The 144,179-nt window shown below is 40.1% G+C and overlaps 1 protein-coding gene, 1 long non-coding RNA gene and 1 pseudogene across 2 annotated transcripts; 1 reads left to right on the top strand and 2 right to left on the bottom strand.

Moving 5' to 3' along the window:
• Positions 1-4,153: 4,153 nt before the first annotated feature.
• LOC103123427 (small ubiquitin-related modifier 2-like) lies at positions 4,154-4,516 on the bottom strand (annotated as a pseudogene).
• A 59,156-nt stretch (positions 4,517-63,672) lies between these two features.
• On the top strand, positions 63,673-126,741 carry SAMSN1 (SAM domain, SH3 domain and nuclear localization signals 1). The gene is made up of 8 exons (XM_060172145.1): positions 63,673-63,813; positions 86,690-86,761; positions 91,896-92,042; positions 95,771-95,900; positions 99,213-99,364; positions 103,433-103,639; positions 106,706-106,856; positions 125,962-126,741. The coding sequence occupies exons 1-8, from the start codon at positions 63,757-63,759 to the stop codon at positions 126,162-126,164; spliced, it is 1,119 nt and encodes a 372-aa protein (XP_060028128.1). The 5' UTR covers positions 63,673-63,756; the 3' UTR covers positions 126,165-126,741.
• LOC132532685 (uncharacterized) lies at positions 121,944-124,698 on the bottom strand. The gene is made up of 3 exons (XR_009544591.1): positions 124,332-124,698; positions 122,590-122,849; positions 121,944-122,490 (listed from the first exon to the last, which is right to left on the bottom strand). It is a non-coding gene; the product is annotated as an uncharacterized LOC132532685 (long non-coding RNA).
• Positions 126,742-144,179: the final 17,438 nt, after the last annotated feature.

Here is a 144,179-nt window from a genome sequence, read left to right as displayed (position 1 = left end):
CACTGTTTTTCTTTGCACATGGAGGGTAGCCCCTGACTGGCGTCTTTCCCTACGGAATGTGAGGACAGGAAGCATAGAAAGTGTGAGCAGTGATCACAAGTACAAACTGGTGAAGAGCGAAGGAGAAGTCACTGGCATGTCAGTCAGGTGACTTCTGTGCATCTCAGTATCTCAGAGTCAACTCAGGGCCTTGAATGAAGTGGTGCATCGAAATCCTGCCTTGTTTCCGCACATCCTGCACTTTAAATTCAAAGCAATGGAACTCCTTTACTGGACCTGGAAGGGAAGTGCTGCTACCTTTTGAAAAGGTTTCATTTAGCTGCAAGCACATGGATGCCACGTTCCAAAGCTTTGACTAAAGCAATTTCAACATAAATAATTCATGGTGGAAAAAGACATAAACTAATGAAGCTCCAAATGCCAGGGGTGAAAACTTGAGTTTAGCAGAAACCAGGAAGGTGATACCTTTATCAAACCATAGCACTCTGGAGCTGGAATTGGCTTTAGTCATTACTGAGGGAAACTGAGTCTCAAGGAGATACCATATCTTACATAGTTGATCAGTGGCATGCTTTGTCTTTATTTTGTGAAATCTATTTTGTTTGGCTCTGTTTTTGAAATAATAGTATATAGTCAAGAAAATGTATAGGATCCATTAATGCCTGAATAAGCTAAAGAAAAGGTATAATGAAAAATCAAATCATGAAAGCGCCTAAAAAGTTCCGTAAGATAACATCTATCTTCTTTTGCAGACCTAAGTGAAGGTGGTTTTCTTTCGAGTAATTTCCATCAAAGAAGAAAACTACAAGACACTTCCTATCAGGTAATCTGGACAATCAGTGTTTAGAAGGTGTGTTGGGAAGCTCTTCTTGTCATTGTTACTGAGCTCTGTCATATCCAGAGGTAGAGCACAGCACTTAGCCTAGCTGTTTCGTATTTAATTTTTTTGTGCGTTGTATTGCAGTGGGTGTGCTCATGTCCTCACAATTCAGAAAATGAAGCCATCTGTGTGCCTTTGGACAATTTATTGACTCTCTTAGACTTAGTTTTATCATCTACCAAATGGGTCTGTAGACAGCCTACAAACCTCATGACCATCATCTAGTTTGAGAGGTTTCATTAGACCACTAAGAAGCACGCTGGTACCGAGGAGATGCTTTAAGATAATTCATTGTGCTTCCCCACCGTGGCTTAGCTGGTTAAAGCACCTGTCTGCTGAAATGTTTCAATGCTTTTGTTAATGGCACTCTTCTATTTCCCACCCCTTTTGTCCTCCTGGTGCTTTTTCAAGGCTTAATGATAATTTCAAGTAGCAAAGCTGTCAGATCATCTCTTAAATATGCATTCATTCTCCTAAATTTAGATGAGACCTCAGATATGTTTTCTACGTGAAACATTAATAGCAAGGAAAAAGTAGCAGTTGGTTACAGTAAGAGTTCCCAAGACATGTGTTGTGTCAAAAGGAGTTATTATTATTATTATTATTTGTTGTTGTTGTTATTACTGTTTGTTTTTTAAGGTTTTTAGTAGAAAAAAATAGAACTATTTCTAAGAAAGAATAAAATGATGTAAAAAGTTCTTAGAACACCAGTCTTTCTGGGTGCTCTAGTTGACAGGAACAGAAAAGCCCTGTTTTAGAATAGTAACTTTGCCTGCGTTATATAGTTAATCATGAAAGATCCATAGAAGAGATACATGCATAGCAACAGAGAAGCAGCTGTCTCCCCTGGAAATTTTCCTCATGAGTAGGGTGTCCTCTTATCTTTAACACTGCCGTTCTTTTTCATGTTGACATTCAGTGAAACTTAATGAAGTAAGACACATTTTTTTACTTCAGTATGACCAACTGGTTTAAGAAGTCTTAGTAAATATGAGAAGTGTCATGGAAATCAACAATTTATTAACTCATGGTGCTTGAGATTACTCTTTGAATGAAAAATGGGAAGCATTCTGGAATTGAGAAAAAAATTCTGGTGTAAAAGAAAGATTTTCAGGGGGCCAGGTGGTGGTACACCTGGTTGAGCGCACATATTACAGTGTACAAGGACCCAGGTTTGAGCCCCCAGTCCCCACCTGCAAGGAGGAAAGCTTCACGAGTGGTGAAGCAGGGCTGCAGGTGTCTATCTCTCTCCCTCTCTATCTCCCCTTTCCTCTCGATTTCTGGCTGTCTCTATCCAATAAAAAAAAAAAAAGATAATAAAAAATTTTTAAAAATAAGAAAGAAAGATTGTCGGTGGGCCTAAAACCACTCCTTGGGACAGACAGTGGCTTTTTCTGAGGTGAAGAAATCATTCATCAGAAAAGGGCCTCTCTATGTGTGGCCTGGGGCCCACTTATAACAGAATCACTTGGAGTTCAGGTTAAAAATATAGGCTTTAGAACTCTACCTCTGTCCAAGGCCCAGAAGTCAGTTGCTGTGAGTGTCTGCAGAGGAGTTTCGGCAAGTGAACCCTAAGATGCTCTGAGATTCGGTTAGTTGATGAGCACTTCTTTGCAGAAATTATGTCTTATGCATTTTTACTTTATAGGTTCAAACTTAGGCCAGATATCAGGTCTAATTTGGGAAAACATCTGTCTGTCTTCTAGAAAAGTTATGTATATATATTTTAAAGACTTATATTAAAGTTAAAAGGATTAAAATAAAGAATGATGTTTCAATATGGCTTGCAGGCTGTCACTCTGGGTTCCCTCCACCTCCTCAGCCTTTGGGCGACGGAGGTTAGAGCAACCCCTGGGAGTCCTGGTGTACCTCCACGTGCTAAGGGCAAAGTGCTCAGAGACACAGTCAGCTCTAGGAAAGCCTCAGTGGGGCAACTCATTTATTGAAAGAGAAAGCAAGTACATATAAGGAGGTATTACCCAGGGAGAAGGTCGAGGTCATCATTAACCCAAACACAGAGCAACACAACGCATAGTCACATTTTAAACTGTAAACTATTTGATCACAAGTGGAAAGTTACCATACAAGGTTTGATCATGAGCTTCACAATGCATATTTCCCCAGGGGTAAATTACAGGCATCTCAGGGCGAGGGGAGGAGGAGGGGGAGTTGAGTAACAGGAGTTTGCGGTGGTTTTTCAAGTTTGGCCAATTCAATGTACAGTGATTCATGGCCTTTATTTTAAGGGGAGAGATGGGGCATGTGCAGGAAGGTAAGCCCCCATTTTGAAGAAGCCATCCATCATTGGTTCAGGAGGTCAGGGGAACCTGTCCTTGTCTCAACCCAAAGGGAGAACTGGGGATTAACTGGTTCGGACCTCATAGAAACAGTGGCCTGGACTTTCCAGGATAGTGGGCCTATCCTCCAATGGTTGTCTTTTTTTTTTTTTCATTTTAAACAAGAAGTTTATTTAAACAACAATACATTTGACTTGAAGGGAAAACTATGTAGGATTCATTTCTTTTAGAGTCATTTATCCCTGCTTAAAGACAGATTGCCCTACATGTAACAGCTATATACAAAATAGTTAGGAAATTGTCCTTGGTTTTACAATGATAAATGAAAAACATTAAGATTCTCCAATCAAACAAGGTATGCAAGAATTTTTATATTGTTCTTTTTGTTAAACATTGAGAGCAAAATAACTTACTGGAATATAAAGATAAGAGCGGAATGAGCATGTCACTAATGGAGAAAGGGGGTATTTTCACAGAGCCAATAATTTTCCCCATCCCATCGCCATTTGATGCCAATCAAAACATGCTATTGGCCATTTAGTTAAAAAAAATGCAATATGGGAGTCGGGCGGTAGGTTAAGCGCACATGGCACAAAGCGCAAGGACTGGCGGAAGGATCTTGGTTCGAGCCCCTGGCTCCCCACCTGCAGGGGAGTCGCTTCACAGGCGGTGAAGCAGGTCTGCAGGTGTCTGTCTTTCTCTCCCCCTCTCTCTCCCCTGTCTTTCTCTTCCCCTCCTCTCTCCATTTCTCTCTGTCCTATCTAACAATGGCATCAATAACAACAACCATAACTACTACAACAACTAAAAACTAGGGCAACAAAAGGGAAAATAAATATAAAATTTTTTTTAAAAAAAAGCAATATGCTTGTGCACATACACCAGTTACTTTATGTACAATAAAGGAATGGGGGATGGGGGAATTAAAGGATAGAGAAAAACTAGACTGTAGTGGTCAGGATGTGGTGGAACCCAATTACGGTTTTCTAATTGAAAATGTCTTCTTGGTCTGGAGGAACAGAGTTCTGGAGTAAAGTAGCAGGTCCCCTTTGTAGTAGACTCCTCCTGTCTGGGGCTGGAACACATCAATTGTACCTTCATCCTACATTTCCAACTGTGCCAGTGTCCTTGTTTCATTGATTGGCTGCCCGTCAAATTGGAATCTGATCTGCCTCATTGACAACCCCTGTCATTCACAGTAGGCTCTCGTTAGTTTACTAAATGGTGTCTGCCTCTTAATCTTAAACCACATCACTGAACCACCCTGACCCACCACCTTCAGATTAATATGGTCCTTGTTCTCAGTCTTGACTTCTTCCTTGGGCTTTTCATAGGCCATGGTGACCACTGGAGTATCTTCCCCTGCAGCTTCACAAAAGAGATACCAGGTCTGCACCAAACCAGCCGGTTGTCATTTTTATATAACTATTTACTACATATAATGAACACGGGATAAGACTCACAGGATGTGAGATATATTTGTAGTTGTAATTATCATATAACCATGGCTACAAGTTGCAACTTGGATAACAAAATGATTCAGAAGCAAACATTGAAGCAGGAACTGGATTTTCAATCAGAAATATATGACCAGACGTGTTTCCTTCATGTTCTCAAAATGAGAGGAAAGATATCAAGCAAAGGAGGTGCAAGGGTCAAGTGGCAGAGTCAGAAGATGCTTATGGAATGCACGTTGCAATGCATACCTACTTCATGAATACTTTTGCTTGTTTGGCCTGGAATCAAGCTGCTCATGAACCCAGATTTGTAGGGGAGGCACTGAAGGGGAGTTTGAAGTGAAGCAGACTGCCTGGTACTGTGGTCATTATATCAACCAAAAAAAGAATATCTTGGGGTAACTTAACTCCAGTGTTTATTTTTGCATCTGTTGTTTGTTCTTTTCTGGCAGTGTTCAGCTGATGGCCTAAAACTTTCGTAGCCTATTGAGAAGGGCCTAAAATATGCAGTCATACAGATTCTGGGCTAATACATTTTCAACAATGTTTCATGCCTCATTTGTCACGTAAATTCTTAGGCTGCATTCAGCCTTCAGAGTGTCATTCATATTCACGATAGACAAGAAGGATAAAATTTATTACTTTCAGTGCTGGTGATATTAAACACTGTCAAGCATTCCTCACCCAAGACTGCAGGGAAGCATTTTCCCTGAATTCCTTAAGTGCAAATAGTATTTTTCTGATTTCATTACTTTTTAAAATTATTATTTTTTATTTAAAAAATTCATTTGGGCCAACGAAACAGCTCACTTTGATAATGTATTGCTCTGCCGTGTATGTGACTCGGTTTGAACCCCACCTAGGTGAGAGTCTATCCCTCTCAATATTACAGGATATTGTGGTACTATGATTTCTTTGCTCTTCATCTGCTTATTTCTCTGTCTTTCTCTCTTCCTTTCTATCTCCTCCACCCCTCTCAACTTGTCTCTGTCCTATAGAATAAAATGGAAAGCAAAAACAAAAACAAACTAACAAACAAATGGAAAAATGGACTCCAGAAGTTGTGGTCTCCTAGTGTTGGCACCAAGCCCCCAATGATAAATCTGGAGGCAAAAAATTTAAAAAAGTAAAATTAAAAATTAAATAAATAATTAACAAAATGTCCTTTAGAACCTTAGATTCCCTTCTGTGGCAAATCATAAAATATTAAGAGATAGAATCATTTCACACCCATTTTATTCAAATTCGTATCTGATGGTCCTTTTTTTAAAAAAAAAAAATTATTTACTAATTTACTTGATAGAGACAGAAAGAAATTGAGAGGGAAGAGGAAGATAGAGAGACGGAGAGATACCTTAATCACTTGTGAAGCTTTTCCTCCTGTCTGCCTTCCTTCCTTCCTTCTCTCCTTCCTCCCTCCCTCCTTCCCTTCCTTTCTTCCATCCATCCATCCATCCATCCATCCATCCATCCTTCCTTCCTTCCTTCCTTCCTTCCTTCCTTCCTTCCTTCCTTCCTTCCTCCCTCCCTCCCTCCTTCCCTTCCTTTCTTCCATCCATCCATCCTTCCTTCCTTCCTTCCTTCCTTCCTTCCTTCCTTCCTTCCTTCTTTCCTTCCCTCGCTCCTTCTTTCCTTCCTTTCTCTCTCTCTCATTCTATCTCTCTTTTTCTTCCTCCTTTCATTCCTCCCTCCCTCCCTCTTTCTTCCGTTCCTTCTTTCCTTCCTCTCTCCCTTCTCTCTCTTTATTTCTTCCTTCCTTTCTCTCTCTCCCCTCTCTCTCTCTCCCTTTCTCTCTCTCTCCCCCTCTCCTTTCTCTCTTTCTCTTTCTTTCTTCCTTCCTTTCTCTCTCTCTCTCCCTTTCTCTCTCTCTCTCTCTCTTTCTTTCTCCCTCCCCCCCCTTTCTATCTCTCTCTCTCTTTCTGGAGCTTGAACCTGGGTCCTTGCGCACTGTAAGGTATGCACTTAACCAGATAAGCCTTAGCCTGGTTCCCTGATGGTTCTTTTTAATGAAGACTATTAGTTAAGTATTTGAATTTTCAGTTTGGAGTGAGGTGTTATCAAGGGATTAAATTCTGGTCAATGAGATGCAGGTAGAAATGTCTATGGGGAGCTTGCATTTCTTTAACATCCTCTTAAGACTCATGAGGAGAAGCCTTTGCTTTTCACCTTTCTTTCAAATTGAAGCAGAGACGTGTAATCATTTGGGGGGTGGTATTTGTCTTGTTTGTACTGTCTAGCCCTCTGTACATTCTTTATTTTATTTTCATTTTTGGATAGAGAGGATGAAATACAGAAAGAGGTGTGAGTGAAACAAACCCCAAACAAGCAAGCAGACACTGAGTACCCTAATTAAGCTTATGTCATGTGGGGGCTGGGATCCCAATGGGGTTATGCATGTGCCATCCTGAGCAATTCAGCCTCACACCTCTGGGCATTATTAAATCAGGGTTGTTTGTTGTTGAGTTTCATGAGTTCTTTATGTATGTGGATATGAATCTCTTGTGTTGCATGTGATTTGCAAATACCTTCTCCCACTCAGTTGGAAGCCTTCTCATGTAGAGGATAGTTTCTTTCACTATGCAAGTTTTTTTTTGTTTTAACGTGGTCTCTTTTTAATATAAAGGTATCTCTAATACCAATTACAAGGCACATATCACTTGTGTTTTCTTTTATGAATTTTATGATCACAGGACATACATTCAAGACTAATCAATTTTGAATCAGTTTTGTGTATGGTATTAGTCAGTTGTTAGTTCCTTTCTTTTACACGAGGCTGCCCAGTTTTGCTAACACTGCTGAAATGTCTCCCCTGAGGGGCCAGGTAAAGGTGTACCTGGCTAAGCATTCACATTACAGTGTACAAGGATCCAGGTTCAAGCCTCCAATCCCCACCTGAAGGGGGAGGGAAAACTTCACAAGTGTTGGAGCAGGGCTGCAGATGTCTCTCTCTTTATGCCTCTCCGTCTCTCCCTCTCCCTCTCTATTTCTCTCTGTCTTTATCCAATAGTAAATAAATAATTTTAATATTTTATATTGAAATTATTATAAAACTAATTATAATTAGTTATAGTAATAATATATAAATAGAATTATATAAATTATAATATAGAAATATAATTATAATATTTAAACAATTATATAAATTATATAATTATAACATATAAATAATTATATAAATTATATAATATAGATATAATTATAGTATAAAATAACTATATAATTATTTATATTGAAATTAGTATTTAAAATATTAATAATATTTTTTAAAGTCTCCCTTGCTCCATTTTATGCTTTCTTTTTTTTTTTAATTTAAGAAAGGAGACATTAACAAAACCGTAGGATAGGAGGGGTACAACTCCACACAGTTCCCACCACCTGATCTCCATATCCCATCCCCTCCCCTGATAGCTTTCCCATTCTCTATCCCTCTGGGAGCATGGACCCAGGGTCATTGTGGGATGCAGAAGGTGGAAGGTCTGGCTTCTGTAATTGCTTCCCCGCTGAACATGGGTGTTGACTGGTCGGTCCATACTCCCAGCCTGTCTCTCTCTTTCCCTAGTGGGGTGGGGCTCTGGGGAAGCGGAGCTCCAGGACACATTGTTGGGGTCGTCTGTCCAGGGAAGTGTGGTCAGCATTATGCTGGCAACTGGAACCTGGTGGCTGAAAAGAGAGTTGACATACAAAGCCAAACAAATTGTTGAAAAATCATGGACCTAAAGGCTGGAATAGTGCAGATGAAGTGTTGGGAGGTACTCTCTGCAGTTTGTTCGAATTCCTAATTTAGTTTCTCAATCCTAAATTAGTTTTCCAAAATGTGTAAGTATATATCTAGGGTTTCAGTTTTATACCACTGATCTATGTCTGTTTCTTTCTTTCTCTCTCTGTCTCTCTCTCTCTGTCTCTCTCTCTTTCTTTCTTACTTTTTTCCCCCTGCCATCAGGATTATCACTGGAGCTTGATACATGCACTATAAATCCACAGCTCCCAGTGGTCATTTTTTTTCCTTTTTTCTATTTTTATTTGATTGGACAGATAGAAATTGAGAAGGGGGGAGATAGAAAGGAATCTGTTTCACTGCTCATGAAGCACCCCCCCCCAAATGGGTAGGGAGCAGGGGCTTTTGGTCCTTGGACTGGGTTCTATGTATACTTAACCAGTGGACACTGCCCCACAGCCCCCCAACTCCCACTGTAGGCCACACCCACCTCCCCTTTCCTTTTTTAAATCTGTATTTGATAAGACAGAAATGGATCTACTTTACCACTTGTGAAATGTCCCCCCGTCAGGTGGGGAGAGAGCAGGCAGGAGCTTGAACTCTAGCCCTTGCCCGTGGTAACGTGTGCGGTGAACTGGGTACACCACGGCCTAGGTCCTCTGTCTGTTTCTATCCCGGTGTTATGTATCATTGTTTTCCATCTATCTACTTGTATTATCGGTTTAACTTGGGAGCAATGATATCTACATTTTTCCCCCTCAGTATAGTTTTACCATTCAAAGTCTTTTGTAATTCCAAATAATTTTTTTCTAGAGGAGTACAGTTTTCTAAATCTTTTTATTAGTGATTTAATATTGATTTACAAAATTTTGAGACAACAGGAGTATAATTCACACCATTACCACCACCAGAGTTGTGTGTCTCCATTCCCTCCACTGGAAACTTCAGTAGTTCTCCCAAGGTCATTGATATAGGGCTGACTATTATTTCTCTAATTTACCATCTCTGTATATATTTGCCCATTTTTTCCTATGGTCCTACCCTTTCCTCCTTTCTAAGCCAGACCTCTACCTATTACCACTTTTAAATGTCCTTCCTTTTTTTTCTCTTCTTTCTCTGGCTCCTGATGGAATTGGAGTTCAGCGCCCTCTGGTCATCTTCCCCTAGCACTTCTCCTCCTAGCAGTATTGACCAAAATTCCTTTGATGAGTGTTCTGGCATCTCTAATTGCTTCTCCTCTGGACATGGATGTCAGCAGGTGGATCCATACTCCCAGCCTGTTTCTATCTTTCCCTAGTGGGGTAGAGCTCTGGATAGGTGAGGGTCCAGGACACATGGGTACGGTCACCTGCCGAGGGAAGTCAGGATGGCGTCATGGTGGCATCTCAACTTGGTGGCTGAAAGATGGTAAGATAAAAAGCAGGACAAAGGGAGTTGGGTGGTAGCGCAGCGGGTTAAGTGCACGTGGCACAAAGTGCAAGGACCCACTTAAGCTCCTGGTCCCAGCTCCTGGCATTTGGAGCTTCGTTAGTTTATATCTTTTTCCGCCATGAATTATTTATATTGAAATTGCTTTAGTCAAAGCTTTGGAACGTGGCATCCATGTGCTTGCAGCTAAATGAAACCTTTTCAAAAGGTAGCAGCACTTCCCTTCCAGGTCCAGTAAAGGAGTTCCATTGCTTTGAATTTAAAGTGCAGGATGTGCGGAAACAAGGCAGGATTTCGATGCACCACTTCATTCAAGGCCCTGAGTTGACTCTGAGATACTGAGATGCACAGAAGTCACCTGACTGACATGCCAGTGACTTCTCCTTCGCTCTTCACCAGTTTGTACTTGTGATCACTGCTCACACTTTCTATGCTTCCTGTCCTCACATTCCGTAGGGAAAGACGCCAGTCAGGGGCTACCCTCCATGTGCAAAGAAAAACAGTGTAAGCTTTTCTTCAGATCCTCTCAGAATCACTCTGTTTAAAAGACATGTGAACATTGCAGCTCAGTTTCAGAGTAAATTTACCAAATAACTGAATATTTAGAATCAGAATAACCTTACAGCAAACCATTAAGATAATTACTAAATGAGGAGTTGGGCGGCAGTGCAGTGGTTAAGCCCAGGTGGTGCAAAGTGCAAGGACCGGTGTAAGGATCCTGGTTTGAGCCCCCAGCTCTTCACCTGCAGGGGAGTCGCTTCACAAGCCATGAGGCAGGTCTGCGAGTGTCTTATCTTTCTCTCCGCCTCTCTCCATTTCTCTCTGTCCTATCCAACAATGACGACATCAATATCAACAACAATAATAACTACAACAATAAAAAAACAAGGGCAACAGAAGGGAATAAATAAATAAACTAAAAAAAGAAATAAACAGGACAAAATCTTTAATAATCAGGAACCAAAAACTAGGAATAAAACAGTCGAGAATAGGGACCTTGGGAGTGAAAAGAAGCTGGGAACTCTATTTTTGGTATGTTCCAAGGAGCCCATGGTTTTAGTAATCTTTGTCTGAGCTTGATAGCTAACCTGCAGGTGGACTAAAATTATTGTCTGGAAAGATGGTGTCAGAGCTGAGAATAGGACTAGAAAGCTGGAGTCAGGGATAGAATGAGAGAGGAGACACCACAGCTCTGCCCCACGGCCTGCCTGTGAATCTTCCCTCCTTGCAGGTGCTTCTGTTGGTGGCTGGGAGACTGAGGAGACTGAGTCCAGTTCCTCTGGTCCCTCATGTGCTCTTCCAGCTGCCCTGCCTCTCCCAAACAGGTAAATCTGTTGTAATTAAATAAAGAGTCCTATGACTTAGAAGCTCAGAGAAAACTATCAATGCCAAACACGTGAAACTACCTGAAATTACCCTTCATGATGTTTACTATGCTATCCCCTTAGTTTATTGTCAGTACCAGGTGGCAAGTAATTATACTTCTTCCTAAATATCTTGTAAGAAAGAATATCGATTAAAAGTCAGATTATTTGCTTCTCACCCTAGCTCTGTTATTAATGAATTATCTTCCCTTGGATAAGCCACTTAGCTTCTCTGAGTTTTCTCATTTTTTATATAGGCTATAAGACTAGATGTCCAATGAGTTCCATCCCAGCTCATAAAATATGACCGTAGGACTAATTCAGTTCAATAATTCATTAGTTCTATTTTCTGAAAAATATTCTATCATCATGATAAGTCAAACAAAGTGTCAGAAAATGAGGTACAGCTAATCCAGCTTGTCTGACAAAATCTCGACATTACTTATTTATTGAAATAGCATAAACAGAGGAGCAAGTGGTGGCAGGCACATTACTGTGGGTAACAAGCTGGGTTTAAACCACTGGAGATGACGTGCAGGGGAAAGCTTCATGATTTAGCCAGAGACCTCGGAGCTTCAAACATGAAAGTCTTACATAGCCACTGTGCTTGCTCCAAGCTTGAAATATTTACTATAATTAGATGATGACTAAAGTATTGTCCAAATATAACTAGTTTACTTCTCATTTTTTCATTTGCTAATCCCATTTTTATATTGTTCCATTTCAAAACAATGATCAGATTTTACCAAATTAAGTCATTATACATTTATTCATAAAACTTCTTTATAATTTCCTTCTTTCCAATTCTAATATCACTTTATTGAGGAAACACTGATTTTAGGACTTTCGCTAGCACGTTATGATTGGGCCCTCCTCAATCGCTATCGAACAGGCCATGGCCGGTGTGCCGCTATGTTCCATCGCTGGGGAGCCAGAGACGACCCGAACTGCCCCTGCGGCTCCAGACAGACTATGACCCACATAGTCAACGACTGCCACCTCTCCAGATTCAAAGGAGATCTCGAAACTACATCAGGCTCAACCTGACGCTGTTGACTGGCTATGGAAGAAGGGCAAACGCTAGAAGAAGAAGAAGTTGTCACAAGGGTATATTTCCACAATTCCTCCAAGATACACATTAGTACATTTCACCCTCACCCAAACCATCATCTTGTCCGGGATAGGGACTTAGGTCCCTAATCTCTTAGTGACACTTCCTCCTCTCTTCTGAGTCCCTGAATCTGCTGTTCTCCTGTTGTAACACAGTTCACTGCACATTCATCCTGCATGTCCTTGGCGTTGACTCTTAGAGCTCATGTAGTAGTTGTTCTTTTTCTAGCCTACTTCTGGCAACCTGACTTCCTCCAGACCTTTGCTTTCTGCAGCCTAGGAGAATGCACTGTCGTTCCTTATATCTGTGTAGTATAGTGCTTATGCCTGCCACAACATCGTTAACCATTCATCAGTTGCTGGATACTTGGGTTATTTCCAAGTGTTACCTATTATAGCTATCTCTGCCTTGAATGTAAATGGTTCAAGATAGGTGTTTTCAGATACGTGTTTTTGTGTTCTCTGGGTATCTTATCATAATTTCAACTAGCTCACAAGAGTACCAGCTGTCAATGATGTTAGAGATTCTAAGGACAATGGGTGGCATGTACGTGGAAGAGTATGATCAAGTGGTTTTTTTTTTTTTTTTTCAGCTCAGAGTCTACTGGGGGAGCAAGACATTTTACCAGTGATGATGCAAAACTACAAATCTGAAATTACAGCAAAAGATGAAAGTCTAGAGAAGTGGTGACTGAGTCTGAACTTAAGAATCAACTAGGGAGTCGGGCGGTAGCGCAGCGGGTTAAGCGCATGTGGTGCCAAGCACAAGGACCGGCATAAGCATTCCGGTTCGAGTCCCCGGCTCCCCACCTGCACTGGAGTCGCTTCACAGGCGGTGAAGCAGGTCTGCAGGTGTCTGTCTTTCTCTCTCCCTCTGTCTTCCCCTCTTCTCTCCATTTCTCTTTGTCCTATCCAACAATGACGACATCAATAACAACAGTAATAATAACTACAACAAAACAAGGGCAACAAAAGGGAAAATAAATAAATATTAAAAAAAGAATCAACTATGTGAAAAAAATTATATTTAGCCTGAATCCCCAGGGGTTGGTAGAATTAACTTTGCTAGAAGAATGAAATTAAGCATTCCTGGAAGACAGAGTAGTATACACAAAAACACAGAGAAAGGAAAGCACTCTAATGATTGAGAAATACAGGGGTAGCCTGAGACAGAATTTATAGACCTTGTTAAATTTTTTATATTTTACTTATAGAACATCAAAGAACTTCACAGTAATTTAAGCAAGGTACAAAAAACATTAGGTTAACATCCTTCAAAGAAAATCTATCAATCAATTGAAGAAGGCAAGTAAAAAAAAATAGAGAGACTTAGCAACAGCTTCAAGAAGAAAATAAAATAAACTGGGATTCTAACAATGGGAAAAAATAAACAATTCAAACTTTGTTTTTTTAATTTATTTTTTATTTTATTATTTTTTTAAGAAAGGATTAATTAACAAAACCATAGGGTAGGAGGGGTACAACTCCACACAATTCCCACCACCCAATCTCCATATCCAACCCCCTCCCCAGTAGCTTTCCCATTCTCTAGCCCTCTGGGAGCATGGACCCAGGGTCATTGTGGGTTGCAGAAGGTAGAAGGTCTGGCTTCTGTAATCGCTTCCCCGCTGAACATGGGCGTTGACTGGTCGATCCATACTCCCAGTCTGCCTCTCTCTTTCCCTAGTAGGGTGGGTCTCTGGGGAAGCTGAGCTCCAGGACATATTGGTGGGGTCTTTAATCCAGGGAAGTCTGGCCGGCATCCTGATGACACCTGGAACCTGGTAACTGAAAAGAGAGTTAACATACAAAGCCAAACAAATTGTTAAGCAATCATGGACCCAAAGCTTGCAAAAGTGGAGAGGAAGTGTTAGGGAGGTACTCACTGCAAACTCTAGTGTACTTCTGCTTTCTTACTTTGGTGCCATACTCCAAACTCAGTCAATTTCTGCTTTGCGTTTCTACTTCTTTTTTTTTTTTTTTTACATGCCTAACATTCCCCAGATTCCCATTTAACAATACAACCCCCACTATTTCATTCATTCATTATTTTTCATGGACCTGTATTCTCACCCACCCACCCACCCCCGAGTCTTTTACTTTGGTGTAATACTCCATTTCCATTTCAGGTTCGACTTGTGTTTTCTTTTCTAATCTTGTTTTTCAACTTCGGCCTGAGAGTGAGATCATCCCATATTCCTCCTTCTGTTTCTGACTTATTTCACTCAACATGATTTTTTCAAGGTCCATCCAAGATCGGCTGAAAATGGTGAAGTATTTTTTAATGGATAATTAAGTATAAAAAGAGAGAAAAGTAGCCAAGATGATAATCAAATTAATACAGTTGATATGTTGGTCAATCAGCTGAAGAGCTGACGAGAATCAAATAGGAGGGAAAGGCCTAGAGGACAGTCTTAGTTCTGTTTATAAATTATTTTAAACAGACAATTGTATGTACAAGTCTGTAATTCTGAAGGAAACCTTATAGAAATAAGTTGTGAATTATTATCATGTAAGTGGTAGTAAAAAAAAAAAAGTGTTTCCAGGGGTATGATGTACATAAAAAGAAAATGACAGTGACAGTAAATGGGAGCCCAGAGCTAGTCCTAAGGAACATCAGTATTTATAACAGAGAACAACATAGAAGAACTAGAAAAAGAATAGTCAAGACAGATGAAAGGAAAATCAGGTAACATGCTCAAGTGTTTCCTGAAAGTTATCATGGTCAACATTACTGAATATCAAGTAGTAATGGAGTTTGACAATGGTTCATTGGACCAAAAAAAAAAAAAATTGAATGCAACAGTAAAAACAAAAGCTGATTGATGAATAAGTGAAGTGAGGTTGAGATGATGAGAAATTAAATGAACAAAATTAGAAGTAGCACATACTATTGATTTTTTATTTTTAGGTATGTATAGGAAAGTAGAGTCTATGGCCATACCCCACCACCACCCCACCCCACCCCTGAGCAGGCCTGGTTCCATCTGATCCTGGCAGATGAGCACAATCAGGCCTGGTTATTACTTGGATGAGAGAAAGAAAATAGAAAGGGTGTCAAACGAGATTGTGGATTAAAGATCGATGATATCAGAGCAAGCCTGAATGTTATTGAGAAAAGTCCTATAAAAATGAAGATGATCAAAATTCAAGACAGGAATGGTGACTAATAATGTAAAACAAATTGTGTCACTGCCTTGAGTAGAATCACACACACACACACACACAGACACACACACACACACAGACATACAGACACACACACACACAGACACACAGACGCACACACAGACACACACACAGGCACACACACACACACAGACATACAGACACACACACACACAGACACACAGACACACACACAGACACATACAGACACACACACACACACAGACATGCAACATATAGATATAAACTTGTAATATTGAGAAAGCTCTCCACGGGTACTTTGCTGCTAGGACCCAGTCACTCTGATGCTAAAACTTAGATAAGGGACTGGAAAAGTCACTTGCTTGGTTAATGCCCTTGCTTTGTCATGCATGTGACCGAGAAGCCCCACCCTCCCCATATCAGAGGAAGCTTTTACATTGTGGTCTCTTTGCCTCTCTTTGTATCTATCTCTTTTTTTTCCTATTTATTTCTTTTCCCTTTTGTTGCCCTTGTTGTTTAACATTGTTGTGGTTATTGATGTTGTTGCTGTTGGATAGGACAGAGAGAAATGGAGAGAGGAGAGGAGGACAGAGAGAGGGAGAGAAAGACAGACGCCTGCAGACCTGCTTCACCACTTCTGAAGTGACTCTCCTTGCAAGCAGGGAGCCGGAGGCTCGAACCAGGAACCTTACACTGGTCCTTGCACTTTGCACCACATGTGCTTAAACTGCTGTGCCACCGCCCAACTCCCATATCTGTCTCTTCCTATATGAAAAATTCAGTCAAAGGATGTGAAGCTCCAGCATTGACAACAGCAAAAAACCAAAAGCTAGGTTCGAGACCCTGGCCACTACGAGGGAGGGAGTACATGAAAAGGAGACACTTTACCAGCAGTGGAGCAGTACTGTGGTGCTTCTCTTTCAGTCTCCTCCCTCCTCTCTACTCTTGTGGAAGAAAGGAAAAAAAAAAAAAAAAGCAGTCTAGCTGGAGTGATGGAGTCTAGCAGGAGTGAAATCCCAGGGGGAAATGAGGAGAAAATAAAAAAAGAAAAGGAACTAAGAGGAAAGAAATATTAAGACTACAAGCAATTTAGGGCCTGAAAGCTATCTCATATGCTTTGCCATGCATGTGACATGGAACCAGTCATGAGAGGTACCACGGTGGTACTGGGTCAAGTTCTAGGACTGTGGTATCTCTTCTTCTCTTTCTGTCTCTTTACCTAAATGAAAATATATGTCTTGGAGTGTTGAAACTGTGCATGTGTGAGGCCTGAGTTCTGCAAATGAAAGAGAGAGAGAGAGAGAGAGAGAGAGAGAGAGAGAGAGAGAGTATTTAAGGAAGAATTTATTAAGCTTCTGCTCTTCTAGGCCTATGGGATTAGGAAGGATTTTTTTCCCCTGAATTTTAAGGGGTATGAAAAACTGAGTAACTCCAAACACACTGGAGAAGCATGTTGAAGAAAATAATAGGAAGAAGTCAAAGAGAATCAGAGAATTGAAAAGGTGTGAGAGAGGGAGCCTCCAGGGCTTAAGAAGCATATTCAGAGATTTCTGTAGGCATGGCTATGGAGTAGGAGCCATTTTAGATCACACTCCTGAAGAAGGGAGAGAGACAGAGACAGACAGAGACAGAGAGAGAATACTGAAAAAAAATCCCCTGAAAACTCAACAAAATACAGCCAGGTTCCCAGAATCTCTCCAGGAACTCAGTAAGCCACAGCCACCAAGTTTCAGATCCTATTCCTATTCCATCCTGACTTTCCTGGGCAGATGAGCTCACCAGAACCTCCCCTCTCTAGAGCCCTACACCACTAGGGAAAGATTGAAACAGGCTGGAGGTATGGATCCACCTACCAATGCCCTGCCAATGTTCGTGTCTAGCAGAGAAGCAATTACAGAAGCCAGACCTTCCACCTTGTGCACGCCACAAAGAAATGAGGTCCACATCTCCAGAGGGGTACACATCAGAAGATGATTAGAGGGTTCTGAACTCTAATTCCATCAAGACCTGGAAAGAGAAGAGAGAAAAAGAAAAAGAAAGAAAGAAAGAACATTCAGAAGTAGTAAGTGTGACTTAGAAAGGAAGAGAAGGCAGAACTGTAGAAAACAATGGGAAATATATATATATATAAATATAGATATAGAGTCATAGAAATAATAGTCAACCCATATCTGTGATCTTGGGAGAGTCACTGCAGTTTTCAGTGGAGAGACTGGAGACGCAGAGCTCTGGGTGGGAAAGGTATGGGATTATACCCCTGTCATCTCAGACTTTTGTAAATTAATATTAAATCACTAATAAAAATTAAAAAGAAAATAATATGAAGATAACAGCAACATGTTGGTATGCATGAGACCCCTTCTGTTTCATTTGGTTTAAATCCCCCCTGCTTAACACTATTCTATTTACATAACCACTTCATTCTATTTACATAATCGCTGTTAACAAGTTCCACCCTCCCTCCAGGGCATTGGTGGTTCAGTGATAGGATTCTCGCCTAATCTGCCCCCTCCTTGTCACACTCTGATTTTCACCAGTTCACTTTTCTCTCCACCCTCTCTATGTCACATCCTGTTTCCACCCTACTTGGGAAGTATATATAAAGATAGCATTGTGAGTTTTACAGTACTGTACTTTGAGTTTAACTTAGCTTGTCTTAGATTGTGCTGCATCCTGCATGAATAAAGAGATACTGCCTACAGCTCAACCATGAATCCCTGGTCGTCTGTTACGTGCCCATGAAGCCAGCCCGGCGAAAACAACCTAACCCATCGAAAACAACAGCAACAGAAACTGTTGAACTGAGCATGACCTTTGGAATATAAGGGGAAAATCTGACATATTTAATAGTGTCTAATCATATTTTTCTCTGAAAGAATAAAAGGATTTTGGTAGTTTTCCATTTATGTAATTGAAACAGGTATGGACAACTGTGACAAAACATGCAGAGACAGAACATGAAACTTAAGAGTGGTTGCTCACTTGCATATCAAATGTCAGGCTCAGAAAAGAAAAAAAAAAACTAGTATAGTCATGGGCCCTTTGGAATATAACTAAAATATGCCTACTAACTATCTACAAAACGGAGCCCCCCCCCCAACTCGGTATCTGAACTATTCCAGCCTTTAGGTTCATGATTAGTCAACAATTGTTGTTTTTGCCTTAAATATTACATCTTTCTTCAGCCACCAGGTTCTGGATGCTAGCATGATGTCAGCTGGACTTCTCTGAGCAAATGATGCCACCAATGTGTCATCTGCTAGATGACATCATCCTGGAGCCCCGCTTCCCCGGAGCCCTTCCCCACTAGGGAAAGAGAGAGACAGGCTGGGAGTGTGGATCCACCTGACAACGCCCATGTTCAGCGGGGAAGCAATGACAGAAGCCAGACCTTCCGCCTTCTGCATCCCACAATGATGCTGGGTCCATACTCCCAGAGGAATAGAGAATAGGAAAGCTATCAGGGGAGGGGATGGGATATGGAGTTCTGGTGGTGGGAACTGTGTGGAGTTGTACCCCTCTTATCCTATGGTTTTTGTCAGTGTTTCTGTCTTATAAATAAATTATAATTTTATACTTTTATAAATTTTATAAATAAATTATAATTTTATAAAAAAATTTAAAAAACAAGAATAAGAGCTGAATACAAAGATAGAGAATATTTACATGGCAGAGACTCTTCTCTGGGGCTACAGATTCTTCAGAGGAATAGAAAGCACTATTATAAAAATAAATTTCAATCAAACACTAGTGAGGAAGCAAATTATTTGCCTTTTGAAGATTGCATTTTTTTTTTTCAATTTAGATGCTACTTATCAACTGTTCAGAAAAACGAATGAGAAAGAAGTAAGGAAGCAGGATAAAAATATTTCAGAGTTGGGGACTGAGTGGTGGCGTATCTGGTTGAATGCACACATTACAGTATGCAAGGACCCAGGTCCAGTCTCCCAGCCCCACCTGCAAGGGGTGAGCCTCATGAGCTGTGAAGCAGTGCTGCATGTCTCTCTCTCTCTCTTTCTCTCTCTCTTCTACTCTACTTCCCCCTTTTACAATTTATCTCTGTCTCTATCCAAAATAAATAAATACAAATGTCTGGAACAAGTTTTTTCATTTTTTTAAAGAAGTATTTCAAAGTTCACTATCCTGGATGAAAAAGAAATAGTACTCTGCTACTTGACATCTAGTGAATTCAAGAGAGTTATGACTATGTCATCAGTCAGCAGGAAATTTAACACAGAGTGATAATTCTCAATATGATTTTATATCATTGAATAAGATATCGTAAACATAATCAATAAAACAGGATTAATGAACATTTTCCAGAATTAAACCAGTTGGAAATATTTCTGAATCTTCCAAGAAAACTCTCATAGTCACTAATGATTAAAATGATGGTAATACTTTTATCCATAATGAGTTAGTGATGTTCATATATACACAACTTAATGGGGTTTGCAGTGCTATGTTTTGTTTTTTGCTCAGCAAAAACATGTGTTCTCTAGAAACCAGATACCACTTAAAGAAATGTAGAAGGCTAATGAAATAGCTCACTTGGCTAGCATACTGCTTTGCCATGCGTGTAACCAAAGTCTGGAAGGAAGCTGCTGTACTCTTTCACTCTCTCACTCACCGGCTCCCTACCCCTATATAAAAATATCTACACTATTTTAAATAGTTTAATGAATGCAGCGCCAGGCTCTTTTGTGTACATGATGTCACTGCTCCTAGACCAATATTTTTAGTCATTTATTTTAGAGTGAGGTGAGAAGAGAGAGGGAAAGAGGAGAGGTCGGTCGGGCAAGGAGCTTCCTTGGTGATGTTGATAGTCCTAGGTGATATTCCCACGTGGTGCTGGGAGTCAAACCCAGGACATGGTGCTTGGTAAGCACACCATCTATGGGATGAACTGTCTTCCTGCCCTTGGATGCATTGTATACATACAGTGCTTTGGGGGCATGGCAACAGTTAACCTGGTAGCACTCACAGGTCTCGAGAACACCAATCCCTGTCTCCACCTGCAGCAGGAAGCGTTAAGAATAATGGAACAATGCTGCAGGTATCCCGATTTCTTTCAGTCTCTATCAAAAACGAAAAAATCAAAACAAAATGTGAACTTGGGAACAGTACAGTTGTTTTGCTGATACCATACCCCAGTGGTAACCCTGATGAGAAAAAAATACTAAGGGGCCAGGTGGTGGCGCACCCGATTGAGAGCACATATTATAGTGCACGAGGACCCAGGTTCGAACCCCCAGCCCTCACTTGCAGGGAGAAAGCTTTGTGAGTGGTGAAGCAGTGCTGTGGTGTCTCTCTGTTTCTCTCCTTGTGTATCTCCCCTCCTTCTCTCAATTTCTGGCTGTCTCTATCCAATAAATAAATAAAGATAATAAAAAAGAAAGATAATAAAGTAAAATGCTATTTAACTAGAATTACCCCAAAATGAAAGAAATTTTGAATTATGTTCTGCTCTCAGCAAATTTCTTTTTTTTAAATATTTATTTATTTACTTATTCCTTTTTTTGTTGCCCTTGCTGTTTTATTGTTGTAGTTATTACTGTTGTCTGTCTTCCTTGTTGGATAGGACAGAGAGAAATGGAGAGAGGAGGGGAAGACAGAGAGGGGGAGAGAAAGACAGACACCTGCAGACCTGCTTCACCGCTTGTAAAGCAACTCCCCTGCAGGTGGGGAGCCGGGGGTTCAAACCGGGATCCTTACACCGGTCCTTGTACTATGCACCACATGGCTTAACCCGCTGTGCTACCGCCCGACTCCCTATTAGTAGATTTCTACATAGCACTGGTCTATTCAACACTTGCCAGCAGTAACTTCCATCCCTTGCTCTGTCCTTTATGCTGTGAAAATCTTGTTTCTTTCTGTGATTTCGTGTTGAGCAGGTGTGAGTCCTTTAGATAGCTCTGGAACTAACCATTCTCTTGCATTTTGAAGTCTAGAACTATTGAGGAAATTCTCCTGCTTTCGTATAAGTGGCCAGTTGTAAATAGAGTTTACAGGTTGATAAAAATGCAATGTGCTTTGAAGTTATTGCTGAAATTAGATTTGAATTTATTATTTCCCACAGTTCGATCATTCAGTCTATGCTTATTTTGTGAAGAATACTTTGTTTTTTTTACTTTGAACTGTGTGCTAGGACATAAAGTCAGAGGGCGACCCAGTAGAATCGATGAGAACATTAAAGCGTCTGCAGAAACTTGTTTGGACCAAGAAAGCCAGGGAACCAAATCTAAAGATCAAACCTGCGGCACTAAACCTCAGTAAGTGAGAAATTCCTCCTCAGAGGGACCTGGGGAGGCAGCAAATATTCATGAAGCCCATTTTGTTAGAAGCGGAAGATAATCCTCAAATGTTGAAGTGGGTTTTTTGTTTGTTTGTTTGTTTTCTTGGTCAAATTATTTGTGAGATAAGTATTTTCACACTGTTCTAAATATCACCTTGTACCTATGCCTCACACCATTTCTTCATTTCTTCTTCCCTTCATGGACCCTGTTAGAGAAATCTAAGAGACTTAGCGAGAGAATAAGGGTCAGCAGTTTCCTATTCAGGGGCTGGGCGATGGTACACCTGGTTGAGCGCACATATTACAGTGCACAAGGACCAGGGTTCGAGCCCCCAGTCCCCAACTACAGGGCGGAAAGCTTCACAAATGGTAAAGCAGTGCTACAGATCTCTCTCTCTCTCTCTCTCTCTCTCTCTCTCTCTTTCTCTCTACCTTCCCACTCTCCTCTTGATTTCTCTTTGTCTCTACCCAAATAAATAAATAAGTAAAGTAGTTTATAAAAAGAAAGGAGTATTCAAAAAAACAAAACAGGTTGTACGTATCTCTGTATATGTGAGCTGTGAAGACAGATAGTGGAGGAGAGAGAACCAGAGTATAGCTCTGGTGTACGTGAGGCCAGGGATCGAGTTCAGGACTTCATACTCCCAAGTGCAACGTTTAATCCCTGCGCTACCTCCTACACCACAGAGAACGTGTCTCTCCCGTGGTTGTGGGTGTAGCCTGTTGCCAAGATCTTATGAAATATATATATTTTTTTCCTCCAGGGTTATTGCTGGGCTAGGTGCCTGCACCATGAATCCACCGCTCCTGGAGGCCATTTTTTCCCCCTTTTGTTGCCCTTGTTGCTGTAGCCTCGTTGTGGTTATTATTATTGCCATTGTTGATGTTGTTCGAAAGGACAGAGAGAAATGGAGAGAGGAGGGGAAGACAGAGAGGGGGAGAGAAAGACAGACACCTGCAGACCTGCTTCACCACCTGTGAAGCGACTCCCCTGCAGGTGGGGAGCCTGGAGCTGGAACTGGGATCCTTATGCCGGTCCTTGCGCTTTACGCCACGTGCACTTAACCCACTGCACCACCGCCCGACCCCTGAAATATACATTTTTTGTGCATGTCACTGAAACACTTGACTTTAAAGACACTCAGTGATAGAGTGCGGTTTGCTATCAGTGATACATGCCCACTTTCTGTCACTTCCGAGCACCACTATCAAGTCCTTCAGAAGTGTCACCACCTCATCACGTGAATATAGGCCTCACTTAGCTTCTTTGTTCTTATGGATAGACTTTCCTTTTTTTTTTTCAGTCTTCTTTTTTTTTTTTCAGAAGTTTCTCTTTGAGACTTACCAGCCCAATGAGACTAGAAATTCCCTTGCAGATTAATATTAAAATAGAAAACTTTAGAATACAATAGGATTTCAGCCCATAGTCTCTGATATTTAATACTTTTAAATTAGACAATTGTTCTATCTGCTTCTTTTTTTTTCTAAATTTCTTTATTGGGGAATTGATGTTTTATGTTCAACAGTAAATACAATAGTTTGTACATGCATAACACTTCCCAGTTTTCCACATAACAATACAAGCCCTACTAGGTCCTCTGTCATCCTGTTTGGACCTGTATTCTCCCCCTAACCCACCCCAGAGTCTTTTACTTTGGTGCAATACACCAACTCCAGTTCAGGTTCTACTTGTGTTTTCTCTTCTGATCTTGTTTTTCAACTTCTGCCTGATACTGAAATCATCCCATATTCATCCTTCTGTTTCTGACTTATTTCACGTAACATGAATTTTTCAAGGTCCATCCAAGATTGGCTGAAAATGGTGAAATAGCCATTTTTTACAGCTGAGTAGTATTCCATTGTGTATATAGACCACAACTTGTTCAGCCACTCATCTGTTGTTGGACACCTGGATTGCTTCCAGTTTTTGGCTATTACAAATTGTACTGCCCAGAACATATGTGTACACAGATCTTTTTGGATGGGTTGTTTTATCTGCTTCTTAATGGTGCTGTAATATATAAACATTCTTAAATGCATTTTAATAGAAACGCCACCATGTCATGCTTATCATATGTAACATACATGGGGGCTTTTTAAACCTTTTTTTTTTTACTTAAATGTGACTGCATGATGACATACGAGGTTTGGGTGTGCATTGTGAAGATAAGCATGTATGTCCGTCCCTTTTGTCTTGAGCTATAATCCTACCCCCAGCTCTCCTGCCTTCTTCATTCCCGTAGCCACTAAATCATTATGATTCAAAAGTGTCCCATTGTTTTGTTTACTACATCTTTTTGCTTTTCTTTATGTACTACATGTGAGTAAGATCTGTTTGTCTTTTTCCTCTTATCGTCCCTTAGCATAGAATCTGTATTTTAAAACAGTTTTTTTTTAATTTAAGATAGGATTAATTAACAAAACCATAGGGTAGGAGGGGTACAACTCCACACAATTCCCACCACCCAATATCCATATATCCCACCCCCTCCCCTAATAGCTTTCCCATTCTCCATCCCTCTGGGAGCTTGGACCCAGGGTCATTGAGGGTTGCAGAAGGTAGAAGGTCTGGCTTCTGTAATTGCTTCCCCACTGAACATGGGCGTTGACTGGTTGGTCCATACTCCCAGTCTGCCTCTCTCTTTCCCTAGTAGGGTGGGTCTCTGGAGAAGCTGAGCTCCAGGACAAATTGGTGGGGTCTTCAATCCAGGGAAACCTGGCCTGCATCCTGATGGCATCTGGAACCTGGTGACTGAAAAGAGAGTTAACATAGGAAGCCAAACAAATTGTTGAGCAATCATGGACCCAAAGCTTGGAATAGTGGAGAGGAAGTGTTAGGGAGGTACTCACTGCAAACTCTAGTGTACTTCTGCTTTCAGGTATCTATTTTGCAGTAGTTTACAGATACGTGTGAAGATACGCTCTCTCTCACAGAAACTGGTCAAATACTTAGAGAAAAACATTGGTAAAACAGTTTCCCACCTATACCTCAAGGACATCTTTGATGAATCAAACCCAATTGCAAGGAAGACTAAAGCAGAAACAAACCAATGGGACTGCATCATATTAAAACAGTTTTAAGGGGGCTGGGCTGTGAAGCACTTGGTATAAAGCACACACTTGACCATGGGTAAGAGCGAGGTTCTAGGTGTGGGAAGCTTCCCCAGCTCCACTGCATATCTCTTCTGCCTCTCCCTAGTCCCCTCTATTTTTTCTTTACTTCTATCAAAAAAAGGGGGGTGGGGTGGAGAGAAGGAAAGTGGCTGCCAGGAGCAGCAGATTTGGCATTCAGGCACAAATCCCCAGTGATGACTCTGGTGGCAAAAAAATAAATAAATGAATAAAGTTAGTAAGTTATTTCCATGTTTCTTCTAGTCACTTCAGTCAAATTGAGCTTAAGTATTAAATAACATTTCAAGAAATTTCGTGTACACCTGAATTTTATATAACCAATGATTTAACATACAAAAAGATTTTACTTTGGGGGCCAGACGGTGCTGCACCTGTTTGAGCACACATGTGACAGTGCACAAGGACCCGGGTTCAAGCCTCCAATTCTCACCTGCAGGGGGAAAGTTTCACAAGTGGTAAAGCAGGCCTGGAGGTGTCTCTCTTCCTCTCTCCCTCTCTATCACCCCTTCCTTTTCCATTTCTGGCTGTCTCTATCCAATAACTAAATAAAGATAATTTTAAAAAGAGTTTACTTTCATAAAGCAGTGCTATTACGTTATTTTGTGAACTCATTCCACAAGAGAATTTCTACTTGTCTTTTGCTGTTCTTTTATTAGTATTAATGAACTAAAAGGAAAAAACCAAATGGTTAGATAGACTTATTTAACATGTTTCCCATTATCCTTCAGAAAATGAAGATGAAAAATTGATTTCCTGCTTGAAACTAGTCAGATCCCGAGACCAGAAAGTTAGCAATGTTGATACAAGGATGAAGGAAGAAATAAAGGACAGAATTTCTCTTCCTGCACCACTGGTTAGATCCAGCACTTCAGATGGTTGCAGCTTGGCAGACATGCTGCCCCGCCAGGAAGGTGAATTTCAGATACGATGCAGCTGGAAACATTTTCCAGAAAACCCACTGTGGACACGTGTTGATTTCCAACCTGCCCGCGTTGAGCCCTGGGACAATTCTTTCTACTGCACTCACCACCCACATCTCACGTCTTCTTCTGCAGATACAGATCTCCCACATCCCTGGGTGAGTTTGTAAGCTACGGAAATGTATCATCTTATCTAAATGTTTGTCCTCACAGGAAAGCAGCAGCTAGCACAAATGCTAATCAGCCAGATTTATCAGTGTCAAGAAAGTTCCTGATGCTAGAGTGGTCTTTTCTAGAAGCTATACAAGTTTCTTTCCTTGCTTTTGTATGATGCTAAGCTCCATATGTTCCTTTGCGTTCACATAAGCGATTGCATGATATTTTCTAGGAATTTCTTTATAATTGAGAGAAGGTCCTGGATTTTATTTCAGGTCAAGAAAATGTGTACTGAAGTGTCTAAATTATTTCTGTTAGTATGAAGTTTCACTGACAAATAGCATCTGATTTGAGTGAGCATTTTTATCTTGACCTGCCATTCTCTTTGGCACTTGACATGTATTAACTTACTTGTGTTCATTTATTTAAATCTCACAGCTACTCTTGAAGGTAGGTACTGTTACTTCCTATCAATCTCTTCTTATTTCAGTTGAGAATAGTAAGTACAGAAACATAACAATTGTTTGGTTCCATAGCTAACAAGTAGTGAAATCAAGTTTTAGAACCTAGGTAGTCTTATAGTAGAAATCTCGTTTTGCTAATATTTCATAGTAGATATCACATTCCCACACTTTTAGACACAAACTATACATGTAAGACAAAGTTTGAATTTGAATATTACTTGAAGGCTACTATAGTTAGACGTGTTTGAATTTGAATCCAAACTCTGCTGTTTGTTCAACTTGGGAAACCTCCTTAACCCATTTAATTTCATCAACTGGAAAATGGAAATAGGAATATTAAAGTCAGGCGGTACTGAGACACAAAAATGAAGCAGTACGTATCCTTAATGCTTTTCAACTTCACTGTAAATTTCATAAGGTATTTACTGTAGCTGTATTTCTCTAGAGTTTGTATCTACTGTGGGTGAATTGAACAACTTTGTGCATCTGGAAACCCTACCCTCTGAGTTAGTCTTTTCCTGAGATTTAGGTCACAAGCACTCAAGATCTCTGACGAGGCTTAAAGGAGACCCTGCCACCTTTTAAGATGTGTATGTTAAGATATTCAAAAGTTAGAGCTAAAATCTGTGTTCATATTAAGTTGTCTAGAGGCAGGATTGAAACTGATAAAACTGTTCAACATGAGCTATTTCAGGCCTGTTTCACCTACTCCTCAGACTTCCTCTTGTCTGACATCCTTTTTCCTGTGGCAGTTGCTAAGCAGAGCTTGGCTATGTAATCAGACGGTACTTCTGAAAGGTTCTCCCTGACAGCTGTACATTCAGGAGCAGGTATGATTACTTGGCAAGTGACAACGCTGGTGCACTAGAGTCTAAACGACAAGGTCCTCGGTTTGATCTCCAGTATAACAAATGCCAAAGTTATACACCAATTCACTTTCTCCTTTTTCATTAAGCAAATATGTGACTAAACCTTTTACAAAATAAAAACTAAAAACATATAACTATTCAGAACTTCTATTAAAATCAGACACTTTAACTTGGCATCTCTAAACTTCATATTGGCCTTAGTCTAACTTTTCAGTTTTGTATGCTACTTTTCCTTATACAATAGATTATCTATGGTGGCCTGACAAACTGAATGATTTGATATATCACAAATATATATATATATATATATATATATATATATATATAGAGAGAGAGAGAGAGAGAGAGAGAGAGGGGGCAGACTAATGCTTTTTTAAATTTATTTTATTTATTTATTCCCTTTTGTTGCCCTTGTTGTTTTATTGTTGTAGTTATTATTGTTGTTGTCGTTGTTGGATAGGACAGAGAGAAATGGAGAGAGGAGGGGAATACAGAGAGGAGGAGAGAAAGACAGACACCTGCAGACCTGCTTCACCACCTGTGAAGCGACTCCCCTGCAGGTGGGGAGCCGGGGTTTGAACCGGGATCCTTATGCCGGTCCTTGTGCTTTGCGCCACCTGCGCTTAACCTGCTGCGCTACGGCCCGACTCCCAGATTAATGCTTTACAGTACAATTATTTACATATGCATAAAATTTCATTATGCAATAACCCCCCAAAGTTTTCTTCCTATCCTTCCTCACCCTCCCTCCCAGAGTCCTTTGCTGTGGTGCAGTGCTCCATGTCCATCCATGTGTCACTCTGTGCTCTCCTCCCTCCCAGAGTCCTTTGCTGTGGTGCAGTGCCCCATGTCCATCCATGTCTCACCCTGTGCTCTCCTCCCTCCCAGAGTCCTTTGCTGTGGTGCAGTGCCCCATGTCCATCCGTGTCTCACTCTGTGCTCTCCCTCCCTCCCAGAGTCCTTTGCTGTGGTGCAGTACTCCATGTCCATCCATGTGTCACCCTGTGCTCTCCTCCCTCCCAGAGTCCTTTGCTGTGGTGCAGTGCCCCATGTCCATCCATGTCTCACTCTGTGCTCTCCTCCCTCCCAGAGTCCTTTGCTGTGGTGCAGTGCCCCATGTCCATCCATGTGTCACCCTGTGCTCTCCTCCCTCCCAGAGTCCTTTGCTGTGGTGCAGTGCCCCATGTCCATCCATGTCTCACCCTGTGCTCTCCTCCCTCCCAGAGGCCTTTGCTGTGGTGCAGTGCCCCATGTCCATCCATGTCTCACTCTGTGCTCTTCATTTTCTTTCCTTAAAGATTGTCTTGCACTTACCTGCCTCTTTACCTTTGTGTTTATGTATTGGCTCCTGCTGGCTATGTTGTCCTCTCCTATAAAAACCATTTTCCTTGGGGTTGGGTTGTGGCACACCAGGATAAATGCACATAATATTAACTACCCACTCAAGGATCTCAGTTCAAGTCCCAGGCTCCCCACCTGCAGGGGGATGTTTTACCAGAAGTGAAGCAGGTCTACAGGTGTTTGTCTGTCTGTATATCTAGCTATCTTTCCATACCCTCTCAATTTCTCTCTGTCATGCCCAATAAAATGGAAAAGAAAATGGCCTCCAGGAGCAGTGGATTCCTAGTGCAGGCATCCAGCCCCAGTAATAACTGTGGAGGCAAAAAAAAAAAAAGAAAGAAAGAAAGAAAGAAAGAAAGAAAGAAAGAAAGAAGGAAAGAGAGAAGGAAAGAGAGAAGGAAAGAAAATACTGAAACAAATTTTAAAAAGTCTTTTCCTTATGTCTTGAGGCTCAGATCAAAGGCAAGTAGAGCCTAGGAAGCCCTGGGTTTGGTAGCTGGCACTACATATTTCAGAGCAAAGTGGTGTTGTGGTCTCTCTTTCTCTCTCTCTCTCGAAAAATAAATAAATCTTTAAAAAAATAAAGGCCTCCTATCAAATATTGTGCTCACTAGAAAGTCTCCTTGGGGCATAGCAGATATTGGGTTGTTGGAAAAATCATGACGTATGTTTTTATTGACATCTAATATATGCCAGTTATGCCGGGGTTATAGATTTAAGCAACATATACGCTGCTACTATCTTCCTACAGCTACGGAGAAATTGATTGGGCCTTTGCTATTTGCCCAAAGTGGTCTATCTTTGAAGTCTAGAGACAACCTAGAATGTTACAGTTGCTCATCAGATATTTTGATGATACTTATTGATTAAATAAATGGAGCTTGAGGGTCAGGTGACAGCATACCTGGCTAAGTGCAAGGACCCGCACAAGGATCCTGATTCCAGCCTCTGACTCCCCACCTGCAGTGGGGCCGCTTCACAAGCGGTGAAGCAGGTTTGCAGGTGTCTGTCTTTCTTTTGTTCGCCCTGTCTCCCCTCCTCTCAGTTTCTTTCTGTCCTATCCAATAAAATGGACAAAATAGTCACTCCGAGCAGTGCGTTCTTAGTTCTGGCACTGAGCCCTCAACAATAACCCTTGAGACAAATAAATAAATGAAGTTTAGAAATCAATATTTTTTGTTTACATAGACTTCAATAAAACAATTTTTTCACATTATTCTCATTTTTCTTCCTTTAATCCAGTTCTACATACACTCTATTTCTGTCAACATGCGTTTACGTATATCTGTAGATTTAGGGGATATGTATTGTGAATGTTTTTCTTTTTCATTTAGGGAGTTTTGCTAATTTCAGTAGATAACAAATTGATTAAGTCAGTCTTATCTGCAGAAGGTCAGGTGTATCTGCAGAACACTCGGCATTTCACGTGATAATGTTAACATTGTAGCAGAGAATCCTCAGTAGATGGGAGAGAGGGTTCAAGAACATGCCAGCGTTAAATTGGTTTGATAACATTAATGAGACCATCTCTCCCCCGGGATTTGAGACACTAGAGTGAAAAAAAACCCTGTATGAATTCAAATCATTATTTTTGCATTCTACACATGTGTTCTGTATTAATAACAAGCAGCAACATCCAGTTTAATTCATAACTAATACCTTTCAGTAGTCACAGCAGTATTATTATTTGAACTATACTTCTCTTTAACTCTATGAAAGGCAGACATTTATGGAAAATATAGGCTTCTGAATTGAGTGTCACTTACTGTTAATGATGGCTAGTCAGAGGTGGCACTTTTGCAGTTTACAGGGTAAAAGTCGAACCACATTTTTGGAAAGTACAAAATCGATTTTAATGTATTTTCATGTTTATTCAAATATAATGGAACTGGCCTAAAACCCACATTTCAGGGAATAGGAACCCATCTACATAGACAATACTAGCTTTTCATTGACTTTAGACATTCCAGAAATATTATATTCCAGTGTCTTTGAACCCATAACCATAACAGAGTTTTGAGGTGATATGAAACGTACTTAATTCTAGAAAGACTTTTTTTTTTTAACTGAGGTACAATTCTCTGATAAGCTTGGAGGCAAGTTGTGGCTCACCTCATTATGTGCACATACTGAAGTTCTCTGAGAAGCCTACTGTAGATATTTGAAACCTTAAGATTGCTTTTTATAGAGCTGGGTTTAACACAAGTGTTAACATCACTCTAACCAATATAATAAGCCTGAGGCAACTTGTTATCATCTTTTACCCAGGACAGCCTTTGTAAATTGATTCAGGTCCTACTCCCTCCTTTTCCTCTCAGTTATATTTTGTATTGGAAAGCACTTATTTGTAAAATAAGGTTATGCACAGCTACCGTGAAAGACTGTTGAAAAGGTGAAAATGAAATGGTGTGGGGACATAGTCTATAGTAGGTGATTTTGATACTGAAATCAGTAAATTCAAAGGCTTGTGTTAGTACTCAGGGAAAAATAAGGAAGAAAGGGGAAAAAAAAAAAAAAGAAGAGCGTTTTTGTGGTTTTTAGAAACAAAGTGAATCCACACAAGAAGATATATTGTTTGTGAAGAACTTCACAAAGAGAACTGAGGCCACACGTGTGTTTAACATGCAGTCGACTTATCTGTAAGGTCTGTAGGGCGTGTGTACTAGAGGAAGATGTGTGATTATGAAATGAAAAGGCTAAAGGTCAGACTTGTGAAAATGTACACTTTACAAGAGCAGTGTGAAGGGAGAAGACACTTAAGGACTTGAGTGAGTGAGTGAGTGAGTGCTTTCGGATATCTGAGATGAGAGGTGCTGAAAGGAATTTCAGGGACATCTCAAGAAAAGCCATGGTCATGGCAACCGAAAATAATATTTAAGGTGAAGCATTTAGGATCAATTTACAAAGAGATTGGAGGATGCTTGTGAAGCTTTGTATTCTGAGAATCTGAAACATCTTCACAAAAAGAGACATCATCTTGGTCAGGACTAAGTGTAAGAACAAAAAAAGAGATGAGAACGTTCCTTAATCTAATGTTATAGTTGCTAATATTTTGCAAAATTTATGAAAAAGTTTCAGATTAATAATCACGATAAACACTGGGAATAGAAGGACAGTTCCTCAGCATAATAAAAACCATTTATGGGAGTTGGGCTGTAGCACATCGAGTTAAGCGCAGGTGGCGCAAAGCAGAAGGACTGGAGTAAGGATCCTAGTTCAAGCCCCCGGCTCCCCACCTGCAGGGGAGTCCCTTCACAGGTGGTGAAACAGGTCTGCAGGTGTCTATCTTTCTCTCCCCCTCTCTGTCTTCCCCTTCTTTCTCCATTTTTCTCTCTGTCCTATCCAACAAAGATGACAACAATAATAATAACTACAACAATAAAACAACAAGGGCAATAAAAGGGAATAAATAAATAAATATAAAATAAAATAAATTAATAAAAATCATTTATGATAAACTCGCAGCTAACATCAGACTCGGTGAGGAAAAGCTGCAAGTTTCTCTCTAAAATTGGGATCAGACAAGGATGTCCACTACCTCCACTACTATTCAACCTATAGTCCTTGGAGGTCTTTGCTGCTGCATTCAGACAAGATAAGAGATAACAAGGTTCCTAGTGGTGGTGCACCTGGTCAAGTGAAGTTCATATACAGAATATTCATATACATATACATATTCAGTGAAGTTCATATACAGAATTTCAAGGATAAAAAACAAGTAAAGTTCTACTTAAAACACCTTAGAGTGCATAGGAGAAAAAGGCATGTACAGGTGAAGGGTTTTTTTTTTCCCTTTTTTTTTTTGCCTCCAGAGTTACTGCTGAGGCTTGGTGCCTGCATGAATCCACTGCTCCTGGATGCCATTTTTTCCTTTTTGTCGCCCTTGTGGTTTATCGTTGTTGTTGTTATTGCTATAGTTGCTGTTGGGCAGGGCAGAGAGAAATGGAGAGAGGAGGGGAAGACAGAGAGGGGGAGAGAAAGGCAGACACCTGCAGACCTGATTCACCGCCTGTAGGTGGGGAGCCAGGAGCTCAAACCGGGATCCTTACGCTGGTCCTTGCTTCGTGCCATGTGCGCTTAACCCGCTGTGCTACCTCCCGACTTCCCCAGATGAAGGTCTTATCGCACGACAGGCTAAAACCTTCAGAAATGAAGCAGAAGAGTCCATGTGGCCCATGGACTGTGGACTGTCTCCGTGAGAGGAACAGAATGAATGCTAATGTGTAACACCTAGTACCATCCTGGAAATAAAGGAACAAAACATTTTACAGTGAATCTTTCATTTCAGATGGATACAGTGCATGTTTAAATTTTCAACTTGGGAAAATTGCTCTTGGGACAAATTGTTCCATTGCCAAGTGGTATCTGTTTTCTAGTATGCCCCCCCCACACACACTAATCGATGAGAGAGAAGTCACAAAAGAAGAAGCAATCAGTGCCTGCCTTCTGCTTGGCCTCTCTCCGTGTAGGTAACTTGTATCTCTCGCTAAAGTCTGGCTCCTGTAATCAACATGTCCTGTCGTTATTAGACTATTCTAATTGATTAGTATATATGACTAATGACTGTGACTCAAGTTAGGTCTAATAATAACTTTTCATTTTCTCCCCAAACTTACAGAATCAAAGAGAAATTCATCCATCCTGTCCGCCTTTTGCCACCCCCAAGGCTCTCTTTAATAGACAATCTTTTGCAGGCAAATCCACATTACACTTTAAGTAGACACAAAGTCTTTTTTTCCCTCTACCATCTTCTAGTCTTTGCTAATACTGTTCCCTCATCTGACCCTTTTTTTTTTTACCTTTCCTATCTACTTCATCATTATTGTGGGTGTTCAGAAGGTGGTGGGGGGGTGGATAAGAACCACCCAAATGTATATTTTGAAGGGAAAAAAAAAGGACATGAAAAAGAATGAGAGAGAAAAAAAAGGATATGAAAAAAGAATGAGAAATGAGAGGACACAATTAAGGAGGCACATTGTTTAGGAAGAGGGCAAATTTAACTTTGTAGATGCTCTAATTCTTTTCTTTTAAAGCTGTGACAGAGACCTTGCTGAGCTAGGCTGACTCCTTCAGGTATCGAGAGAAACAGAGAGAGATAGAGCAGCTGGGCAGCACCAAAGCATGTCCCTGTGCCATGGGGGGGCAGAGACTCAGACCTGGGCCACAGGCATGGCAAAGCAGGCACCCTCCCAGGTGAATCATCATACCAGTTCTTTCATGTTCTTTACATGTCAGTGATGTAAGACTCCTGCCAAAAAAACCTCCGTGGCTCCCCACCTGCAGTGGAGACGCTTCATGAACGGTGAAGCAGGTCTACAGGTGTCTCCCTTTCTCTTTCCTTCTCCATCTCCCTCTCCCCTCTCAATTTCTCTCTCTGTCCATGTCCAGTGGAGAAGCAATTACAGAAGCCAGACCTTCTATTGACTGCATCCCGGAGGGTTAAAGAATAAGAAAGCTTTCAAGGGAGGGGATGGGATATGGAACTCTGGTGGTGGGAATTGTATGAAATTGTACCCCCCTTATCCTCTGGTCTTGTCAATATTTTTTATAAGTAAATTAAATTAATAAAAATGAATAAATAATAAATAGTTTATAAAAGGAAAAAGTGGCCTCCAGGAGCAGTGGATTTTTCCCTCCCCCTCTCAGTCTTCCCCTCCTCTTTCCATTTCTCTCTGTCCTATCCAACAATGACAACATCAACAACAACAGTAATAATAACCACAACAACAAGAAAACAGCAAAGGCGGGAGTCAGCTCTGGCGGTAGCACAGCTTGTTAAGCGCACATAGCACAAAGGGCAAGGACCCGCGTGAGGATCCCGGTTTGAGCTCCCAGCTCCCCACCTGCAGGGGGGTCGCTTCACCAGCGGTGAAGCATGTCTGCAGGTGTCTATCTTTCTCTCCCCCTCACTGTCTTCCCCTCCTCTCTCCATTTCTCTCTGTCCTATCCAATATTGATGACATCAACAATTATTACTACAACAATAAAAACAACAAGGGCAACAAAAAGGAAATAAATAAGTAAATATTAAAAAAATAGCAAGGGCAACAAAAGGGAAAATAAATAATAAAAATAATAATAAAAAAAAGAAATTGAGAGCAGAAGGGGAGATAGAGAGACAGGTACATACCTGCAGCCCTGCTTCACCACTTGCAAAGCTTTCCCCTGCAGCTGGGAACTGGGGGCCTGAACCTGGGTCCTTGCTCCTTGTAACATGTGTGCTCAACCAGGTGTGCCACCGCCTGGCCCCATTCTTTCTCCTTCTCTATCTTGCTCTCAATTTCTCTCTGCTCTATCCAGTAAAATCGGGGGGGGGATATCAACCAGGAACAGTGACCCTTAGTGCTGGCACTGAGCCCTTGAGATAAACCTGGAGACAGAGAGAGAAGGAGAGAGAACAGCAGCAGAGAGAGCTTCACACTCCAAGCGACCACTGAGATCCTGCCCATGCCACACCTGGGCTCAGATCTGGTCTGCGTATGTGGCAAGAGAGACGACCCACCTGGTGAGTGAGTTTTTCAACCCATTGTACATTTTTAGAAGAAACTCTTTTCTCTTTCTGCAGACGGTCACTGGTGACCTTCCTTCTATCATCTTGTCTCTCTGCTCTGTATAACTGACTTTCCCTTTCAGTTTTGATTTGTTTCCTCTCACAGATTGTGCTTCCTCTGTCCTGGTTGGTTGCCTCCTCTCTCCATCATGTGCGGGACTAGGAATGGCCTATGAATATGCGCTCCTAGCCTGCCGCTCCTGCCCGTGGAACTTCTTCACGAACCAAACTGTTTGTATTTCCATTCTCGGGAGAATTCAGAGATGGCTTCTGCTGCGTTAGTCTTTAAACATATTCTGAACAAATATCATTCCAGAAGATTAAACTCGGCATTGCCAAAAAAAAAAAAAAAAGTGTGTGGAGTTTAAGAGAGCAAACAGTATAAAGGGTGTTGTTGGGATAAGGTGTCTTCCTCTGCCACCACAACCAAGCAGGCACAGCCACAAGGTACGACTTTTATTTTTCTAACCAGTGGTTGTTGGGATGGTAGAGCTAGCTGTTTATGCTCTGATTTTCAGAGGTCTTCTTTCTCTCTCTCTCTCATTTCTTTACTGGGGGATTAATGGTTACAGTTAACAGGAAGATACAGTAGCTGGTACATGTGTAACATTTCCCAGTTTTCCCCACTAGGCCTTCCTCTGCCATCATGTTCCAGGACCGGAGCCCTCTTCCCCACTCCAGTGTCCTTTACTTTGGTGCGATACACCAACTCCAGTCCAAGTTCTGCTTGTTATGACTGTGTTGCTAGTAATATATTGCTGTAGCTCTTCCAGTAGTTGGTTGATATAATTAGGTGGCTTCTCATTGGGTACATAGATGTTAATAATTGTTAAGTCATCTTGATTGACTGATCCTCTGAGCACTAAGTAGTGTCCATCCCTATCTTTTTTCATTTTTTTTTATTTTAGAGTCTTTCATGTCAGATATGAGAATAGCTGTTCCTGCCCTTTTTTGTGGGCCATTGGCTTGTAGGATAGTTTTCCATCCTTTCACTTTGAGTCTGTGTTTGTCTTGTTGAGTTAGGTGGGTTTCCTGTAGACAGCGTATTGTTGAGTTGTGTTTTCTGATCCATCTCCCTATTCTGTGCCTTCTAAAAGGTGAATTTAAGCCATTGACATTTATTAATATCAAAGATTGGAGATATTTTAACACCATTCTTGTAGAGTTTTAGAGTATTCTGATAGATGGCCTATTTATGGTGGTCTGACTGTTTATAGGAGACCTTTCAGAACTTCTTTCAGGGCAGGCTTGGTGATAGTTGATTCTTTCAACTGTTGCTTGTCTGAGAAGGTTTTGATGCCTCCATCTAGTCTGAATGACAGTCTAGCAGGATACAGTAGTCTTGGTTGAAAGCCTTTCTCATTGAGTACTCAATAGATATCTTGCCATTCTCTTCTGGCCTGTAGTGTTTGTGTGGAGAAGTCTGCTGCTAATCTTATGGGTTTTCCTCTGTAGGTGACTCTTTTTTTTTTCTCTTGCAGCCTTCAGGATCCTTTCTTTATCCTTATTCCTTTCCATTCTAAATATGATGTGTCTTTGTGTCTTTAAATTCTGTTTGGGACCCTCTGGGCTTCTTGAACCTTTATGTCTTTGATATTTTCTAGACTAGAGAAGTTTTCAGCTATTATGTCCTGAGGAATACTTTCTTCCCTTCCCTCTCTTTCTTCCTCTGGTAAGCTAATAATGCATATATTATTTCTTTTGACGTCATCCCATAGGTCTCTGTTGTTGTTTTCAGTATCTCTTAATCTCTTTTTAAGATCTCTTACTTCTTTTTTAGTTGACTCTAATTCTTCCTCAATCTTGCTAATTCTGTCTTCAGCCTCATTGATTCTATTCTCTCTCCCCTCCACTGTTTTCTGGAGTTCATCTATTTTGATACCCTGTTCTGATACTGTTTTAGCTTGTTTAGCTAGTTGTGTTCTTAGCTCAGCTATTTCAGCTTTCAACTCTCTAATTATCTTGAGGTAACTAGTGTTTTCTTCCAGGGTCTCATTTGTTGTTTCTGCATTTCTGATGACAATTCTTTCAAACTCTTTACTCAGTCCTGTGATTATTTCCTTATCTAGTATTTGGATGTTGACCTCATTGTTTTGTGCTTCAACCTTTGGGGGACTTTTAGCTGGACTCTTGTCCTGGTTCATTTCTCCCACATTTCTTCTTGTGGGTTTAACCATTCTATATAATATGTTATGAGGTCCCTCTCTCAGTACTTTTCAAATTACTGATCACTCTTGCCTGGATTGACTTGTGTCTAAGTAAGGTGCTTAACGGGTTCACAGTTGTGGAAATTGACTGTTCTTTCAATAGAATTTTAATTCCTGAGTTGGTGCACAGTGGTTTCAAAAGCCTCTCTTGTTCTTTTTCTGCCCTGTAGGCTATGGGAGCCTGAGGCCTTTTAAACCATAAGTAGGCTCCTTAGATTAATCCCTCAGTCCTCACCAAGAGAAAAGCAGAATTGGAGAGAGGTAATCCAGTGGTTATGCAAAGAGACTCTCACAGCCCACTGCTAGGCCACCGAAGTTTAGATCTTCTCCTGAGTTTCGTGGTTCATTCTCTGTGCCCTGGTGTCAGCAAAAAGCCTCCTCGCCACTGCTTCAGATTCTGAGGGCAATAGCAATGGAGACTCAGAGTTGCATTTGGTGGGTCTTAGGGGAGTCCTCTCCTTGCTTCAGCCGTCTTTTTGTTGGTGAAACAGACTCGAGGTGGTGTCTGAACTGGTAAACTGCCGAACTGTTACCAGCCACTTAATCTCTTCCTAAGCTCCTCTCTGTCCATAAGCCACATGTGTTTGCACTCAGCGGTGATTTGGTGGGTTCCTGAAGTTGTTTTAGTCCTGCCTTGTTGCAGTCCCAGATGGTCTCCTTTGGTATTACTAGTTGACCCGGGAGAAGAGAGGAGAGGAAAGGAGAGGAGAGGGCAGGGGAGGGGAGGGGAGGGGAGGAGAGGAGAGGAGAGGAGGGAAACATAGCTGCTGCTGTTGCTCTGTAGACCCACCTCCAGAAATCCCAACACATACATTTTGTATTACACTCTATAGCCAAAACATAACTCTTGGACATAAGCCATTCCTTTTAGAAGAGAATTAAAAATGAAGGAAGGAAATTCATGTTCCCTACTCCTTCCTAAAAAGTTGTAAAACAGCTAGTTGAAGTCACTCTAAAGACCCTTATGAATATTCAGTGTAAGATCTTTATTCATCTCGTGGTTCCCAGCTATTAAAGACAACTAGGCTGGTGAATAATTGGATTAGAAATATCGCCTTACTACAGCTCACCCTAAGCCTATCGCAAATTAAACCCCACAGATCATCTAGAGAGAGGAATTCCTAGCCAGGACATAAAATGGGTTAAATTCAAGAATACATCCATTCATTAATTTATATTACTGGTTTTGGAGTATTTGCAGTTTTCCAGGTAATAAAAGTAAATGGGCAAAAGAGAAAAAGGGAAAATAATTACATCATGAAACATACAAAAATTTGAATGATCACACTAGTAAACATGAAATGGAAATTTTTATGAAAACTGTTAGGCCTCCATGAAACTATGAAGGCCTCTAATAAGCAGATTTGATTTAGTTAAGAAGTTAGAAAACAGTTTAAAGGCTAATAGTGATTGAGTTCATAGTTGATATAACAGCAGAAGTCAACTATTCAAACACAGGAAGAATGAGAGAACTGTTAAAATGAATCAGAGAGAAAGGAGACACAGTGCGAACTAAGTGTGAGGAAGATTTCAAACACATATGGCCTCATAAGAGACTTGATGTTCTAAAACAACGGGAAACTATATGAAGTGTTTTAATCAAAGGGTATTTTTTATTAGCTATTTGTTGAGGGTATGAGGTACATATTTAAGTTATGCTTTGAAAATATTGATTTTTATTTGGTGAGGAGAAGAGGTTAAAGAGAAAAAAGAGAGATGTAAGGTGATGATAACTTCAGCTATGGTGGTAGAGAAAAGATGAGGTCAGTGAAAAGCTCTCAAGTCCAGAGACTTGTGTCCCCTCTCTCCGTATTTCTCTAAAATGAAGAAATGTTAATTTCAGATGTCATCTTTGGTGGTGCAAACCAAAAAGTCCCATTCACTTTAGGGTGTGTGACCACTGATTATAGCACATAAGTAGAGTGCACATTAAAAAAAAAATTCTTTCATTATCTTTACTTATTTATTAATTGAGTGGAGACAGCCAGAAATTGAGAGGGGTGGAGAAGACAGAAAGGGTGAGAGGCACAGAGACACCCACAGCCCTGCTTCACCACTCGTGAAGCTTTGCCCCTGCAGATGGGGACCAGGGGCTTGAACCTGGGTCTTTGTACACTGCAATGTTTGTGCTTAACCAGGTGCTCCACTGCCTAGCCCCTACGAGGCACATTTCATGAGCACACATTTCAAAAATTATCTTTGAATCTTTCAAACGTAAAGTTCCTAGACACCACAGTGACTTAATGGAATCATTATCTATGGGGAAGGAAATGCCACCCATTTGTCTCCTGATTCCACTTGCACATAGGCCATTGTGTGTATAGAGTGACTTGAAGTCACGCAAGGTTTCAGGGGAATTTGACCTTTCAGAAGAGCACGACGTGAGCAGAACGTGCATATCGCCACTGTGAAATCGCTAATGAATACTAAGGCTTTCAGTTGTGGTGAGTGAGATGAGCTCATAAATTCTCTCTCTAGGATGCGGGATTTTGTCCCCTTCCCTGTGGAGAGATTTAATGGATTTGTGGCATTCTGAATGATTTGGCTCAAGATCAGGGATACCTGTGCAGTCACCCACAAAGGGCACTTCAGTTTCCTGCCTGTGATAGTCACCACCACAAACCATTTTCTGTAAGAACCCAGGATGATGGATGCAACCCACTGTAAGACATGACAAAATGCCAAATGGAAAACTGGAAAAAGAAGTGGTGAAAGACTCCACAGTTTCAGAAACAAATTTGACTTTTGGTGAAGGGCGGTTTCCTTTTTTAACAAAGAAACAATAGCTAGACTTGCCACCTGCAAGACAGTTACATCAGTTGCTTGTGGCAACGGCCGTCATATTTTGAGGATACTGAACGCCCCCACTGCTCTCGCTACGGAGTAGATGAAGCTGTTCCCACACGGTGATAAATATATTACAAAGAGCCCTAACAGGAATACAGTAAGTTGTAGCAGTTAATGACACAACTTCCAGTTAGAACAATATTCTTGGGGTTTCTTTGGCCAGTTCTCATTTTATGCTATTTTCTGATAAGTTAATTTTTCACATTTATACAATCAATAGCTTTCAAAGCTTTACAGAATTAAAGAGAGTAAGAGGCAAGAGTCCCAGGCAACGTTGCTAGCTGTGGGGGCCTTCATAAACAGAGCGCATTCTGCAAAATGCAAAAATAATCCATGAAAACAGCCGGTGATGATCAAGGGAAAATGTATCAGTTCTGGGGGCTGGGCAGAGGTGTGCCTGGTTGAGTGCATGGATCACCGTGTACTAGCACCCTTGTTGGAGCTCTGCCACCCCACCCTTGGGGGAGGGAAGCTTCACAACCAGTGAAGCAAGTACTCCAGGTGTCTCTCTACCTCTCTATCTCCTCGTCATCTCTCAGCTGATCTCTGCCCTATTAAGTAAAGAAAAAAAATATAGGTTGCCAGAAGTGGTGAAATCCTTGTGCAGGCACTGAGCCTCAGTGCTAACTCTGGTGACTAACTAACTAAATAAATACGTCAGTTTTCAGTTTTCTGTACAAGTGGAAGGAAACTGGTGTGAGAGCCCAAAGCTGCAGTTAACTAAAAGGCATTCAGATTTCACTATGGAAAGTGGCGGAAGCTCTCTTTATAGAGAAAGTAGTTTGAATGCATTTTAATATAGGCTTTCATGGGGCCAAGTGGTTCTGTACCTGATAAAGCACATAGTACAGGGCACGAGGACCCAGGTTCAAGCCCCTGGTCCCCACCTGCAGGGTAAGTTTCACAAGTGGTCAGGTGTCTCTCTGTCTCTTTTTCTCTTTATCTTCCCCTCCCCTCTTAGTTTCTCTCTGTCTTGATCCAATAATAAACAAAAAATAAAATAAATATTTTTTAAAATAGTTAAAAATTATAAAAACATTTAAAAACACTTTCACTACTTGAAGTCAAAGAGTCTGGATCATTTTGTTCAGTTGGAGACATGTGTTCAGTTTTAGAAAGAATCTGTCACCCTGCTTTTTCTTTTTTAATCTATGAACTACTTGATTAAAAAAAAGTTAAAATCCGATTGTCCTGTATCCTACGTATGTGACACAATTATTACAATGCCGTAAGATACTGGATATTTTTTTACCCTGGGTAGTAAAATGTGGTTCAACAAGGAAGTCATTCTAAGCATAATACGGACTCTCAGTTGACTTCCCTTCAGAGTGAAGCTTCTTCATTTACAAAGATTCTGGGTTGGAGTATAATCTCTTTAGTGTTAGTTATAATTTCCTTTTACAATTAGATGATCACACAACAAAGAATCTTCCATCCAGAGATAATGATGAACCAAATTTGTTAAAGGAATGAATAGTGGGTGTAGATACAATAAGAAATTACTTATTACTGGGCGGGGGGGTAGGACCTGATTCTCAATAAAAGCAGCCGCAAGTTCAAAGTCATACATTTTGAGGGGTAAAATAGTGGATACTTTTCTTTATCTGATTTTAAAAAATGAAACAAAAGGCAATGTGCCACATTCTAATTTGGCTTCTTTCCCATTGCAAACTTACTGTGCTGTGAAAAGCCAATATGTTCAGTTTACAAGAGAAATGTAGACTTACGAATGAGAATCAGAAGTCTTTGGAAGCTGGGCATTGTGAGGGAAAGAAATGACACTGGAAGGAAAAACCATTACAGCCTCTGTTTCATAATTTTAGTGTAAAATGTTCTTAAACTGCAGTTCTCAGCTGCATCAGAATACTCTAAGACATTTGTTCCTAGTACCTAACTCTCCTCCAGACTTATTGGATCAAAACTTCTAGGATGGATGTTCTTCACGAGCTTTTTGGATGATTACGTTTACATGCACTGAAGTCTGAGAGTCACCTCTGAATAGAAGAAAATAGCTCACTTCTTCCCCCGTCACTTTTCAGTTTCATTTTCAACTGTCAGGGAAGTCTTTTAGAGAACATCTGTGAATATCACCTTTTTACTAGTCCCTACATCTCACAGGCACAGCAATCCTATGAAGCAGATAATCCAATTTTCTATGAAGGGGCTGGGGCTGTATGGATTTAGGAAGGAGCCAAGCCCTGTTTCAGGAATGAGCTGGGATTTCAGCAAAAGTCTTCTGAAGTTCATTTGAAGAAGATAGTCACATCAAAAGGAAGGACACTTGGAAACAATAGGCGTGACTTAGGAAGAGAAAGTAAGGCCATAAAAAAAGAGCAAATCTATATAAATAATATAAATATAGACAAATAGTTACAGAGATAATAGCTAACCCATCTCTATGGCCTTGAGAGTTTCCAATGGAAAGAATGGGGAAACTGAACTCTGGTGGTGGGAAAAATGTGGGATTATACCCCTGTTATAATTTTGTAGATCAATATTAAGTCACTAATAAAAATACTTTAATAATAAGATAGTCACATCCTCTTAGTGATATCATGCCACCATGACATGAAGTGCCACCCAGCCAAGTGACACACAGGGCAGTGCCTGCTCTTCTGGGCAGCCTACCTGGGACTGTACAGAGCCACTCATGTGTACAACTGATGCATCCTCACAGATACTTTTGTGCTTTCCAAGTTGACTTGGTGAAAACTACCCTTGGAGAGTTTCGGGGCTTTTGTTCAATTAAGGAATAGAGAAATCCCCAAGCAAAGGGCATAACAAAAGAAGGAACCACTTAGCATTTATCATCCAGATTTTCCAAAAAATTTTTTTTTGACTATACATTGCTGTTGTGGTTCTAGCAAGATCACTGTTTCCTTTAGTGACTCTTTAAATGGACTGTGTTTCTGTTAAGTGGGTCAGGGCTGTGTTCATTCAGCTCAATATGCAGCTGGAATTGAAGCCCATTTGCCTGACCCATCTGTGCAACTCCCTTCAATTTACCGGTATCTGTTTTTTTTTTTTTTTTTTTTTTTTCTGTTTCACCGCTTGTGAAGCGACACCCCTGCAGGTGGGGAGCCAGGGCTTGAACCAGGATCCTTATGCGGGTCCTTGTGCTTAGCGCCACCTGCGCTTAACCCGGTGTCTGTTTTCTATGATCCCTTATTTGTGCCCTTTCTTCTGTCAGCTCCTCCTTTGTTTTTTGCCTCCAGGGTTATTGCCGGGGCTCAGTGCCTGCACCATGAATCCTGCACCATGAATCCTCCTGGAGGCCATTTTTTTTCCTTTTTTTTTTTTTTTTTTTTTGTTGTTGCTTTGGTCGCTTTACCATAGTTCTGGTTATTATTATCATTGTTATTGATATCATTGTTGTTGGATAGGACAGAGAGAAATGGAGAGAGGAGGGGAAGACAGAGAGGGGGAAAGAAAGATAGACACCTGCACATCTGCTTCACTGCCTTGAAGCCACTCCCCTGCAGGTGGGGAGCCGGGTGCTCGAACCAGGATCCTTCTGCTTGTCCTTGTGCTTTGCGAAATGTGCACTTAACCCACTGCGCTACCACCCGACCCCCTCAGCTCCTCATTTTTTGTGAATATGTTAGCAAACTGTCTTTCTGCAGTGCTGATAACCACGGAGCTGTTACCACTTCTGTGTGACTTAGAGTCCTTAACACAGCACACAGTACTCGAACCACAGGGGAGCAAACTATAGGTTGTCGACAAAGTCATGAAGTATTTCTGTACAGGAAAATGCATCAGGACTTTCCCAACAACTCATTACATCCTCTCTATCAGAAGGCTCAAGGAAATGAACAGTTCTGCTCATTGTGCGATCCAATTACATGTGTGTGTTGAGGGGAGAGGGAGGTTTGCAGGGTCTTGTGTATTTGCACATCCACAATTTCCTCTTCCAGGTAACTTTCTTCATTGTATTGCGCATTGTGGGTGGGGAGGGGGCGGAGGAGGAGAAAAATTCCACAGCACTGGAACTTCCTTCAGTGTCCTGATACTTGTGTGCAGTTGTAGGGCTTGAACCTTTGCTGAGAGCAAGGTGGACTGTGCAGCCTGCTGGGCGAGCTATTGTTGGTCCTCAAAGTATGCAGCCCTAGATGAATGACTGACCCTCATCTCTAAAGACGTTTGAACCAAGATAATAAGTTTAAAGTGTGTGTGTGTGTGTGTGTATCTGAATTTCTTAGCATCAGCTAACCCTAACATAACTCAAAATAAAAATGTGACGCAGATTTCATTTGATTCAATTTTTCCAGTCTTTTTGCTCTATAGTGACCAGTATTTATTGTTATTATTATTACTACTACTATTATTATTATTTTGCTTCCAGGGTTACTGCTGGGGCCCAGTGCAGATACTATAAATTCACTGCTCCTGGAGGCCATTTTTTTCCCCATTTTTATTGGCTAGAACAGAAAGAATTTGAGAGAGAAGGGGAGATAGAGAGGGACGGGGAAGATAAACACCTGCAGGCCTGCTTCACTGCTCATGAAGTGTTCCCCCTCCAAGTGGGTCTGGGGGCTCAAACCTGGGTCCTGTGCATTTTTTTAAAAAAAAAATTATTGGGGGAATTGATGTTTTACAGTTGGCAGTAAAGACAGTAGTTTGTACATGTATAACATCTCCCAGTTTACCACTTAACCAGGTCCTGTGCCCTTAGCCAGGTGTGTCACGCCTGACCCCTGCATTTTTAAATCAGTATCAGAACTCAGACCTTAGGTCTCACACATGGGCATCACAGCTGAGCCAACGTAATTCAGTGAGCCAAGCTTTTCTGCTTTTAGAATGATAGACAGTGAGAGACAAAAGGGAAGCAGAGCACACATGCAAAGTATCACTCAGCAATTTCTGGAATTCTCCCTTGCACTTCTGTGTAATAGTTCCAGCTACACACATCATCTTCTGCATGTGAGGTGGGTGTCTCACTACTGGACCACCTCACTGGCCCTAAGCCATTGTGAGGTGACACTGTAAGGAAGTAGTCCTATGTGACGTGAGTGGCTTGGTTATTACTAAACGCTCCTTGAAATGTCAGAATAGGTTTTGGGAGATGAAAATCCTCGGTGTTTAATGTTAACAAAACTGATGGTTTTGAAATGTTTATGTAAAAAGGTTTTTGGGATAGAGTATTTAGCCTCAATAAGTGTTTTTTTCCCAGATTGTCTATAGTCTCTGAATATCCTTATTCCCTACGATTCGTCAAGTTGATTGCTGGATCTAATGGACATTAATTTAGTTCAGATGAAAATGGAGACGTCTCCCTTGCCTGAAAATGCTGCCTATGAGTTCAGTTATAGGAACCACGGTTCACATTTAGTTAGTACTAGTGAGTACTAGTCAACCAAGGCAACAGTTTGACCTTCACGTCCGAGAACATTGTTAGAAAGCTAAGCTGTGTCTCTCCCAGTAATGCAGTCAGAACTAATTAGAAAGTCAGTCAGCAACATGGACTTGAAAGTGAATTGACTAGGAGATGTTCTTGTTCTTTCTGTTGTCAAGACCTTGGCCCACTGCCCAACTCACCATCAAAAAAACAATAGATTGACTTGACTTTTGTAGTTAAATATTATCAATCAATACTTAAAAACCCCTAGTACCTGCAGAACATTTAAAAAATATTAGTGATTTAACATTGATTTACAAAATTATAAGATAACAGGGGTACAAATTCCACACCATTCCCACCACCAGAGTTCTGTGTCCCCATTCCCTCCACTGGAAACTGTAGTTCTCACAAGGCCACAGATATGGGTTGACTATTATTTCTATAACTATCTCTATATTTATTTTCCCATTTTTTTCTATGGCCTTGCTTTCTCTTCCTTTCACAGCCACACCTACTACTTCTGAAAATCAGATGTTAAAAATGAGACATTTTAGAGATAGAGATATTGTCCTATGCTAAACACATAGTAGTGTCTAAATTCTTTTTTTCTCTTAATTGGAGAGATTAATGGTTTACACTCAAAAGTGAAATATTGTAGTTTGTCCGTGTGTAACATTTCTCATCTTTCCACATAACACTCTAACCCCCACCTAGGTCCTCCTCTGCCATCATGTTTCAGGACATGAACACTCCCACCACCTGAGTCCTTTACTTTGGTGCAATACACCAAAAAAAAAATTTTTTTTTTGGAGGGAGAAGCAATAGTAAAAAATTAAATAGTATTTATGGGTAGTATTATTAACTTAGTCACTGTCTATAGAAATGAGTTATTTTGAATTTTTTGTTAACATTTTTGGATGTATCTTGCTAAATCACTTGTTTCCAAGTTATCACTTGTTCAGTCTTCTATGTAAGTAGATTCTATAGTCAAATTTAGATAAATTAGGTAGAGTCTTGTTGTAAACTAGGTAAATTCTTTAGGGACTGATACAAACATCAAGTCTAGAAAGACAACATACCCCTCTATCAATAGCTATGTCCACAATCCCTGGTAAATAATTTATACCTGTTATTTGCTTAGAGAAAATGCTTTTTTGTGGGGAAAGAAACTACAGCACAATATGCTGGTAATCATGTGGAGTGGCTCCAATGGGGGGGGTAAGCCTCCAATCCTCCCTCACCAGCTCTAGTGGCTGTGTGAATTAGAAAGAAACATCAGGAGATATTCTGGAACAAACATCTGTTTATTTGGAGATGGGTACAGGTTTTATACTGAGTTAAACAAAGAACAATTTTCACATATGTCAGAAATTACAGGTTTCTTAAAGGTCAGCTTGCCCCCATGGTAGGGGCTGGTATGACAAGAATTGATGAGATACATAAAGGTCAAGACAATTAGTCTCCATGATGCAGGCGAGTTAATTATCCAAAGGTATTTGAGAGAAGCATAGGGGTTAAACGAGTAAGGTGAGGTAGAGAAGAAGAAGAACAAAACTTGATGTAAATCACAGGTATCAAAGAGCACAAGGAAATAAAATATGGGGTCTCACTGCCAGGTACTGGCAGGGGTGTATGATAGACTGTGATCATAAGATGAAGTTATGGTGAATGTGTGAACTTTGAGTGAACCCTCAAGCAGGCAGCCATTTGGCCTGCTAGCAGGGGGAAACTAAGTGTTAGAGGCTTGTAGGCTTTCTGTGAGCTTGAGAGACGAACAAGGAGAAACTGAGTCTGGGAGACTTTTCCCTCGTGGCTCATTTCTACAAGGAGAGAGGCTAACAAGTGGGGTGTCTTTCCAGACCTCCATCCAAGGATGGGAGAGCTCCCCTAAGCTCTACCAAGCTGTCACATAGTCCCACAACAATACTGAGTCAGTAAGACCTCCAGCTGCTCTAACAGGTAACTTTGAAGGAATGATCAAGTACAGAAACCCTTACTGTGTGTACACACATGGTATCATCACTGCAGAAGAAGCATTGTGCAAAGAATGTAGCTCTTCACTTTCACCAAAAATGAAGAGAGACTCGGGCTCTAGATCTAGTGCTCCCTGAAACTTTATCTCTTTCCATTCATCAAGCCCTTCTTTTTAAAATGCTTATGGAGTATTTTATTTATTTATATATTTTGACTCCAGGGTTATGGCTGGGACTTGGTGCTGGAACTCGAAACCCACTGCTCCTGGAGGCCTTTTTTTTTTTTTTTTTTTTTTTTGGATAGGGCAGAGAGAAATTGAGAGAGGAGGGGAATATAGGAAGAGAGAGAGAGAGGGAAAAAAAACACCTGCAGGCCTGCTTTACTGATTGTGAAACGATCCCTTGCTGGTAGAGAGCTGGGAGCATGAACCAGGATCCTTGTGCCAATCCTTGATCTTTGTAGTATGTGCACTTATCCTCCTTAGCCACCTCCTGGTGCCCTGTTATGGAATAATTTATACACATTAATTAATCTCTTTATTTTTATTTATTTATTTATTTGATTTTTTATTTATCAAAAGGAAACATTGGAAAAACCATAGGAGAAGAGGGGTACAACTCCACACAATTCCCACCACCAGACCTCCGTATCCCATCCCCTCCCCTGATAGCTTTCTCATTCTCTATCCCTCTGGGAGTATGGACCCAAGGTCATTGGGGGATGCAGAAGGTGGAAGGTCTGGTTTCTGTCATTGCTTCCCCACAGAATAAGGGAACAAATAAATAAATAAACATTAAAAGAAGGAGAAGGAGAAGAAGAAGAAGAAAGAGAGAGACAGAGAGAGAGAGAGAAGGAGAAAGGGAAATGGCACCAACATCCAACATTTCTCCGAGTGTGGAGAGGAGGCTTGGGCTCCATCCCAGGTCACACATCCTTCAAGGCAGGCCTCCTTGCAGTTGAGCTCTTATACACACAGCGGGTACTTCCCATCTTCAAAATAAAGTTTCTTTTCTCTTTTAAAGGAGAAATGTTAGTTTTCTTTCTTTTTCTTTTTTGCCTCCAGGATTATCACTGGGGCTCGGTGCCTGCACTATGAATCCTCTGTGTCTGTGGCAATTTTTTAACTTTTTTTTTTTTGGAGAAGATAGAAATTGAGTGGGGAGGGGGAACAGAGAGAGGGAGAAAGACACCTGCAGACCTGCTTCACCCTTGTGTAGTGACCTCCCAAGAAGGTGGGGAGCCGGGGGCTCGAACCGGGATCCTTGTGCTTCATACTATGTCTGCTTAACCCGGTGTGCTACTGCCCAGCCCTCAGAAATGTAGTTTTCTTCTTCTTTTTTTAAAAATATTTATTTATTCACTTTTGTTGCCCTTGTTGTTTTATTGCTGTAGTTATTGATGTCGTCATTGTTAGGACAGAGAGAAATGGAGAGAGGAGGGGAAGACAGAGAGGGGGAGAGAAAGACAGACACCTGCAGACCTGCTTCACCACCTGGGAAGCGACTCCCCTGCAGGTGGGGAGCCGGGGGGCTCGAACCAGGATCCTTACGCTGGTCCTTTCGCATTGCAACACCTGTGCTTAACCCGCTGTGCTACCGCCCAACTCCCCAGAACTGTAGTTTTCTGACATTATATCCACAAAGGTAGAGCTGATAAATCCAAATCAAGCTCTTATATTCAGAGAATCATAGGGCCAGAATTCCAGTGGAGATGGGACCAGTATGTCAACAATTTGTTTCAATAATAAGGAAATACTTCGTTTTAATGAATGCTTTTCAGGAGAGTTTATAGAGTCAGAATTAGAAATCTTGGAATCAAAAACTGAGCTGGCAGAAGAGTAAATTTAAATCATCAATTTCCTCTATCCATAAAACCAGATAAGTACTTCAGAGCAAAGCTGTTAGAATAAAATAGTAAGTGGTACAATGTATTAAAGCCTTGGAAAAGAAAGTTATATGAGTCAATACTACATCATTATCCTTAGAAAGACATCTTGAAATATTCCAGATTTCTCCATAAAGAAAAAAGGATTTTTTTTACATGTTTTATGGTCTGTGTCTCATATTTTTTTCAAGACTTTTTTCTAGCAATGTCTAATTACAAATGTATTCTGACTTTACAGTCTCTTTTGGTCTTTTGGTGTTGAGGGGCAAGAATTCTGGTATTTTTATCCTGAATCTTGTTAACCTCAGGATATGGTCTAGAACTTCTTAAACCTACAAGGTAAGTCCCCCACCCCACCATGATTATTGCTGAGGCTTGGTCCCTGCACCATGAATCTACTGCTCCTGGTGGGCTTTTCCCCCCTCTTTATTCAATAAGACAGAGACAGTTTGAGAGGAGAGGGGCAGATAGAGAGGGAGAGAGACAGGGTAGTATCTGAAATACTTGTTTTACCACTTGGAAAGCATCCCCTCTCCCCACCCCTGCCCTGCAGTTGGGGAGTGAGGGCTCAAACCCATGTCCTTGTGTGTCTCAAACCTGTGGGCTTAAGTTTATCCATTTACGAACACTTCCTGAGTGTGTCGTCTTGCCAGGTTCTATGCTGGTTCAACGAGTAGGTCTGGCTTCTGATTTCCAGATACTTAAAATAAGCAAATAACAGGTGGTGCAAAGCACAAGGACCGGCATAAAGATCCCGGTTTGAGCCCCTGGCTCCCCACCTGCAGGGGAGTCGCTTCACAGGCGGTGAAGCAGGTCTGCAGGTGTCTCTCTTTCTCTCCCCCTCTCTGTCTTCCCCTCTTCTCTCCATTTCTCTCTGTCCTATCCAACAATGATGACATCAATAACAACAACAATAACTGCAACAACAATGAAAACAACCAAGGCAACAAAAGGGAAAATAAATACTAAAAAAAATAAGCAAATAAAAGAAAATAGTTTAAAAAGAACTGTCCGCCGTCAGTATACATTCATTTAGAGAAGGTTGCTGGGCAGTATCCCATGTAGTCTCAGGCTGTGAGGAGCTTTCATTGTGAACATTGAGGAAAGAAAGCAATTTGAAGATGGAGGCAGATAGCATCATGGTGATGCAAAGAGACTGCCGTGCCTGAAGCTCCAAAGACCCAGGTTCAGTCTCCCACACCACCATAAACCAGAGCTGAGCAGTGTTCCAGTAGGAAAAAAAAAAATTGAAGAAAATAAAAGAGAGCAGTTTGGTAGAAGACAGATCTTTAACAAAAGCCCAATACTAAAAATAACTTAAGAGTGTCCAATCAGAGAAGATGTACTTGACCAGACTGAGATAGTAAGCAAAGTGACATAGACAGACAAAGGTCAGAGAATTTGCATTCTTGTTCTTGGGAAGGGGTGTGGAATTTAAGTAGAATTGCAAATCTATAGTGAAATACCTATCACTAAGTGAAAGCAGAACTTAAGTCCCCTGTAGAAATTTCCCCTAAGCAGTGGCTGAGGATCAAGAGTGAATTCAAATAAGACAGTTTGTGACAATGAGGGAAGGTCACGTCCAGCTACAACTGTATATATGAACTTGGGGAATCAGAAGTGGGACACAGTATCGGGAACATGGGTCAAAGACTGAATGTGGGGTCCTAATCTCCAGTTTTCTCAGCTGTTTTTTAAAATTTATTTTTTATTTAAGAAAGGATAAATTAACAAATCCACAGGGTAGGAGGGGTACAACTCCACACAATTCCCACCACCCAATCTCGATATGCCATCACACCCCCTCCCCTGATAGCTTTCCCATTCTCTATCCCTCTGGGAGCATGGACCCAGGGTCTTTGTGGGTTGCAGAGGGTGGAAGGTCTGGCTTCTGTAATTGCTTCCCCGCTGAACATGGGCATTGACTGGTCGGTCCATACTCCCAGTCTGCCTCTCTCTTTCCCTAGTAGGGTGGGTCTCTGGGGAAGCGGAGCTCCAGGACACATTGGTGGGGTCTTCAATCCAGGGAAGCCTGGCCAGCATCCTGGTGGCATCTAGAACCTGGTGATTGAAAAGAGAGTTAACATACGAGGCCAAACAAATTGTTGAGCAATCATGGACACAAATGTTGGAACAGTGGAGAGGAAGTGTTGGGGGTACTCACTGCAAACTCTAGTGTACTTCTGCTTTCATGTATATATTTTGCCCTAGTTTATGGATACGTGTGAACATATGCTCTCTCTCACAGAAACTGGTGTATATCTAGGTTTTGAGACTTTGTTAGAAAGTGAACCACCTGGCATGGAATTAGAGAATATTATGAAAGGAAAGGTCTCACCTGAGTAATGAAGCTGAAGGGTTGTCATTCCACTCCTGGAGTCTCTGGACACAGTCTGAGCTGAAGCATGCTGGGGTGGCAATCGCTGCGTTGATTAGGTTGTGATCGGCTGATGCAATATTATTTGCTATGAATTGGGAGACGCATACAGGAAAGTGGGCCCTATCCAATGGTTCCAGGACTGGGGGAAGTAGGGGCTCTATAGTGGAGATGTGAGGTTCCTGCTGTCTTAGGGTTCAAAAAGACAATGGATAGTTATTGTTATCATCACATTATTTGGTAATTGGGTTAACTTTGAAAAGTCCCTTTTGTTAGGGTTTGCTGTATAGTACCCAGTATCTTGTATGCAGCTGTGCCAATGGTTGCTTCTGATCTGCTTGATCTAGGCTTTTGAGAGAGTCTGGTTATCAAATACACAGCCAATATATTAAAAAGACTCTGTATTTTAAAAACTTCAAGACATACAAGTAATTTTCCCCTTCTCATATTAATTAACTAGTGATTTATATGACTACACTTTACTAGGAGTGTACATAAACACCATTCCCACCACCAAAAGCCTCAGCTTCCTTCGTTTGTATCTGAACATGGGTTAAGCTCAAATTTGCCAATACTTCTTTTTCTGGCGTGCATTGAACCTAGGTTGCTCACGTGGCAAAGTCACACACTATTCAAGTACGTGGATATATCTACATGATATTCTAAAATTTGCTTTTTACTTTTCAAATATCTTACATAAAAATATCCATCACAACTATATCCCATTCTCTCATAATTGATGCAATGAAACTATTTAATCGTGATTATATTGTACTTAGAACTGAGATGTTAATCACATAGAAGCTTTTGCTTGTTTAAATATTTACATATGTACAGTAATGATCTACTATAACTTTATAACTTTAATGTGCTTTCAAACAGTAAGGTCTGAAAAATAATCATCTGGTCATTTGAATGTACTATAAGTGTTTCTGATTAGTAGCGGTAGAAAGAAAATAGAAATGATTTTGCTCTTCCTGTTTAAAAATAGTTGTTCTGAGGAACGGAAGTCATATGTGTGTGTGTGTATATAAATGGATGTATATATATATATATATATATATATATATATATATATATATGTCTTCAGTGAAATATTACTAAGTACATTTTTCTTCAGAAGGTAAAGACAGGAAATCATGGTCTATTGATCAGTATAGTCTAGCTGCCTCCTGCTTCTGAGAGAAAAGTATGAATTAATTAGCGGCTCATGATACCACATGAAGCATCTGTGTTCTGATAAGTTAATAAAAACAATTCTGTAAAAACGTAGTTCAGTTCAATCAGTATTGTACTGTGGATGGAATTTTCATTTTAATGAAAAGTTCAATTGGCACTGGGATAGACTCTTTGTTTTAAAATTACTTTGGTAATTTTTATACAATCCTAGGTTTTCATTGCTTTATTCTACCCCTAAAGCTGTTAAAAGCAAACTTCTCACGGGGTATTCTACTTCTGTTCTTGTGAGGAGAATTTAAAAAAAATGTTTCAAGAAAGCACAATTATTTCAGTGCAAGAATAAGCTTCCATGGGAACTTCATGTCTGTATTCTGTCTTCTCTTTACGCTGTTATACCAGTTGCCACATACTGTGTCAGTCGTGAAATTTGTAAGTTAGAGATGGTGTTTCAGTGCTATGTAATTAGCTACATTTTCTCATGCCATTTTAGACTTAGTAAGTAAGACAGGTTCAAAAATGTAGTTGACAAACTAGATTCTGCTTAAATCTAATTTACTGTCCAAATATGTTTACCAAGAAACTCAAATCCACAGACCTGATGAAGTCTGGAGAAAAGGTAGGAAGCACTCAAAGTCCCAAGCTCAGTCCTCAGTACTACCATAAGTGAAAGGACAGGAAAGAAAATTCTAAAACTGCTAATTGACTTTAAAAAGATAAAGACATTTCCTATGTATTTGCTTAGTTCCTAGTGTCTGGTATATATACCGGTTAGTTTTCTACTAACTTTATAGTAGTATCTTATTTACTCCTTCCAATTTATATAAAAATAAAGTAATTCACCAAGGGGAGTGACTGGTGGTTAGGATTTAAACCCAGGAATTCTGCTTAAAGTACATGCAATACATTTTACTGCCTTTCTAAGAATTAAGAACAAAATGTTCTTCATGGTTCATTTTTCTCTATTTCTAATAAGATATTATCCTAATAATAGTATTTTAATATCATTACAAAGGATGGTATTAAATAACCAGTTCCTCAGAAGTGAACAGTAACTGTGTCAAACATCTTATCATATACCCAATTCCAGTCACCTAAGTAAAGTCCTATGCTAAGTATTGTTGTTTCTATTTCTATTTTATTTTGCGAATCATATATGCATTAAAAAGAGCAGGATAATACATGTGATCTTTTGGAAATTGTTTCTATCATGATGACAGCCTGACTTCCCTGGGCAAATGACCCCACCAATGTGTCCTGCTGTCCCACTTTCCCAGAGCCCTGCCCCACTAGGGAAAGAGAGGGGCAGGCTGGGAGTGTGGCAGATCCACCTGCCACTGCCCATTTCTAATGGAGAAGCAACTACAGAAGCCAGACCTTCCACCTTCTGAACCCCATAATGATGCTGGGTCCATGATCCCAGAGGGATAAAGAATAGGAAAGCTATCAGGGGAGGGGATGAGATACAGAGTTCTGGTGGTGGGAATTGTGTGGAGTTGTACTCTGTTTATCTGATGGTGTTGTCAATGTTTCCAGTTTATAAATAAAAATTAAAAGAAATATAAGATTAAAAATGTTACTAGTGATTTAATAATGATTAGCAAAATTGTAAGATAAGAGGAGTACAATTCTGCATAGTTCCCACCACCAAAATTCGGTGTCCCATTATCCATCCCTTCCAATGGAAGCTTCCCTCCTGTTCTTTACCCCTCTTTGGAAGTATGGATCAAAATTCTTTATGGGGTGTAGAAAGTGGGGAGGTCTGGCTTCTGTAATTGCTTCTCTGTTGGACATGGACATTGGCAGGTGTATCCATACCTTCAGACTGTTTCTGTCTTTCCCTAGTGGGGTAGAGCTCAGGCTAATTTAGGCTTGAAATCCATTTCAAGTCAAAATAGAAATCAAATGTAAAGGGCCTACAAGGACTTTCAGAGAATGCTGAGGATGGGTAGACAGCATAATGGTTAGACAAAGAGACTTTCATAGCTAAAGCCCAAAAGTCCCAGGTTCAATCCCTAGCACCACCATAAAACAGAGCTAATCATTGCTCTGGCAAAAATAAATAAATAAATATAAAAACGCAAGAAAGAATATCCAAATCACATGTTAACAGTGAAATACATCTGAAAATGTTTGGCATTTAAGTTAGAAGCAGACTACTTGACCTTAAATACTCAAAACAAATGAGCTGACAAGTTTTCTCAGGGCATTCCTTTGGGATACAGTAACAATAATAAATTTAGAACCAGTCATAATAAAAGGTAGAGCATAACAACATAAAAGACTGCAAACAATTTGTCTTGGTCATGAACAATATTACAAAATTCACTAATGACTTAAGTAACTACTATTTAGGATTTTGAAGAGTGACAAATATAAAATTTCTCAAGCAGGAAGATAGGGTTTAATAAATAATATCAATACAAAAAGAAAGAAAATGAATATAGCCAATGAGAAAATATTATTAACAATAGTGGACTGTCCAAAAAAAAAAATGGGCATTTCCAGAGAGCTTCTTTAAAAAAATTCCTTGAGGGAGTCAGGCGGTGGCACAGCAGGTTAAGCACACATGGCGCAAAGCACAAAGACCAGCGTAAGGATCCCGGTTGGAGCCCCTGGCTCCCCACCTGCAGGGGAGTCGCTTCACAGGCGGTGAAGCAGGTCTGCAGGTGTCTGTCATTCTCTCCCCCTCTCTTTCTTCCCCTCCTCTCTCCATTTCTCTCTGTCCTATCCAACAACGACGACATCAGTAACAACAATAATAACTACAATAAAACAAAGGGCAACAAAAGGGAATAGTATTTTTTTTAAAGTTTAAAGAAATTCCTTGAGCACACACATTTTAAATTGTACATAACTTAAAATGATTTTTTGAAGTGTAGAAACGAACCGCAACTTTGATGAGACATTGAAACAAGAGCAAAAACATGAAATTTTGAGAGTCCAAGTTTCAGAGTAGAATAAACACCCTGAAGAAGCAAACTGGAGCGGTGTATTTCCAGATCCTGCCAGAAGTAGAATATGCTGTGGGTGCTTCTTGGTTATAACAATTTCTAGATGGTTATTTTGTATGAAGTCATCCTCATGAAACGTGAGTCTCTAGAGAAGATTTCAGGAAGTCTGGATATATCAAATGCGTGCTCTTAATCTGATGTCTTGTTAAGTATGGAATTAGAGAAATGGATATTAAAGATATTACCAAGGAGTTTGTCACAATTTTAAGGAATGACAAGACTCTCTATTTCTCCACCTTCTCAATCTCTCTATCCTATCAAAATTAATTAATTAAATTTTAAAGATCATAGGAGCTAGGCAATGGCTCCCCTAGTTGAGAGTTCACATCCTAATTAGCAATGTTCCAGGATCAACCTCCCCCAAACCCTCCACTTGCATTGGGGAAGCTTCATAAGCAATGAGACACTACAGCAAGTGTCTCTTTTTCTCTCTATTTCTCCCTACCCATTCTCTCAATCTAATTAATTAATTAAAAGAGCGACAAGGGCTGCAAAAATAGCTCATTTAGGTAGTATACTTGCTTTGTCATGGGAATGATCCACGTTCAAGACCAGCCACCATGCCCCAGTGCTGTGGTGTCTGTCTCTCTGTCTCTGTCATACGGTCTAGAAAAATCATCCTGGAAGGTGGCATGCCCTAATGATGAAAAAATACAGGAGAACAAGTTATCTTGATTAGAGAAGGGAAATAAGGTAGCGGTAGTGGTTCCCCGCTAAGTAAACTACTTAGTGGTGGTGCTGAGTCTTAATAAAAGAGGATTCTAGATTTTTCACTGGAAACTGGGTTCAAGTTTATTTTATTTTATTTTTATTTATAAAAAGGAAACACTGGCAAAAATGATAGGATAAGAGAGGTACAACTCCACACAGTTCCCACCACCAGAACTCCGTATTGCATCCCCTCCCCTGATAGCTTTCCTATTCTCTATCCCTCTGGGAGCATGGACCCAGGGTCATTGTGGGATGCAGAAGGTGGAAGGTCTGGCTTCTGTCATTGCTTCCCCACTGAACATGGGCGTTGACAGGTGGATCCATACTCCCAGCCTGCCTCTCTCTTTCCCTAGTGGGGCAGGGCTCTGGGGAAGCAGGGCTCCAGGACACATTGGTGGAAGGTTCGTCTGCCCAGGGAAGTCTGGTTGGCATCATGTTAGCATCTGGAAACTGGTGGCTGAAAAAATGAGTTAACATATAAAGTCAAACAAATTGTTGACTAGTCATGAACCTAAAGGCTGGAATAGTGCAGATGAAGAGTTTTTTTTTTTTTTTTTTGAGGGGTCTCTGTTTTGTTGATAGTTAGTAGTCCTATTTTAGTTATATTCCAAAGAGTCCATGACCATACTAGTTTTAAGGGAAACTCAAAGCAGGATTCAACTGAATTTGAAGTAGTGCACCAAAGTAAAAATCTCTGAGTTGAAGGCGAGGGTGGGTGTTGGGTTTAATTTTTTATACATACATAGCGAATGAAACATTTGTTCCAATCTGCAATTTAACGTTATTCTTTACCTAGTCATTACTGTTTTTTTTAAATTTTTTTTTATTTATTTAAGAAAGGAGACATTAACAAAATCATAGGATGGGGGGGTACAACTCCACACAATTCCCGCCACCCAATCTCCATATCCCATCCCCTCCCCAATAGCCTTTTTAAATTTTTTTTAAAATTATCTTTATTTAGTTATTGGGTAGAGACAGACAGAAGTCGACAAGAATGTAGAGATGGGGATCAATACAGAGAGACACCCGCAGCCCTGCTGACTTCACCGCTTGTGAAGATATCTTTCTGCAGGTGGGGACTAGGGACTTGAACCCGCGTCCTTGAACATTGTAACATGTGCATTCAATGAGCCACCTCCCGGCTCCTGTCCTTACTGTACTTGATGTTAACTTCCAAAGAAACCACTCCCCCCTAAAGCTGTCTATGGTAAAAATGATGGTTATGAGCTGGGGCTTGTATTCAATCTTGCTATCACTACTTCCTGATTGAGCAAATTATACATATTTACCTGATCTTTTCTGAAAATTGAAGATGCTAATCTTTATCATCCCGTGGAATATTTGGAAAAATATATATAATACAGTATAATACTGAGCATAGCAATCACTCAAAAATCAGAGTAGTTATTATTATTAATTTTGAGATAAAATTCCTTCTCCAGTATTGTAACTGAACCACAAACAGAAGAAATTCTGCTTTAATATTACTTATTGAGTATTTAATTATTTGAGTAATTATTTAATATTACTTATTACTTATAATTTGCCAAAATAATCTGAATGATTTCCACTTATTTTGAAAATAACTAGCTCCCTTATTTATTTGAGTCAATTTAAATTGGTACTGTTTATTTTCCACAAGACTAAACCTCCCTGTATTCTCAAACATCCTGCCATGCATAGACAAGTTCTAAGACACCCTTTATTTTCAAGACCATCTTTCCCTGTAGGATCATATTTAAGTTCACCATTCTTCTGAGGTCACTGGTCTTTATCCATACCTCCCTTGTCTATTGCAACTGTAACTAAGATCAGTAACATAATACACTGCATTAGCTCTAGCAGTTTAATAGAATGACATGCAATTTAGAAACTTAAAATGGAAGTGGAGAGAATCATGGAGAGCAAAAACATGAGGAAGGATGAATACCAGATGATCTTACTCACAGTTGAACTCTTAGGAAACAAAAAATGAGGGACAACACGAGGTGGACATCGGCGGCCTGTAGTTGATCTGGGAATCGAAGGAAGAGCATCTGGGAGATGGGGGGCTTGAAGGCCTGATGTTGACACAGGATGACAGCTTGGCGGAGGGTAAGATGTACCAACCAGAAGCAAGCAAACTGTTTTTAAGACTTATGAGCCCTATGGTGGTTTATTTTTGGGAGGTAGAAGGGTGGAGACACAGAATTTGGGTGGTGGCTGTAGTGTAGAACTATTCACTGTGATCTTATGATCTTGTGGCTTACTATGAATCAAAAATTTAAAAATAATACAAAAATCAATATTGTAGGTTCAGGATCTCTCATGGGAGGCTTTCCAACTTCTCAGGTCTGCGTATTTCACGTGTAATGGCTCTCCTCACTCAAAACATAATTTGTTGAGCACAGTAATAGTAGTTCTCTGTTTTATTAGTGATATTGAAAAGGGTACACATACTGTAATGAAATACCCTGACAAGTTCTTACTATGTGGTAAAAAAAAAAACAATGGCAGAACATCAGACACTTGATATCCATATGGGCAATACCTTCTCCTCTTTTTTTTTCTTTCTTCTTTTTCTTTTGCCTCCAGGGTTATCCCTGGGACTTGGTACCTGCACCATGAACCTACTGTTCCTGGAGACTATTTTATTTTATTTATTTATATTTATTTTTCCCTTTTTGTTGCCCTTGTTGTTTTCTATTGTTGTTGTAGTTATTATTGTTGTTGGACAGGACAGAGAGAAATGGAAAGAGGAGGAGAAGACAGAGGGGGAGAGAAAGACACCTATAGACCTGCTTCACTGCTTGTGAAGTGACTCCCCTGCAGGTGGGGAACCGGGGGCTCCAACAGGGATCCTTATGCGGGTCCTGGTCCTCGGCTTTGCCCGACATACGCTTAACCCACTGTGCTACCACCTACTCCTCCTGGAGGCTTTTTCCCCCCTTTCATTGCCCTTGTTGTTTATTGTTGTTGTTGGATATGACAGAGAGAAATCGAGAGAGGAGGGGAGACAGAGGGCGAGAGAAAGATAGATACTTACAGACCTGCTTTACCACCCTACACTATGAATCCATTACTTCTAGAGGCCAGTTTTTCCATTATTTTTTATTGGATAGGACCAGAGAAATTGAGAGAGGAGAGAAAGACAGACACCTGCAAACCTGCTTCACTGCTTGTGAAGTGACTCCCCTGCAGGTGGGGAGCGGGGAGCTCAGAATGGGATCCTTGTGCTGGTCCTTGCGCTTTGCGCTATGTGAGCTTAACCCAGTGAGCTTCGGTGCCAGCCCATCAAAGTGTTTTTTTCTTATTTTTTATATTTATTTATTTATTATTTATTTTCCCTTTTGTTGCCCTTTTTTTTTCACTGTTGTAGTTATTATTGCTGTTGTTGTTGTCATCGTTGTTGGATAGGACAGACAGAAATGGAGAGAGGAGGGGAAGGCAGAGAGGGGGAGAGAAAGATTGCTTGTAAAGCGACTCCCCTGCAGGTGGGGAGCCGGGGGCTCGAACCCAGATACTTACGCTGGTCCTTGCGCTTCGCGCCATGTGCGCTTAACCCACTGTGCTACTGCCCGACTCCCTTTTTTTCTTATTTTTAATAAGTTTATTTTTGTAAATTTTAATGTATTATTATTAGATAAACACAGAGAGAAATTGAGAAGGGAGGGCAAGATACGGAAAGAGACACCTACAGCCCTGCTTCACCATTTGCAAAGTTTTCACCCCTGCAGGTGGGGACTGGGGGTTTGAACCTGGGTCCTTGCACACTGTAATACATGTGATTAACCAGGTGCACTACTACCTGGCCCCCCAAAGCTGTTTTTATAGTTGACACCTTCTCTTTATCACGGATGACTTGATTCTGTGTTAACTGGATGGAATACAACCCATCCTCCAATAAGCTACTATTCGTTTTAAAATCTAATTGCCGAATTGTATTCCATGTGGCCCTTAGTTTAAAAGTTTTTGTAAAGTTGTCAGTCCTTGTCTCTCTATAGTCTTCCCCAATCATGCATTTGAGGTGTAGTCAGAAGTCCTTAGGGCTGTTATTAACAGAATAGCTTTTGATAATTTGTCCCAGCAAAATAGAGGCATCTATTGACTAAGTTCTAGCTCATAGATTACAGGTATCAGTATTAAGGCCATGTGGGCGATCCTAGTCCCATTATAAAATCTTTGGTTTAAATACCCTCCACTGAACAAACATCTGATATTAATTCAAACACTAAGATACAGTTTCATTCCTCAACTTGATGACGGGAAGCAAATGGACAAAGACAGTGATAAGCAGGTTATCAAGATACCAGAGTCAACATACAAAGCCAAACAAATTGTTGAACAATCATGGACCTAAAAGGCTGGGAGTGTGGATCCACCTGTCAGTGCCCATGTTCAGTGGGGAAGCAATTACAGAAGCCAGACCTTCCACCTTCTGCAGACCTTCCACAATGACCCTGGGTCCATACTCCCAGAGGGATAAAGAATAGGTAAGCCATCAGGGGAGGGGATGGGATACAGAGTTCTGGTGGTGGGAACTGTGTGGAGTTGTATCCCTCTTATCCAAATGGACTTGTCAATCATAATAAATAATAATAATAATAAAAGTGTTCAGGGAAAAAGAAAGATACCAGAGTTAAAGATGCCTACCCAAAACATGTTCTCCTACCCAGACTGGTCAGACACCTTTGCTCTGAATTTAATAGCATGTGTTTCAGCATCCCACTGATAAATATGCGATCGTTCACAGAAATAATTCTTACAATTCATTTTTTGTTCTAATAAAACATACTCTGATAGTTGTGCTTCAGTTGTGATTACTTAAAATCTTGAACTCAACTTCTGTGGCATAGAAATAGTAACAAATATACAAGCTACAAAGTTTCAAACTCATTTCTCCTGTGTGGGTTATGAAAACATTGCTATCAGTGTGTGAAAACAAAGCACTGAGACTTTCTTTTGTGTGTGTGCAATTTCCCTATTTCAGAACATGTCTTAAGTAACATGTGGCCTCGTGGTTTAATCATGAGCACATAAACAGCATTCAAGTTAAGACTTGTTAAGTGAGTTAATGAAGTCTGGACACTGGATCTGGGTCCGGACAGCAGGACCTGAAGGATGGGAGAAGACATCGAAACAATCAGCTGGTTTGTTACCCCGGCAAACTGCTAATGAGACTATCACACTGCTGTTTCAATCCAGGGGATTTATAAATTGAAAGTATTAACAAGTCTTAATATAACTAGAGTTTCAGGGAACCAGACCGGATGGTGGTGCACCTAGAATGCACAGGTTACCATGCTTGAGGATCCAGGTTCAAGACCCCAGTCCCTACAAACAGAGGGGGACACTTCGCTGGCAGTGGAGCAGTGCTGCAGGACTCTCTCCTTCTCTTTATGCAGCTCTTAGCCTCTCTGTCTCGATCAGAAGAAAGAAAGGGGGAAATGTCACCAGGAACAGGGGAGCATTATGCAGGCACTGGACTCCAGCAATAACCATGACGGCAAAAAATGGAAAAATGAAAAAAAAGAACTTAGACTTTCAGACATTTTGCAAGTTTCCCCTTGGTAAATCCCTAGTTAATAATAATTTTTTTAAAAGTTTGAACTTCTTGTTTTTACGTTCTGGTACCTTGTTTTTGATAGTATAATGACAATGGTAAACCCTTGTGCTTGATGCTGAGAGCTTTCTGGAACATAGTAGCCCTATTCCAGGCCTGTGACTCCGGATGCTTCATTTGAAGGCACCACTGACCCATTTGATCATGCAAACAGTAATCATCAACACCTGGCATTTTAGTTTACAGTAAAAAAATCTGGGTAGTTAAATTTTCTTAATTAATTGATTTTGATATTAACCGGGTCTTTATCTTACTTATTTATTAATGAGAAATACAGGAGGAGAGAGAAGGAACCAGAGATCACTCTGGTACATGTGCTGCCAGAGAATGAACTCAGAACCTCATGTTTGAGAGTCCGGTGCTTTATCCACTGTGCCACCTCCCGGACCACTTAACTGGGTCTTTACAATATAGTGATATATTTTTTTTAAATAACAGTATTTATGATCACTTAGTTCTAGAACTGCATTTCCTTATATGAACATGAAATTTACTCATATTTTAAAGTGTAAACAGAAATTTAAACATATTTAAACAGAAATCATGTTGTATGCAGTTTATTTCATTTTTATTTTTGAATATTTATTCATTTGTTGATTCCCTTTTGTTGCCCTTATTGTTGTAGTAATTATTGTTGTTGTTATTGATGTCATCGTTGTTGGATAGGACAGAGAGAAATGGAGAGAGGAGGGGAAGACAGAGAGGGGGAGAGAAAGAGAGACACCTGCAGACCTGCTTCATCTCTAGTGAAGCGGCCCCCCTGTGGGGGCTCAAACCAGGATCCTTACGCTGGTCTTTGTGCTTTGCACCGCCTACGCTTAACTCCCTGTGCTACCGCCCGACTCCCAGTTTATTTCATTTTATGATGTTTACATAGAGTTCTAAAAGTATAGCTTCATTTTTTGTATACTCAAAATCCAATATACCAAGTTTCAAAATATATTGACTCGGATATTTCCTTCTTTCAATCCAAAGAATGTGTTACAGAATTTTGTTTTATATAAAATGCAGCAAATATTTCACTAAGGGCGTGGGGGTGATAGCTCTCTTGGGTAATATGTCGCTTTCTCATGTGTGTGACCCAGGTTCAAACCTCGTTCCCACTGCTTTGGAGGAAACTTTTGTGCTGCGGCTTCCACTTACTCTCTTGCACCTGCCTCTCTGCCTCTTGGCCCTGTTTCTATTAAAATAATAATAATAAAAACCTTAGTCCTTATGATAATTGCAGGCATGTTCCAAGTGTGAGATTTAGCAATCTGTTTCGTAGAATGTAGTAGGGACAGAGCAATAATTACCAAAGAATTACAGTTACAAAAAAAACAACTTTACCCAGATAGATGTTGAAGTCATATCCTGACCAAAGGAGGAAGTGGCAGGTCACTGGGCTTAGACACTACATCACCAACAGCAGCACTCTGCTGAGTGTTTGCAGTTTCCTCTGACAGAAAGCAGTAAGAGCAGTACGCTTAGCTCGGTGTAGACTGGAGTCAGAATGCTGAAGAGAAAGCCATCCAATGTTTCCGAGAAGGAGAAACAGCAGAAACCAAAGGTAAGTCCTTTCACACATGCCTACAGTTAGACATTCAACACAGCACTCACTTGATAGAAAACACACACACACACACACACGCACACACACACACACACACACACACAGTTACTACCTGTCAGTCAGGCCAGCTGTGGAGTTCAACGCTTCATGGAAAAATGTCGAAAAATTAAATTGTAACTGTAAATATGAAAAAACACTTGCCCGTGTGTCTGTTAAGTTTACTTTATAGTGTCTATTTGATGATTTCCACCTGTAGCTGAAATTTGAGCTCAGGCCATTAACTTCCTAGAAATCACCTTGATATACCTTTTGTTGGAAAATATTAAAATTATGCAATCCCGCACAGTTTTCACGACTATAAATTTTCTGATGTCTATTTAACAAGAAGCTAAAGGCATTGTATCTATGAGGTGGTTATTTCTTTATCATACATTCAATCATGAAAAGACCATAAGTTTCCATAGTGATTTTTTTTTAGTTCAATATTTAATTCTTTTATTTTAAAACATGGTAACACCTTAGAGAGATGATCTTTCTTACCTTCTTCCTTGAGCTAATGTCATTACTGGAGAGATAACAGGGTTATTTAAAGTGAGAGAGAGGAGAAACATTTGATAGAAAGAGCAGTAGCTGGTGCTTTTGGAATTCTTTGAATTCCTTGTCTTAACAATATTTTCCCCTTAAAAAAGCAAGATCTTGCTAAGTGGTATCATGTAGCAGAAAAGGAATATTAGAGAAATAGTAGGAAAATATGAGCAAAAAAGTATAAGCTTTAGCTAATAATAATATGTCAGGTTTTTTTATATTTATTTATTTTCCCTTTTGTTGCCCTTGTTGTTTAAGTTATTACTGTTGTCGTTATTGATGTCATCGTTGTTGGATAGGACAGAGAGAAATAGAGAGAGGAGGGGAAGACAGAGAGGGGGAGAGAAAGACAGACACCTGCAGACCTGCTTCACTGCCTGTGAAGTGACTCCCCTGCAAGTGGGGAGCCGGGGGTTCGAACATATGTCAGTTTTTATATGCAATGAATCAATGTTGGCACAATAGTAGTGGCCAGTGTGAGATGTCGATAATAGAAAGGTGAATTTGGATATATGAAAGCTATACTATCTTTGCAACGTCTTTGTAAATATAAAATTATGATAAAATAAAAACATGTTTCAAACAAAGCAAGGCCTGTGATATTAGTGTAGAAATATCAATTAGCTTCATAAATAATATGAAATTTTAAATGGCCAGGCAGTAGTGCATTTGGGAGAGCAGATATAAAAGATTTTTAAGATCAATTGAAAGAGAATTTGTGACAGGACTTAGACAATTTTTTACATTCCTGCTTAAATAATATTTTAAATCTATTATGAATAAACAGTGCTTGAGTGTAACGGTTTTCTGAAGGATTGTATTTGGTCTTTATTTTCTCTTTACCCATTCAGAAAGAAAGAGGTTGGGAATTGATAACTTTTGAACTGAAGTGATCAGTATTTTTTAACTCGTTGTATGTAACCTCCAGCCATCTCTAAAAGGAAACTGAAATAAGTGATATAGGACCTTTGAAAACTAAGAACAATAATTTTGATATTGATTCTTTCTGATAAGAAGACAGATAAGAGATGAGCTAGTATATTTAGTCAAAATATACCTTTGTAAGATATGATTACTATCCTCTAATATGGCAAAAGTTCAAGGTAGAACTTAAGTTTAAAAATCATCACATCTTTCTGGTTAAGGTTAATATAGATAAAATTTATTTGATAGAAATACAGCTGACGGGGGCTGGGCAGTAACGCAGTGGGTTAAGTGCACATGTTGCCAAGGGCAAGGACCTGAGGCGTAAGGATCCTGGTTTGAGCCCCCAGCTCCCCACCTGCAAGGGGAGGGGTGCTTCACAAGCAGTGAAGCAGGTCTGCAAGTATCTTTCTTTCTCCTTTCTATCATCCCCTCCTCTCTTGATTTCTCTCTGTCCTATCCAACAACAACAGCTATAATAACAATAACAACAACAAGGGCAACCAAAATGGGGGGAAAAATGGCCTCCAGGAGCAGTGAATTTGTAGCACAGGCACCCAGCCCCATCGATAACCCTGGAGGCAAAAAAAAAAAAGTATAAAAAATATAAAGTATACCCACCTGCAGGGAGATATCTTCACAAGTGGTGAAGCAGGGCTGCAGGTGTCTCTCTGTCCCACTCTCTCTTTATCTCCCCCTTCCCTCTCAGTTTCTGGCTGTCTCTATCCAATAAAGATAATAATAATAAAAATAAAGTATAAAAAAGTGTAAAAAAACATAAACTATAAAAAAGTATTTAAAAAGTATCTTTTACCTTTAGTTTTTATGTTTCAAAAATCACTGCTAAAATACAGTCAATACTCGAAGAATTTTGTGGATAATATCACTATATATCCTTCCCCTCCCCACCACCACTCCCATCACCAAATCTCTGTATCTCCATCCCCAACCACAGGGATAACAACTAAACTCTCCCCACAGTCTTAGATATAGGTGGACTTTTTTTTTTTTATATTTTCACATCTGTATGTTCAGTTCCCTCTTTTCCGCATCTGAGTGAAACCATCCTGGAGCTGCCCTTCTCTCCTTACTTGTTCCACTAAAGCTTCATCTTCACCAATTCCATCCACTTTATCCCAAAGGACACAATTTCATCTTTTTATTGATAAGTAATATTACACTGAGTATATGGTCCATAACTGTTTTATCTAGTCGTCTGTCAAAGGGCATTTTGGTTGGTTCCAAAGTTTTTGATACTGTGAATAAAACCACTATGAACAAAGCTAAAATGAACATGGAGGTGCATATATCCCTTTGAATTCATGTTATTATTTCTTTTGGGTAAATGACTAGGAATGGAGTTCATGGATCATAAGGTATTTCCATTTCTTTTAATTTATTCAATTATAAAATGGAAACACTGACAAGATAGGATAAGAGGGGTACAATTCCCACCACCAGAACTCCTTATCCCATCCCCTCCCCTGACAGCTTTCCTATTCTTTATCCCTCTGGGAGTATGGACACAGGGTCATTGTGGGATGCAGAAGGTGGAAGGTCTGGCTTCTATAATTGCTTCCCTGCTGAACATGGGCGTTGGCAGGCCTATCCATACTCCCAGCCTGCCTCTCTCTTTCCCTAGTGGGGCAGGGCTCTAGGGAAGCAGGGCTCCAGGACACATTGGTGGGGTCATCTGTCCAGGGGAGTCCGGTTGGCCTCATGGTAGCATCTGGAACCTGGTGGCTGAAAGGGTTAACATATAAAGCCGTACAAATGGTTGATTAATCATGAATTTAAAGGCTGAAATAGTGCAGATGGAGGTTTGGGGTCTCAGTTTTGGAAATAGCTAGTTGGTTTATTTTAGATATATTCCAAGGGGCCCATGACTGCATTAGTTTTTGCCTGAGCCCGATGTCTGATATGCAGGTGGACCCAGGTTATTTTCTCCATCATGGTTGCACCAATTTACACTCCCACCAGCAGTGAAATAGAGTTCCTCTCTCTCCACATCCTCTCCAACACTTCTCTTGTCTTACTGATGGAGCCCATTCTGCCGGGTGTGATGTAGAATCTCAATTTGGTTTTAATTTGCATTACTCTGGTGATAAGTGAATTAGAATGTTTCTGCATATGTCTGTGGGCCATGCGTATCTCTTCTTTAAAGAACCATCTATTCATATCTTCTGCCCTCTTTTTTATTGAGTTGTTCTTTTCCAAATAAAGTCAGACTGAGAAACAGAAAGAAATCACAGCACTGAAGCTTCCCTTAGAGTAGGGTAGACAAAGCTTGAACTTGGTGAAGCAGGTTCAGCTGGCAGAGCAGCACACTATACTAGCTCTAATATGTATAATAGCTCTGTGAGAGAATCTCTTCTTCAGCTTCATAGACAAAAATGCTTAATGAAAGTTAATTAACCTGAGCAAAGACATAGATTTAGAAAAGCTGTGTAACATATATGTCAACTTTCAGCATCACTGTTTTAACTACTATGCTGTTGTTGAAAACAAAGGGATTGCAGATATTATTTCTATCTTAATTAACAGTGAATTTTATGGAGATTAAAGAAAACGTTTATTTAAGAGTATATGTTCAGTTACTGACACTGATTAAATTAGGAACTTCATGTATTAAAAATCCCTCCAGCTGCACATTCACTATTCAGCATTTATAAGCAACAATAACAATGACTTTCTTAATATTCAAATTTTGAGGCCAAGATTTGGCCTCACTGGATGTGAGTTCAAGTCCGTAGTCCCCACTTACAAGGAGGAAGCTTTGCAGATGGTTAAGTAGTGCTGCAGGTACCTCTCTTTCTCACTCCCTATCTCAATTTCACTTTGTCCTATCAAATTATATAGATATTTAAAATAATTCAAATGTTGCATTTTCAAACCAGCAAGACCTAGTGTTAGATAAGCATAACCACCATTTCCCTCCCTCACTTAGCATAACAACTTTAATGTCATGGGTTCTTAAATATTTATGGAGTGATGAAGGTTCTGGAATAGCTTCTGGACCACCTGGTTTGTATGAAGAATCAGTTGTGCTATGTACTTTCATGATTTCTATCTGATCTATCCATATGTGCAGAAGAAAATTTGTATATATTTATATGTATACATGGAGTCATCATTCATTTTTATATTTCATTTTAACAAGTTCAGTATATTAAATGAGACTCCCTAGAGAGACCTATTGTTTCAGGACAGTAGAAATTGTTTCAGATGAGGAAGTATGGTAAAAATTTCAAAATTAGAAAAAGACTGGGTTCCATAAGTAATACTGTCTTACATTAACTAGAATAACTTGGCCTTTATTTGGCTCAGATTAATGGTGTATGTGCATACATTTTAAATGAAGGTTTTCATTGAGTAAAGGTTATTCAGATACCATTGTGATTTTAAAGAGAGTTACTAAAATAATGGCCGCTCTGGAAATAGCTTTAAAAAAATTACCATTTTTTTAAAAATCTCAAGTGCATACTAAATGAGACACCATTAGTGTCACAGATGCTAATTTTCACCAGCAATGACTGAAGTGGCATTCCTTCCATTTGCATTTGATCTTAGCAACGAGAAGAGGTGAGGAGTTGATTATGAGCTGTTTTCACTGCACTGCCCGCTGTGCAAATTTATGCCCCCAGAAAAGGATGACGCATAGTCGTGGCATTAAGAGCTTTCCTCCATGCTTTACCTGTGAAGACTGTTCAGAAGTGGTTTAACTCTTATCTACCCAGATGCAGGAAAAGGGAAGATAATCCTGACATCCACTGGGGTTTAGTCTAGGCCAGAGATTTGCTCAAAGAAACTTTATGTCATTGTTTAACCCACTTTATCCTTGAGTCAGAAAGTGACTCAACCTGCCCACCCAGTGCACACCTGCTGCCATGCTCAGGCACTTGGGTTCAAGTCCCCAGTCGCCACCTGCAGGGGGGAAGCTTTACGAGTGGTGAAGCAGTATTGTAGGTATCTCTTTCCCTCCGTTGCCTCTCTTAGTTTCTTTCCATCCTGTCAAATAATTAATGAATCAATTAATAAAATAAGTACAGTCATTTGGGATTTGCAAATAGCTCACTTGGATAGCATGCTGCTTTACCACGAGTATGGTCCAGGTTCAAGCCCAGCCCATACCACATTGAGGGGAATTTTAAGAATATAGTCTCATCCACTCTCTCTGCCTTCTCTGTCTCTGTCAAAATAAACATATAAATAAGTAAAAAGTAGTGAAATATTTTGCCCAAAGTAGTATAGGTAGTATAAATAAGAAAATAGTACGGTTTGGAATCTACAAGAGAAGAAAAGGTTTTCCTCCAAACTTGTGATTCTCCATACTCCCTACTATTTTTTTCTTTATGTGGAGTATGACTCTAAGATTCTAATTCAAGCCCCTGGCTCCTTATCTGCAGGGGAGTCGCTTCACAGGCAGTGAAGCAGGTCTGCAGGTGTCTGTCTTTCTCTCCCCCTCTCTGTCTTCCCCTCCTCTCTCCATTTCTCTCTGTCCTATCCAACAACGACAACATCAATAACAACAACAATAATTACTACAACAATAAAAAACAAGGGCAACAAAAGGGAAAATAAATAAACTTTAAAAAAAAATTCTAATTTTGGCTTTTTGAACAACATGATTCCAGGTGAAATATAACAGATAATTTAGGTAATATATTCAACTTTTTTCCCTCACATTTAAAAAAGTCAATGGCACAAATCACTGCTTAATTTTACTTTTATGTCGCACCAGAGATTGAACTCAAGATCAGGAAATATCTAAAGTAAACTGTAATGTTAACATAAAACTGAAGAAGACATATAAATTGTAACAAGATAACCGAGAATTCTGTATGTACTTTAAAGTTTAGAAATTCTCTTCATAGTAATGGGTTTGAACCTAAATTGTGTATTTGAATCTCTGAAGAACTTACATACGAGTAAGTCAAATCCAACTTTTGATGTTCCGATTTACCTAATATAGAACATGTCTCAAGCATCGATTTATTTAAATCTCCAAATACTTTTTTTAGATAGATACAATGTTTTTAAATTTTTATTTATTTATTTTGGATAGGAGCAGAAATAAATTGAGAGGGAGAGGAGAGATTGAGAAAGGTACTGTTTCACTGCCTGTGAAGCTCCCCCCCTGCAGAGGCTTGAACCTGGAGGCTTGTGCACTGTAATGAGTGCACTCAACCAGGTGTACCACTGTCTTTTTAAAAAATTTTAGGGAGTCGGGCTGTAGCGCAGCGGGTTAAGCACAGGTGGCGCAAAGCACAAGGACCGGCATAAGGATCCCGGTTCGAACCCCGGCTCCCCACCTGCAGGGGAGTCGCTTCACAGGCGGTGAAGCAGGTCTGCAGGTGTCTGTCTTTCTCTCCTCCTCTCTGTCTTCCCCTCCTCTCTCCATTTCTCTCTGTCCTATCCAACAACAACAACAACAATAATAACTACAACAATGAAACAACAAGGGCAACAAAAGGGAATAAATAAATAAAATAAATATTTTTTAAAAATTATTTATTTTTCCCTTTTGTGGCCCTGGTTGTTTTTTATTGTTGTTGTTATTGATGTCATCGTTGTTGTACAGGACAGAGAGAAATGGAGAGAGGAGGGGAAGACAGAGAGGGGGAGAGAAAGACAGACACCTGCAGACCTGCTTCACCGCCTGTGAAGCGACTCCCCTGCAGGTGGGGAGCCGGGGACTCGAACTGGGATCCTTCTGTGGGTCCTTGCGCTTCACGCCATGTGCGCTTAACCTGCTGCTCTACACCTGACTCCCAGTGTACCACTGTCTAAACCCCTGGTAGATAGTGTTTTTCTTTTTTTTTTTTTTTTAGTTTTTATTATCTTTATTTGGTATTGGATAGAGGCAGCCAGAAATTGAGAGGGAAGGGGATGATAGAGAAACAGTGAGACACCTGCAGCCCTGCTTCACCATTTGCAAAGCTTTCCCCCTACAGGTGGGGACTGGGGGCTTGAACCTGAGTCCTTGTGCGCTGTAACCTAAGCACTCAACCTGGTGCACCACCACCCAGCCCCTAGATAGTGTTTTTCTTTTTTTTTTTTCTTTTTTTCTTTGCCTCCAGGGTTATTGCTGGGGCTCAGTGCCTGCACCATGAATCCACTGCTCCTGGAGGCCATTTTTCCCCATTTGTTGCCCTTGTTGTTGTAGCCTTGTTGTGGTTATTATTGTTGTTCATATTGTTCGTTGTTGAATAAGACAGAGAGAAATGGAGAGAGGAGGAGAAGACAGGGGGGAGAGAAAGACAGACACCTGCAGACCTGTTTCACTACCTGTGAAGCAACTGCCCTGCAGGTGGGGAGCCGGGGGCTCGAACCGGGATCCATAGGCCAGTCCTTGTATTTTGCGCCATGTGTCCTTAACCTGCTTTGCTACTTTCTACCTATCTTTTTAACATGCTTGAAAATTGATCTACTAAACCATCCATTCATTGACTCAGGCTTCAGTGCAACAGAGTGCTTTTTATGGATCATAGAGACTCTGTTACTGGATTCTAACAGTGAACAAAACATGTGTGCTTAGCTGTCTAAGGAGTTAGTTTTTAGTTTTGAAAAATTCTCTTCAGGCAAAGCGTTAATTTATGTTAGCATTCCCACTTTACTAGTTTTTATCGAAAATAAGCAGTAAAAAATCTGAGGGCAAATGCACTACACGTGAAAAAAATCACACAGTCCAAATAATAGACCCCAAGTTCAGGGGATAAGTGACTGAGAGAAATGATCGCAATGCAGTCTCCACCTCGGCTGAAAATCTGCATATTATAATCTACCAAGGAACCTAAACTGACTACCTTCACTACCAATGTGCTAGATCTGTTAAAAATCAATTTAATTAGATACCAATCTCTTTAATCTTGTCTTTCTTTGGAGGTAATAGCTTCATTATGCCTGCAGATTGTGCTTCTTATAAAGGAGCTACATTTGTTTCCAAAGTTCATGTTACCAAACTGGTTCATTTCTCCTCCTTTCTAGTGTTAAGGATCTAGGTGAACTTTAAGAAACAAGACATTCATAATTAGCTTCTTTGTAAGGCACAAAGATGTTCTCCATTAAGAATTGATGAATAAGAATGGAAGAGGGTTCCTAGCTATCTCTTGTGGTAGACAAAATGTGTTTTTCCATAGAAAGAGTCATTTGTCAGCACCACTGGCTATGCACATTTTTTCCTCTCAGATGAAGAACTGTTACAGCATCTTCCTACGCTGCTAGTGTTTCTGCTTCTTAGGGATCCCATGACAGAATTTTACTGACTAGGCGAGGTAGTTTGAAGAGCATCAGTTGTTTTCTTAGGTCAGGAGCACAAGTCACTATGCTGCCAAGTTTAGTTTCCTCCGGGAGCCATTAAAAAGAGACTCAGTTCCCCTTGGCTTTATTGAGCACCCTTTGCTGACTTTTCATTCCGTTACCACTCTGTGCATGAGCTCTCTTGATGTGTCCAGTTTTCAAGGTTGAGTGTCTCTGACCATTCTTTACTGCCTCTATTTTCTTATTGTTCTGCTCTAAATCATATCTGCCTTTTAATAACTGACTAAAATTTCACTCTCTTAAAAAAAAAAACCCTCCAAGGGTCCGGGTGGTGGTGAACCCGGTTGAGCGTACATATTACCTTGCATGACGACTAGCTACAAGCCTCTGGTCCCTACCTGGATGGGCAGATGCTTTGCAAATGATAGAGAAGTGCTTCTGAAATCTTTCCTTTTCTCTGTCCCTTTCTCCATCTCCTCCCCCCCCTGAAAAAAAGAAAAGAAGAAAGAGAGAAAGAAAGAAAGGAGGAAAGAAAGAAAGAAAGGAGGAAAGAAAGAAAGAAAAAGAAAGAAAGAAAGAAAGAAAGAAAGAAAGAAAGAAAGAAAGAAAGAAAGAAAGAGAAAGAAAGAGTCACTGAGGATGGTGGAGCTGTGCAGACACTAAGTCTCAGTGTCAATTGTGGTCACAAGAAAGAAAAATAAAGGCAATAAATATAGAACATTTTCATAGATCAGAAATAAATGTTAAATAGTCTTACAGACCTATGTTTAAGACCCTATTTTAATATTTTCTAACCAGAAGACATTGAACATTTTATTAAGCCTCTCTTGAGACTGATGTGCTTATTTGAAGAGATGTGGTGAGGCAAATCGCACATAATTAATGTCGTAATTAAGTTGACTATCATATGTAAAGTTCTAACACATACTACATGTTTGATTGATAATCTCTTTTCTATTTTCATAATGCTTGCTTCACACTGCTAATACCTTCTTTCCTGTAGATATTCCAGTATGTCCTATTTCTAGTCCTGAATTTTTTAATGGGAAACAGAGAAGACTGACCTCAGTTTGTCTTGAGTTTCAAATTACATGTGCTTTCTATTAGCTCTTGGCTACCAACAAAAACATTTACAAAATAGAACATATTCTGACTTCTCAATGCACATACATTGATTGTAGAATGACTCATGGATAAGGTTAGTCATCTAGAGATGAAAGCTACTGCAGCTCAGAGTTTGTAAATGAGTCACTGATTAAGATCTAGGCAACATCCATGAAACAGAATAGCCATTCGTTTTAATTTCATTTTTTATTTATTTACTTATTTATTCCCTTTTGCTGCCCTTATTTTACTGTTATTGATGTCGTCATTGTTAGATAGGACAGAGAGAAATGGAGAGAGGAGGGGAAGACAGAGAGGGGGAGAGAAAGACAGACACCTGCAGACCTGCTTCACTGCCTGTGAAGTGACTCCCCTGCAGGTGGGGAGCTGGGGGCTCGAACTGGGATTCTTACTCCAATTCTTGTGCTTTGCGCCATGTGAGCTTAACCCACAGTGCTACCGCCGGACTCCCTAGAATTCTTAAATTCAAAATGTGATGAAACAAAAATAAGCATTTTCATAGGGTGTCATCTTTCAAAACTCAAAAAGAATGAGAGAATAGCATTTGGCTACTCTTGTTGCAGAAAATCCATATCAACTGAAAGAATTATTCTGCTTGACTCAGCAGACTTGCTCATTTAGGTCAGAGACATACTTCAGTCTATAACTCCACATCTCTACTTAACATTTGACACCATCTAATTCACTTTACTATGACCGTTACACAAATTAGACTTCCAACAACGACCTTGTGTGCCAGGCAGTATGTACCTGGGGAAGTCAATTCTTTGAGTATTTAACAAACATAAGCATTCTTTTTGGTAGTTGAACTTCCCATATCTAATCAATAACTAATTGCCCTTCTTGGTATCTTATCAGTTGCTGAATCACTTCCCTGAGGTTGTTATTTCTACAAGCTTGAAAAGCAAATTTTGTATACCACTCAAGGTGCCTGACATTGGAAATAGAAATGTCTTCCCAGGAGAACTGACCTGAGTTGCCAATTAAGCTCCCATTTTCTTTATATACATTGAACAAAGACAGCTAAATAGTAAAGCTTCTTTTCTCAAGTTTTTATTATTTAGATAATATGTTTCCAGAATAAGCTTATATTTTATGATATATAGTAGTATGATGTTCATCTAGATAGCATTATTTTTCTGAATGTTTTACATATAGTGATGCAAATTTGATTTATTTATTTTAATATTCCACCAGGATTCTCACTAGAGCTCAGTGCCAGCAGTACAAATCTACTTCTCCCAGCTGACATTTTTTTCTCTTTCTATTTGATAGGACAGAGGAAACTAGGGGGGGGGGAAGGGCTGAGAGAGAGAGAGAGAGAGAGTGCTTAACCCGATTTGCCTTGACTCATCTTCAGCAGTTTTTATTTTTAAAGTATAAGGAGTAATTAAATAAACAAAAATGAATGCTCATGGTCATGTGTATATATAGAGAGAGCTTTTTAAAAAATATTTCTTTATTGGAGGATTAATGTTTTACATTCGACAGTGAATACAATAGTTTGTACATGCATAACATTTCTCAGTTTTCCATATAACAGTACAACCCCCACTAGGTCCTCTGTCATCCTTCTTGGAAATATACTCCCCCTCCACCCCAGAATATTTACTTTGGTGCAATACACCAACTCCAGTTCAGGTTCTACTTGTGTTTTCTCTTCTGATCTTGTTTTTCAACTTCTGCCTGAGAGTGAGATCATCCCATATTCATCCTTCTGTTTCTGACTTATTTCACTTCACATGAATTTTTCAAGCTCCATCCAAGATTGGCTGAAAACGGTGAAGTCAGCATTTTTAATAGCTGAGTAGTATTCCATTGTGTATCTAGACCGCAACTTGCTTAGCCAGTCATCTGTTGTTGGACACCTGGGTTGCTTCCAGGTTTTGGCTATTACAAATTGTGTTGCCAAGAACACAGATATACACAGATCTTTTTGGATGGGTGTGTTGGGTTCCTTAGGATCTACCCCCAGGAGAGGAATTACAGGATCATAGGGTAGGTCCATTTAGAGAGAGCTTTTATAGTGGTAAATATAATCACTGTTTTTCCCTCGTAAGGTCATCTACAACATTTCAAGTTCAGATTAAAATATATCTATACTAATTATTAACTATAAATATTGTCATTTAAGGTAGCCACTGCCCATGAAAGAAATGCTTGTATTTCTAAAACAAGACTTCTTCAAAGGTTAATTGTAGCCTTAAGAACTGTCATTACCTAAGTTCGTTTCTACCAGGACTATCACACTGTAACCCCACTAACTATCCCTTGTTAGATGGAAACATTTACATAATCAAATTCAGAGTTGCTGATGGAAAAATAAATGGACTTCACAGTGAGGGAACGGTAGAACCCAAATGTCTCTCGTGAATATTCGAGCATGAACTTATTCCTACTTGAGACAGCTCATTCTTTTCTTGTGTGGGTTTATATGCTGTATATTTGCCCCACATAAACATGTCTGTTCTTCCTAAGAGAAAAAAAAAAGTTTGAATTCCTTAGCATAGTGGCAGCCAGTGCTGCCTGAGATGGGAATGTTTATAAGCTTTATGATATTAACTGCAGCACTCAACCTCAGGTGACATAAAGCATGCAAAAAAGAACTTTCTGTCAGTTTTATTATTTCTAAAAAGGTTCCCCTTGAAGCAGAAGAGTGACCTTGCTCTGCTGAGCTGACATATGCCAGTGGATTAATGGTAGAGCTCTGCTGGAGGGAAGCTCACAAAAACATTACAACCCCAGAAGCTGGGCTGGCGGTGACCATTAATCAGGGTGACCAACATCATGCATCAAATACATTCATTTAAAAGTAGTAAAAATGATTTTAAAAAACTTTTTAAGAATTAGCTTATTGTTTGTCATTACTTATGTTCAAGGAGATCACTGCATGACTAACATATCCTTTGAGGGGCCCTTTAGAAAGGTGATGATACCCAGAGACCAAGTGAAGGCAGTAGACATTTAAGACTCTCAGAGGTAACATGGGATTTGATGAGAAAGTTCATTAACTAGATTTCATTTTCCTAGCTTAATTTTTTTTTACATTTTAACCATGACTTTTTAACTATATTTTTTTTTATTGAGGGGGAGTAATGCTTACCCATGATTTTAAAGTGGTAAGCATTATGAACGACTGTGTTTTTTTGTGTTAAGTTCCTTTTCAAACTGGAGAAGCTAGATTTAGTGATATAAATTTTTAACTGATAAAAGCTGTCATGAAATTTTTAAGAAAACTAAAGTTGAGTCACACTATTCAGCAATTAAATATGTGAAAAAAAATCTTCATAAACTTAACAATAATTTATATTTTCTACCATGTGTTAGCTATTGGTCAATTTCCATGGTTTTTTATATGACTGAAAAAATAAAATAAATGACTAAATCTCAGAAAGAGAATGTTACCTTTATTATTTTTGTAAATTTCTGATTAATGATTTAATAGTGGTCTTCAATATTGGGAGATTACAACGTATATTTCATACTACACCCATGACCAAGATTTCATGCCGCACCCTTCAAACAATAACCAACACTGTTCTCACAAAGTCCTAGAGACAATTGGAGACTTGTTTCTTTGTTTGTTGATTGCCTTGTGTTTCTAGGTTTATATATTTCAGGAGAATGTTCTCTTTAATCTATCTAGATAGCTCTTGCTTTTATAAAATTCTTGTAATAATAAAATTGAAAACGCACGATTCTTTTTCTGTTACTAGTTTGTCTTTTAGACTAGTGATATTCTAGGTAGCACCTATGATATTATCTCCTTAATAAAGTAAATAGTAGAGTTAGGATTAGTGAAAAAAAAGTATTTGGAAAATAATTTGGTTTTTCTTTAAAATTAAGTTATATAAGTAAAGAAGTTGATAGTTATCTGACCACAGTTGAAGTGTTATTTAATGTTTGTTTACAAGTAGGAAAAATTCTATTATTCATATAGAAGAAAGTTAATTTCTGTATTTATTAGAGAATAAATATATTTTGTGTGGCTGGAAATTTAAATCATTCACCTTTGATACTGCATTCTTTCTATCTAGATTATCTAGAAAACAAAATCAGCAAGGGGAAAGACATATGCTTAGGAAAAAATGTTTAGAGATGAAAGATGCATGAGGCACATTACCTATGATTTGTAACTTTCCCCTTCTCTGAAATACAGTCTTCTGTAAGCATGGTGCAAACGCTTAGCTTGAAAGCAGCTTCAGAAGCCTTCATACTATCTGTGCTTACGCAAGAACTGAAAACTACTTGCCAGTTTTGGATTAGAATCCTACAGCTAAGAGAAAATCCTAGTGAAATTTTCCTGTACCAACACACACACTTTTCTAGTGATAGAAATTACTATGTTCACTAGCGGCAATCTTTCTCTCCTTCCAGGAGTTCAGGAGGCAATTGCATCACACGGTTTTTTGCTATATAACACTCCTTTTGATATGGCATGTGTGATCCAATATCTTGATATTTTCTCACCATTATATAGTAGTCAACGTTTTTAGATATGGTTATTTCTAACAAATTTCATGACCAAGAGTAATGCAGTCTTTGTATGTAAGTGTCTTGCTAGGGTTTCACCATTCTGAACATATATATTTTTTAATTTCTCTATCGGGGAATTAATGGTTTACAGTCAACAATAAAACATAGTAGTTCGTACATGTGTAGCCTTTCCCAGTTTTCCACATAACACTTCAGCCCCCACTGGGTCCTCCTCTTCTGCCATCATGATAAGCAGACTCATTTTTCTTCCACTGCAGTTGAGGTGGGGTTCATATAACAGAGTATGTTAGAATAAATAATTCTTGAAGTTTAAACAAATCCAAATTGTATTGATTGTATTTGCCTTTAAATTCTGTGATTATTTTAATGTGTAAGTCTTAAGAGCAAGAACAATCATTGTGTGTTAACATGATGAGGACTAGTCAACTGATGTCAGAGTTGCCCCTAGATCTTACCAATGAAGAATGGGCTGGATTTGAGTACATGGAAAGAAAAGAGGAAGACTATTTCTTGAAAGAAAAACAGTCTGAGTAACAGTCTAGTGACATCAATGAGTATGTCAGTGCTGACTAATACAATGTGTCAGAAGCTCCTCTTCATCAGAATGACTGGCACTACCTGAAACCACAAGGAGTCATGCAGCATGCTGTATTTGATAGTATTTTGTTGTCTAATGAAGAGTTAAAGTCTTTGAGTTTCAGTATTCCTCTTCTGTAAACTTAAGAAATTAATATTGTGTGTGTTTGTGTGTGTGTGTGTGTGTGTGTGTTTCTTAAACTTGACATTGTGTAGGCTTTCAAGAAATCATAACATTGTGGAGCAAGCTTTACATTTTGAACAGAATGAAATAAAGAGAACTGGTACTAGGGACCTGGTGGTGGCACAGTCAGTTAAGGGCATAGATTACCAAGCATGAGGAACAGGGTTCAAGGCTCCAGTCCCCACCTGTAAGGGGGAGTCTTGACAAGTGGTGAAGCAGTGCTATAGGCTCTCTTTCTCTCCCACTCTGTCTCCACTTACCCTCTCAAGTTCTGTGTCTCTATCCAGTAAAGGAGTAAAACCTTTTTTTAAAAAGAACTGGCAGCATCTAAAAGTTACTTTAGTGGTGCCATTTTAGATGGTTGAAGGGATAAGAGTTTGGAGTAGGAGCTAGAATTTTATTTCAGGAACTCAGAAAAGCACATAACTGAGTAGCAGTAATAAAAATAAATGTCTAGGCAACAATTTGGAGAAGTAACTGCTTATGGACTCAGTAGTCAGAGAATGACTAGGAAGTGGGCACTGTCAGAGTAACAGAGGAGTGAGTGAGGCCGGCCAAGGATGTTTACTGTAGGGAGATGATACAGCTGTGCATGTCCAGGAAGTCTGTGCAAGATCACATCACTGGAGCTTTTGATTTCCTTTTCACTCCCTTAGAACTAACTGTGTAAGACCTGGTGATACCAAAGGACTAAATTTATTTTTTCCACATTATGTTGTTTGCCTGAAAAACAATACATTTAAGACACACCAGTATTCTTTATTTTTAGGACTGTTTTTAAATAACCTCAATTCCTAGAAATAGAACATTACTGAAAGTTAACAGGTGCAAAGGAAATCGTGACTTAGTGATAAATCAGGCAGAAATACAGTTGGGAATCTTTAATGTCCAAGTGTTTATTGCTCATAAAACCCATATCTTCATATTAAGTAAGCTGATGTGTATAACTACTTTTATAGGTTATGGGATCAGTATACATTGATATACATATATACATTCAGTTCTGATTTCTCTCTTGAGTAAGTTTTGTTTCTTGAGGCAGTTTCAATTTGTAAAAAAAAAAAAAATCTCTAGGGACAACTTATGAAAGTAAAGACTTACATAGAAAATTTGACACAAGAATTTTGACATAAGGATTCAAAACCTGGCAGGTCCTCCTCTGTCTTCCAGAACCTGAACCCCCTCACCCCCACCCCACCCCAGAATCTTTTCCTTTGGTGCTTTTACTCAAGGTTGCAATGTCAGCATTGAAGGCAGTGTTTTATACTTCTGTCTTTTAGTCCTCACTCTCCTGACCATTCCCCCAACCATCTTGCATGAGCGCCACATGACAGTGTCAGCAGTGTAACTATGTAACACTGAGGCAATCCTAACAGATTATTTCAAGTCGGTTAAATTTGTTTCACAGTCTTCAAAAGGTCTCAGCACTTGTGTTTGTTCAAACAATTAAATCCTCGAATGCCTTCTGATACAGGCTAATGAGTCTATGGAGATTTAGCATATTATAGCTACAGAAAATTCAAACCACAGTGTGATAAAACAGAAATATAATCTTCACTGTATATTACATTCTTCTAGAGGCAGAAATTTGAAGACGTGACAATTCATTGGCAGGGTGTGTATAGTTTTTAATTTGCCAATATATTTCAAAATACTGTGCATGTCTGACTTTTTAAAAAAATATTTATTTTATTTATTTATTCCCTTTTGTTGCCCTTGTTGTTTTATTGTTGTAGTTATTATTGTTGTCGGCATTGTTGGATAGGATAGAGAGAAATGGAGAGAGGAGGGGAAGACAGAGAGGAGGAGAGAAAGACAGACACCTGAAGACCTGCTTCACTGCCTGTGAAGCGACTCCCCTGCAGGTGGGGAGCTGGGGGACTCTAACCAGGGTCCTTACGCCGGTCCTTGCGCTTTGTGCCACGTGCACTTAACCCGCTGTGCTACCGCCCGACTCCTGCGTGTCTGACTGATATGCATTTGTTTTTCTTGGAAACAGACTGTGAAGTATTTCTATCAGTTCCTTGCTCAACTATTAAGTCATGCTAAAAGTGGTATTTTGCTTGAAGACCCTCAAAGTTGGTCATGGTTAAAACTGTTAAAAAAAAATGGTCACGGTCGTTCAGTTTTAGTTGAATTGATAGGTAATACTTCTCCAAATAATCACTAATTTCCCTTCAAGTTGATGAATATAGACGTGTCTAAAAAAAAAAAAAACCTATTAAGTTATTTTTTTTTCTTTAAAAGTAAAAGACAGTTTCAAACATGTGTAAAGAGTCTCACAGTCAAGAGTATATTAGAATGGGGAGGCCAGGTGATGGTGCAACAGCATGAAGCACAAGGACCCACTTAAGGATCCTGGTTCAAGCCTCCTGATTCCCATCTGCAGGGGGGCTCACTTCACAAGTGGTGAAACAGGTCTGCATGTGTCTTTCTTTCTCTCCCCTTCTATATCTCCCCCCCTCTCTCAATGTCTCTCTGTCTTATCCAGTGGGGAAAAAATGGCCACCAGGAGCAATGGATTTGTAGAGCTGACACTTTTGCCGCGGGATCCAGGTTAAGAATGAGTTCTGGGGTGATGTTATCATAGCCAGCAGCTGTTCCCGGTTTAACCCTCTTCAAAGCGTCTTCCAGTTCAGACAGTGTAAAGGGAGAGAGTTTTGGAGATGGACAAGATAACCAGAAGTGGGATGACCACTCATGGGAAATTTCTCTTTTCCAGACTGGGTCGATCTTAGCACGTCCAACTTGAGTTAGGTGACTGGCCACTGAGTTTGGAGATACGGGAGGATGGGAGACGGGAGGGGGTTGGCTACCGGCACCCAGTCTGGGAAGAAGCTTCCAGGCCTTCCTACTTGAGTGGGTGAAGTTCAGACTTTCTGTGAGTTGTTGCCAGTGGGCTTGGCGTGCTGCATCCAGGGGGGCAATGAGATGGTCAGCCACATCTGGGTTGCCCGACTCATCATACTGCTTTAGTAGTTGCTCGCATTCAGCATCAAGACAAGGCATATAGTTAGCACGTCTCCCACGAGGAATAGCTTGGGAAGTTGCTTTGAAGATGGCTTGGTGGAAGCGCCTGTAGGAATCTTCAGAGGGGATAGAGTTAATTGGAATTGCAGGAATAGATTTGTTGGTAAGATCACTGAACAGACGCCAGTTTGCTTTCCGAAAGTTCCATCTTAGTTTCTCTGAGCACAGAATCAGTGGGAGCTGGAGACCAATGGAACACACTTATTTTAGGTAAATAGTGACTTACATGTATCCTCAGATGAGTGGTAGCCTACTGTGTATGTTTTATTCCACTAGACTTTTATTTTTTTTCTATATGCAGTAATATGTATATATATATATATATGTGTGTGTGTGTGTGTGTGTGTGTGTGTGTGTGTGTTTGTGTGTATTATATAGCTGCACACATCTCATTGTTTGGATTTGTTAAATATCATTCAATCAGTTCTCAATGAATATTTGACTTTACAGCTGTTTAATAACATAAGAGTTTCATAGTGAATGTGCAAAGCCAGTTATATACAAATGTGTCTCTCGTCTACGTATCTCAAAACGAATTGAATTGTTTTGTCAAAGGGAAAATGTGCATATACTTTTGTTAGATAGATGTGATCAAATTACTCTCTATATGTGCTGTGCCACCTTACAAATATATCCAATCACACAAGTGCAATCTAGATTTTTAGAATACAGACATTAAATATAATTTTGTGTCAACAAAGGATTATCTAAAATATGAGTTTTTTTCTTTTTTTTTTTTTTTTAGTCATTACTAGGGCTTCCTGTTAACAGATAAATATTTTCAGATAGAGAAAAAAAGACGAGATAGAGTTAAGGAGCAAAGCAAAGATAACTACTGCTTGTAAATATTCTTCATTGTGGTGGGGATCAGATTCCAACCTTAGCCTCACGAGTAGCAAAGTAGACACTCTACCCAGATAAGCTATCTTGCTCACACAAATTCCATTTTTATTGGTGTCGCTCTTTCTACTGGTAGCAATTTATATAACTGCTTATCTTGATGGAAGTTTCTATCCCAAGTTAATATTTACTAAATGCAATCCATTGTAATTACACAATGCAAAGTTATCAATGTTCACGTACATACTCATATATAAAAGACTATGGTTTTCATTAGAAACGTAACGGCAGTGAGAAATGATCATTATGCTCCTTGTATACACCTCATGGAAGATATCAGCCTTTCTTCTTGGTAAGCAGTAACCTATTCATGATGAAACCCTATCAGAAAGACACTAACTTTTAGACAAGAGAATAATGATGGGAGTCGGGCTGTAGCGCAGCGGGTTAAGCGCAGGTGGCGCAAAGCAAAAGGACCGGCATAAGGATCTCGGTTCGAACCCCGGCTCCCCACCTGCAGGGGAGTCGCTTCACAGGCGGTGAAGCAGGTCTGCAGGTGTCTGTCTTTCTCTCCTCCTCTCTGTCTTCCCCTCCTCTCTCCATTTCTCTCTGTCCTATCCAACAACGACAACTACAACAATAAAACAACAAGGGCAACAAAAGGGAATAAATAAATAAAATTAAAAAAGAGAATAATGATTTTTTTAAATCTTCTATTAAATGAATAAATTTGATTTTTTAAAGGAGGCATATAAACCAGAATTTGACAGTTTTTAAAGTCATTTTTATTAAGGGAGTTAATGGTTTACAGGCAGTGATTCACACATGGGTATAATTTCATCATGTCACGCCCCCAACATCCACTTCTGCACCTTCCTCCTCCTCTGTCCTCGGAGTGCTTTGCGTTGATGCAATACACCTTGCTCAGTGGCTCAGTGCGTGTTTCTCTGTGTTCTCCTTTCCTGTGCCTATTCATTAAGTCTGGTTTATAAGGAAAATCATGTGATGCTTGTCTTCTTTTTTGCATATCTCTAAATTTCCTTCTTTCTTTTTCTTTTCCTTTCTTCCTTCCTTTCCTTCCTCTTTTATTCCCTCTTCCTTTCTTTCTTCCATTCTTCCTTCCTTCCTCCCTTCCTCCCTCCCTCTCTCCCCCCTCCCTCTCTCCCCCCTCCCTCTCTCCCTCCCTCCCTTCCTTCCTTCCTTCCTTCCTCCCTTCCTTCCTTCCTTCCTTTCTTTCACCAGATAGAGATAGAAAGGGAAAGAAAAAGAGAGACACCTGCAGACCTAGTTCACTTCACCTGAAGCATCCCCCCTGCAGGTGGGGAGTGAGAGCTCAAACCCAGGGTCCTTGGGTGTGATAACCTGTGCTCTTAGCCCACTGTGCTAGCACCCTGCCTCCTAAGTTTGCTGCTTCTGAATGTCTTAGAGTGGAGTGATACTATACTTTTCTCACTGAAGGCTGTTGAGTAATTCAAAATTAAATGACTGACAAAACCCAAAGGAACAGTCCTGATGACTTTTCATACTATGAACTCTGCTTTTCTTTTAATTGATATAATTAGGGGCAAGTTAATCTGAAAAAACAAACAAACAGATGACTGTCGTATGCTTTACATTGGTTTGTTCTAGCCCTCCCCCACCAAGAGAATTAGATCAGTCCTGTTAATTTCGTGGGCCCGCTTGGGCCCGCCCCAAGGAACCCGGAGAGAGGGTTTCTGAGTTCCAGAGTGACAGAGTTTCTGAGTTCCTGAGTTCGAGAGTAAGAGAGAGTGCTTGTGCCGCCGCAAAGAGACAGCAGAGCTCTGTTTGGTGATTAGTTTGTCTTAGTTTATGAATCGTTGTTTCTGAATAAAGAAATACAGCTTCCCTGCCCAGCCGTTGTCTCCGCGTCTCTGTTACCTGCCCAGCAAGAGCCTTCCGAATTTTAACAACAGGTGACTACCGATCACTTGGTGGTAAAAGATAGCATAGAGAAATGCTAAACTGACCCTATTCTCTGCACTCATGAGGAAAACCATCAACAGCAAAAATCATGCTATGATGTTTACCAGCGTTTAGGAGGCAGGCTGAATGCAGGTTAAAAAAATCACCACAGGCATAGGCTTCAAGAAACCATACTGAAATTTCGAGTATATAAATTAGTAACAGACTTCCTTGTGTTCAGATTGTTTATAAGCAGAACAACAACAAATCCTTTTTTGTTCTCTCTGGACAATGATAGTCTGGTGAAAACACCTATCAGGCAAGTGGAAATGATTTATGCTCTGGGAAGTCGCTCTAGGTTAGTAACTCTGCATGAAGAAACTTTGTATATTTTGGTCCTTTGCTTTCTCTCCTCTTGCTACAAGTTGAAGGGCTTGCTCAGCAGGGGTGACAAGTCAGCAAAAGGTGTTAATTGTGTCTAACACGGCCATCAGCCTTGAGGCAATCTTCTGTATCACACTGTCTATCAAGCTAACCCCTTGTCACATGTCAGAGTCTTTTTATTTTTATATCCCTCATTTAAAAGAGAAATGAGGAGTTTTAAAGATAGCTACTGGGGGAAACAGGAGTCTGAGTGCATGTAAGGGCTAAGCTTTTGAAGCAGACCTGGAAGTTTATCACTTCTGAAAGGACTGTACAACATTTTATGACTACTGACTCCCAGTATTAATTTTTCATATTAGCACTTTTTCCAATTATTACTTTTTCACTACCACCAGCCTATTTTGATAAATATTACAAGCTTGAAAGGAGATAAAGTTTCTAGGAGAATATATTCTTGGAATTTATGAATACATAAAGAATATAAATATCAAATATTCACCATCCTAAGCAAAGTATAAAATTAAATAGATAGTGAAGAGGTATCCAGTTTTTGACTCAGTGGCTCTAAAGATTTTTGAAAATGTGTTTAGGAGAATCATTTACTTTTTTTTTTTAATTTCTTTAGTATCTGTATTTATTTATTGGATAGAGACAGTCAGAAATCAAGAGGGAAGGGGGCGATAGAGAAGGAGAGAGACAGAGAGGTACCTGCAGCCCTGCTTCACCATTCAAAAAGCTTTCCCCCTGCAGGTGGGCTCTGGGAGTTCGAACCCGGGTCCTTATGCACTGGAACATGTGTGCGCTCAACCAGGTACACCACCACCCAGCCCCGAGAATCATTTACTTTGTAATCTATCAGGAATTGTTTATAATTGCCTGCTTTGAATGTGTTACATAAGAAAGAAATTTTAGCTTAGTAGGCAAAAAGTGTCTGAGAGAACAGGTTTTCTAGTAATGTTTCGAGATTTTCTTCAAAACCAGTGTATGAACCTGATCCAAAAGTCTCATCGGCATTCCATGCTAAATGTGGAAAAACTCCGCTTTATTCCTAACTGTAGATTGCATGCCTCTGTTTGATCTGTGTCTATGTCTCTCTGCTGTTCAGCAAAGTGTTCCATATACAACGCATCTGTGTTCATCTTTTAACGTATGGAATCTTTGTGAGTTGCAGTGTTTGTGTTTTCTGTGTTGTGACTTGCTTATTGGTTGGTTGATTAATAACACATGTCATTCCACCAGGGAAATTAGTTTATGGCTAGCTAATTCCAAGAAGGATCAAGATCAGAAGCAACACTATCAATGTAAAAATAATCCATCGGATTTTCTCCAGGGTGCTTAATGTGATAACCTAAGACATATGTATATATATATAGTCCACTATCAATATCATGCTAATAGTTACTGCTTCGCTACCTTGAGTCATTCCAGAGGGGAGAATTTTTTTGTAGCCTTCACTAAGCAAGTCATGCTTACTGAGCCATAAGGCAACATATTTAGTGGTCACAAATCTTAAATCTTCTTTCCTTTTCTGTTCTTCTTTTACAGCGCAGCAGTAGCTTTGGGCATTTTGATCGTTTTCGAAATAATTCCATATCAAAACCAGAAGATTCAACTGAGGTTAGTATATGGTTTCCTTTTATGAATTCCTACGAGCACACCCTGAAAAGTTATGAAAGCTTGCAACAACATCATTTTTGCTAAGTACAAGAGCAAAAATAGATAACATTTAAAAATCACAGCCTTAAATAAAGTCTTTGTGATCGATGAGCATTTAGCATGTCTCTAGTATCATGCTAGGTATTAAAAGTCAGAAGATAACTAGGAAGTCTAACAGAGGCTAAGGAAGGCAGAATATGAATTCTTTTAAAAAAATTTAAAAGTCATATAAGTAACTACACATTTTCCTAGCACTTTAAGTATAAGACAATATATATGTTACAGTTCCTATAAATCCTGGTGGCTTTGACTTAAGGAAGTGACTAAGGGGTTTGATTATAATTTGTTTAGGTGAGCCTATCGCTGTCACATAGCGTGCTCACAGCTTGGCCTGTGCATTGAAAGGGCTCACTGGCTATGGTTTCAGATACATGTGCAAAGCAGGCACACTTTCAGTGTGGCTGAAGGAAAGCTTCCCGTCAGAGCAAGTGGAAATAATAATAATAATAATAATAATAATAGTAACAACAACAACAACAAGAACCGTGTAAGGCCACTAGCATTTCTGCATCACCATAGATTGTACTTCTGTGCCAACAATTGTACTGTAAACCATGCACCTCCTGATAAAGTCTGTATTTTTTTTTAAAAAAGCCTTTGACTTAGTCTAATAACTTCTGAAGCAGTTAGCGATACATGTACTTGTCAACATCTTACCCAGCTCCAGAGTTTGCTGTTCTGTGATACTGTCTCACACGCCCTGGGGCAGTAGCAATAAGTGAGTCAGGACAGTCACAGTGACTGCTGAAGGAGTGCACCGCAGGGATATATTGAGAGGAAACTGAGGATACACGTATATAGATGAATCTTTCCGCGGCTCTGCAGGCCATCAGATCTTTACTTGAGATCAACAGGCTTCAGATTGCGTGAACTTCATACTTTCATTCTCATGATATATTGTTTCACCAAAAAAAAAAAAAAAAAAAAAAATCCCTTGGGCGAGGGTTAAGCCACATAGTACAAAGAACAAGGACCCTCACAAGGATCCCGGTTCAATCCCCCAGCTCCCCACCTGCAGGAGAGTCATTTCCTAGGCGGTGAAGCAGGTCTGCAGGTGTCTGTCTTTCACTCCCCCTCTCTGTCTTCCCCTCCTCTCTCCATTTCTCTCTGTCCTATCAAAAAATAAATAAATTAATTAATTAATTAATTAAATGGCCACAGGAGCAGTGGCTTTGTATTGCAGGCACTGAACCCTAATAGTACCCTGGAGGCAAAAAAAAAAGTTAAGTCTAAAATGTAAGACACCTGAGTGCATTTTATTCCTAGCAATGGCAAATTAACACAAGCATAATTCTTTGTTTTGTCATTTTATCCTAGAGATAAAGAATACTTAAAGAGAGAAAACAGGGCCAGGATGGTGTTGCATATATTACCATGCTCAAGAACCTGGGTTCGAGTCACTGCTCCCCTCCTGTTAGGCTGGTGCTTCACAAGTGCTGAAGGAGATATGCAAGTGACTGTCTGCCTCTCTGCCTCTTTATCTGCCCTCCTCTCTCGATTTCTCTCTGTCCTGTCCAGTATAATATAAAGGGAAAGGAAGGGGAAAGCTGGGGAAGAAAAAGAAAATAGACTCCGGGAGCGGTGGATTCATATTGCTGGCACCTAGTCTCAGAAATAATCCTGAGAGAGAGAGAGAGAGAGAGGTGGAGGGGGGCAGGAGAAAAGAAGAGGGAGGGGTAAAAAGAGGAAGAGAGAGAGAGAGAGGAAGGGGAGAAAGAGAGGAAGAAGGAGAAGGAGAGGAAAACAGAAAGGGAGGGAGAGAGAGAGGGAGAGGAACAGGGAGAGGAAGAGGGAGAGGGAGAAGGAGAAGTGGGAGAGGGCAAAAAAAAAAAATGCTGAAACTCTGAAGAAGTGTTTCCAAATATTTTACTCAGGGATTCTGAATGAAGCAGAGACTCTGCCTTTGTAACCTTGAATGTAGAAATTAACAAAGTGTAATGAGGGCTTAAATTGGCTGTCTCTTCATATTTGTCATAGACAATTTGGGGTAAGATATGAAGCAAAACATAATATTGATTAATAATGATGTTAACCATGTGATTGAACCTTGACATGAAAATATTCAAGTTCACTAAAGAGACGTTTCCCATGATTTTTTTTTTTTTTTTTTGTATTCAGGGAATTGGTGACTGTTCACCCATCATAATGGTGGGCAAGGAAAAATCAGGCAACCTCCACAGGCCTTTGCTTGCAAATCTGAGACAATTAGAATATGTAGCCCAGATGCGTGCTTAAAGAAAGCAAAAGTCACTTCAGAAGTCTAAATGAGAAATTTTGTTTACTCAAAAAAATCTGAAGGATAGTTTATGTTACTAGAAGTACCCTACACATTCAATATGACAGGTTAAAAGTTAAATTTCACGCAACATAAATTATCATGCCGATAATGAGATGTAGGCAGTAAAAGAACAAATAAGTATATTACTGGCTTGTTATAATTATTTGGGGGCACATTCAGGCTATGCACATATATTCCCGTGCTCAAGGATCCGGGTTTGAGGCCCCCGCTCCCCACCTGCAAGGGTGGGGCTTCACAAGTGGTGAAACAAGTCTGTACATGCCTTTTCTTCCTCCCTTTCTACTAAGTAGTGATTTTTCCATTCCTCTGGTAATATTTTCTTTCTTAGTTTAAGGTAGAGACAGAGAAGCACAGACACATCACAATAACTGCCATGCATCTGGGTGTGGAAGTGAGTAATGGGGTTTTGAGCCTGTGCCCTTGTGCATGGTAATTACCCTATAAAGTGCCTTGGCCACTATTATTAGATTATAAGTAGCTGGAAGAAGAAGAAGAAATCAGAGGGCTAGTGTTGGCACCTTGGTTGAGTGCACATGTTACAATGTGCAAAGAGCAGGGTTCGAGCCCCCAGTCCCCACCTGCAGTGGGAAAGCTTTGCACGTGGTCAATCAGGGCTGCAGCTGTCTCTCTGTCTCTCTCCTTCTCTATCACCCCCTTCCCTCTCTATTTCTGACTGTCTCTATCCAATAAATAAATAAATACAGGTAAGACAAAAAATAAAAGCAAAGAAGAAATCAGGATAACACACAGGGAATCTGAACTTGCCTCATTTCTTGGAAAGAGGAATGATCAAAAACATTCCTTCCTATTACTTGCCATGTGAGTAAACAACTACATGAAGGAAGAAAGAGACTGTTAGATCGTCTAGGGGAAGCCAGCGTGATCAAAACCAGCGCAACACTGGTGAAGACATGACAGAGAAACAGCAAGGGGACACATGGACCAATATTTAATTACAGTTGTTTTCAAGTCTTACTATGTCTCAGAACCACTTCCGAGTTCGTTCCGCGGGAGTCAGGCGGTAGCGCAGTGGGTTAAGTGCAGGTGGCACAAAGCGCAAGGACCCCGGTTCGAGCCCCCGGCTCCCCACCTGCAGGGGAGTCGCCTCACAGGCGGTAAAGCAGGTCTGCAGGTGTCTGTCTTTCCTCCTCTCTGTCTTCCCCTCCTCTCTCCATTTCTCTCTGTCCTATCCAACAATGATGACTTCAACAACAACAGTAATGACAATAAAAAACAAGGGCAACAAAAGGGGAAATAAATAAATATTTTTTTAAAAAGTTTGTTCCCCAAGTGGTGCCGCAGTAACTGAATTAGGGGGCATATTGAAAGCAAGGGAGATTTGAGAAGTCGCTAGTGGTGCGTTCCTAAGCCTAACTGATTTCATGTAGACTCTCTCTAATAATTATTCAATTATACGGCTGTTGACTCTGTACTGTTCCAGCGCAGTGTTCAGACACAAGTATGAGTTTTGTTTCATTCTGAGTTAGAGGGGAAGTCACTAGCTTAACTTAATTCTTTAAAAAAAAAAAAAGGTCTGTTGGGAGTCGGGCGGTAGCGCAGTATTAAGCGCCCCTGACACGAAGCGCAAGGACCGGCATAAGGATCCCGGTTCGATCCCCGGCTCCCCACCTGCAGGGGAGTCGCTTCACAGATGGTGAAGCAGGTCTGCAGGTGTCTGTCTTTCTCTCCCCCTCTGTCTTCCCCTCCTCTCTCCATTTCTCTTTGCCTATCCAACAACGACGACATCAATAACAACAACAATAACAACTACAACAATAAAAAAACAAGGGCAACAAAAGGGAATAAATAAATACATATTTAAAATTTTAGAAAAAAAATAGGTCTGTTGAGAGAAATGATTTGCAAGAGAGTCGTCGTCACAGATGTGAACATTTTGATCTGCCTCTGACACTCCCATAGTGTAAACAAACAAAAAGGAGAGATCTGATTAGCATGCAAATTAGAAGAGTTATGTATTTAAAATACATAACTCTTAGAATACATAACCAGTTAGAATATGGGAAATGTTTGTGTGTACACTCACCTTAAGGAAAAAAAAATGTTTTGGTGAATATAACTCCAAAACTTTTTAAAAATAACCATGGTGTCAATTTCTAGAAGAAAGGAATGACAGTTTTCATGCCAATGCACTGTGAACAGGTGCCTTTCTGCAGACCCCAGTAGAGTAGAGCCCATGTCCACAAGCTGATCACTTTTGTTACAGCTGGCTTTCAACTTGAGTTTGCTCCTTTGAAAGTCAAGAAATATTATTGCATAGAGATCAAAAGGGAAGTGGGAAATAGAGAAAGACAGAGAGACACCCGCAGCACTGCTTCACCTAGTTTGAAACTAGGTGGCTTGAAGCCAGTGGCTTGAACCCGGGTCCTTGCGCACTGAAACATGTATTCTCAACTAGGTGTGGCACCAGCCCACTCAGGAAGTGTTTTTTGTTTGATTGTTTATGGCGATAGAAGAAAGAAACAGCCTAAATCCCTTACAAAATTAGATGTGGAACTCAGGACTTTTGATAGCACAGCTTACCTTCTCAGTCTGTGACACAGATATGTAGGCCTGGAAAAAACTCTAAAAAAATTATGTTCTCTGTCCAGACTGGATTTATAGCATCTGTTGCACAGAATGACGAAGACATTTGCAAATTCGGGGTCTTCTGTCAATGCTCTCAAATAAATTCCTGATTTTCTCATTATTTTGTGTTCTGTGAACAATTCTTACTAGGTACATGAAGGGGAGGCCATAAGTGGAAGTGGAGAACAACACAAAACTTCAAATAATGCAGGTTTAGGTAAAAAGATGAGAGCGATCTCCTGGACAATGAAGAAAAAAGTGGGCAAGAAGTATATCAAAGCACTTTCTGAGGAAAAGGTAAGTGTTCTCTGTTAATCACATGCAACTTTCTTGTTTAAAATTTTTATTGGTTTTATTTTATTTTGGACACAGAGAAAAGTTGAGAGGTTAAGGGAGAGAAAGAGAGAGAGAGAGAGAGACCAGCAGCCTTGCTTCACTACTTGTGAAGTGACCCCCCCTGCAGGTGGGGGACTGGGGGTTTGAACCTGGATCCTTAGGCATTGTAACATATGCTCTCAACCAGGTGCATCACCACCTGGCTCACACAATTTTCTATTAAAGTTTTATTAAAACATTCAGTAAGTTCTTCTTCTAGACATAGCAGTGATTTATACTTGATGAAGTGCTTCAGCATTAATCATTGTTCCTAGAAGCTGAATGAAGTGTTGTATTCCCACTTTATTACAGGGCACTGAGAACGTGCAATGTCGCGCATCTCCATGTAGAGAAATACACATTATGTGCATCGTAGAAGATAGAAGTATCTCGGTGATTTGTAATGCCAAGATATTTCCCCATGTACAATAAGCCACACTCATTTATCATCTCCTCAGTTGATCACGTTTGGATCATCCCCATATTTGGGGACTATTATAAATAATCCTGCTATGAACTTTTCACACAAAGTCTTGGTGAAAATGTTCTCTCATTTTCTGTGGTAACTCTGTTCAACATTCTGAGAAACTGATAATCTCCCATCATTGGGAGATTGCATCATTTTAACTTCCCAGTGGTAATGTAGAAGGGAGCCAGTTTCTGTACATCCTTGCCAATCCTTGCTATTGTCTATTATTATTTTTAATTGTTTTATACTTATTTAGTTATTTTCCCTTTTGTTGTCCTTGTTGTTGTAGTTATTGTTGTTGTTATTGATGTTGTTGTTGGATAGGACAGAGAGAAATGGAGAGAGGAGGGGAAGACAGAGAGAGGGAGAGAAAGATAGACACCTGCAGACCTGCTTCACCGCCTGTGAAGCGACTCCCCTGCAGGTGGGGAGCCTGAACCAGGATCCTTGTGCTGGTCCTTGCTCTTTGTGCCACCTGCGCTTAACTCACTGCCTACCACTGGACTCCCTGTCTATTATTTTTTATCCTAGTCAAACTAATTGGTGTGAAGGGATTTCTCAACAAAAGCAAAGTTTTGCTTTGCATCTTTGCAGTGACTAACAATGTTGAAAATCATTATTGATTGGCTGATGCCTACCTTCTTGGGAAAATATGTATTCAAATCTGCCATCCACTTTTTAATTGGGGCATTTGTATTTTTATAGATAATTTTTAAGCAATTGTATCATACTGTGGATTTAATACCATAACATAAAGAACACAGTCTGTGAGAACACAGCAGTGAATCCAGAGAGCTGGTAGTGGAGGCTCTTAGTAACTAAGAGGGGTCAGGAAACAGTAACACCCAGTTTTAGCACACACATTACAGTGTGCAAGGACCCAGGTTCAAGTCCCGGCTCCCACCTGCAAAGGGGACCTTCATGAGCAGAGAAGCAGTTTTCTCTCTCTTCCTCTCTTTCTTTCTTTCTCTCTCTCTCCCTCCCTCACACCCTCCCATTCCCCTTCTCCCTCCACTCCCCCTCCCTAATTACTTTCTGTATTATCTAGTGAGAGAGAGAGAGAGAGAGAGAGAGAGAAATGGCCACTGGGAGTGATAGATTCCTAATACAGGCACCAAACTCCAGCAATAGCACTGGTAGGAATAAGAATAAAATAAATAAATAAATAAAAGTTAAAATATAGAAGACCCCTGCCAGAAAGAGAGAAGGATGAATACAGGGTGATCTCACTCATAGGCAGAACTTGAGAAATAAGAAAAAAAAAGGAGAAATGCAAAGTAAAACTTGGAAAGGGTTTGGTGTATTGCTTTAAAGCAAAGGGCTCTGGAGAAGAAAGGCAGGGTAGAGCTAGAAGAGGGTTCTGGTGTGTGGTGGCGGAAAAGGCCATAAGAGTGCCTTGCAAACATCTCTCATCTTGAAATGAACAGTCGTACCTGTGTTTTAACTATACTGTAATCCATTCACTGTCCAACGCAATGATTAAGAAAAGAAAAAAGGGAGTCCGGCGGTAGCGCAGCGGGTTAAGCGCAGGTGGCGCAAAGCACAAGAACCATTGGAAGGATCCTGGTTCAAGACCCGGCTCCCCACCTGTAGTGGAGTCACTTCACAGGCAGTGAAGTAGGTCTGCAGGTGTCTGTCTTTCTCTCCCCTTCTCTGTCTTCCCCTCCTTTCTCCATTCCTCTCTGTCCTATCCAACAACAATAATAACTACAACAATAAAACAAGGGCAACAAAAGGGAATAAATAAATAGCAAAAAAAAAAAAAAGAAAAGAAAAAAATACTGAAAAAGTGCAAGTGACATGTTTCTAAGGTTACCAAACTTGTTCTGAAAAGCTGTCTGTTTCTAGCCGAGAATTTAGACCTTAAGACCTGGTTTAGCTCCACTTCAACTACACTGACCTGATGTTTAGCCTGTACGGCCCAAGTTAATGTTGACTGTTTTGCTCTTACTGTCCCTTTTACAGGGAGACTGTCTTGAAATCTTCATTAAAATATCTTCTTATCATTCAGGTGAAGAATTCAGAGCACATATACTTTGTTGGAGAGGTTTCTGGAAGTTGTTTTATTTAAATCAGTCAACCTTTCTCCACTCTAATCCCAGTAGCTTAATATCATTCAATGAGTTTTATTTTCCTCAATACATTTATTATTATTTGAAATTGTCTGCTCATTTTATTTTCACACACCTTCCCAGACATGTGACACACACACATACACACACACACACATAAAGACACACACACACACACACACACACACCTAACCCATGAAAATGGATCTCATTAGGAAGCCCTTTCTGTTATCTTGTTTACCACAATACTTACCCTTATATCTCAAAACAGTGTCATTTAGGTAGACATTGTTCTATTAGCTTGTGTTGAGTGGCTGAATAAGGGAAGGAGCAGACAAAAGGAGAGAATCAAATAACTACACATCTCTCTATATTTTTAACTTTTATCAATACTCAGAAGTGGCGTAAGTGGAGGACAGTGAATTATAATTCAATGAATACTAAGAAACCTGTAACTTTTGTCCCAACTTTCTAAATATGGAAACCATTTGCTGTGTTTTCAAGCAGACGTAATTTGTTTTGAAATTGTCTGTCTTTCCTAATTTTATGCAAGATTTGCTTTTCGCTTGACAAGGTGGCAAGCATAGTATGAGATTTGTAAAGCTTTTTAGATAAGCCTTACTTTAGAATTGCAAAGTGTGCATGTTTTATTCATGTCTAGTGATCTGATGGAGTGAAAATAACTGATAGGAAACAGCTAGGCAGAGTTTAGACTTGTAATATTGGATCTCAACGGATTAGTGATGGTGGCAAATGTATGGCAATAAGAACATGAAGAAATGGAAGTGCTTTAATAACACATAGATGTCAAGAAATCTAACATTTCTGATTAAACACTCTTGGCAAATTTTCACCCTAATTTACAAACATGACCCTTTATAACGTCAGTTCCATAATGCGGGTTGTTTCGTTTAAATTTTTTTTTTCTAAGTACACTATCCAATGTTTTACTGAAATTAATGACTCTTATATTTATTTTCTGCTGATGTATTCCTAAGTATTTTAGGGCTTTAAAAAGTCTCATTTGTGAAATCCATGCTCACAGTGAACATCTCCATGAGAATCAGTTCTCTGAACTTAACTTCCTGATAATTTTTTTCTATCTGAAGGATGAGGAAGATGGAGAGGATGTCCTTCCATATCGGAACAGTGACCCCGTGATTGGAACTCACACAGAGAAGGTCTCCCTGAAAGCCAGTGACTCCATGGACAGTTTATACAGTGGACAGAGCTCATCAAGTAAGTCTATAGAACAAGGTACAAAATCAGAGATTCAGGGGTCCGGCTATAGCGCAGTGGGTTAAGTGTACATGGCATGAAACTCAAGGACCAGCATATCAAGGACAGGGGTGTCCAGGATCCTGGTTCGAGCCCCCGGCTCCCCACCTGCAGGGGAGTCACTTCACAAGCGGTGAAGCTGGTCTGCAGGTTTCTATCTTTCTCTCCCTCCCTCTATCTTCCCTTCCTCTCTCCATTTCTCTCTGTCCTATCCAACAATGACAGAAAGAATAACGAGTCGGTTGTTTTTAATTAATCTAATCCACATCTCTCATCTCCGATTTTTTTTTAATTTTCCTTTTTGTTACCCTTGTTTTTTTATCATTGTTGTGGTTATTATTGTTGTTATTATTGATGTCATTGTTGCCAAATAGGACAGAGAGAAATGGAGAGAGTGGAGGAAGATAGAGAGGGGGAGAGAAAGATCGACACCTGCAGACCTGCTTCACTGCTTGTGAAGCGACTCCCCTGCAGGAGGGGAGCCTGGGGCTGAAAAGTTCAGTGGTTTGGATGGTAGTGCAGAGGGTTAAGGGCAGGACTGGCATAAGAATCCTGGTTCTAGCCCCTGGCTAGAACATTCTACATTTTCTAAATTGAAAATGTAGAATGAGTTCAAACTGTAGAGTTCCTGTTGTCTACAGCTGTGCATGATGCTTGAACAGCCTATGTATTCTGTTGAAACACTGAACACTGATCCCTGCAGTCTTCAGGGCTCTTGGGAATATACCTGAGAAAGACTTTGTTAGGTGCTCAAGTCTTTGTTTCTAAAATAAAAAGGCATGCTGGAGAGAACTAGCATTATCTGAGTCACAGGTTTTGACGTCTCTTGAAGTATTCAGTCAAGCAAACTGCAGCTCTCTTTCTTCTCCCCCCTTTCCACTTTTTTCTCCCTCCCTCCATTATTTGTCCCTTTCTTGCCTTCCTTTCCCACTCTCCCCTTTGTCTTTGTCTTTTTTTTGCTTTTCTCTCTGAATTTTTGAAGACTCCTTTCATTCATTCTTTTTTGTAGAACAAAGTAATATTTAACATTTTATTTTTGAATTATATTTATTTACTCATTTGATAGAATAGATAGAAATTGAGAGGATAGAGAGGGAGAGAGAAAGAGAGAGAGACCTACAGTATTGCTTCACTATTTGTGAAGCTTTCCCCCTACAGGTGGGGACTGGAGGCTTGAATCAACTTAGGTCCTTAAATATATGTGCTCTCAACCAGGTATGCCAATCCCAATACTCTTTCTCCCTTCCTTCCTTCCTTCCTTTCTTTCTTTCTTTCTTTCTTTCTTTCTTTCTTTCTTTCTTTCTTTCTTTTTTGTATTACTAAAGTGTTCTGAAAAAAAAAAAAAGCAAGACATTTGCATCAGTGGACACGTTTTAGGCTTCCATCCAGCCTTACTAATAAAAGAGTGAAGTAGTAGGGAAACATAAAATAGTGAAAAGGCGATCAACTTTGTCATACAAGGAATCAGTACACATTCAACAAGAGTTTTTCTGAAAACAGTGATATTTCTCTACAAAGCCAGTCACTTGGGGTTTAGTCCCACGTGCTTCTGCAATATCTGCAAAAACCCACTGGTGCATCCATAAACTTTTCATATGTGCACTGTCATGTGACTCTCTAGTCATCCAAAGCCTTAAAGTGTTTTCTTTTTATTTGCAAAGTTTATTTCCCATTTCAAGTCAACTGCTTCTGTCTTGCTAAGACCAGATGTTTCCAATAGTGTGAATGTTATTCCTATGTTCCTATTGGCAGTAGAACAGTTATTTGTGAAAGAGAGAACTAATGGAGAAATGTTGAAAGGATATGTTTTTGCATGTGTGAAATTCAGATTTCATTAGTATTCATTTCTTGTAGAAGTTTCAAGAATCTAAACTGTGGTGCTGGATGTGGGAAGAACTTTAGTAGCTGAAATGCACAGTGAAATCCAAGGTTTTGAGTGGTCTTGACCGGGAGGGTGTGAAGAGACAGTGGTCCATTGTCCTGTTATCTTAGCTTAATTTTTTCCATGAGAAGAAACTCAACATTTTTAAAAAAATTTTATTTATTTATTCCCTTTTGTTGCCCTCACTGTTTTTATTGTTGCAGTTATTGATGTTGTTGTTGGATAGGACAGAGAGAAATGGAGAGAGATGGGGAAGACAGAGAGGGGGAGAGAAAGACAGACACCTGCAGACCTGCTTCACCGTCTGTGAAGCGACTCCCCTGCAGGTGGGGAGCTGGGGGCTTGAACCGGGATCCTTAAGCTGGTCCTCATGCTTCATGCCACGTGCGCTTAACCCGCTGAGCTACCGTCGACTCCCAAAACTCAACTTTTTTGACACCACTCTGTATACAATATGGAGCACTGCTAAAGGCCTTACTTTCATTTCCAAAATTAATTCCATAACAGCAGAGAAACCTGTGGTTGTTCCTTCCTGAACAGATCACTGAAAGGCCTTACTGAAGGGGGGAAAAAATCAGTTGAAGACTGAAAGAAATGAGGATAAACAGGTCTTCTTCCCTTCACTGGGAACCATTCTAGCCCAAGAAAGGCAAGAGAAAATTCACTCTTTTCCTTTTCTCCCAAGTTTTGGTGGAAGGGAGAGAATTACAGAATGAAGATTTGGAATAGTTTTAAAAGTTCATTTTAGAAGTGCTTAGAGCCAGTTGGAAACAAACAAAAAAAAAAACACTGGAATACATCTCCTTCTTTCACAGGCTCATAACAAACTAAAGCACTGCCTTTAATGCATAGAGATATTGCTTCAGAATGGCGTCTGGAACACAGTGGACGCCTGAGAGAATATATATATTTTTTCCCATACTGTGATAAATTGTAAGAAATCTTGCGATCTCATGCTTTAACCATTTGTGCTCAATATCATGCAAAGATCAGATGGTTGCCTTCAGTTTGTTTATTTACACATATAAAATTCCCTCCCTGGTCTGTGCTGGCATATAGTACACACATGCCTCTCTAGCAAGTTCCCAGTGCTGAGATACACATTGTTCCTTGGCACAAAATTCTGGAGACCAAAGGAAAAGTGTCTGGGTTAGTGACTGAAGAAAGAGTTGTCTTGTTCTCGGGAGCAAGGTCAGAAATGGTTCAGAAGTTAGAAGTCCTAGATGAGTGGGTGAGTAGGAAGCAGAAGCAAGACTCAATCACTTGAGAGCCTCTCCGGAGGTGATTAGTTAATCCCTTAGCATTAACGCTTCTTGCTGGTGTCCAGACATAGTTCAGAATGTTATGAAAACTTGGTAAGAATAGTTGGCGTTTCTTGTGCTTTTCCTCAGGTGGCCTAACAAGCTGTTCAGATGGTACGAGTCATCGGGACAGCTTTAGACTGGATGATGATGGTTCCTATTCGGGGCCATTCTGCGGGCGTGCCAGAGTGCACACTGACTTCACACCAAGTCCCTACGATACGGACTCCCTTAAAATAAAGGTATGTCACATTCTTTTTTACATCACTGTATCGTGTTTCATGTATTGACTTTTGGGGTCTGCTTCAAGCCGCGCAAGCCATGGGAACTAGGTAGGAGTGATGAGTTTATCTTCTGAGATCAGAACTGAGGACTGCCGTACTGTGACAGGAATTTGAACAGAGCATGAGGTAAAGTGTGACTGTGTGTGTGGAGGTGGGGGATAAATATATCCAGGCAACTGACCCATTGCTGTTACACAGAAACTGTGTCTATCCCTGGAAAAGGAATTGTCCACATTTTCTGAAAAACAAAAGCTTCATTGGTTGCCGATGTGGCTAGTTCTGTCCAGTACTTCCTAGGACACAACTAATGAAGCCAAGGACAGGGAGAGAAGACAGGGGCATCAGGATGGAGGCCAACAGAGCAAAAGTCTTGGGAGCCAGACTCATTGTAGCAACCTCACTATTTTAATTGATTGCCATGAGTAACCACCCAGCTATCTTTCTTCCAATGTATCTTCCCTGAATTTCCTAATATTACTTTTATCCTCTGTATTTCTCTCCCTATTTTGTGTAATTGTCTCAAACTCAGGAGCTTCCAACAACCCAACTGTACTATTTGCTCTGAGTTTTGTTTTTTGTTTGTTTGTTTATTTATTTTTGTAGGTTATATGTTTGGGAATGACTCAGCTGTATTCTCCACTTAAAGTCTCCAAAGATTAGAGTCAAGGTGTTAGCCAGGGCTATGATCTCATCTGAAACTCAAGATCCTCTTTTCGGCTACTGACTGTTGGTAAATTCCATTACTTCTGGCTGCGGGAGAGGACAGTCAGTGGGAGACTATTCTTAGGTCCTTGAGATTCACTTTGTAGCATGACATTTTGTTCTTTCAAGGCTTGGGAGGGAAAAAAATCACTTATGCTTCAAAAACTCTCCTTTTTAAGAATTCCTTCCTACCTGATTTAATCAGGATAACTCAGATAAGTTTTTTTCTCAATTAATCAGAGACACTAATTATCCATCCACATCCATAGCATAAAATAATCACTACTGTGAATTCTTGATTTTGTAGACCTGCTTATACACAAGGGGAGGGGCTAGTTAAGCAAAAATAAAAGAAGGTTTAGTGCTAAACTATTCCCTAGATATTAAACTACCTTTTTTTTTTGACACCACAAAGTGTTATAGCTGAAAGGACAGAATAATGAAGTTTCTATACTGTCAACATCAATCAGCAGTAGATTAATTACTATACATTGGGAAGACAGCAAAGGGTTGTTTTGTTTGTTTCCTTTCTGTGGCATAAAATCAGAATGAGGTCATGGAATGGAATAAGTCAAATACATTTCACCTCAAGATAGCTTCAGCCTTCCCTATATTACCATGCGCCAGTGCACCATAACCCCCTGCAGCCCAAGGTGATATTTATAAAGCTCTTACAAGACACAAGAAAAGCCCCATAGTCACCACCGAAGATTGAATGCTGTTGTTTCTATCTAGTGTTTTATCCAGAATGAAATTGGATCTTTTCTTTGTGATCTGTGGGCTTTCCTGGAATGTATACTTCTTATAAGTTTAAAGGGTAGCAGGGACGATGCAGCACAAAACTATTATACTTTAAAAAAAATTAAAAAAAAAACTTTTCTTAGAGCTTTTGGGGATTTTCTAGGTCTGTTTAGTTGATCCCATATGAGTTAGAATTTGGTTCCTTGTCATTAAAGGCAGGAAAGAAGTACATAGGGACAGATAAGCAGATGACTGAAACTAGCAAAGACCACATCTTTTAACTGGATAGAATTTTACTATTCCAAATATAACTGGTATTTTAGAAGGGAGAATACCTATTCAGAATATCAGGAAAAACATTCTTAGTTGGCAGTTGTAATACGCTGGGATCTGTAGTGCCTTCTCCAGGGAAGAAAGGTATGTCTCAAAGGAATAACTAATACTGTCAAATGCAGACATTGTATCTTGCATAAGAACCTATTTTTTAAAAAAATAAAAGCAATAGATCTGTTTTGTATTATTATCAATAGGTAGCATCCTTTAGCCAACTAGAATCTTAGATATGAATAAAGACAGATTTATCGACTGGTTTACCCATTTCAGTGTTCTTCACTCACATGTTGACCTAAAATTTGATGTGGCACTCAGTCAGAGTTCTCTCTCTGCTGTAATAGAAAGCTGCGGAAGTGATGCTTAGTGAATACATATTTTTGGTTAAATCTTCATTGTACTTAAATTTCTAAAAGAGTTTGTTTTTCGTTGGGTCTAATACTTTAGATAGGATTATTCTGTACTATAGATAAACATTTTCAAATACTTAGAGAGAAGGCCCCAGCTTCCTTTCCCTCAGTTAGGGACCCTGAGTAATGATAAAGTATACAGCATCGCCAATAAATTCCTTTGACAGGGAGACTGACAGCAGCGGACATAGGCAACTTAGCTTTGAGTCCCAACTCTACTATTAACTTCCTGTATATTCTTCAGAAGACATTTCAAAGTCTCTGCTTCCTTGTTTATAACACTTAGAACCATAATAACAACTTATACTTGTGCCTAAGAGCTGTTTTGTGGGCAAGATATGACTTAGTGATACAGGAAAAAAAATTTTGTCAACTACATTGTACTCTACATATATTAAGTTGATATAAGAAAACCCATAAAACTGTCACCAGATGCATGTAGGCATACTTCCTGAGCAGACTGAGGTTTTCTTTTCTTTTCTCTTTTTTTTCTTTCTTTTTTTTTTTTTGTGCCTCCTGGATTATTGTCGAGGCTTGGTGCCTGCACTACGAATCCACTGCTCCTGGAGGCCATTTTTCTCCTTTTGTTGCTTTTGTTGTCTATTGTTGTTGTGGTTATTATTGTTATTGATGTTATTATTGGGTAGGACAGAGAGAAATGGAGAGAGGAGGGGAAGACAGAGAGGGGGAGAGAAAGACAGACACCTGCAGACCTGCTTCACCTCCTGTGAAGCGACTCCCCTGCAGGTGGGGAGCTGGGAGCTCGAACCGGGATCCTTATGCTGGTCCTTGCGCTTTGCACCATGTGTGCGTAACCCACTGCGCCACCGCCCGGCTCCAGAGGCTTTCTATTACTGGTATTTATTGTAAACTTTGAAAAGATGTGCCATTTCTGAACCCCCTTACTTTAGCATCATTTCATCATTATTCTAATTTTCTGTAATTCGTTTTTTTCTTTTTACTGATTGTCAGAGGACCAAAATTCTCTGAAACTTGATTTATATTGTTAACTAAACGTCATCAAAATAAATCCAGAGAACCAATTATTTTTATTAAACTCTCCATGAATCAGAACAAGCAGAGTCTCTGCAAAGGACTTGTACAAATTGGAAGGGTTTCATAGTCAGAAAGAGGATGAGACAAAAGTTATTAGCAAACGAAAGGGAAGTTATTTTTGGCAGTCACCTTCCCTCGGGGGAAGACAGGAGAGGCTGACTATCTCACTAATATTAGCCGGGAAACTTCAGATGGGTTGAGTAAAGGTTTCATTCTGAGCAGAAACTGAAATTTCACAGGACTTGGCATGAACCACTCCCAATATGTTGAATTGCTGCTGCTTTCTTCCCTTCATTCATTCATTCTTTCTTTCTCTCTTTCTTTCTTTCTTTCGTTCTTTCTTTCTCTCTCTCTTTTCTCCTTCTCTCTTTTTTCTTTCCTTCTTTCTTTCCTTCTCTCTTTTTTCTTTCTTTCTTTATCTCTTCCTTTCTTTCATTCTCTCTTTTTTTATTTCCTTCTTTATTTCTCTCTTCCTTTCTTTCTTTCCTCTTTTCTTTCCTTCTTTCTTTCTTTCCTTCTTTCTTCCTTTCTTTACTTCTTTCTTTAAGATTTTATTTTTTATTATATTCATTTATTAGATAGAGACAGTCAGAAATCAAGAGGGGCGGTGGGAAAAGAGAGAGAGGGCCGCAGCACTGCTTCACCACTCGCAAAGCTTTTCCCCCTGCAGGTGGTGATGGGCGCTGGAACCCGGGTCCTTGTGCATTGTAACATGTGTACTCAGCCAGGTGCGTGGCCACCTGAGCCCACTGCTTGTTTTCTTAATGCTGTATTTCTTTGTCTTTAGAAAGGAGACATCATAGATATTATCTGCAAAACGCCAATGGGAATGTGGACAGGCATGTTGAACAATAAGGTTGGAAATTTCAAATTTATTTATGTGGATGTCATCTCTGAAGAGGAAGCAGCCCCCAAGAAAACAAAATCACACAGAAGGAGTGAAATGGAAAGACCCAAGACAATACAGAACTTCTTAGAGATGATTCACCTTCAGGTCAGCAAGCCTCTGGGTGACCTGCTGAATGTTGGTGCAATGCGGCTGGGCTAATCTGGATAAGTGGGCCAGTGTTGGTACAGTGTTGTGAACAGCTACAAAAAAACCAAAAAAAAAAAAAAAAAAAAGGAAGGAAAAAGTACACAATATGTATAAAGGGAAAATCTGTTTTTCAAGAAGAGTTTTTTATTTCACTTTTACTACTGTCAATGTGCAGATAGGCCTTGATACAATACCCCTTGTGGTACTGAGCAGTGACAATAGAGATTAATACCCACAAAGTACAGTGGGAATTAAGAAAATCCTAGGAGACTAAAAGACCCAAAGAAAAGCATGTAAAAAATAATGATAAAGAAAGTGTGGGGAGTCAGGCGGTAGCGCAGCTAACTTGGCTCAAAGCGCAAGGACCTGCATAAGGATCCCGGTTCAAGCCCCCGGCTTCCCACCTGCAGGGGAGTCGCTTCACAGGCGGTGAAGCAGGTCTGCAGGTGTCTGATTCTCCTTTCCTCCTCTCTGTCTTCCCCCTCCTCTCTCAGTTTCTCTCTGTCCTATCCAACAACAACATCAATAACAACGATAATAACTACAACAATAAAACAAGGGCAACAAAGGGGAATAAATAGATAAAAACACATGAAAAAAAGTGTGAAGAATATAGGTAAACACTTAAAAACTTGCTATTAGCTGTAGAGCAGAGATCAAAAACAAGTCAAGAGAGGTCATGATAGGGGGTCGGGCGGTGGCGCAGTGGGTTAAGCGCAGGTGGCGCAAAGCGCAGGGACCGGCATAAGGATCCCAGTTCGAGCCCCCGGCTCCCCACCTACAGGGGAGTCGCTTCACAGTTGGTGAAGCAGGTCTGCAGGTGTCTGTCTTTCTCTCCTCCTCTCTGTCTTCCCCTCCTCTCTCCATTTCTCTCTGTCCTATCCAACAACGAATTGCGTCAACAAGGGCAATAATAATAGCCACAACGATGCTACAAAAAGGGCAACAAAAGGGGGAAAAAATGGCCTCCAGGAGCGGTGGATTCATGGTGCAGGCACCGAGCCCAGCAATAACCCTGGAGGAGGAAAAAAAAAGAGAGATCATGATAATCTTAAAAAATAATTTGTTAGGAGACAGTGATTATTAGGTTCCCAACAATGATTGGATAAAAAAACTGTGTTGACTACAGTGCAAATATTTTCTTGTTACATTAATAAAATCTTAGGAAACACCTACCTTGGTAAGTGGTGTATACGTGCAGTCTAGTTTATCGTAGCTGAGTAGTGATTCTGGATTCCATTTCTAAAATCACTATAGCATCTCTAGGAAGGCTTTCAGAATTTGTTAAGACAGTTAGCCTTTCCTTGGCTTCTTTCGTTAATTATCTAGCTATAGTCCTGACTTGACACACACCGTCTAGGCCTTCCTATATTACTGCTGGTATCCTCAAATGGGGCAGTCCTTGGAGGAAGGACAGTTTTGAATGTTGTCACTTTGTTTGCTTTGTGATCTGTGAGAAAAACCCAGGTTTAAGGAAGTGAAATAACTTACTCAAGAATACAGAGTTCGTTGTTTCTGTCAGATTGGAATTTTTTGTTTGCTACATACAAAGTCAGGGCTCCCCATGATACATTATGTAAAAAATAAAATAACTTTTTAAAAATATCTGCTACTGTCTCTTTTCACTTAGAACTTTTCTACTTCCAGTTTAATAACTGAAATGACAATATTGATATTATGATCAAGTAACATGAGGATTTTGGAGGAAGTTGAAGGAAGCTTGGGTTCATTTTGTACTTTTATTCTGTTCGAAGTTACTAATACCTTGTGGACTTTTTAAATCAATTGGAAACCTATGAATTTTAACCTAATGAGTTTCTATGCATATGATGGACAAAATGCCCTGCTGAGAAAAAGAAACAGACTTTCCCCAACAACAATACTTTTGTGCTTGGAAAAAAATTAACTAGGGGGTCCAGCGATAGCACAGCGGGTTAAGTGCACGTGGCAAGAAGCACACGGACCCGGATAAGGATCCGGGTTCGAGCCCCTGGCTCCCCACCTGCAGGGGAGTTGCTTCACAGGTGGTGAAGCAGGTCTGCAGGTGTCTGTCTTTCTCTCCCCCTCTCTGTCTTCCCCTCCTCTCTCCATTTCTCTCTCTCCTATCCAACAACAATAACAACATGATTAAAAAAAAAAATCTTCCATGAGCAGTGGATTTGTAGTGTAGGCACTGAGCCTCAGCAATAACCCTGGAGGAAAAAAAAATTAATTAAACAGAAATCTGCATTTCCTGATATAACTCATGCCTTTCAACCAATATATTAAGGCTTCTTTCTAAGAATTGTGTTTGGTTTGATTTGAATTCACTTTTAACTTAGCTCAAGATGTTATTGAGGATCCTTTTGCAATCAAGAAAACAAGATGAAGACTCAGTAATATTTCTGTTAGGGGATATACGTGTGTGTGTGTGTGTGTGTGTGTGTGTGTGTGTCACCGTATTGGTAGACTTAAGGATACATTGCTTTTGCCAGCTTAGTGACTTGAGAAGTGAAAAAGTGTCCCATAGGATGAAGGATCCAATTATTTGATGGATCTCTTATTTAAGATTGTATACATTAAGGTAATTATTTCTTCATTAGCTTTTTTTGTGGTTATTCTTAACATCAGGGATATCTAATATATGTTTTCCAATGCCCCAGAGTTCCATTGTGTAAAATTTAAAAACTAAAAAGTCAAATAAATTTTTTACTGGTACGTTTAGTCTCCATATGCATTTCTACACTTTCCCCCCAATCTAAGCATAATTAGAAATAAAATAAGGAGGGGGCTGGGTGATGATGGCACACCTGGTTGAGCGCACACATTATAATGCAAAAGGACCCAGGTTCAAACCCCTGGTCCCCACCTGCAAGAGGAAAGCTTCACAAGTGATGAAGCAGGGTTGCAGCTGTCTCTCTCCCTCTCTATCACTGCTTTCCCTCTCAATTTCTGACTGTCTCTATCCAATAAATAAAGATAATAAAAAATTTTAAAAAATAAGAAATCACTAGGTTATAATACACAATTTTCCCTCCTCCACAGGAATACACCTCAACACTTCTGCTCAATGGTTATGAGACTCTAGAAGATTTAAAGGATATCAAAGAAAGTCATCTCATTGAATTAAACATTAAAAACCCAGAAGACAGGATGAGGCTGTTATCAGCTGCTGAGAACCTCCTTGATGAAGAAAGTAAGTATATGCACCTGCTATTCACTCTAACTGATAATCACAGTTTAAATAGTAAGATCATTTAATGCCGGGCTAGCTTTGTGGGTGGAGAGAGACGTCCAGGAACTCATGGCTGCGTGGGAACACAAGCCAATGTTTATTGAATAGAAAAGAATCTGCCTTTATACCTTCCAAGACGGAAGTGGCAGGTTGGAAAATGGACCTGGGTAGGAGAGTGGGTGGAGAGAAGGAAAAGAGCGTGAATTCTATCTAACCAGTGGGATTAAACCAATGCCCTGCAGGCAGGGCGGGTCTCAGGCAAAACAGTGATTATGTAAATAGACCACAGTGTCAAGCAATGCAAGGGAACCTGGCGTGATGACCAACACAGATAGAAACAGAAGCAGAATTAGCCAAAGGAGAAATGATGACCAACAATTTAAAAGAAAAAAGAAAGTTTTTTTTTTATTTAGAATAATACACAGTACTGTTTTTCATTTTTTTAAAAAAGTATATTTTCTTATACACTTGGAAATAACTATAGTCAGATCTATAGTTGAGAAAAGAATTTTTTTTGGAAAATAACTTTTTTTTCCCTTCTTGCATTCAACAAATGAAAGGACTTTTCTGGGTGGCTCATTAGGATTCTGTAGGGTTATTCATTTACATGCAACTGGATTCCTGCATTCTCAAAGACAGAGGGAGTTAGAGACAAATATTTAGTGACAGCATGAGCCATTAGTGAGAAATGTCATGTCCGACTTCTGTGGAGAGGCAGAGAGCAGGGCTCTAAACTAATGAGCCTTCACACCACACGAGAAAACTCACTTCATTACCAGCCAGGCACATCTCGTACATGTTTACAGTCTTCTCTCAGAATGATATAATAGCTTGCAAAAATATGCAGCGCTCACTTTCATTATCGAAGACGGTTCTCTGTAAGTAGAACATGAAGATGGAGTAATAATAGATGCAGATTTACTTGTGGCAGAATACTGGTGATGCCAACTGGGTTTGTAAAGATAGTATAACTTTTGTTTTTTTATAATTGCTCAATCTGTGTTCTCATCATACTAAATCTGGTCAAGCTCTCCAAATCCTGAGCTCTGGGTCTGCCAGACTTTGTAAGGAGTATTTTCCGTTGTTAGGAACAAAGTGGGGAAATGCCTAACTTTAAAGATGAACAAGAGGGAGTTGGGCAGTATCACAGGTGGTTAAGCACACGTGGGGCAAAGTGCAAAAAGCAGCTTAAGGATCCTGGTTCGAGCCCCAGGCTCTCCACCTGCATGGGAGTCACTTCACAGGCATTGAAGCAGGTCTGCAGGTGTCTATCTTTCTATCCCCCTCTCTGGCTTCTCCTCCTCTCTCCATTTCTCTCTGTCCTATCCAACAACAATGACATCAATAACAATAATAACAAACACAACAATGATAAAACAACAAGAGCAACAAAAGGGGAAAAAATAGCTTCCAGGAGCAGTGGATTTGTGGTGCAGGCACCAAGCCTGCACCACAAATAACCATAAGCAATAACCCTAGAGGCAAAAAAAAAAAAAAGATGAACAAGAACTCAGCTCATCAAATACAGACTACTATCAAAAGTAGCACTAACAATAATCATCATTCACTCTTCTTTTTATTAGTGATTTAATAGGGATTTACAAAATTATGGGATCACAGGGGTATAATTTCATACTGTTCCCACCACCAGCATTCTGTGTCCCCACTCCCTTGATTGGAAACTTCAGTAGTTCTCCTAAGGTCACAGATGTGGTTGACTGTTATTTCTATAAAAATCCATCTATATTTACATATATTTACCCAATTTTTTCTATCGTCCTGCCTTTTCTTCCTTTCTAAATCACACCCATACCTGTTGCTACTTCCTAGTGTCCTTCCATTTTTTCCTCTTCTTTCTCTGGGTCCTGATGGAATTGGAGTTCAGAACCCTCTGGTCATCTTCCCCTAACATTTCTTACCCTCTAGGAGTATGGACCAAAGTTCTTTATGAGTACAGAAGGTGGGAATTCTGCCATCTCTAAATGTTTCTCTGCTAGACATGGGTGTTGGCAGGTGGATACATACCTCCAGCCTGTTTCTATTTTTCCATAGTGGGGCAGGGCTCTGGAGAGGTGAGGTTCCAGGATACATTGGTGAGGTCATCTGCCCAGGGAAGTCAGGATGGAATCAGAGTAGCGCCTGCAACTTGCTGGCTGAGAGGCAGCAAGCTATAAAGCAGGACAAAATATTTAATTATCAGGAACCAAAAAGTAGGAATAGAGCAGATAAGAATAGGGATCTCAGGGTGGAAAGAAGATAAGAAGTCTGTTTTTAGGTATGTTGCTAGGGACCATGAGTTGGGTTATTTGCCTGAGCCTAATAGCTGACATGGAGGTGGACTGAAAATACTGTCTGGGAAGATGGTGTCAGAGTTTCGAATAGGACTGTAAATATGGATCAGGGCAGAGGGTATTTCCCCTGAGCCTTTTCTTTAATATCATATCATAGAACAGTTCATTGAACCTAGCTTTTTATATATTCTCTAGTCTTTTTTAAGTTTAAACTTTAAAAAAAATTTTATTTTCCCTTTTGTTGCCCTTGTTCTTTTTCATTGTTGTTGTAGTTATTGTTGTTGTTGTTATTGATGTTGTTGTTGTTGGATAGGACAGAGAGAAATGGAGAGAGTAGGGGAAGACAGAGAAGAGGAGAGAAAGACAGACACCTGCAGACCTGCTTCACAGCCTGTGAGGTGACTCCCCTGCAGGTGGGGAGCCGGGGGTTTGAACCAGGATCCTTCCCCCAGTCCTTGCGCTTTGCGCCACATGCGCTTAAAACACTGAACTGCTGCCTGACTCCCTCTCTAGTCTTTTTGTCCCCACTGGAGCTTTACTGATCTAGGCTGGCTTACACAGACAGAAACAAAGACAGAGAGACAGAGGAAGAGAGGAAAGATACCATAGTACCACAATGTAGTGAGTATTGAGACTGATTCAAACCTGCATCATCACTGTGCTCAGGACAAATTAGACATGCTCTCCTGGTGTGCCATCTCACTGATCAACTGATTACTGTTATTATCTTTAATGCTCTCTGCAACTCTGTGACTGCTACATTCTCTGTTGCGCTCCATTTTCATATAAGCAATTGAAATATTTCAGTGCAAAAGGTTGCCGGTTCAAGACCCTGGTACCCACCTGAAAGGAGAAAGCTTCATGATTGGTGGAGCAGGGCTGCAGGTGTCTCTCTGTCTCTCTTCCTCTCTGTCTATGCCACCTCTCTCAATTTCTCTCTGTCTCTATCCAATACTAAATAAATAAAATATATTTTAAAAGTTTAAAAAAAGAAATTGAAAAAAATAAGAAATGTTACCAAGTTCACACTGAATTGAAGAGCCAGGGCCAGTCTTTGTGATATGATAATACATTTTTGTTGTATGCTTTACATTGGGTTGTTCTAGTTCTCCCCCGCCAAGAGAATTGGATCAGTCCTGCTAGTTTCGGGCCCGCTTGGCCCCGCCCCTAGGAACCCAGACAGAGTTCCAGAGTGGCAGAGTTAGAGAGAGTTCTTGGCGCCGCCGGGAGAAAGAGGCAGCAGAGTTTTGTTTGGTGATTAGTTTGGTTTAGTTTATGAATCGTTGTTCCTGAATAAAGAAATACAGCTTCCCTGCCCAGCCGTGTGTCCTTGAGTCTCTGTTACCCGCCCGTGAAGCTAGCCTGGCCAGCTGGAGCCTCCGAATTTTAGCAACACATTTTCTAAGACTACAAATGATAGCCAACATGGAGAATAAGGTGACAGGTGTAGTTAGCGCCCAGGTCTCCTGTCTGTCCCTTTCTGGGTTTCCTGTCAACTGCTGAAAACATTATCCATAAGGAAAGAAGTGTGTGTACCTATTTTCTCTGAGAAGTAGCACAGAATGAGTAGTTACACAAGTTTATTAAAGACTGACTTGTTGTATTTTGATTTTTTCCACTTTATTGTTTTTTTTAATTCTTTTAATATTTATGTATTCCCTTTTGTTGCCCTTGTTGTTTTATTGTTGTCGCTGTTGTTGGATAGGACAGAGAGAAATGGAGAGAGGAGGGGAAGACAGAGAGGGGGAGAGAAAGTCAGACACCTGCAGACCTGCTTCACCACCTGTGAAGAGACTGACCTGCAGGTGGGGATCCGGGGGCTCGAACCAGGACCCTTAAGCCAGTCCTTGCGCTTTGCGCCACGTGCGCTTAACCCGCTGCGCTAGTGCCCAACCCCCTGCTCTACTGTTTTTATAGTACAGTTGTTGCCAGGTACAGCTTCTCACCTCTCCTTCTTAGGTGTCTGCAGAACCGTCTCATTCTCAACAGCTTCGTCCTTTTCAAACGTATGCCCCTGGATCCCAATCTCCCCATCCCACTCCTTTCCCTCCTTCCCGAGCTTCTGTGCTGTGGTGTAATATGCCACATCTAGTCCAAGTTTTATTTTCTGTCTTACCTTGCTGCGTTTGTTTCTTAAGTTCCATGTGTGAGTGAGGTCATGTGGTCTGATCTTCGTCTTTCCCTTTTAGCCTTACCTGGCAGGAATCCATTTACATTTTTAGAAACTGCACTTCACTTTATTCTCACATGCTGACTTATGTCTGCAAAGAGCTTTAATGTGAATGGCCAATTTGACACCTGCAGAATAGATTCCATCCTTTGGCCTAGATGTTTTTATGTATTCTTTAAACTTGTGGAGGCAACTTCATTGGGAAAGAAAGGAAGAAAGAAAGGAAGGAAAGAAGGAAGGAAGGAAGGAAGGAAGGAAGGAAGGAAGGAAGGAAGGAAGGAAGGAAGAAGGAGCTGGGTGGTAGAGCAGTGGTTTAAACGCAGATGGTGCAAAGTGCAAGGACTGACAATATAAGGATCCCAGTTCGAGCCCCCGGCTCCCCACCTGCAGGGGCGTCGCTTCATAGGCAGTGAAGCAGGTCTGCAGGTGTCTGTCTTTCTCTCCCCCTCTCTGTCTTCCCCTCCTCTCTCCATTTCTCTCTGTCCTATCCAACAACAATGGCATCAAGCATAACTACAACAATAAAACTACAAGGGCAACAAAAGGGAATAAATAAATAAATATTTTTTTAAAAAAGAAAGAGAGTGAGAGAGAGAAAGGAAGGGAGGAAGGAAGGAAGGAAGGAAGGAAGGAAGGAAGGAAGGACAAAAAGATTGGAAAGAGAAGATGAAGTTACTGAGTCAGACAAAGAACCACCTAGTCAATTTACTCAAAAGTGCAAGTTCAAGCCAAACAGACTGGTGTAAAAGGATGTAGCTCTCTTTTCAAGTAAATAAGGCGATTTCTTTCCCATCTTGTCATTTCAAAACATAGCTTCTCTCTTGCAATGTTATGCTAAGAATATTTTCTGCAGATTTGCTATATTTGATAAGAACTGATAATATAGCTGACAACTAATAACTGTCATAGCCAATACTCTTCAAGATAATTTGACATGGACGCATGTGGCGGGGGGGGGGCGGTGGTTGAGTATTTTGAACAGTTGTAGCAACTGCTTTTACTGACCATGTAAGTCTTTACCCCACTTTACAAGTGAGGGCAATACATTCCAGAGGTGAATTTCAGAGAGGTTAAACTGCTAGACAAGTAGCAGGGTTGAGGTTGGACTCAAAAGCAGTGTGTTAGCAAAATTCCTTTCTCCCGTATATGCCAACAGGTAAATATGGGAAACACAGCCATTCTTTGAAAAGTGAAGTTTTATACTACTTTGTCATTTTTATCAAGAGCTGCAGTTCAGTTTTTCAACTTAGAATGTGAAAGTTAGTATCTTCAGTTGGGACGAAAACTTTGTGACATCATCACTTGCTAAAAGATGTGAGGTCATCATGGCCAGATTGTAACAGGATGGGAGAACAGAAGGGGAAAGCATCAAGGGAATGGGAAGTCTAATGATGAAACGAAGCTAAGCAATGAGTCACTAGAGGAAGATCAGTCGAATGTCAAAGTCTTGGGCCATTTAGGGTGTTCAGTCCATTTCTTCATTTCACTTTCCTCATCACCCATCATTTGCATTAACATCATTTGTCAGTGATGTCGTATTAGAGCCAGGTATAAATTTTCAAAGTCATCATGGTTTTTCTCAAGGTCACATATTTAGAAGTGGTGTCTTAAATCTGTTAGCAACACATTCTATCATACCCAGGTCGCTGCAAACAAAACATGGTATCTACAAAATTTGATATTATTCCCAATGTTAGATAAAAAATAATAATAAAAGATAAAGTACAGAGATGGGGTGGGTGTTGTCACACCAATTAAATGCACATATCATCAGCTGAAGGACCCATTTGAGACCCTGCCCCACCCACCCCTACAGGGGGGAAGCTTCCAGAGTAGTGAAGAAAATCTGCAGGTATCTCTCTTTCTCTCTGCCTCTCCTTCTCCCTCTCCCTCTCCTTCTCCCTCTCCCTCTCCCTCTCCTTCTACCAGCTCCCTATTCAGCTCCTTCTCCCTCTTCCTCTTCCACTAGCCTTCCTTCTCAATTTGTGTCTCTCCTATCCTATCAGATACAAGAGGAAAAAGAGGAAAGAAGGAAAGAAAAGAAAAGAAAAGAATAGAATAGAATAGAATAGAATAGAATAGAATAGAATAGAATAGAATAGAATAGAATAGAATAGGGAAAGAATAGGATAGTATGGAATGGGATGGGATGGGATGGGATGGGATGGGATGGGATGGGATGGGATGGGATGGGATGGGATGGGATGGGATGGGATGGAATGGAATGGAATGGAATGGAATGGAATAGAATAGGAAAGGAAAGAAAAATGGCTCCTGGAAGTGGTGGATTCATAGTGAGCCCAGCTATAATTCTGGTGGCAAAAAACAAAAAGGGGGGGAGGGCTGGCAGTAGCGCACCAGGTTAAGCACACATAGTACAAAGTGCAGGGACCCGTGCAAGGAACCCTTTAGAGCCCCCACATCCCCACCTACAGTGAGGTTCCTTTACAGGGGGTGAAGCAGGTCTGCAGGTGTCTATCTTTCTTTCCTCCTCTCTACCTTACCTCCCCTCTCAACTTCTCTCTGTTCTATCAAAAAAAAAAAAGTAAGGTGTTTTTATGCCTGAGAGTCCAATGCTTTACCACTGAGCCATCTCGACCAGTCAACACCCATGTTCAGTGGGGAAGTAACTGCAAAGGCCAGGCCTTCCACCTTCTGCAACCCACAATGACCTTGGGTCCATACTCCCAGAGGGATGGGGAGTGGGAGGGCTATCGGGGGAGGGGATGGGATGCAGAGATCTGGTGGTGGGAATTGTGTGGAGTTGTACCCCTCTTATCCTATGGTTTTGTTAATGTCTCCTTTTTAAATAAATAAAAAAAATTTAAAAAAAGAAAACAGTTTCCAAAGGGACAGAATTGTGCCTTATCTAATAGCTACTTAATAGTAAAAGTTAGAATTCAGTATTCATTAAATTATTTCATGCTTATTTTAAAGTGCATTTCGAATGCTTACTATGTGCTATGCTGTGTATTTATCTGCATATATATATATATATATATATTTCCATTGAACAGTTATTTATTTTATAACTACTATTGTAGGTAGTTTTGGTAGTGTATGTGCTGAAGTAAATATAAATAAAAGTTGCTACCTCTCACAAAAAAAAAGTAAAGTACAAGTTGCCCAGATTATGTCCCTTTAAAAAACATTAAGAAACCTTAGAATACGGTTCTTGAAGGTCACTAGAGGTTGATTGTTTAATAACAGCTTGTGATACACAGACACACAAATTCTGAAAGATGAAAAATGTGAAAAACTGCAGATTCAGTAGTGTTTGTAGTCAGTGCATAACCCTGAGATATTTCTTATTTTAATCTTGCAGTCTAAAGTAGCGCTAGAGTATACGTGTCAGAAAGATGCATAGTCCAGGTTAGGCTGTTCTGACTGAAAGCTATTCATCTTATGTGAAACTGCTTTGCTCAGGAAATAAAGAAGAATGACTTCTATTTGTTGATTAGTTGGTGAGTTCTGATGATTCGGCACTATGATGCTGCATGCTTATTTATTTTTTCAATCTTTCTAAAATTTTTGTTTATTTATTTATTTATTTATTATTGGACAGAGACAGAGAAAAATTGAGAGGGAGGGGGAGGTAGAGAGGAAGAGAGACACCTGCAGCCCTGCTTCACCACTTGTGAAGCTTTTCCCCTGCAGGTGGGGACCAGGGGCTTGAACCTGGGTCCTTGCGTACTGTAATGTGTGTGCTTAACCAAGTGCACCACCACCTGGCCCCTGCATTCTTATTTTTATCTGTTCTCTCCGCTGTGAATCATATCTTCTATGACCACACTGAAGATTAAATGTACAACCTTCATCTACCTTGAATGATAAAGACCTTGAATATATGGTTTCCTAAAGCTGAAACATTATTAAAAAAAAATGTATGTCACAGTCATAGGTTCAAATAGCTGTTTCGTATATATGTAGAAGACTGGAGTAGTGTATGCAAATTGTTCCAGATTTTATTAATCTTTTTTTGTTTTTGTTTTTTGGTTGTTGAATAATGTTAGTTTGGAGAATCTCACTAAATTTCTAGTTTATAGGCTCATTGTTTCTTGAGTTGGGAATTTAGAAAATTTTCTTCACTATAATTCACCGTGAAAATCAAACAAAATAGGCACCTGTCTAGAGGAAAGAGTTAAAACTTTGATATGACATAGGCAAGATACAAGCCCATGTGAGTCTTTAATACATGACAGTCACCTAGAGGATGAGGAACAGAAATGGGACAAAAAGAAAAACCTAAGACTTAGAGCAGGCAAGTCTCCTTTGCTTTTAGGCCAAAGGAAATAGAACATTTTGACCTTGAAAAATGCAAGCAGGATTAAACTTTTTAGATCACTGTTTGACAGGAGATGAAGATGCTTCCCCAACAATCTGATGGAAGGACTAAGGAATGGTATTAGAGCCCATCACAGGATTACTTTTGGAGAAAGATGGCAATTTGGGAGTTCTGCAAACCTAGCAAGACTGCACTGAGATATTCTAAACTTGCTTTTGTATTACATTAGATCTGAGCAGAATCAGGTTATTGGCCCTCAACTGGGAGTTTAGATTAGTTTAGAAGTAAAAGTGTGTGTGGGGGGAGGGGATGAGGCTGGTAACTTGACTCTAAAAATAGTAAGAGTAGAATCTGTTTGTATTTGCACATTAATACTTCTTTATCATTTGAAGTTAATTTTTTTTTTACTTTGATTCAATACTCCCAGCAAGTAAAAGAGAACTGAGAGTCCGTGTGTTGTATGATAAACACAACCTTCAAGACCCTTTCGCTTTGCCAAGAGCTTATGGCTGAAAAAAAAAAAAAAGAATGCTGACAGCTGGCTGATGTTTGCAGGAAACGGTTTCTCCTTATATTCTACTTGCTCCTTATCCTTGTACTTTCTCCAAGCCAAACGGCATTTTGATGTATCTTAAAATTAACTCTAAAAGAATGTCTGCTATTACCCTGGGGTAAAATAGGTGATGAGAATATTCTGCTTTGCTTTTATCAAAGAGATAATTAAATGTCAAACAAAAATTTCAAGTCACTGAATACACACATCATAGTAAACCTGTCATGGTAGCGCTCAGAGAAAGGAAAGGGAAAAAGTGGATTATATGCCAGGCTGTTGGCACCAGCTTTGGTCACAGCTGCCCTTATCACTCAGCTCACCCCAGTTGGGCCCTTCCTGCCTGTGTTCCTGCCCAAAACAATGCAGGGCAAATGGCAGAAAGGAACCTGAAACATGAGGTTCCGGCAGGGAGGTCTATACAGCATGCCAGAGTTACCTGGTGTCCTAGACCCTGACAAGAGTACCTGGTGCTTCCAACCCACTTGCCACATGATTTGAAAGAGAACTCAAGTAATGTACAGTTCTTAAGAAAGACTATGTTAAAACGAGCCACGTCTACAGAATCCAGAAAGCCTACAGTCATTCTATGTTTATGTAGTTAGAGTTATGCATTTAATATATATTTCTAGTCATAGCTTATTTGGCGGTGAAGCAGGTCTGCAGGTGTCTCTCTTTCTCTCCCCCTCTCTGTCTCCCCTCCTCTCTCCATTTCTCCCTCTGTCCAATCCAACAACAACAACATCAATGGCAACAAGGGCAACAAAATAGAAAAAAATGGCCTCTAGGAGCAGTGGATTCGTCGTGCAGGCACCTAGCCCCAGCAATAACCCTGGAGGCAAAAAAAAAAAAATTCTAACAGACAGGTTGGAGCTGGTGTGTATTTATCAATATTCTGTTCATGCATTTGATAATTATATATGCAAGGGTACAAATGAATATATTTCTAGAAGGCAATGATATAAACAAAAACTCAAAGTTTAAAATGTATCCCAAAATTCCAGTGCTAGGAATTTAATTTTGGCATGCAAATGCATTAAAAAATACTAGCTGAAATACTATTAGTATTAGTTAAAACTAAAATGAGCATGGGTTTCCAACAATAATTAAATTGATAAATAAATTAAGATACATGTAAACAGTAAGGCAGTATGAGGGTGTTAAGAGAATGAGAAGCGGGAGTCGGGCTGTAGCGCAGCAGGTTAAGCGCAGGTGGCGCAAAGCACAAGGACTGGTATAAGGATCCCGGTTCGAGCCCCGGCTCCCCACCTGCAGGGGAGTCGCTTCACAGGCAGTGAAGCAGGTCTGCAGGTATCTGTCTTTCTCTCCTCCTCTCTGTCTTCCCCTCCTCTCTCCATTTCTCTCTGTCCTACCCAACAACGACAACAACAATAATAACTACAACAATAAAAAAACAACAAGGGCAACAAAGGGAATAAATAAATAAAAATAAAATAAAATAAAGAGAATGAGAAGCGTACTAATGTGAAAACATTCTCAAAACATTTTCAATAGTAAGAGCAACCTGTAAATCTAGAATTTTCAAAGCAATATCATTTTTCGTCAATTTTACAAATGATTGCATGAGGTAAAATTTCAACATTTCAAATGAACAGAATTTATGTAACTTACATAAAATGTAAAAATTAGTTCCCAAGGACCCAAATGAAGCCATACAGAGTGATAGTTGTCTAATCCTGTCTGGACATTATCAAATTAATCAGCCCAGCAATCAGGGTGGCACTGTAGCAACACAGCACATGTATGGAGACTTAACTTTCTGTCATCTTACTTTTGATCCCTAGTCCAGCAGAGTGATGCCTCTGTCTCTGTCTTTGTCACTGCCCCTCTCTCCTTCTGTAGTTACTCAACTGGTATTTGCAAAAGTCAATCCAATATGACAACTCAGTTCAGGGTAAATATCAGCTGAGACCAAGTCTTTTCGTGGGAGGTGAGGTGGTCAGGAACAGTGGCAGCCTCCTAGGGCTGTTGGAGCTGTTGCTGTGTAACTGAAGTCACCTTGTGTACTGAAGAAATGAGTGAAGTCAGGTTGAGGCTACTCTGGGTGTAAGTAAAAAAAAAAATCTTTTTTTTTTATCTTTCTTTTTAAAAAAATTTTTATTTATAAAAAGAAAATACTGACAAATCCATAAGATAAGAGGAGTATAACTCCACACAGTTGATTTGGGGTAGTATGCCAGCTCCCCCAGCTTAAAGCTTCTGTCTCTTCTTCTAGCATTTGCCCTTCTTCCATAGCCAGTCAACAGCATCAGGTTGAGCCTGATGTAAAGTTTCGAGACCTCCTTTGAATCTGGAGAGGTGGCAGTCGTTGACTATGTGGGTCATAGTCTGTCTGGAGCCGCAGGGGCAGTTCGGGTCATCTCTGGCTCCCCAGAGATGGAACATAGCGGCGCACCGGCCATGGCCTGTTCGATAGCGATTGAGGAGGGCCCGATCATAACGTGCCAGGTCAAAGCCGGGTTGACGCTCGCAGGGGTCTGTGATGAGGTGTTCTTTACCTCGGCTGACTGCCAACTCTGTTTCCAAGAGTCTGGAACAGAGAAGTTCAGTGTAGGCGTAGGGGACCAGATTGGATGACGAGACGTCAAGCGTTGGACAGGGTGGGCAAAGATATCCGCGTATATTGGCAGGTCCGGTCGAGCGTAGACGTGGGAAATGAACTTAGATGATGCCGCATCCCGACGAATATCTGGTGGGGCGATGTTGCTAAGAACTGGCAGCCATGGAACCGGGGTGGAACGGATGGTTCCAGAAATGATCCTCATGGAGGAATATAATTTGGAATCGACCAAGTGGACATGGGGGCTACGGAACCATCCTGGGGCACAGTATTCTGCAGTGGAATAGCATAATGCCAGAGAGGATGATCGCAGTGTGGAAGCGCTTGCGCCCCATGAGGAGCTGGCCAGTCTTGCAATGATGTGATTCCTCGCGCCCACCTTTGCTGCAGTTTTTATGAGATGTTCGTGAAATGACAGGGTGCGATCGAGAGTAACTCCTTCTGTCTCTGATCCTGCTTAACTAAGCAGCGGCATGCATGCAGGGCATTGGTCTGATCCCACTTAAAGCTGCCGTCTATTTACATAACCACTGTTAACTAAGCACCGCCCTGCCTCCATGGCATTGGTTTAATCCCCACTGGTTCACGATGTCTTTTTGCTCCGCCCCCTCTCCTAGTACACCCTGATCTCCACCAGTTCTTTTTTTGCTCCAGCCTCTCTACCTCACATCCTGTTTCCACCCTACTTGGCGAGTATATATAACAGTTTCTCTTCTGTTTTAAAGCACTTGGAATTGCTTTCTGGCTCAGAGAGTCCCAGAGTGTATCTCCTGTGACGTTAGCCCAGCAGGAGTTCCTGATCCCTCTCCCATGCAGCATCCTAGATTGGCTCCAGTTGAGTTCTCTCCAACCCAGAGAGCACTTGCTTGGGAAGAAGCACCCTCAGGCTATCCCGGCAAGTTCCCACCACCAGAACTCCATATCCCATCCCCTCCCCTGATATCTTTCCTGTTCTTTATCCTCTGGGAGCATGGACCCAGGGTCACTGTGGGATGCAGAAGGTGGAAGGTCTGGCTTCTGGAATTGCTTCCCCACTGAACATGGATGTCGGCAGGCTGATCCATATTCCCAGCCTGTCTCTCTCTTTCTCTAGTTGGGCAGGGTTCTGGGGAATCGGAGCTCCAGGACACATTGGTGGGGTCTACTCCTGAGAGAAGTCCGGTTGGCATCATGGTAGCATCTGGAACCTGGTGGTGGAAAAGAAGAGTTAACATACAAAGCCAAACAAATTGTTGACCAATTATGAACCTAAAGGCTGGAGTGGTGCAGGTGAAGAGTTGGAGGTCTCCGTTTTGTAGATATGCCTGGATTAGGTATGAGTGACTCAGTTGGGGTTGCAGCATGAGGTCAAGGCTGAGCCATCCTATGATATATTATCATTAGTGTTTTCTCCAATGAAATAACACAAAGGAAAATATGGATTATAATTCAAAAAGCCAAGCGGTTTCTTCATTAGCATTTCTTTTTTAACATTTATTGGATAGAGACAGAGAAAATTTGAGAGAAGGTGGACACATACATTTATATGGACAGAGAGAGAGAGAGAGAGAAAGAGTGAGCAAGCAGCATGGCTTCACTACTTGTGAGATTTCTCTCCTACCGGTGGGGATAGTGGGCTTGAATCTGGGTCTTCACACATTAAAACATGTCTCTTTAACCAGGTGCACCACTGCCAGGTCCCCTTCATTTGTATTTCTACCAAAATTCTTTTTTTATGATTTATTTATTTATTCATGAGAAAGATAGGAGGAGAGAAATAACTAGATATCACTCTCATTGTATGTGCTGTGAGGGATCAAACTCAGGACCTCATGGTTGAGAATCCAATGCTTTATTCACTGCACCACCTCCTGGATCACCCAAAATTCTTTATTTGACTTTGTTTAGTTCCCATTTCCTTTCATTAATCTAAACATATTTGTATCTTATTGAGCACTTTGGCATCTGTCTATACACCCTGGTTTGCATTGATGTTTAGGACTTGGCCCAAAGAAACAGAAGTTTCAGATCAGCGACAAGAAAGAGAAGTCAAAGTCTGGTAAATTTGAATTAGTAAGCTTGGGAAAGTCAAGTAAAAACAATTAATTTACATTTTATTGAATCCTTCACTTTTTAATATGTGAATATAGATTTTTCTCCTTAGAGTATGAGAGCTTCCCTCACTGCCCCCACCAAGAATTAGGATCTAGCTTGATTTCCTTAAAGCTTTCTTCACTTCTAGCATAATTGACTTAGACTATCCTCTATTAATTAAATGTCACAATTCGAATGAATTATTTTATGAACAAATATATTCGCTGCCTTCTGCTTTAATTATGGTGCCATTCTTTTTCTCATTAGTGACTATCTTAAACTTTTGAATCATAGGTTTTTATACAATTCCTAAAAAGGGGGGGGGAGTATTGACATCAGTTGCTCATGACAACTTAGATTTATTTTCTTAATAAGAACATAATTTTGTTTTCACTCTATAGCATACAGAACTGTTTTGGGCTATTCTATAGACTCCCCATTATGCTTTTCAGCATGCTGCTACTGTCAGCAGTAAGAGAAGCTCTCAGAAATGTCACAGACTCCTAGCTTGCTTGTCACACTTACCCCTATAAATGACTGTGCCCCACTGAGCTCAGGACTGTACTGTGAGTAGCACCTTAGCTATGAGTGTAGTCGCTGAATAAAGACTCCTAAATATGGGGGGAATAGATGTTACAAATGGGGGGCTGTGGTAATGCTTCATGCAAAGTGCAAGGACCGGCTTAAGAAACCGGGTTCGAGCTCCTGGCTCCCCACCTGCGGGGGGGGGTCACCTCACAAGCAGTGAAGCAGGTCTGCAGGTGTCTGTCTTTCTCTCAGCTCTCTGTATTCCCCTCCTTTCTCGAGTTCTCTTTGTGCTATCCAACGACAGCAATAACAACAATAATAATAACAGCAACATTAAACAACAAGGGCAACAGAATAGCTTCCAGGAGCAGTGGATTTGTAGTGCAGGCACCGAGCCCCAGTGATAACCGTGGAGGCAAAAAAAAAAAAAAAAAAAGTGAGAAAGAGAGAAAGGTAACAAACTAGTTAATAATCCTCCTCATAATAAAATTTGAAAATATATAGCCTATGGGGGCTCTGTTGAAATGTTATACTATTATTTTTTATTAAATAGGAAAATAAAAAGTAATAGTCTGAGAAATACACAAAAGGCTGTATCTAAAAATTAATTGCCACTTGTGAATTGCGTTTCTCAATGAGTCTAATTTAACAGACTTTCAATGATCTGAAATACTGGTTTTCAATTTCTTTTCAAGATTTGTTTTCTAAAAAAAATAAAGGGGGGGTGGAACCAGAGTGCCACTCTTACATATGAGGCTGAACTCAGGATCTCCTGTTGGAGAATCCAACATTTCCTTGTAGGTCACACAAAAAAGAAAAGATTTAAGGGACCAGGAAAATACCTCAGTGGGAGAAAGCAAGCACACGGGACATATATAAATGAGGTCCTAGGTTCAGTCCCTGGCTACAGACACCAGAACTGAGAACTTCTCCAGTCTGAATGTGTGCCTCTCAGTGCGTGTGTGTGTGTGTGTGTGTGTGTGTGTGTGTGTGCGCGCGTGTGTGTACACATACCTGTGTGTGCATTTTCCAGTATCCTATGGTAAATCGATAATTTTGGAGGTGAACTGTTTCTTATTCCATTGTGTTACTTGCCTAGTTAGTTCACTTGATTGGCCTGTGGGACAAAAATGATGAAGGTTATAGTTTCAGTTTCTAGGTATGTCAATTAGTTTTAACTTATTTCATGGCCACACAAAGGGACTAAATGACTTACAAAGAAAAGATGGCTCCATGGTGTGAATTCATCCCCTCTTCTGGAAAAACCACCCATGGCACAAGATCTATAGTTGTACCCACTCCGTAAGTCATGCATGTCAGGTGGAAAAAAACAACAACAAGATATATCCTGACCCTCCAGATATAAAAATGGAACTCCATATAGCTTTTAATTTCATAATAAAACATAACAACCTGCCTTTTGATAGTTCCAGTTGAGGGGCTCCAGCTGATCGCCTGCCCACAATGATTGCAAGCCTAGTGGGAAGCATTTCAGGACTCACAGTCATGTTTTCAGTTCACTAGGAAATCATTTAGCAGATTACTGCTGTTTCGTAAATTACTGTGCTGTATACCTTTCATACTGAGAAACTAGTTCCCCTTTCCATAAAAAATTCAGGTAAAAGATTTATATGGTAAATAACCTGTATTTAAAACAAACCAATTCCTCGAATTTAGAAAATGCAGCCCTGCACTTCTCAAGTGGAAACAAATTGTATTACGAATATTGGAAATGTATATTCTTAACTAAAACTGCTGTCTCATTATTTGCTTATTAACTTTGAGGTGAATGTGTAGAGACTTCTAAGGATGAAATAGCAATCTAAAAACTTATTTTTTGAAATGGAAAGAGCTAATTTTGGGATTCAGAGCTCTTTGACACTAAGAATTATAACTCAAAGGGAGCTTCATAATCAAGGATGGATCTAACTAAGGTACTGGAAGCAGGCCATGAGGAGAATGTCAGTCCCAACAGAACGGACTCAGTTCCTCCTTTCCTTTCCTTCCTTCCTTCCTTCCTTCCTTCCTTCCTTCCTTCCTTCCTTCCTTCCTTCCTCCCACCTTCCCTTCCTTTCTCTTTTACAGTTTTCATTCAGGTCTATTTCACTATTGAGGAATGGCTCATTTAACAGTTAAATACATTTAAATAGTGAATAGGTGATTGCATGACTAGTGTTGGTAAATGGATAACCAATTCAACTAAACCAGTTAACAAGTAATTGTCTGAATATTTAAAATACAGCTCTTGTATAAATCAGCCTTTGTTTTGGCCAGATTTTAGGGAAGAGAATGGGAGAAGTCTGCTGGTCGCACTGGAAATATATTAAGACCAAATCTTCTGGTGTCCATGCCCAGAAATTAAAGTGAATGATGATAGTCACAGAAACCTATGAATACTAAATCCCCACAAAGCCAAAGGTTGTTATGGTTGATAAATAAACAAAAATGCATTACATCACAGAAGCTAATATTTTAAAATAATAATTACAACATATGAGTATTAAATTTAACATTCCTTAGACCCAGAACTGGTTATAAAGCCATTGAACGTAATTACCTGATACTTGAAGCCACAACTAAACAAAGTTGTGGGTGGGGGGTAGACAGCATAATGGTTATGCAAAGAAACTCTCATGCTGAGGCTCTAAAGTCCCAGGTTCAATACCCACCCCCCTCATGGCTCCCCCCACCACAATAAGCCAGAGTTGAGCAGTGTTCTGGCTAAAATAAATACAAGAAAAGGAAAAAACAAACACTAAACAAAGCCATGGTAGACATGGATAAGATTCAGAACAAATTAATGTGATTTCCTTATTGAAATGAAAGCTTTGAGGAAATTTTTAAAAGATTTATGATGCATTTAAGAGATGACTCAAGTGTCTTCAGTCATTATTCCCAGCGTTTCACAGCCTGTGTTCCTCATCTAAACCACAGAATATAGAAAACAATTTAAATTACCAGTGTGCAGTTTCTCCATGGATGTTACGTCACTAGTCCCATTCTAGATAACATAAAGTGAAGCGAATTCATTGCATACAAGGCTGGCTTAGGACTCCAGGGCTTTCTTGTAACAGAGGTTGACAACAATTGGATACATAGTAGACCATAAACTAGTGTTGGCAAGATATCTGGAGCCTGTAAAATGCATTTAAAAAGCAGGAGGTGTGGAGAGAAGCTATAGGGTAAATCTCCTAGAGATTAATGACTTTGCATCCTAATGGTCTATTGAGAAAAATTACACAATTTCCTTCCTTCAAGGATTTTAAATTTGAGATTTACTTTCTTTTCACTAGAGTAGATGAAGTACATAGTTTCTAAAGGCAGAAACTACCCATCCCAAAATGTATGTGCTTTATTCTTCCAATTTGGAAATACCCTGCATGGGAAATTTAGGAGGTTAGAAGAAAAAAGCAAAAATCACTTGCTGACACAGTTGAGAGATGGCAGAGACAGAGTCATCACATCTTCCATAAGAACACCGATTCTAAAGGATTCTTGAAAAGAAAAATAAGCTTAAAAATAAGCGCAGCAGGTTAAGCACAGGTGGCACGAAGTGTTAAGGACCAGCGTAAGGACCCCGGTTCGAACCCCCCATCTCCCCATCTGCAGGGGGCTTGTTTCACAGAGGCTGAAGCAGGTCTGCAGGTGTCTATCTTTCTCTCTCCCTCTTTGCCTTCCCCTCTTCTCTCCATTTATCTCTGTCCTATCCAACAATAACGACAGCAGTAACAACAACAATAATAACTACAACAATAAAACAGCAAGGGCAACAAAAGGGAATAAATAAATATTTTTTAAAAAAATAAGCTTTATAAGAGCTGACGATCTTTCTAGATATATTTTGTTACATCTGCGTTATTAATTTTTTCCCTAAAAGGTAGTGCCTATTGAAGCTAGAATACAACTTTTATGATACAGAATCACCAACAATAATCAGTTGTTAATTAATTAGAGTTAGAAGGATGTAATGTATAAACTATTCATAAGGCAGACTCAGTGAAAATGTTTTCTATCTAAAAGAAACTTGATTTTTGTGTCTGTTATCTGATAAATACAGACGAGAACATTCTGGATACTTCAAATTTTACTCATCAAATTCCAAGCAGTTAAAGTACTACAGTATTTTTGTTTCCCATAGTGATCTTCTTCTATCCATTAACCCACACTATCTTGACTTTAGAATTGTTCACAAGAATCTCTATTGACTTGGATTTTACATTTAAACTGCAAATGATTTTTTTCTACAGTTATGTTAAGGAGTATTCGGACAGGGGATCAGTCATACTGCGGATGCAATCTGTTCTCTCTGGAACTTCGCATTAGTGTAAAATGAGAGTTCATACTGATCTTCACTTCCACACAGGGATTCCACAAAACTGCAAGTGACAACAAAAGGCAAACTTTGTCTTCTAAGGAAACAGTGACTTTAATATTTGAGTGCAAATGTCTCTTTTTCAGTGAACAAACATATCACTTATTTGCAGAAGTTTCAGGTGTAGTGAAGTCAAGGTTGGAACAGTCAGGATCGATGAATGAGTCCATGGCTGACACTCTTCTGCCTAACTGGTGACTTCTTTTCCATTTACAGTTACTCAAGAGCAAGAACATGAATCTGTAGCCTTATCCATAAGCCCGGACATCTCCTTACATAAGTCACAGTTAGATGACTGCCCACGGGACTCTGGTTGCTATGTCTCATCAGAAAATTCAGATAACGGCAAGGAAGATCTGGAGTCAGAAAATCTGTCAGACATGGTACAGAAGATTGCTATCACAGAGCCAAGTGACTGAACACATATTCTCAACTCTGGATATAAAGATACAGTCTATGTTCATACTTCTTTAACTACAAGTATAAGTAGTATTTGTAGATAGGACCTAATGTTATACTGCTTTAATCTGAATGACTGTACATAATTTTTTTAACTTTCAAACATTCCTTTTATTGTAAATATATATTTATTATTTTTTTAGTGTTACATGTGAATATTTTACTTGCCTCTATTAAAATATTATAGTGTTAGTCTTTGGTATGTGTGACATAAGCTTTATTTTATGAGTATAAAATTATAAATTTTGCTTCCAAAAAAAAACCTACCTTTTTTTATACTTGTCAGAATTGAATTTATGCATATTATTGAATGGATAATAATAGACTAAATGTCTGTTCAGCCAGTGATCCAAGCAGCATTTACATTCATTTATCTACTTGCTGGAATGAATGTGAGCTAATATTTCAGACATTTTTTTTCTGATTCATAGTAGAGGTTACAAACTGTTTTCTGTTTATTTCTTTACAGCTATCTACTGTAAAAACTATAGATAATAACATTGTCAAGTCTGATTTAATAAAATTAGTTTTAATAATTGAGAAAATGTTTTTATCTTTAAGTGTAAATATTTTTCATTTTTAAATCATCTGCCTTTAATAATAAAAACAGCTGTGTACTTCTGGTATTTTTCATTTTTCAGATTTGTGTTACTTATGGCATTTCCTATTAGAATTTTAGACAAAATCTTTTCTCCACCATAAGGTTGTATAGTCAGTTTCCCCTAGGTCTCTTTGTGTGTACATATATGTGAACGGACATGTGTATATATGTGGGTGAGCTTTAATACACACGACCTATGTCTCTGACCTCCAGTGGTTTTCTTTCTTAGGGCACTAATCCTATTTTGGTGGCTTAATACCCTCACAAATCCATCTAAACCTAACTAACTACCTCCTGATCTTCAAATACCATATACTGGGGTTTAGATCTTTAAAATGTGAATTTTAGGTTGGAGAGAAGACCACACTTACGTTCACAGAAGACTCAACTCAATATACACAAAGTCCTTGGTTTTCTTTTCTTTTTTTTTAGCATTTTATTTATTATACAGAGTTAGAGAAAATTTAAGAGAGAGGGAGCAGATAAAGAAGGAGAGAGACACCTGCATTGTTGCTTCACTGCTCATAAAACTTCCCCCCTACAGGTGGAGGACAGGGACTGAACCCAAGTCCTTGTGCACTGCAATATGTGTACTTTACTGGGTATACCACTGCCCAGCCACCTCCAAATTCCTTTTTTCCCTGCAATTTTTTTCTGTGCTGTTTCTAACCCAGCTCTTTCTTTAATCCCTAGCCACTTAACCAAAGCAGAGAAGCATTTCTAGCTTATCTTACTTAGGTTTTTCTCTTATGGTTTCTATTCATTTCTGTAGTTGTTGTCTTGATTTAGAATATCATGACCTCAAGTGTAAAACAGCACAATAGCTTTCTAACTGAATCCTGCCACTTCCCTACTTTCTAATCCATCTTCCATAACCTCCAGAAAGTTTTTTTTTCTAAAATGCAAATCAAACCAAGTATTCCCCAGATTAATTTTAATGGCTTCTAACTATCTTCATATTTAAACTTTCCTCTAGAACATAGAATGCCCTTCTACATAAGTTTTACCTAGCTTTCGTTATATCCGACTTCTTCAATCAGTCACTCCACAGTTTCCAGCCATAACGAAGAATTCACTATTCACTCCATGGTTTTTCTTATCTATATATTTTGCTGGAGTGACTTCTGTTATTTTCTATCTCCAGGAGCCTATGTTTTCTGTTTTAAGACATCACATAAGTGACCCATGACCCTCTTTGATTTCCAAAGTAACTTTTATTGGTTGCAGTACCTATTTCTGCCTTACCTGTTTTTTATAACATTTGTCATTCCCAAGATTCTGTGCCAGAGAATTTTCATAATCCTGTGCCAGGGATTATTTTGTCCAGCCTGTTTCATCTCCGGTGCCTATTACATCAGGTAAGAGTAGGTATTAAGAAAATGCTTGCCAGTATGTACTACCCTGATTATTCTCATATGAGACATATTTAAATCAGTCTGATCAACCTATGAGTAAAAACTCTTAAAAGTAGTCTACATAATTAAAAAAAAACATAAGAAGTTAATAAAAACAAGGAAACACACATGTTATTTCAAATGCTGGCGAACAATATTATCTTGTTAATCTCTAGCATATTGTCCAAAGCCATGAGATTTGATCCTATAACCAGTGTGCAGACTGGATCATGTAACTAGTTCCATCCACAGTAGGAAATACTGTTTCCATATCAAACTTTCAGCAAATTGCATTGTTTCCATCATGATTCCGTTTCTGCTACAGTACCATTCCAATAGATTATTATAGGGCATCCTTAGCGACCAGACAGTCACAGATGACAATTTGTAAACTTGCTGCCTCAGAGAGGCCAAGAGTGCACAGCTTCTTCACAAAGATTCCAGAAAATTATTGTTTGGTTACCATGAAAGGAACTGCTTGATTGCAAAATGATGAAAACCATCTTGTAAACCATCTCCAGCCCCTTCAAAATGAAGGTCTGGTATCCAGTGAAGGATTTAAAGAAATGTTTCTGAGCAGAAGTGCTGCAAAAAGGCTTTGAAGAGATTGGGGAAGTAGAAGAGAGCCTGGATTCCAGAGAAAAGGGGCAGGGGCAGGGAATGAAAAGAAAGGAGACCACTTGATACTCAGGTTCCCAGAAGCACAGCCCCATCAGTCACAGAGCAAGGCACAGGCGGATAAGTATGCATCCCTTTAAGAGAGAACCATTTTGGTTTTTGTTTTTGTTCGTTTGCTTTGTCAGATGTGCTGGACATTGTAGTTCTAGTCTCATCTCACCCATGGTTTTATCCTGACTATAGAGAGCTGGGCAAAGTATAGAAAGACAAAAAGCAATCGATCCAAATAATTAATCTATTGATTTTGGCTGGACAGGGGAATCTAAACCTCTTAAGAGGTTACTACTTAACAGATAATTGCACTTCCATTTTATGTGTCTAGGTTGAAACCTGGTGATATGCCTGACTTTATTTTTTTGCTGTTGTTTACTCAATTAGCAAAATTTAGACATGAAGCCCATAGCTGCTCAAACTATGCCAGGTGAGAGCCTCTGCATAAGATAGACATTAAAGTCTTTCCATACCTTTTTCATTGAAACAAGCTGAATCTTTCAGTACAGTAAGGCAAAAATAGGGGCCAGGTGATGGCACACCTGATTAAGTGCCCATGACAGTGCCAAAGGACCCAGATTCAAACCTCCGGTCGGTCCCCACCTGCAGAGGAAAAGCTTTGTAAGTGGTGAGCAGGGCTGCAGGTGTCTCTCTGTCTCTTTTCCTCCCTATCACCGTGGTCCCTCTCGATTGCTGGCACACTCTGCCCAATAAATAAATAAAGATAAAATAAAAAACAGTAAGTTAAAAATAGAAAGGCAAAAAGAATCAGGATACTCATATTTATAACCCATTCGGGGGTATGCTATCTTTTCAAATTGAAGTCTGCTATCAAAGTATGCTTTGTTAGAGAAATTTCATTCCAGGTAAGTAGGTAAAATCCTCACAAATGCTTTTTTAATAAGAGCAAACCTCACAACACGTAAATGCTATTTTCCTGCAATCCCACTAAATTACTGGTATAAATATATCTTCACTCTGAAGTACTTTATCTAAAGATTTTATTTAGTTAGTTAGTTAATTATATTGTCAAGAGAGTGTTAAGAAATAACATAACTTGTAGAATTTCCAAAATGATCAACAGCTAAAGATTTAAGACAACATCCAACTCTCTGAGCTTGCCATCAAGCACTTTGCAACTTCCTGAGTGAGAACAAATCAATGACATTTCATGTTGAGAAACTTCCGTTGCAAGAATGAGTCCTGAGCAAAGTAATATGAAGAAATTGCAGATATGCTATCACCACACACGCACACAAACTCCTGTCTCCTCACCACCAACCAAGAAAGCTGCAGAACTAATCGGCATTCAGACTTCACTGATTCCCTTCATGAAGCAGGAAGTCGTGCTAAAATCACATAAAGGTTGAGAAGAAAATGAATAGTAACTAAATATAGTTTTAAAAATCAGCTTCTAAATTTGACTAGATTTTGAGGGTATGGAAATAAGGTAGAAGCAGTCCTGGCTTTATGCTTCCTTTTATCTTACTGCTGTCTTTTTCTGGTCACACCCATTGTTGACCTAAATCGTAACGCTGGAGTTTCTTGTTAGAGAACAGTGTAAGTCTGGACAGGCCATTCATTTTGTAATCTTAATTCTTTCCTTCTATAAAATTTCAGTGGTGGTAGCAATAATATTTCCTGTTATCGTGTGAAATTATATAACATGTAACACACATGTACATTCAGCACAAAGCGCAGCCTGAGTATGGAGACTCTACCCTGCCGTTACCAGACGCATTTCTTCACTTTATTCATTGTCAATACAGTAAGAATAAAACACAAATAAAATTAAATACCAGAATGCATATACTAGAACATAAAAACACAATAATAACATTGAGAATAGAAGATAGAAGCAGTGAGTATCCTCGCTTCAATGCAGGCATGAGTTTGTTGTCACCTGAAAATTGGAAGACCCGAATTATTTAAGAGCTGGGATAACTGCACTTTCCAGCAATAGTAAGGGAGAGTCAGCTGTTTAACAGTACTTTGCAAATAAATGACCATTTTGTATTGAAGGAATAACTTTTGTTGTTGTTAATTCCAACCAGTTTAGGGAAAGTCTGTATCATCTTCTGCTGTGATTCCTCACTCCTGCAATATGGTAGGGGATGCTCACATTAGAATAACTGGTTGTATATGTAAATAAATGCAATTATTAATGAGTAAGTACATTATAAAATATTTGGGCTTAATGATTGTTTCTGTACCTTGGGCCTCAGTCTCTTATAGTAAAGAGTCACAACTGATGGCAAAATTAATCAACAGAGCTGCCCTTAGGAAGGCACCCTAAAAATGTAGGTGTTTACATAGTTATGAAGCTTATAGTTGTTTTAACATGTGGAGAGACTGAAAAGCTACCTAAAATCAACATGGGAAAATCAACATGGGGAGAGGCTGAGAAGCTACCTAAAAATACAAACTTCTGATTCTTTAGGAGCCAACAAAATATCCAGGTATCTGTCTGATGCGTACTATAAACTCAGAGTTCATGAGGAAAGACTCAGAAACATGACATTAATATCTTCACATCTCTTTTCTACCCTTTGGAGTCCCAGTGGGCCTGAGTGCAGGGCACTGTTTCCTCCTAATGAAAGAACATGGAATTTCGTGCTTCAGACTCAAAGGACTGGACTCCTCTCAGAGTTCTTGGGCATGAGGCCAACTAAATGGGCAGGAAGCATTCTGTCTAGAGAGTAAAATGAGGTGGAAAGCACTTCTGGCACACTTTGTCTATATAAATTACACTTGTTTGCAATCCATCAACTCTTCACTCCTTTATAGCCATATGTAATGTAAATGATCATCTTTCTCTCAAGTTCTGTAATGATGTACAGCTCAAAATGTGATAGAATCAGCTCAAAGACAGCAGATGGAAGCTTTCCTTCCACTATGCATATTCATAAAAAAAAATAATGAACTCGACAAAAGGAGACACAGAAGGATTTGTACCCTGGGGCTGCATGCTCTTCTATACAGCACTTAGTTGATTTTCTTGCAACTGTTCATTCTTGAAATCTTTCCTCATTCATTGCTGCAGCAGTCACAGAAAGTACTAGGGGTGGGGTGGGGGGACTATTTCTATATAACAACGAATATATGTCTCTGGATATTTTACTGCACTTTAGAATCATGGATTCTAAGGTGCTCTCCACAGAGGCTGGACCCGTTTACATTCCCACCAGCAGTACAGAAGGGCTCCTCTGTCCCCTACCTAGCCACAAGCCCAAAGCAGGTCTTAATGAGAGATCACCGGGATATTCATGGGGCTTATTGGAAATTCCTTACAGGAAAGGACCAGTAACAGAGGGCAGAGGCAATGGTCGCTATCAGGGTAAAACCAAGTTCACTGTGGACTCAACAGTGTCGTTAAAGTTCAGGGGGTCCAGCAGGCTGGGCTAGCTTTGCGGCAGTGAACAGAGACTCAAGGACGCACAGCTGAGCTGAGAAGCTGCAGTTTAATCTTTATTCACAAGCGGGCAAACCACCACACCATGTGCTTCCCCATCATTTTCCTCCAGCGGCTGCTGCTGGGACTCTGGACCTCCTTAGCATAGGGGGCGGGGAGAAAGAGGGGCACGAAACTAGCAGGGACCAAACCAAATCTCTCAGAGGTAGGGGGAAGGGGACCAAACCAATACGAAGAATACCAACATATTCTCCCTTCTTTTTTTTTTTTTTTTTTTTTTTTTAACTAAATGACCACAGTATCAGGGGTGGGGTGAACAGAAACCTATATCATACAAGCATTTTCAAAAAAAAAAAAAAACTGACACAAACATGGAGAAACATATAAGCAAGTAACAAGAACCAGTGTGCTGCCAAGGGAATGCCTGAGGGGGGCGTTTTTGCCTCTGTGGGCAAAACTTTATCAGCTAAAAAAAACATTTCCTGCCTCTGGGAACTTCTTTTGCCTCTGGGGGGCATTACTTGGCTCGATGGGCATTTTCTAGCATGGGGGGAGGGTGAGGCCTAGAGTCTCAAGGCAGCTGGCTGCAGTCAGTCTTTGAGAAACCCAGCAGCATACAGGGAAGCTGCTAGTTTTGTGCAAAGTGTCCAAGAGTTGTACCAGTGAGTCCGATAGATGTGCGAGTCCAAAGCAGATGTCCACCGAAGAATTGCCAAGGGGTGAATTGTTGTACATCTGTCTCGATGGGGAATGTCAGCCATCGGAATTCTGCTTTTCTGTAGAGAACTTGACAGCTGCAATTCACTTACTTATGAAACAAAACTTGTAGCAGGTTAGAAGTTTACAATTGATAACTCTATTACAATTGGAAGTCCCTTCCAGCACGATTCCAAGGCTATTTAAAGTTCACACAATAAAATGTGGAAAGGCAAACATGAACCATAGAAAGAAAAAAGCCTCAGGCATGAGAATTATTAGCATAACCATAGAGCAATCTAACGTTTCTAATTGAGAAGGAATTTGAGACTTTTACATATCAACAACGTCTTTTTAACCCTTTGTTACACCCATTCAAGATGGAGACACACCCTAGGTGTGCACAGGTTTTTTTTTAGACCAACTTAGTTAAAATATATTGATTGGTAACTAATTTTTATCTCAGACTTTAAATGCGAGTTAATTTTATCTTTATGAGAATTACGTTGAAAACATTTTTCACTTAACTTTGTCTGGTAAGAATATAGCCTTAAAGTTACATTCTTAACCTTAAAGTTAATGTTACCAAACTTTAAACACACACATGCACATGGTCTTCAATACACAAGGAGAGAAACTTTTGTTATGAAGACATGTCATTTCAAACACGAATTCAGATCTGTACTATCTTAGCCATTCGGGGAGTGCATTGTCCAGCGGTGGCCTCTTGGGCAACTTCAGCTTTAGGAATTGTAGGTTGCGATCTCTGCAGAATCTCTGCATATTCTAGCTCATCTGCCTTCAGACCGGAGCTGAGGATCTCGGCCAGGGGGCCCAGTTTTGGCAGGGAGCCCGTGGTCTCCAAGTGGTCTGGGATCTGCCCAGACTTCATAGCAGGAGGGCGGGCGGGCCAGCCGTGTAGAAGGCGCGGGCCGAGGTGCCCCGGGGTGGCGCCTGTCCGCCATGTCTGCTGCCCTGCTCCTCACGGCCAAGCAGCGTGGGGGGAACCCACGCCCAATGTCCCACACCACGCGGTGGAAAGCCGGCTCATGTGGGCTGGTGTTGGGCAGAAACCACAGAGTGCTCCAGAGATAAATGTTCCAGAAACAGCAAAACAGTCTCATGAAGAAAGGGCAGAGGCCTTTTGAGATCTCTTCACAAGCAGAAGAGAAGGCCATAGTGCATAGGTAGCCAAATTGTCTTCACTTATCTGAGAGATACACAGGTCAGGCCCCACGTTGGGTGCCATTTGTCGTTAAAGTTCAGGGGTCCAGTAAGCCGGGCTAGCTTTGCGGCGGTGAACAGAGACTCGGGGACCCACAGCTGGGCTGAGAAGCTGCAGTTTAATCTTTATTCATGAGTGGGCAAATCACCACACCATGTGCTTCCCCATCATTCTCCTCCAGCGGCTGCTGCTGGAACTCTGGACCTCCTTAGCATAGGGGGCAGGGAAAAAGAGGGGGCGAAACTAGCAAGGGCCAGACCAATTCTCTCAGAGGTGGGGGAAAGGGACCAAACCAACATGAAGAATACCAACACAGCAGAAGCAAAATAAAAGGTTTGTAACAAAGCACTGTTCCTTGCCAAGGTGCAGTTTGGGATCTAGTTGGCTTCAACCAAGGAGTAGTGCTGGGTAGCTTGCCTCACTCAAACATCTACCTACTATTCCATTCATTCCAAGGACAAAGATGTCAGCCTGGAGCAGTTTCTCAGAAGTAGCAGGACAGGAGGCGGGTGTGGCATACCTGGTTAAGCCCACACATTAGCACACACTCAAGGACCAAGATCTGAGCCCCTGCTCCCCACCTGCATGGGGGAGCCAAGACGTAGGTCAGGGGTAACACACAGGGCTGATGTGTATGAAGTTCTGAGATCCATCCTCAAACATCACATATGCCAGAGTGATAATCTGATTTTCTCCCTCTCATTATTTCTCTTGTTAGATTAGTCATTTTCTCCTTTTCAAAATATAAGAAGGATAGGAAAGTCTAAAACATAAAATACCTGTATGATTTTTATTCTTAACGGTGGTAAATTAACACAGGCATACTTCTTTGTGTTAGTCTGTCATTTTATAATAGAGTTACAAAATGCCTAGAGAGGAATGGTGGCTGGATGGTGGCACACCCAGTAAAGCACATTAATACTACGGTGCAAGGACCAGAGCAAGTACCCCAGTTTGAGCTCCCACCTCCCACCTGCAGCAGACATGCTTCACAAGCAGTGAAGCAGGTTTGGAAGTGTCTTTTTCTCTCACTCTCCATCAAAAAAAAGAAGAAAGAAAGAAAGAAAGAAAGAAAGGAGAAGAGAAGAGAAGAGAAGAGAAGAGAAGAGAAGAGAAGAGAAGAGAAAGAGAAGAGAAGAGAGAAAAAGAAAGACCTAGAAAGACAAAGGTTGCCAGGCAAAAAAAGCGTGGGATTAAACAAGGAAGGACCCTCCTCTGACAGCCTTTTTCCTTTCAGATTCTGTTCATTGTTCTTTCAACTGTAACCTTTGAGCTACTTGCATAGCCCTTAATGATTCACCCGCCTTCATAGCAGTCTGTGCACAGAAGCCTTCCTTGAAGTATGCTGAGTTGACTGTACTGTCTGTTTCCTGTTGAGCGTGGGGCTAGGGCACTGATGTTCCAGCACCCCTCTGAGGCCCCTTCTCTGCACCCAGTGGACACTGTTCTGTGCTTACATATACATGGCTTCCAGTCTTAGTTTACAACCAACCTGCACCCCTAGCATAATCAAATAGCTTTAAGGCAAGTATGACATTTTCATAAGTCCTGTCACAAACTCACATGAACCATGTTCTGTTCTGTTCTGTACTCATTTATACAAGGGGATCCAAGTAGCCAAGAATCCCTGAGTTGGGTGACTGGGAGGTGTCCATGGTGCCGATTAGACCCGTCTCACTGCAAGGAACAGATGTTCTATCTTTTAATAATCAAGCCGGACCCATAGTTCACTTTGGTATGACACGTAAAGTCATTTCTGTCAGCACAATACACCATGACCAACTTTAATATCTGATGTCAGTAAATGTATTAAAGAATTAAGTAGAATGACACAGGGAGCAAATTGTTACTTAACCAGATGTATTTATCATCAATAATACCTATGGGGTTTTAAGAAATGCCACAGTATACCTAAATACTAGGATTCCCTGGTTTTTATTTATTTATTTACTTGTTTATTAATTAGATAGAAACAGAGACGTTGAGAAGGATCTGGGGAAGTAGAAAGGGAGATATAAAGAGAAACACCGGCAGCTCTGCTGTACCAGCTGTGAAGCCCCGTCCCACGTGGTCCTTGTACTTGTGCCACGTGAGCTCTATCAGGTGAACCACCACTCAGCCCCTAGAGATATTAGAATTCTACTAGCAACATTTCATTTCTGAAATTCTTTCATTCCAAATTATATTTCATTTGCAGTATTCCTTACTAGCGTGAATCTTTCATACAGAAAAAAAAAAAGCCTTAGGCCTCTCATCTCAAAAGAGGTCACTGTAAAATTTTGATGCCCAGATAATTTGCATGATTAATGAAAATATGTTTTAGAATATTAAACATGTAAGATGTTAGCGTTTAGTAGGCATCCTGACAGAAGTTAAAAGCCTATTAGAATGACTGATGAATTGCTACAGTACATTAGCCCTCAGAACAAGGAATACGGAACATGCTAGAGGACATTTTTGTAACTTCTCAGCATCCGTGGTTCTGTTTCTTTTTCTCCTTCCTACTAATCTGTTCTTCTGTAACCTTGCCTCATTTGTAAGTGACTTAGCAGAGATACTTGCAAAGTTTTGTAGAATTTACAAAGTGCATGGAAAATGACTGACAGAAGGAGAAAGCAAATGTACTAGCCAGGACTTTGCACACAATACTGGCACAAGATAGGAGCCGAGGAAAGGTGATGAAGGAATGAAACCCCTTCTTTGTTGGTTCAGATGGTCGTCCCTCAAACAACGGAAAACAGTGAAATAGAAAATCCCTCCTGGGGCCAGATGGTGGTGCACCTGGTTGAGCCCACATGTTACAATGCATATGGTCCCAGGTTCAAGCCCCTGGTCCATATCTGCAAGGGGAAAGCTTCACAAGTGGTGAAGCAGTGCTGCCAGTGTCTGTCCCCCTCACTTCCTCTCAATTTCTGACTATCTATTCAATAAATAAAGATAATAAAGTTATTAAAAAAGAGAGAAGAAAGAAAGAAAATCCCTCCCTAATAGAGCAAGGGGGGGGAGATAGCATAATGGTTATGCCAAGAGACTCTCATGCCTGAGGCTCCAAAGTCCCAGGTTCAATCCCCCATACCACCACAAGCCAGAGCTGATCAATGTTCTGGTAAGGAAGAAAGGAGGAAAGTAGAAAAGAAAGAAAGAAAGAAAGGGAGAAAGAAAGGCAGAGAGAGAGAGATAAAATTCCTCCCTACTCAGTGCCACTCACAACTTAGCAAATCTTAACTAGAGAATGTAGGCATTTCTTTTTTCCCCAAAAACTCCACCTACAGACCCGTGTCTAGGGCCTGTTGTCTTTAAAGTCTGCAGAGTTCATCCGGATGTATTTAGTCACTTATTTCTTCCTCCTTTTATACTTTAAGATGAAATATGCCAGAAAGGACTGTCAGGGAGGTGTTTATATCTCCTCTGGGTAAAACATAAAATACCATTGTAAAGGTATAAAATACCACTGCAAAGCCCTGAGAAATACCAAAATAAATCTTTACAGGAGGAGTAATAACGGGCTTAATAGCCTTGCTGTGAGGGAGGCAATTAACACTGCCTTAATTTATGAGAGGGATTATCATGAAATTACAAGCTCCCTGTCTGAGCCCCACTTGCCACAGTCTAGGCCCTTAGGCGGCATTTTCCTTAGACACAGCTGGTCATTCTCTGGCGTCCACAACACTCCATGTGGAATCCTACTACTCAGTCATTTATGTGAACGTGAAGGCTGGTCAAGTAGCTCATCTGGATATGTTCTGCTGTGCCATGTGTACCATCCAGGTTCGAGCCTGGCCCTCACTGCACTGAAGGAAGCTTTGCGTTGTGCTCTCTTATTCTCTCTCTGGCAAAGGAAAGGAGAGAGAGAAACAGGCTCCCCACCCATGGGCCAGGGTTCACTTCATAAGTAGTGAAGCAGGTCTGCAGGTGTCTATCTTTCTGTCCCCTATCTCTATCTTTCCCTCCCCTCTCAATTTCTCTCTGTCCTATCAAAAAAAAAAAAATCACAAAACGGTCACAAAAGCAGGGTGATAACCCTGGAAACAAAAAGAGAAAAGAGAAAAAGAAAGACAGGAGAGTGGGGGGGGAGAAAGGGAGGGAGGAAGGAAGGAAGAGGGAGTTGGGTGGAGGAGCGGTGAATTAAGTGCCGATGGCACAAAGCACAAGGACCAGCAATATAATAAGGTGAGCCACCACGCGGCCCCTAGAACCTTCTTTTTAATGGAACAGGAATACTTTCCAAAAACAATGAATTCATGACTACAACAATAAAAATACATTATTTCTTCTCATCTTTTAAATTTCTACCTAGTAAGAATGGTTCTTCTCAAGGACCCAAGTTCAAGCCCCTAGTTCCTACCTGCAGGGAGAAAGCTTCACGAGTGGTGAAGTAGGGCTGCAGGTGTCTCTGTGTCTCCCCCCTCTACCTCTCTCTCCCCTCTCAATGTCTCTCTATCTCTATACAATAATAAATAAATGATTTTTAAAGAATTTATTTATTTATTAATGATAAAGATAGAGGAGGAGAGAGAAAGAACCAGACATCACTTCTGGTACATGTGCTGCCGGGGATTGAACTCGGGACCTCATGCGTGAGAATCCAGTGCTTTATCCACTTTGCCACCTCCCGGACCACAAGAAATAAAATTGTTTAAAAAGAAAAGTTATTCTTTCATCTCTGCCTGGAACATAAGTGAAGCTCCTCGAATCATATGGTAGCTCCACACATAGGAAGAAAAACTTCACAAAAGGGAGCAGAACAGCAGAATCTGTCCTGTTCTCTCTTCCTTGTTTCCTTACTTCTCTGTTGCTATCTGACACTGAAAAGACAAAAGGAGTCTTTCTGGAGCGGTGGGATCATGCAGGCACCAAATGCCCTGGTGGAACTAGTGAAACGGTTCACTTGGATAGTGCATTGCTTTATAGTCCGTGTGACTCAGGCTTGCGCCTGGCTCCCACTGCATTGAAGGAAATTTGCTGTTGTGGCCTCTTTAGCTCTCCTAGTGCCTCTCTGTAAACAAACAAAGAACGAAATGCAAGCTCTGGTGATCAAAACAAAAGAGCACAGTGCAAATCAAAATCTCCAACAAACCACCTTGATTTGGACTTTATTAAGAGTGGAATCTTCTTTCAAGGTTTGGAATTACATAATTTGTTAAAATAAAAATGCTATTTTTTATGGTTCTTGTCATTTATTTATTTGTTTGTTTGTTTTTATTGATTGAATAATGATCAACAAGACTGTAGGATAAGAGCGGTACAATTCCACACAATTCCTACCACCAGAGTCCCATGTCCTATCCCCTCCATTGGGAGCTTTCCTATTCTTTATCCCTCTGGGAGCATGGACCCAGGGTCATTATGGGGTGCAGAAGGTGGAAAGTCTGGCTTCTGTAATTGCTTCCCCAGTGAACCTGGGCCTTGGCAGATCGATCCATACCTCCAGCCTGTTTCTTTCTTTCCCTAGTGGGGCAGGGCTCTGGAGAGGCAGGGTTCCAGGACATAATGGTGAGATCGTCTGCTCAGGAAAGTCAGGCTGGCTTCATGGCAGCATCTGCAAGTTGGTGGATGACGAGCATTAAGATATAAAGCAGAGCAAAGTGTTTAGTAATCAGGAACCTAAAGGTAAGACTATAGCAGATGAGACTTGGGGTCTCCATGTTGGGAAAACCTAGTAGGTCTATGTTAGATATATTCCAAGGGACCCATGACTTTGTTATTTTTGCCTGCTCCCGACAGCTAAGAAAAAGGCTATTTTTATCATTATTGCTTCATCAAATATTTATTGAACATGTTTTAGGTATCTGGCAACTCTATGAGACTTTGGGAATAGCGTGATGAATGGCAGTAGCACCTGTTCTGAAGGAGTTAAGAGTTCAATGTGCTCTTTAGCAAGCATGTAAATAAATGAATCCCTAAGCAATGTCACAAGCTAGAGCAGTCAGATGAGCTAGTAGTGTAAAAGCAGGATTTAACAGTCAATTGTTTCAGACCCAAATGGTTCTATGAGCTTGACTGAAATCGTGACTGGGTATTCTCTGCAGAAAGGCAATTAGAACTTCACAGGGCACCAACTTTCTTATCCCTTTATTGACAAATATTTGGGATATAAACTCAAAGCTCAATCTTTTTCAATTTTATTGTAGACAAGATTCAACATCATCATATTCTGGATAGGAGGATAAGCAAATTCTGTTTTTTTCTCATGGTTTCAAAAACAACTACTTAAGCAATTAAGAATGCTTAATGAAAACCTACCCAACTGAAATACCCATTTATTTATCTGAACAAATATTAATGAAATCAACATCAAGCAACTCTTCACATGAGTAGTTAACAATAAACAAAGGAATAATATTCAGAGTATCAATTAAAAATAAATTGCTCTCTTCCTGGGAGTTGGGCAGTAGTGCAGCGTTACGTGGTGCAAAGCGGAAGGACTGGCCTAAGGATCCCAATTTGAGCCCCCGGCTCCCTACCTACAGGGCGGGGTCGCTTCACAATCGGTGAAGCAGGTCTACAGGTGTCTGTCTTTCTCTCCTCCTCACTCACTGTCTTCCCCTTCTCTCTCCATGTCGCTCTGTCCTAACAACGATGACATAAATAACAACAACAATAATAATTACAACAACAATAAAAAGCAACAGGGGCAACAAAGGGGAAATGTATATTAGAAATATATATATACACACACATATATGTATATATATTCCTACAATGGGGGCCAGGTGGTGGTGCATCAAGGAAGCCCAAGCCCCAAGTTGAGGCCCCGATTCCCCACCTGCAGGGGCGTCACTTCCCAAGTGGTGAAGATCTGCAGGAGTCTCTCTGTCTCTCTCCCCATCTCCTCCCCTCTCTCTCTCTCTCAATTTCTCTCTGTTCTGTCTGAGAGACAGTACCTTGCTGGAGTTAGATATCAGCTTCTCGATCAAGGTACTTCACCATGTTATAATGTATTATCTTCTGGTGTCCGAAAACATGCCTTAGCAGCTTTTGTAAGGCTAGGTGCGCTAGAGAAGAAGCAGAGAAATAATGACTGTATATTTAATGTGAATGAACCTGCCACAACAAAGTTAGAAGAAATGCTTGGTTGTAAGACCGTGGTAGGAAAAACGGTAACTACAGAACTTTAAGAAACCCATGGAATGGGTGGCATGGGAGATGTGGTCACACTATTACTGTAATCTAAGGACTCAAGTACAAACAAGAAAGTGAAGAAATAGACAGACCCGTCTTCATAACACTTTGGAATGGTGGCCTCAGTGGACAAGAAGAGATGATCAATTTACGCGTCAGTGTGATACTCTTCACAGTGGGTGAAAAGGCATCTGCATCTAACTCAGTGTGTATTTTAAAATAAAGCAGTCTTTTGGAGACGTTTAGGAAAAACAAAGTACAGCTCCTATTCCATGAAACCTTCAACCTGTTACACATATTAAACATTGGCTTTGATTTCTGAAAATTTTTAGAGCTATTTTCTGAAAAGCTTAGGTTCACCACTGTAGGATTTTTTTTAATTGAAGTGAAACACATAAGTAAAGTTAAATATCAGTAAATGTAAATAAAGACATGAGTGTCTTTACTTTGTGACTATTAAAATTACTTAAAAAGGCAAAAAAAAAAAAAAAGGATGGAAAAACATGGAGGAGTAGTGGATTCAGTAGTACTGCAGGAGTAGTGGATTCATAGTTCAGGAGCCTCAGAGATAACTTTGGAGGCAAAAACTATATATGTATATGTATATGTATGTGTGTGTTTGTGTATGTGCATGTATGCATGTGTATGTACATGTGTATATGTATATGCATGTATGTGTATTTGTGTATTTGCATGTATGTATGTGTGTATATGTGTATATGTATATGCATGCATGTGTATTTGTGTATGTGCATGTATGTATGCATGTATATGTATATATGTATATGCATGTGTGTGCACACACACACAGCTTTTGTAACCTGTCTTCTTCAAAAGGTCAATTAGCCTTGACTGCATCTTTAGAATTGTTTTTTCTCCCTAACCACTGAGTCACCTGTTGGTCTCTGAGAAGGCTTGAGTTTTAAGTAGAGCCCAATACTATATGAGAGATGGCCAAAGTACTTAGAATAATGTTTCAATGCAAGATGAAAACAGGAAGACTGGTTTTAAAATGAAGAGTAAATAGCAAAGTATTAAGCCAAATTTCAAATTTTTATGACACTTAATTCTGTACAATGCACAAGTTACGAGTCCATTTAGCCAGTTCTGATGCTAACTAGTCACTACTGATTGTCCCCTCAGACTCTCCAAAGAACTGAAAGAAAACAACCCACTTACAGTCCTACTGAGTTCATGCATTATTTACATAGGAACAAAGTAATTGTAAACAAATTGAGCACTCCCTAAAATTCTACCGTATCAAAGTTTCCATACTCATTTTGCCTTCCTCTGACATATTCAATCATTTTTACAGAATCTGTGAGGCAGACAAAGTATTATGTATTCACAAAGAATGTCTGTTGACCTCCTGGATAGACTGTCAACTCTTGCATTTGGTTGAGCTCAAGAAAGCTTTTCTGGCCAAAGTTAGGGTCTGCCTGAGACATCTCCTTTGATATTCATACTCTCATCCCAGCAGACCTTCTTTACTTTTTCCTGTGCTCCCTGATGACCGAAGTCAATTAACTCTGGATTTTGGCACAGCATCTAGGGAAAGCCTAAAACCTCCCGTCGTTGTGGGATGACAATCATTGCTACTTGGCCCACATTAGAGTGCCACATAAAATTAAATTTTATTGTTAAACTACTATCACCTTAATTATGTGAGGGAGTAGAATAGTCTTAGGCAAGGAAATAAGGCCCAATGTGGTGTCAGATTAATTTCAGTGATTCTGATACACATGAAGCTTGAGACACTTTTTGTAATGCATTGTTAAAGACATCTTTTTTTAAAGAATAATTATTATTTGGAATTTAATCATGACTAACAAGACTTTAAGGTAACAGAACTAGAAAGCTGTAAACTGATTACCTAACCAATGAATGGTTGGGAATACTTGCAGATGGGGATATTTGCATTTTCATAATAGCATGAATTTATCATTTTCAAAGCACTTTTTTCCCATATATTTTTAGGGAATTCTGGAACACTGTCAAGACTTCAAAAACCTATAGGAGTGAGAGACCAAGAGGCTCAAGCAGCACCTGTGTACCTCTCCTCCCAGCATCAGTAGAAAACCACAATACATGAAAAAAAAAATGGATAGAAATGAGACATTTCATAGTAAGAGACAAGAAAAAAAAATCCAGCATCTACTTTTACCATGTTTGGGAGCTACTCTCTTCCCTGATCCAGCTTTCTAGTCCTTTTTCCAATGATTACACCATCTCCCCAGAAAATAACTTGGGTCCACCTGCATGTTAGTAGTCAGGCTCAGGCAAAAACTGGTAAAGTCATGGGCCCCTTGGAATAGACCTAAAATAGGCCTACTAGCTTTTTCCAAAATGGAGACCCCAAATCTTCATCTACAATATTCCAGACTTTGGGTTCATGATTAGTCAACAATTTGTTTGGCTTTATATGCTAACTCTTTTTTCAGACACCAGGTTCCAGACACTACTATGATAACAACCAGACTTCCCTGGGCAGACGATCCCACCAATGTGTCCTGGAGCCCTGCTTCCCCAGAGCCCTGCCCCACTAGGGAAATACAGAGGCAGGCTGGGAGTATGGATCAACATGTCAACACCCATGTTCAGTGGGGAAGCAATTATAGAAGCCAGACCTTTCTCCTTCTGCACCCCATAATGACCTTCGGTCAATACTCCCAGAGGGATAAAGAATAGGGAGGCTTTTTTTTTTGGAGGGGGGGGGGAATTAAGGTAGATGGGATAGGGAGTTCTAGTGGTGGGAACTGTGTGAAATTATACCCCTCTTATCTTATGGTCTTGTCAATATCTCCATTTTATTAAAAAAAAAAAATAGCCTGTTGGGCGGTAGCGCAGTGGGTTAAG

This window comes from Erinaceus europaeus, chromosome 14 (genome assembly GCF_950295315.1).
Source record: "Erinaceus europaeus chromosome 14, mEriEur2.1, whole genome shotgun sequence".
Lineage (NCBI taxonomy): Eukaryota > Metazoa > Chordata > Mammalia > Eulipotyphla > Erinaceidae > Erinaceus > Erinaceus europaeus.
This window is presented reverse-complemented; position numbering and strand designations above follow the sequence as displayed.

Excerpts from the sequence above, each read along its gene's own strand:
- SAMSN1 (XM_060172145.1), top strand. The coding sequence starts at position 63,757 with ATGCTGAAGAGAAAGCCATCCAATGTTTCCGAGAAGGAGAAACAGCAG. Across the intron at positions 99,365-103,432 it reads CGGACTCCCTTAAAATAAAG|AAAGGAGACATCATAGATAT; the intron begins GTATGTCACATT and ends CTTTGTCTTTAG. Across the intron at positions 106,857-125,961 it reads GAACCTCCTTGATGAAGAAA|TTACTCAAGAGCAAGAACAT; the intron begins GTAAGTATATGC and ends TTCCATTTACAG.